Source organism: Emys orbicularis, chromosome 7 (genome assembly GCF_028017835.1).
Source record: "Emys orbicularis isolate rEmyOrb1 chromosome 7, rEmyOrb1.hap1, whole genome shotgun sequence".
Classification (NCBI taxonomy): Eukaryota; Metazoa; Chordata; order Testudines; family Emydidae; genus Emys; species Emys orbicularis.
This window is the reverse complement of record NC_088689.1, coordinates 1,287,021-1,404,338: the sequence shown is the minus strand read 5'-3', so window position 1 is coordinate 1,404,338 and position 117,318 is coordinate 1,287,021. Positions and strand designations below refer to the sequence as shown.

The window sequence follows — 117,318 nt, the reverse complement described above, 5'->3', positions numbered from 1 at the left end:
TGATCCAACCTCATGCTTCAGGGTCTAAGCTGCCCTTGCCCCCCCTCAGGGTCAGGAAGGTGTCTGCCCTCTCCCCCACAAGCATCGTTCACATGCATTAGAAGTGGCTTCAGCTCCTTCGGAAGCATCCTACAGGCCACAGCAGGCGCGTGGAGATGAGACAATGGCTGCTGCAGCGCAGACAGGAGGGGCCAACAGACTGGAAGGCTCCCGTGTTCCCCCCGCCCTAGACGGATAGATGCTGCTGGTTCCCAGCTCGGCCCTGGAATCCTTCTCCCGGCCGGCCGGAGAGGGGCTGTAGCTGCAGGAGAAGCGAGCTCACCAGTGCGTGGAGTCCCTGCAGCACAGCGGGGATCACAAGGTGATGATCCTTCAGCCGGTTCTCATAGAACAGGACCAGGTGCGTCACTGCACGGAAACAAACGTCCGACATGTTAGACCTCCAGCTCTGTGGGCTGAGCCCACACCTCCCCGAGGGCCCTGGCACCTGGACAGGGCAGCAGAGCCAGCTGCCAGGCTTTCTGCCATTAGCAGCACCTCCCACTCCCCCTGGATGGGCCCCCCCACCTCTCTACCCCAAGAACAGTCCCTGATGCACCCCATATCTGAGCGCTAATGAGGTGGGGCCTGCCCCAGCAGCTCTGCCCACCTCTGGGCGGAACCAGATAAGGACCTGGGCGTAAGTGCGTGTGCAAACACCGGGCCAGGAGCTGACAAGTCTGACAAGCTGCAGCATGGGGCACAGGTCACTTGCTGGAGGATTCTCTGCAGCTTGTGGTCTTTAAACCACGATTTGAGGACTTCAATAACTCAGACATAGGTCAGGGGTTGGTTACAGGAGTGGGTGGGTGAGATTCTGTGGCCTGCGTTGTGCAGGAGGTCAGACTAGATGATCATAACGGTCCCTTCTGACCTTAAAGTCTATGAGCTCAGCCAAGCAGTGAGACACCACAGCAGCCTGGGATTCCCCCCCCCCGGTTCCAGAACACGTTCCTTTGCCCTGAATCACAGCCCAGATCACCCTGGGGCCGCTGCGGCAGGAAGCAGACCCCAGGGGCCAGCTCACAGCACCTGTGCCCTCTGCTGCTGCAGGGGAACACTCAGAGCCCTGGCATGAGAGCGCCTTGGAAACAGTGACCCCTTTCACACAGCAAGGCTCCGAGTGCGACCCCCCCTTATAAATTAAAAGCACATTATTTTATATTTAACGCTATTATAAATGCTGGAGACAAGCGGAGTTTGGGATGGAGGCTGACAGCTCACAACCCCCAGGAAATAACCTTGCGACCCCCCTGCGCTACGGCACATCAGGCACATGGTAAGTCAGCCAGCTACCAGAGCAATGCCCATGCTGAGCTGCACCCACTCCCATGTCCAGGGCTGAAGTCACACAGGGAGAAGGGGGCTGGCACGTCCCCTACCTTCTTCCTCTTGGAGCATGGAGTGACACTGGAGCAGGACCTGGGACAGCAGCTGGAGGCCTCGTCCACGCGTGCGAGGTTCTGTATGCTCAAGGCAGGGCCTAAAGGTGGGATGGAGAAAGACGACAGGGCTGCGGTGAGCAGAGCCCCCATTCAGTGTGTACAAGTGAGGGGGAGAGTAGTGGTCAGAGCAGGGGCCGGCAGCAAGGACTGCTCTGCTCTGTGCCCAGTTCTGACACTGGCTGCATGGCCTTGGCAAAGTCACTTCCCCTCTTGGTAACACAGCCCCCACCTGCCCTCGGGGGAGGAGGACTGGGGGACCTCGCTCACTCATCTGTCCGGGGCTATGGAGTTGACATCAGAGGCTCCCCCCCCCAATACATCCACAACAGAGAAACCCCAATCCTCCGTTAGCAGGAGCCAGGCAAAGAAATGGCTCTTGGTTCCGACTGGCCACAGGGACTGAGGGGAAGGAGCAGCACCAAGACAAGGACCCTTTCTTGAGTACACCCACACCAGCAGGGAACTCCCGTGGGAGATGGGGGGGTGGGGCAGTTACTCTGGATCCTGGCACGCAAAGACTTGGTGACGACTCCTGCTCGGTTTGGGTCCCAGAATTCATTCTCCTGAAGCAATACAGTATGCACGGGCTGGGCAAGGGAGGCGGCACTCAGCTCATCCCCAGAAGGGGCGCTGCACGGCACCGATACAGCCAGAGTGCACAGGGGGTCTCGGCTCCAGGCCAGGGGAGCGACACAAAGCCCCCTCTGCCTCTAACACCCCTGCCCCTGACTTTCCTGAGCCGGAGAAGGTGTATGAGGTTCCTCTCACCCCAGGGCTTCCACGATCTCCAAGATGGTCCAGCTTCCCGCTTTCACCCCTAGGAAACGAGACAAAGGATGAGCCAGGGAGAGCCCAACGCGTCCCTCAGACAGACAGGGCCCCAGAGAGCGGGGCAGGAGAGGCAGGCCTAGCTGATGACACAGGTGCCGTGTGTTTCCCTGGCACCCCATGAAGTACTGGGGGAATGACGGCGCTTGGCAGGGGCTGGTGTACACGCGCCAACTCCCGAGGAGACAATAGGCTGGGCCGGGTTTTACAAAGTCTCTGCATTGCCTGCTGCAGCATAACTCGGTGCCACACGAGCGTCTGAGTTCCAGTCCCACGCGGGGAGCCCCTCCTCTGGCTCCCTCTGCAGCCTCACTGGGCAAGGGGGGTGGAATACCATTCAGTCCCTGCCCACAGCCATGGGAGCTGGGACTGGCTGCCAACAGCAGAAAAGTCCAGCCCTGGGATCCAGAGTGTTTTGGTGCCATCTTTGCTTAGCGGGCGGCCCGAGTGAGACAGCATCAGGATTCCCAGGTTCTATTCCTAGCTGTGGCTCGGATCCCTCAGGAAGGTCACGTCACCTATCTGTGCCTCAGTTTCCCTACCAGTAAAGCAGGTGTAACAGTCACCAGCAGGGGACTCCTGGGGCCTCTTTAAATGTCTGTAACACACTCTGAGAACTTTGGAGGGACAGCACCAGAGAAGAGCTAATATTGCACTACTGATGTCATCCACTGATGTGATTTGCTGTCCTGGACAGTGTTCGGCATGTGCTGTCAATTACTGGCGCACGAGGGGGTTACCTGACACACACTCATCTGGTGTTCCTAGCTGGCCACAGCCCTCCCCCCACCAACTCCAGGGCCACATCCTCGCCACAAAGCAGGGCAGGGGCATTACCGTCAACACTGTCCCCACACGATTGGCAGGGCAGCCACCCACTGAGCATGCTCTGGGTCAAATTCTGCCCCGCTCCCAGGCTATCAGTCCTCAGCTTGTGTCTCCCACCCTGCTGCAAATACTCCTTAGGCTCCTGCCAGCCCAGTTAATGTCCCTGTTAAATAGTTCAGTCGAGGAGAGCTCTGTGGGGCCCATGAAGGAGGAAGGAATCTGTAAGGTTAGCACACCCGGCAGCTTGCTAACACGGAGACATGGCTTCAAATGCTGGTCAGCACACCACCAGTGAAAGGGAGAGGCTGGAATGGACGCCAGAATCCCCTTGGCGCAATGCCCTGGGGGGGTGGGGGGATACACACACCACCTGTGCCTGCACAGAGGGCACCTGGGCCCAAGAGAGGAGCCTGCCTGCGTCAGGAGGGGCGGGTGAGAGCTGCCCCAGGAAAAGTGCTGAAGGAGACCGACTACCCGGGGGCTGTCGGCGAGGAGCTTGGAGGAAAGCTGTTGTTGAGAACTGACCAAAGCTGGGGACCTCTGACAGTGGGAGGCTGGGGCATTGGCCCCCAGGAAAAGGGGAAGAACCAGCTTGGTCAGGAGAAGCCAAGCCCAGAAGCAAGAGGGTCAAGAGGTTTGTGGTGGGCAGGTGGAGCTACCTGAGCAGGCGTAGGGGGGGGGGGGGGGGGGACACACTACAGGACGAGGGGCCTTCAGCACGAAGAGCAAGGAAGGGCTGCAGGAAGACTGGTTACTCTCAGGCAGGGAGACCTGGAGAGTGGGGCCTGGATCAGCAGCACAAGGGCCTGGAACAAAATGCTGCTACTGACTGTCGGGTGATGTGCCTGAAGAGGGGAATGGAAAAACTGCTGTTTATTGTGGGAATCAGAGATTGGTTTTTACTACCAGGCTTCTGGGAATTACTACACTGATGTACATGAACAAATGATGCCCAGAAGCAGGCTTTGTATCAGACAGTGCGAAACTATGTCCCCTTCCTGGGTGGAAGAAAGGGGAAACTGAGGTAGGCACCCCCGTCATGCTGCAGCCTGCTGCTGGAGAGCACCCACCCCTTGACCTGCACAAGACAGTCTGTAAGTGACGAGCCTCAGCAGAGCTATGGGGGGAGGGCTGGACTAGTAGGGGCGTGCAGGCCAGAACTGACTGGCACTGGGAGAGCTAGGAAGAGCCCAGAACTAGAATCGTAGGGGTGCCACGGGTCATCAATCATTGAAGGGCACTGCCAGAACTGCGTGTGGGAAAGCGGAAATGGAATCGCACAGGGGTGGGTTAGGACGCAATGAAGTTGCATCGGAAACTCCAAGAAGGAAACATTTAATGTGCAAATTTGAAAGAAGCTCAACTGTCAAGTCTCCTTCCTTAAACGGTCTCCTAAGAGGCCAGGCCCACCCCACCTCCAAGGACTCTCACCCTGAGCAATGAACTTCTGCACTTGCAAAGGCCAGATGTAAAATAATACCTACAGAGAGGAGTGTTTCCTCATCAACAGGAAAAGGCGGAAGTATAGTGACTTAACCATGACAAGTTACGAACGCTTCTTGAGGTTAAGCTACCTGCTCATTCGGCTATGTTCTGAGGCTAGAGCATTTGCTCAATTCTCGGGTGACCGGAGGATTGAGTATTTCACCGCATAACCGCATTAGCCTATGAAAGACACCTTTTGTTGACTGTGCCGGCAGTGGATACCGCTCTAGGGTTGAACATGGTATAGCCGTAAGCACAGGCAAGATCCGATTGTGCTCAGTGCAGTTTCAGAAACGATGGTAAACCTGTGAAACCTTCAGCATCATCCATATATGGGGGTATGGCAGAGTGCCAAAGGTTAATTATCCATTGTGTAAAACAGTGTTTCCATTATCACTTTGGGCTGTCTTTCCATGTTGTTCTCGTGAGGTCGGGGGTGAACAGAAGTGCATGATTTACCTTCTCTGTACCATTCATTAGTTTGTGCACATCATGTTCCACTGATTTGGCTCCACTCTAAACTAAACAGTCCCAGCTTTTTAGTCTCTCTTTCCAGACCTCTAATCATAGCTGCATCCTTTCATTTCTTCTATAGCCTTTCAAATGTGGTGGCCAGGAACGAGCACGTACTCAAGGTGAGCGTGTGATGGATTTCATAGCGTGGGGGTAGTTCACATTGTTCCACTTGCCATCATGTTAGCTAATGACATTCTGCATTATCTGCTAGCTTTGCCAGCTCACCCCTTTCCCCAACTCACTGGTAAACATGTTACAAACCAACAGTCCCTGGACAGCCCCCCACCCAGTTTCCACGAGATCAAACAGACCACGTACACCTACTGCCCTCTTAGCTCCTTTCCAAACCAATGCCAAGTTAGTCCCTCGACACACCCATACACCCTTGTATCCTTAAAAGCCAAATTCCAGATGCGGCAGAATCCCTTAATGTAACAGTCACCGAATTACTCGTACAAACAGAATGGCAAGCTCTCTGGGGAACCAAACAGCCCAAACCTTGTCAAGAGAAGCTTAGAAATGTGGGGCTGGAAGAGATCTCGAGAAGTCCTTTAGTCCAGCCCCCTGCGCTGAGGCAGAACTGAGTAAACCTGGACCATCCCTGACAGGTGTCTGTCCAACCTGTTCTTAGACACCTCCCGTGATGGGGATTCCACAGCCTGCCTTGGAAGCCTGTTCCAGAGCGTAACTATCCTTATAGATTAAGCCCAGTACTTCTTGTCCTTTCCTTGATGCACATGGAGAACAACTGATCACCATCCTCTCTAACAGCCCTTAACACATGTGCAGACTATTATCAGCTTTTCCCCTCAGTCTTTTCTCAAGCAAACATGTCTTTTATTAACCATCCTTCACATGCCAGGTTTTCTAAACCCTTTATCATTTTTGCTGTTGTCCTCTGGACTCTCTCTCCCTCATCCCCATCCTTCCCGAAGCGCGGGGCGCCCACACTTGGACACAGCAGTGCAGCTGAGGCTTCGCCAGCGCCCAGTACAGTGGGGACCGCCCACACCTCACATACCACAGGAGAGACCTACCCCACCACGAGAAGTGCCAGGGAACCTACACACAGGAGAGGCAGCCAGTGACTGGGCCACATCAACCCCAGAAGGTGCAAAGGTCACCCAAGTCACCTGTTTTCCTGTATCCAGTCTTGACCACCCTCCCCCAGGCAAGTGGCCGTGACCATCCTAACCCCGATTCCCAGCATCCCCACTATCCCATTGGCCCCCAGTGCCCTGCCTCCCAGCACACTGCCCCGCAACCCCGCCCCATGTCCCACACCCACCCTGCAACCAGCCCCTCATCCCCACAGCCCCCAATCCACCCAGCCCAGATCCACCCCACACCCCACCCAGCGTCTCCACACCCACCCTGCCCCCCAGCTATCCCATCGGCCCCAGTGCCCTGCCTCCCAGCACACTGCCCCCGCATCCCCCCAGCCCCGCCCCCACGTCCCACACCCACCCCGCCCCCAGCTATCCCATCGGCCCCAGTGCCCTGCCTCCCAGCACACTGCCCCACATCCCCCCAGCCCCGCCCCACGTCCACCCCCACCCCGCCCCCCAGCTATCCCATCGGCCCCAGTGCCCCCGCCTCCCAGCACACTGCCCCGCAAACCCCACCCCCCCATGTCCCACACCCCACCCTGCAACCAGCCCCCATCCATCCCCACAGCCCCCAATCCACCCAGCCCAGATCCACCCCACACCCCACCCAGCGTCCCACACCCCACCCCGCCCCCAGCTATCCCATCGGCCCCAGTGCCCTGCCTCCCAGCACACTGCCCCGCATCCCCCCAGCCCCGCCCCACGTCCCACCCCCCACCCCGCCCCCAGCTATCCCATCGGCCCCAGTGCCCCGCCTCCCAGCACACTGCCCCCCGCATCCCCCAGCCCCGCCCCACGTCCCACACCCACCCCGCCCCCAGCTATCCCATCGGCCCCAGTGCCCTGCCTCCCAGCACACTGCCCCACATCCCCCCAGCCCCGCCCCACATCCCACACCCACCCCGCCCCCAGCTATCCCATCGGCCCCAGTGCCCTGCCTCCCAGCACACTGCCCCACATCCCCCCAGCCCCGCCCCACATCCCACCCCCACCCCGCCCCCAGCTATCCCATCGGCCCCAGTGCCCTGCCTCCCAGCACACTGCCCCACATCCCCCCAGCCCCGCCCCACATCCCACACCCACCCCGCCCCCCAGCTATCCCATCGGCCCCCAGTGCCCTGCCTCCCAGCACACTGCCCCACATCCCCCCAGCCCCGCCCCACATCCCACCCCCACCCCGCCCCCCAGCTATCCCATCGGCCCCAGTGCCCTGCCTCCCAGCACACTGCCCCACATCCCCCCAGCCCCGCCCCACATCCCACACCCACCCCGCCCCCAGCTATCCCATCGGCCCCAGTGCCCTGCCTCCCAGCACACTGCCCCACATCCCCCCAGCCCCGCCCCACATCCCACACCCACCCCGCCCCCAGCTATCCCATCGGCCCCAGTGCCCTGCCTCCCAGCACACTGCCCCGCATCCCCCCAGCCCCGCCCCACATCCCACACCCACCCCGCCCCCAGCTATCCCATCGGCCCCAGTGCCCTGCCTCCCAGCACACTGCCCCGCATCCCCCCAGCCCCGCCCCACGTCCCACCCCCACCCCGCCCCCAGCTATCCCATCGGCCCCAGTGCCCTGCCTCCCAGCACACTGCCCCGCATCCCCCCAGCCCCGCCCCACGTCCCACCCCCACCCCGCCCCCAGCTATCCCATCGGCCCCAGTGCCCTGCCTCCCAGCACACTGCCCCGCATCCCCCCAGCCCCGCCCCACGTCCCACCCCCACCCCGCCCCCAGCGCCCTGCCTCCCAGCACACTGCCCCGCATCCCCCCAGCCCCGCCCCACGTCCCACCCCCACCCCGCCCCCAGCTATCCCATCGGCCCCAGTGCCCTGCCTCCCAGCACAGTGCCCCGCATCCCCCCAGCCCCGCCCCACGTCCCACCCCCACCCCGCCCCCCAGCTATCCCATCGGCCCCAGTGCCCTGCCTCCCAGCACACTGCCCCGCATCCCCCCAGCCCCGCCCCACGTCCCACCCCCACCCCGCCCCCAGCTATCCCATCGGCCCCAGTGCCCTGCCTCCCAGCACACTGCCCCGCATCCCCCCAGCCCCGCCCCACGTCCCACCCCCACCCCGCCCCCAGCTATCCCATCGGCCCCAGTGCCCCGCCTCCCAGCACACTGCCCCGCAACCCCGCCCCATGTCCCACACCCACCCTGCAACCAGCCCCTCATCCCCACAGCCCCCAATCCACCCAGCCCAGATCCACCCCACACCCCACCCAGCGTCCCACACCCACCCCGCCCCCAGCTATCCCATCGGCCCCAGTGCCCTGCCTCCCAGCACACTGCCCCGCATCCCCCCAGCCCCGCCCCACGTCCCACCCCCACCCCGCCCCCAGCTATCCCATCGGCCCCAGTGCCCTGCCTCCCAGCACACTGCCCCGCATCCCCCCAGCCCCGCCCCACGTCCCACCCCCACCCCGCCCCCAGCGCCCTGCCTCCCAGCACACTGCCCCGCATCCCCCCAGCCCCGCCCCACGTCCCACCCCCACCCCGCCCCCAGCTATCCCATCGGCCCCAGTGCCCTGCCTCCCAGCACACTGCCCCGCATCCCCCCAGCCCCGCCCCACATCCCACACCCACCCCGCCCCCAGCTATCCCATCGGCCCCAGTGCCCTGCCTCCCAGCACACTGCCCCGCATCCCCCCAGCCCCGCCCCACGTCCCACCCCCACCCCGCCCCCAGCTATCCCATCGGCCCCAGTGCCCTGCCTCCCAGCACACTGCCCCGCATCCCCCCAGCCCCGCCCCACGTCCCACCCCCACCCCGCCCCCAGCTATCCCATCGGCCCCAGTGCCCTGCCTCCCAGCACACTGCCCCGCATCCCCCCAGCCCCGCCCCACATCCCACCCCCACCCCGCCCCCAGCTATCCCATCGGCCCCAGTGCCCTGCCTCCCAGCACACTGCCCCGCATCCCCCCAGCCCCGCCCCACGTCCCACCCCCACCCCGCCCCCAGCTATCCCATCGGCCCCAGTGCCCTGCCTCCCAGCACACTGCCCCGCATCCCCCCAGCCCCGCCCCACGTCCCACACCCACCCCGCCCCCAGCTATCCCATCGGCCCCAGTGCCCTGCCTCCCAGCACACTGCCCCACATCCCCCCAGCCCCGCCCCACGTCCCACCCCCACCCCGCCCCCAGCTATCCCATCGGCCCCAGTGCCCCGCCTCCCAGCACACTGCCCCGCAACCCCGCCCCATGTCCCACACCCACCCTGCAACCAGCCCCTCATCCCCACAGCCCCCAATCCACCCAGCCCAGATCCACCCCACACCCCACCCAGCGTCCCACACCCACCCCGCCCCCAGCTATCCCATCGGCCCCAGTGCCCCACCTCCCAGCACACTGCCCCACATCCCCCCAGCCCCGCCCCACATCCCACACCCACCCCGCCCCCAGCTATCCCATCGGCCCCAGTGCCCCGCCTCCCAGCACACTGCCCCACATCCCCCCAGCCCCGCCCCACGTCCCACACCCACCCCGCCCCCAGCTATCCCATCGGCCCCAGTGCCCTGCCTCCCAGCACACTGCCCCACATCCCCCCAGCCCCGCCCCACATCCCACCCCCACCCCGCCCCCAGCTATCCCATCGGCCCCAGTGCCCTGCCTCCCAGCACACTGCCCCGCATCCCCCCAGCCCCGCCCCACGTCCCACACCCACCCCGCCCCCAGCTATCCCATCGGCCCCAGTGCCCTGCCTCCCAGCACACTGCCCCGCATCCCCCCAGCCCCGCCCCACGTCCCACCCCCACCCCGCCCCCAGCTATCCCATCGGCCCCAGTGCCCCGCCTCCCAGCACACTGCCCCGCATCCCCCCAGCCCCGCCCCACGTCCCACCCCCACCCCGCCCCCAGCTATCCCATCGGCCCCAGTGCCCTGCCTCCCAGCACACTGCCCCGCATCCCCCCAGCCCCGCCCCACGTCCCACCCCCACCCCGCCCCCAGCTATCCCATCGGCCCCAGTGCCCTGCCTCCCAGCACACTGCCCCGCATCCCCCCAGCCCCGCCCCACGTCCCACCCCGCCCCCAGCTATCCCATCGGCCCCAGTGCCCTGCCTCCCAGCACACTGCCCCACATCCCCCCAGCCCCGCCCCACATCCCACACCCACCCCGCCCCCAGCTATCCCATCGGCCCCAGTGCCCCGCCTCCCAGCACACTGCCCCACATCCCCCCAGCCCCGCCCCACGTCCCACCCCCACCCCGCCCCCAGCTATCCCATCGGCCCCAGTGCCCTGCCTCCCAGCACACTGCCCCACATCCCCCCAGCCCCGCCCCACATCCCACACCCACCCCGCCCCCAGCTATCCCATCGGCCCCAGTGCCCTGCCTCCCAGCACACTGCCCCGCATCCCCCCAGCCCCGCCCCGGCCGGTACCTGCCGCCACCTCGGCCGCCCGCCCGTCCTGCAGCCCGGACACGAAGTCCCGCACCCAGCCCCGCAGGGCCCCGCCCGGCCCCTCAGCACCGGCCCCCGCCGCCGCCATGATGCGCTGTGGAGGGGGGAGCGCCAAGCACCGGCGCATGCGCGCCAGAGAGCGACCCCCCGTCCCGTCACGTTGGATAGGCGGGACAAAGTCTGTCACGTGACAAACGGGGGAGGACGGGCCCAGGGAAATGCCAGGGCGCGTGCGCGGAGGGGCAGACTTAGTACCGGGGGGAGGAGCTTGGGTGAAGGGCGGGGCCTGTGACTCCCAGAGGGAGGGGCGTACGGCGCGCGAGGGGCCGAGGGTAAAGGGTGTCAGGACCCCCCCGCGGCTGTGCCAGTGTCCGTGCCGAGCCCGGAGGAGGCCTTGGGGGGGCGGGGTCACACTCCGACCCCCCACCCCTTCCTCCCATTGGTCCGGCTCGCGGGCGGGGTCACTCTGCCCCCCCCATACACACAGTCCCATTGGTCCGACCCCGCCCGGGGGCGGGGTCACACGCTCCCCCCCCCCCCCCACGCACACTCTCTCCTATTGGTCCGACCCGGCCCGGGGGCGGGGCTGCGGCCCGCTGTCACGTGCTCCGGGGGCGGGGCTCTCCGGGCAGAGCCGGTCCGGGTCCGGTCCGGTGGGCAGCGGCTGCAGGGCCGGCCCGGGCACCCGCCCCCCGGCAGGAGCCTGCGTCATGGGCAGCTGCGTGGGGCGGCCGCGCGGGGAGCGCCCGCCGGCCCCGGGCCACCCCCGCAAGCGAGCAGGTGAGCGGGGACCTGCAGCCTCGGTCCATGCTGGGGGGCCGCGGAGTAACTCCCGTGACACAGCCGGGGCCGCCCCCGGGCACCTGTCCCTGGGGTGGGGTCTCCCCGCCGGCCCGGCTTCCAGCCCCCGGCACCCGTCCCTGAGGGGGGGGTCTCCCCGCCGGCCCGCCCGGCTTCCAGCCCCTGCTCTCTGGGCTCCCACTTCAGGCGTGCGACTCCCCACGCCCGTTGGGCACGGACCCAGGCTGGGACAGCACCCTGCTCCGCCCGGGTCACCGGGGTCACCGTAGCGTGGCTGTCCGGCCAACGGGGACCTAAAGTACTTCCAGCCCTGCCGGAGAAACCCGGCAGCCCCCGGGGCTTATAGCTGGGTGTAAGGCAGCTCCCAAGTGTGGCTGGTGCTCAGGGTATCTGGCCGGCCCCAGGAGTCTGCCCTGTGTAATGGGGCAGTGTACGATCCGTGTACACACACACATCAAACAGGCGTGTGCAGCCTGTATGGACCAGCACTGGGGGAGTGACAGCACCTAGCACCTGTGCCGGCCAAGCCATGCCCAGAAACTGCATTCACTGCCCCAGCCATGGACAAGTCAGGTGTGACGCTACCTGTCACTTCACTGCTGCGGGACTGCTGGGTGGCGCGAGGTGGCTCTCCGAAAGAGCTGCTAGTGGTACGGCCTATCCCCATGTCCGGGAGCTGTGTTGGCAGAGGGTAGATGTTCTGCATTGAGTATTGCACTTTAGCGAGAGGCCGGCCTTAAAGAGCTGGCTAAGTCTGAGACAGCCAGAGCTTTGCCTAGCTGCCCAGTGCGTTGGGGCCAGCCTGTATGCTGCCCTGCCCTGGGGCTGGCCACATACGCCACAGCAGACTGGGTGTGCTTTGCACCCTGTTTGATTCAAGAGCCTCTGATATCCTCTTTGCACCTGGAGCAGAATCCAGCCCAGGTGTGTCATGTTACCTGGTGTCTGGAGTGTCTTTCCTGTGTGGAGCAGGGTTAGCTGGGACTGGCTGGCTTTCATCAGGCCTAGAATGTTGTGTGAATAGCTTTTCCGGGGGGCTTAGGGAAAAAGGGAAGAAAGCATGAAACCCAAGTGCTCTTCCCCCTGCTGCTTCAGGACACAGGCTGAGGATGAGCAGGGGACAGGGAGAAATACCCCCCTGGGGGGTGGGCTTGCACAGCTGGGAGCATCGTGCCATACTTCATGTGAAGTCTCACACTTTGGCTACTACTGGAGACCAAGCAGGGACTTGGGTGGGCCAAAGTTCTGCTGGCAGGATCCTCCCGATCTGTTCTGCTTTGGCATTTCCTGAAAACAGCGCAGCAGATTCTGTCCCGGCTCTTTATCCACCTACGGAAAAAGGGGCCCCTTCTGCCAGTGCTTCAGGTGCCTTAAAACTTTGTTTGGGGGCTATTCCAAGCCACCTTCTCCGGGAGCCGCCGGAGAGCGAGCAGCTGGAGTTGTGTTTTGGGAGCGTTCTCAGAGGAGTTCCTGTTGACATGTTGTCGGGATTGTGCAAGTGCAAACCTTGTGGACTAGACTGAGTCACCTAGCAACAAACCCAAATACCCACCCGAGTCTGATTATTTACCGCCCTTCCCCAGGAAACAGCCGCCCAGAGCACAGACCTGCAGACGGGCTGTCCCCTGCTGGGACCCTGTCAGGTCTTGGGCTAAGCAGGGGTGGTCTTGGTCAGCATTTGGCGGGGAGAATTGCAGGGAAACCAAGTGTCGGGAGAAGGGGTGTTGTGCTAGTGATTCAGTGGAAGAGACTGGCTGCTCACGAGCCTTAAAGATCCCCTGGGATTCTTCTGGGAAGTGTTGTTTCGTGAACCTCAGTGGGCTGGCTGAATTCTAACCGAACGGCATTGTGTCTACAATCTCCTGCAGTTTCAGCTGGCTGTGGTGTGCGTTGCTCTGTGTCCTAAGCTCTTGGACCGTTGCTGTTACACAGCTGCCATGCTGCACCTCAGAGGTGGATGCATAGCAGTGGTGGGTGAAGCGATCCTTGCCTGTCCCTCCCTCCTTCGCAGAGGTGTTGTGATGTTGTTTAATTAGTGGTGTACCTGGGGACTGTGGGAGGGCCGTGTTGATTGCATGGTGTGACTGCAGATTACGCCCGTGATAAGCAGCTCCAAGCATTCCAGGCACCAGCCACACCAGGACTGGGGGCAGGGTGGCTGTGGGGCTGACTCACGCTCCCTTCCTGTCAGGCACTGGCGAGAACTACTCGTTTGTGGGAAGCAGGAGAGGAGAACAGGCAGCGGGGGTCACGGGGTGGGGAGCAGGGGCTGTGAGCCGCACCTTCCCAGGGAGGGGAATCCCAGCATGGCTCCCGGACCTGAGCACAGACAGGCTTGGCGCCAGAGGGGTTTTTCTGTAGAATGCCAGCAGCCGGGGCCCCAGACCCGACCAGCTTATCCTTGTGACCCCGGTACGGCCGAGGTGGGCAGTGGGGGGGAAACACACTGCCAGAGTTGGCTGTTGGACACCAGGCAGCCCAGCTGGTTCCGGGTGCCCAGGCACCGGGCAGCCCTGCTCCAGCATTGGCAAAACTAAGTGCGCTGCTGGGCGCTCCCCGGGACATCAGGCTGCAGCGTATGGTGCGCGCTCTGCGGCCTGCCTGAGCCGGCGCTGGGCGTGCCAGCGTCCAGGCTCCTGTGGGGAAGAGGCCTCATGGGGGGCGGGGGGACGTGCTGTTGCTCACAGCTGGCAGCGTCGCTTACCCGGGGCCTGCTTCTCCCCAGCCTCTGAGCCGTGCCCAGTGGGGCTGTACCAAGGTGGCTGCAGGACTCTGAGGGCGATTGGTGCCTGGGCTCTCCCAGCTTGGGTCTGTCCTCGCTGCCTTTCCCCCAGCTAGTGTCAGGTGTGAGCGGATTCACTCGTGCTGGCCCTGCTCTGCCAGCCTGCGAGCTCGTTGCCTGGTGCCAGCGGTACAGCCAGATTGGGCATGGGCCTCTCTGTGGCGCTCAGGCGTACGGCGCGGAGCCGCCACTCTACTAACGCAGCGTCTGGCTCCGCTGCAGGGACAGCGCCCCATGCACAGCTCCTTCCCCCTGCTGTGTTCCTGCCTCTTTTCCCGGGGTCGCGACCCCCCTACCCTACTGATCCCCTCTGCAGCGCCTGGCGGGGGCGACGCCTCACAGACATGCAGGCACCAATTGGCCGGGGGTCCCAGCTGCGTGGCCATGCGAGGTGCTTCACAAACAGCTCCTTGCTGACCAAGGCTGGGTGCCCCCTGATCGCCTCGTGGCTTTGGTCCCCCAGTCTGAGAGTCTAGCCCTTGTCCCAGGTGTAGCTATACTGCTGCACTGCCCTCTTGCTCTCCTCCCCCCCTCCCCCCCGGCTGGGCTGGGAGGCCCAAGTCGATTTTCAAACTCCTGCACTTAGCCATGGGCTGGGGCGTCGGAGCTGAGAGCTGGGCTCCTGCCTGGCCCCACGGGAGCTCGCCCGCCCTCACCAATGTGCATGCTCCCCCCAAGGGCAGTGCTGCGGGAGCGGAGCCCGGAGGAGGCCTTCGCTCCTGTGGCCGTCTGACACCTCGCCCCCTCCTGCCGTTCGGGGCGTTGGCAGCGACTGGCCTGGGGTCTGAGTCGGGGGTGCTGGGGATCTGAGTGTGGCGAGGGTGGAGCAGCAGCTCCTCCCGGAGAAGCCAGGTCTGCGTTCCTGCGGGCCCCAGCTGTGAGCGCCAGCTGGCCTCGGCCGGGTCACCTGCTTTCCCCAGCCCGTCAGCTCCCCACCAGACATGCTGACTGCTTAGGTTTTCTTGCAGAACGTCTGCCCCGCAGCACTCCTCGTGCTGGCCCACCCACGGGCTCCTACAGGGCAGCAGGAGAAGTCTCCCCAGGGTGCTGTGAAGCTGGGAGCACCGAGCTCCTGGGGGAAGTCACTCGCTGTGTGTGGGGTGCAGGTCGGTCCCGTAGCTGGGACAGCACCTGGCTGCGTGCATGGGAGCCAGGGCTGGTGCTCTCGCTGCGTGGCAGGAGCCCCAGGACTGCAGCTAACTGGTGTGAGATGGAGCAGGTTTGAGGGGGGTGCAGCCCACTGAGACGCGTGAGCCAGGCTGGCAGTTGGGGTGGAGCATTGCATGCTGGGATCTGCTCATCGTGGGTCACACTGTAGGGTTCATGGGGCTCGTCCCCAGGCTGTTGCGCTGAGGTCAGAGCGTGCCACTCCCAGCCCAGAGGAGGGGGACGGGCAGCGAAACCTGCTCCCCCTGGAGCAGCCGCCCCCCAGCTCTCCAACACACGCCTGGTGACCTGGCTGGGCCCATCTCAGGCTGGGTCCTTTCTTCCCTCTGGGCTTCCCCTGCGTTGGCAGGAGGATCCGGAGTTCCTCCCGTAGCACGAGCTGCTCCCTTCGCCCCAGAGGTGGTGGCTGGGGGCCTGTCCCAGCTCGGGTGTGCAGCGCTATGGACTCCTCCGGGGAAAGGGGTGAGCTGGGGCCCAGGCTAGTGAGCACTTTCTGGAGGTGAAGGCGGGTGGGTCGCTGGTGCTGCCTGGATGGGCCCAGGGACTCTGCCGGTTCCCTGGGGGGCGGCTGCCCCAAGCATTGCGTGGACTCCCAAGACGTCTCCCTCCGGGTTTGGGGTGCGCAGCCCTGGGGTGGCACCTGCCCCACTCCCCCCGGCTTGGACAACGCTTCTCCCGGGGCAGTTTGCCGGCTGCGGAGCCGCAGATCGTGTGTCTGCGCAGTGAAGGGGCTGGTCTCTGGACAGCGGGGAGCCGGCCGGGCCTGGCAAGGTTCACAGGGAGCCGACAGCTGGCTTGCGAGCTCCCCTCTGCCAGGCTGGAGCATTGCGAGGCTGGTCGCCTGGAGCAGCACGGGGCTCATCAGGGGAGAGCGCAAGGCCGCCGGGGCACCCTCTGGCAGTGCTGGGGAAAGATGGACCCACTTGCTGCAGCTACGCTGGGGTCAGGATCTGCAGTGTCCTGGCTGGGTTAGACCCAGGCCCGGGGGCAGCTTCTGGCAACAGCTGTTGTAGTGGGGATTCGTCAGGGGTGGCGGGGGGCCCCCTCTCGGGAGCTAGGCTGAACGCCGTGTATCTGCTGCTGCTTCCTTACCGCATCGGGTTCAAGTGTCTCTGGAGTCCCCGGGGCTCCCCACAGGCTCAGACCCAGGCGTCCTGGGAGGAGACTACAGGGAGCCGGGAGTGTGCCGGGGATGGATCCATCCAGGGGCCACCCCAGGGGGACGGAGTGGGAGCCCCAGCGCTTGTCTACGCCGTAGCTACGTTGCTTGGAGTGTGAGCGATTCCCCCCCGAGCGCCGTGGCTACGCCGACCCAGCCCCGTGTAGACGTGGCTCAGCCAATGGAGCGATGCCTCTGTTGCCCTAGCTACCGCTGCTCGGAGATGGGGAGTTCCCACGGCGATGGGAAGAGCAGCCACAGCCCCGTCGCTGTGCCGCTCCGGTGCCCACTGCATGGAGGAGCCCCTGGAGCGAGGGCAGCTGTAGGGAAGGCCCCTTGGTGGGTGAGGGGGGATCTGGGCACCGGAGCATTGGCTGGACTGGCCGGGTGCGGTAAAGGCCTGTGCCCTGTCCAGGCTAGGTCCGTGCTGTGTGGGCAAGGCCTGCTGGCGCTGCAGCTTGAGCCTTGAGCAGGGCCGCTCCCAGGCTGCATATGCTGCCCCCCCAGCACCCCTGGGTGCTGAGGAAGCCCCGGCCACATCTGCCCCAGGTGCGCACAGCTCTGGGACCCTGCTCCAGAAGCAGCAGCCTGGGATGTGCCCTTGCAGTGGCTCACCCGTCGCCCGGTGGGCTACCCCATGTGGCTCTCGGCCTGGCACCCTCAGTTACAAAACTCCCAGCGCCAGTCCCTGCCCCTCCTGCTCACATCTCGCAGGGTTTGCCCCAGAGCCCTGCAGACAGATACCCAGTTCTAGCCCTGCAACGACTATCCCAGCTGCCGGCCTTAGCCAGGTACCTGCTGTACCACTTTGGGGCTTCCTGCCTGAGTAGCCTCCTGTGTCGGTGAGTTCCACAGGTGGCTGAGCTCACATGCTCTAGCACCGTCCGCTCTGTTGGCAGGGCTGTGCAGCGGCTTTCAGGCAAGTGTCTCCCATGAAGCTGCCAGGGCGGCGGGAGCCAGCGCGCCATTTCCCCGGGTCTTGCGAGAATTGCTAGGGGCTCTTCAACAATGGCTCATGCTCCCAGTGGCCACACCATGTCGCTGTGCCCTGACTCCGAGGAGAGAGCGCCGGGGCTGGAGCACTGGGGTCCATGCTGACCCAGAGGGGCCATGCCCAGCGCTGCCCTGTGCAAAGCCATAGACACCACTGCTGCATGGGCCAGGGGAACCAGCAGGGGGCAGCGCGCCTGCAGCCCCTCCCCGCAGAGCTGGTGTGCGCCAGGGGGCGAGTGTGGAGGGCTCCCAGCATCGCTTCCTGCTGGGGGGCCTCTCCCCGTGCCAGGGTACCAGCCCGGGCTCGCTGCCCGCTGGTACCTGTGCACGCTGCCGAAGGGTTGAATCTTCATCTCCTCCCCGCGTGCTGGGGAAAGTGGCATGTTGGCCCTGACCCACAGCCTCTGCCCCCCACGTGCCCTGCAGCAGCCCAGCCCCCAGCCTGCCCTTGCTGTCTCTGCCGGGCTAGCTGGGGGACGCTGGGATGTGGCAGCTACACACTGACCGCAGCCCCCTGGAGTCGCCTTTACAGCTGGTGCATGGGGCCAGCCTGGGGCTGAGTGCCCGCCCTACAACGCCCCATGCACTGCCCTAGCTGGTGAGGTGCCAGGCCAGGGGGCATGTGCGGGCGCTGGGTCTCTGCAGAGCCGCTCTCGTTCCACGGGGGCCAGGGATTGGCTGCGCTTCGGCCGTCCCCGGCGCTGTGGGGAGCGACGTCGCTGGTTGGGGATCCGGACCGGCTAGGAGGGGTGGGGAGCAGGGCGGCCCTGGGTGACGGGGGCGGAGGGCGAGCCGCCAGCACCCTAGATCCTGTTGGCCTGGCCCCAAGCACAAGAAGTGGCCCAACCTGTCTTGGTTTTCCTGCGGGAGGCCCTGGGAGCTGCCGCGGGGGCGGGGGCTGCCCAGGCCAGGAATAGAGCGGCACAAGGCGATTAGAGACAGCGATAAATAGAACAGGCTTAACTCCTGCGTCCCTGCCTGCCGCAGCCTAGCTCCCTGCGGGGCCTGCCTGCACGGGGCACCATGCGCTGTTACCACGTCTCTAACCGAGCTCCCGCGCTGGCCTGGCCCGGCTGCCTGGTGTCAGCTTCTGGCCGTCCCCCTGTGATGGGAGCAGAGAGGGAGTGGTGGCCGGCTGGGCCCATAGGGCTCCACACAAAACCAGCACTGAGTGGTGCGGGGAGCCATCCTGGCCAGCCTTGGGGGTGGCAGCGCCCGGGACTTCACTGTCGCTCTGCCCTGCAGGAGTCCAGCGCACGGCAGAAATGCACCTGCTTCTGGGGCGTGAGGGAGCTGCGAGCGGCACGAACCCTGGCTCTAATGCCCAGGCCGGGCAGGCAAGACCTTGGCCTTTGAAGGCCTTCGCTGACAGTCCCTGGCCCCACCACCCCAATCCGTGGGGCAGCTGCTGGGCCTGGGAAGGAGGAGCTGGGTTGGCCCTGCCATTGGCCCCGTGGGCACCGCCCCACACCGGAGGGAGCTGTGGTGTCTGCGAGCGCTCCCCTGGGTGCTGAGCGGCTCGGGGGTGCAGAGAGATGTGGGTGCCGTTGGCCCCATGCACGGTGCTGGCGGTCGCTATGCTGGGCCTTGAGACTGAATTGGATCTGAGCTCTGCCCTCACTGCAGCCAGATCTTACAGCCTGGGGCGTCTGGAGCCGGCGAGGCTGCGCCCAGAGGGGTGAGGGCAGCCCAGGCTGTGACGGCCAGGGGCCCTGGCACCCCGCACTCAAGGGACGGATCCTGGGGCCCTTTCTCTGCAGCGGAGCAGAGCCCTGCGGCGAGGGGGCACCGACCGTGGCAGGCGGGCGAGGGGCTGTGTCCTCGCAGTGTCTCTAGTGTGTCTGTGGTGCTCGGGTCCTGTCTCCCTAGCCCCGCCTGGAGGGTCCCGGAGCCGCCTGGGCTGCGCTCTTGGCCTGACACTGGGCTTGTGGCTCCGCTCCCTTTGGGGGTGGGGTGTCCTGTGCCCCTGGGCTGTGCTGGCGCATGGCAGCGCTGCAGCGAGCGGGGCTCAGAACCGGTCTGGTCTCAGGGCAGCACTTGAATTCAGGCTGGAGTGGTGGGGGCCGGGCCCCCCCAGCAGCTTCCCAGGGCCCTTCTCTGTGCGAGCTGGAGCCGACTGCCGGTGCGTGGGGCTGGGGACAGGCTCAGTTGCCCTCTTCAGGATTGTGTGCACCCTGGCGCCCTCGGGGAGGGGTGGGGGCTGTGCTGGAGCCAGGCCTCCCTGTGGTCCAGGGGGTGAGGGGGCCATTGGCACAAGCATCGGGGCTGGGCCCAGGTCTCTTTTCACTGCCCACACAGGCTGCTCTGAGGGCATCGTGCCAGTGTTCCCTGGCTGAGCAGGGCCTGGCGTGCTCCTAGCTGCCCTCGGTGCCGGTGTCTGGAGGGCAGGGGGCTGGTACAGGCTGGGCCTGCCTGCGGGCCTGTGGGCGGGCTGGGTTTGTGCACCGGAGCACAGGGGAGTGGATGAGTCCCGGCTGCAGCTGCTCTCCCAGCCTTCGCCCTTCAGAGCCCCCCGCAGCCCTGACGCAGCCGTGATCTCTGCCCTTGTCCTGTGCCATGCGGCGCTGCTTCGCTCCGTCTCAGGGGTGCCTGGCCTCTGACACGGGCTGCAGAGCATGGGGGGCTGGGACTCCTGCCCTCAGCACCCCACTCCCTGGGCCACAGCCCCCCGACAGGTGCCCCCTGCACTCCCTGCCCTGGCGCTATCCCCATTCTTGCAGGGTGGGTTTGAACATCCAGCACGCAGAGCAGCATGTCCAGGGCACTGCTCTGCTGGGCACAGGTCACTGCCACGCACTGGCTTACCCAGCCGTGCCCATGGTCCCTGGGGGAACCCAGCTGTCTAGCGTGCCCTGTCCAGACACCCAGGAGCAGCCTTTCCCCACGTGCCCTGCGGCCCCCGAACGCAGAGCGAGAGGAACCCCGTGGGGCAGTGCCCGCCTCCTTAGCCAGGAAAGCTCGGGGTGGGTTCCGCTGGGGGAGACAGTGCTGGCACCGGTGGCATGGGGCTGCCTCCGGGCACTCTCTGCAGGGCTCCCAGCAGGTCCGGCTGGCCAGGCAGCAGGGAGAGTGCTGTGTGCGCCCTGGTCCCCGCGCCCGGGGCTCAAAGTCACAAGACCAACCGACCAGCTGGCTGCCGGCGTACAGGCCGCACCTGCACGGCTTGTTCCCTGGCTTTCGGGCCCCCGCTGTACACATGGTTCCAGGGCCCCGCTGGTCTCTGTGCGTCTCTGTTGTGCTGGCCTGGCATCAGTCCTCTGGTGACGGTGCCCTGGCCAGCAGCAGGTCCCTCTCTGAACCCGTGGGTGAGTTACGCCTCCCACCTTGTACCAGGGGGGCACCATGCCTGTTCTACAGATGGGGAAACTGAGGCATGGGCAGCGACTTGCCCAAGGTCACCCATGGCAGGCAGGAAGAGAACCCAGGAGTCCTGGCAGCCCTGTACATTAGTGCCAGTGCATCCTTTCTTGTCTGCTCCTCCCTGGCCCCCAGGAGTGGCTCAGCCCTGTAATTCCCACGCTCTGACTCCGGCTAATTCCCTGGCTAATTCCCTGAGCTATAAATACTGCCCTTGCCAAGGGGCCTCTACGTCTCTGCAGCTGCCTGGCAAGGGTGGGATTAGAGCAGCCGACTGGCAGGGGCGTGGGGCGCCTGCCTCCGGCCGGGGCTCCCAGCCAGGCCTCTCCGGAGGGTGGGAGCTGCACCCGTTCCTGATAGCAGGGGAGCCAGAGACCTGCAGGCCCCCTCTGAGGGCGAGGGAGAGCCAGAGAGGGGGCTGGTTTGTGGATCGTGGCTGTGCCCTGCAAGGGGGCTGGGCAGGGTCCCTGGGACCTGAGAAATGCTGGCCCTCACTCCTGACCCATAGCCCCCTGCTAGCCCAGCTCTGGGTCCCCCGCCCCCAGCTCTGCCAGTGCCCCACACCCAGCCCTGGGCTCCCCCCCAGCTCTGCTGGTGCCCTCACTCCTGACCCTCTGCCCCCGATAGCCCAGCCCAGAACACTCAATATCTAACCCCGAAGCTCCTCCCCCCCTTTCCCTGCCGCAGCATGCCCCATGCCTCCTGCCTCAATGTCCCCCCATTCCTGCTTGTGGGACAGGGCGCCCAGGGACCCCCCAGCTAGTACAGGTGGCCTCAGCCCAGACGACTGACCCTCCCTAGGCCTCGCCTGCAGTGCCTGGCCCAGTCCTTCCTCTCAGCCGGGGCGGAGCGAGGCTGCGGCTCCGGGGACAGGGCTGCCTGCTCCTTCCTGCTGCTCTCGCCACTCTGCCCCCGGGTATTTATGATCCATGTTCCCCTGGGCCCAGGCCCTGCCCCACGGAGCTCCCTAGCTAAGGCAGGGGGCAGCAGGTGCAGGCAGATGGGTGGGGCGCACAGGGGGCTTGGTCTCAGCACACAGGCCCGAACGCTGCGCTGGGAGAAAGGGGTCCCTGGGCTGTGCCCAGCTCTGTTCCCCTTCAGGAGGGGCTGGTGCGCCACAGCTCTGTGGGCACTGCCTGGCGCCTGTGGGGTGTCAGTCCTGCGTGGGGCAGGGGAGCGAGCGTGGACTCGGACTGTGCTGGGGGCAGGGGTCTGCAGGCGGGTGCTGGCCCAGATGTGATGGGAGCAGGGGCACCGGGGGGGGAAGGGTCTCGAGGCGGGTGCTGGCCCAGATGTGATGGGAGCAGGGGCACCGGGGGGGCAGGGTCTCGAGGCGAGTGCTGGCCCAGATGTGATGGGAGCAGGGGCACCGGGGGGGGCAGGGTCTCGAGGCGGGTGCTGTCCCAGATGTGATGGGAGCAGGGGCACCGGGGGGGGGGGGAAGGGTCTCGAGGTGGGTGCTGGCCTAGATGTGCCAGGAACACGGGTCTCGAGGCGGGTGCTGGCCCAGATGTGATGGGAGCAGGGGCACCGGGGGGCAGGGTCTTGAGGCGGTGCTGACCCAGATGTGATGGGAGCAGGGGCACCGGGGGGGCAGGGTCTCGAGGCGGGTGCTGGCCCAGATGTGATGGGAGCAGGGGCACCGGGGGGAAGGGTCTAGAGGCGGGTGCTGGCCCAGATGTGATGGGAGCAGGGGCACCGGGGGGCAGGGTCTCGAGGCGGGTGCTGGCCCAGATGTGATGGGAGCAGGGGCACCGGGGGGGGAAGGGTCTCGAGGCGGGTGCTGGCCCAGATGTGATGGGAGCAGGGGCACCGGGGGGGCAGGGTCTCGAGGCGAGTGCTGGCCCAGATGTGATGGGAGCAGGGGCACCGGGGGGGGGCAGGGTCTCGAGGCGGGTGCTGTCCCAGATGTGATGGGAGCAGGGGCACCGGGGGGGGGGGGGGGAAGGGTCTCGAGGTGGGTGCTGGCCTAGATGTGCCAGGAACACGGGTCTCGAGGCGGGTGCTGGCCCAGATGTGATGGGAGCAGGGGCACCGGGGGGCAGGGTCTTGAGGCGGTGCTGACCCAGATGTGATGGGAGCAGGGGCACCGGGGGGCAGGGTCTCGAGGCGGGTGCTGGCCCAGATGTGATGGGAGCAGGGGCACCGGGGGGCAGGGTCTCGAGGCGGGTGCTGGCCCAGATGTGATGGGAGCAGGGGCACCGGGGGGCAGGGTCTCGAGGCGGGTGCTGGCCCAGATGTGATGGGAGCAGGGGCACCGGGGGGCAGGGTCTCGAGGCGGGTGCTGGCCCAGATGTGATGGGAGCAGGGACACCGGGGGGCAGGGTCTCCAGGCGGGTGCTGGCCCAGATGTGATGGGAGCAGGGGCACTGGGGAGGGCAGGGTCTCGAGGCGGGTGCTGGCCCAGATGTGATGGGAGCAGGGACACCGGGGGGCAGGGTCTCGAGGCGGGTGCTGGCCCAGATGTGATGGGAGCAGGGGCACTGGGGGGCAGGGTCTCGAGGCGGGTGCTGGCCCAGATGTGATGGGAGCAGGGGCACCGGGGGGAAGGGTCTCGAGGCGGGTGCTGGCCCAGATGTGATGGGAGCAGGGGCACCGGGGGGCAGGGTCTCCAGGCGGGTGCTGGCCCAGATGTGATGGGAGCAGGGGCACCGGGGGGCAGGGTCTCGAGGCGGGTGCTGGCCCAGATGTGATGGGAGCAGGGGCACCGGGGGGCAGGGTCTCCAGGCGGGTGCTGGCCCAGATGTGATGGGAGCAGGGACACCGGGGGGCAGGGTCTCCAGGCGGGTGCTGGCTCAGATGTGATGGGAGCAGGGGCACTGGGGAGGGCAGGGTCTCCAGGCGGGTGCTGGCCCAGATGTGATGGGAGCAGGGACACCGGGGGGCAGGGTCTCCAGGCGGGTGCTGGCCCAGATGTGATGGGAGCAGGGGCACCGGGGGGCAGGGTCTCGAGGCGGGTGCTGGCCCAGATGTGATGGGAGCAGGGGCACCGGGGGGGCAGGGTCTCCAGGCGGGTGCTGGCCCAGATGTGATGGGAGCAGGGGCACCGGGGGGCAGGGTCTCCAGGCGGGTGCTGGCCCAGATGTGATGGGAGCAGGGGCACCGGGGGGCAGGGTCTCCAGGCGGGTGCTGGCCCAGATGTGATGGGAGCAGGGACACCGGGGGGCAGGGTCTCCAGGCGGGTGCTGGCTCAGATGTGATGGGAGCAGGGGCACTGGGGAGGGCAGGGTCTCCAGGCGGGTGCTGGCCCAGATGTGATGGGAGCAGGGACACCGGGGGGCAGGGTCTCGAGGCGGGTGCTGGCCCAGATGTGATGGGAGCAGGGGCACCGGGGGGCAGGGTCTCGAGGCGGGTGCTGGCCCAGATGTGATGGGAGCAGGGGCACTGGGGAGGGCAGGGTCTCCAGGCGGGTGCTGGCCCAGATGTGATGGGAGCAGGGGCACCGGGGGGCAGGGTCTCCAGGCGGGTGCTGGCTTGGGGTCCCTGCTGAGCTCTCCCCCTGCCCCCGCAGGCCGCAGTGAGCCCCTGCGGAAGGAGCGGCCCAAGTGGAAGAGCGACTACCCCATGACGGACGGGCAGCTGCGCAGCAAGCGGGACGAGTTCTGGGACACGGCACCCGCCTTCGAGGGCCGCAAGGAGATCTGGGACGCCCTGAAGGCGGCTGCCTACGCCGTGGAGGCCAACGACCATGGGCTGGCCCAGGCCATCCTGGATGGCGCCAGTATCACCCTGCCCCACGGTAGGCAGGATGGGGATGTGGGGCAGGGACCTGGGGTTGACGGGTGGGAGGGGGGCGTGGGGTGGACACATCAGGCAGGATGGGGACCTGGGGCGGGATGGGGGAGGAGGACAGGGACTTTGGGCCAGCAGGGTAGGAGGGGGACATGGGGCAGGAGGGGGACATGGGGCAGGGATTTGGGGACATACGGTGGGCTGGGGCCGATGGGGTGGGATCAGCGCGGGGGACAGGGTGGGGACCCACGGGCAGGGAGGGGGATGCGGTGCTGCAGGAGAACTGCTGGGGGTGGACAGATTCCTCTCCCTGTGCAGGGGGAAATACCAGTGGGGCCAGTAAGAATCCAAAGCAGGGTGGGAGGGTTCGGGGGGCAGCTCATCGCAGGGATCTGGGGCCCCACAACACTAACTGCCCTGCCCCTCGTCAGCAGAGAGGCCAGGGCTGACTGTGGCCATTCCCCTCTGCACTGGGCCCCCCAAGGCAGGGCATGCTGGCCGGGGGGGGGGGTGACCCAGGAGTGGGCCTTGCACTGGGGGAGCCCCTGGAGCCTGCTGGCAGGGGTGGCTGAGATGGGCTGTACCCCCAGGGTGAAGCCTGGAAGCTGTTGGAACCGCTCTGCCCCCAAACCATTCAGCTGGGTTGGCCTCTCAAACTGCTCTGCTGATGACACACAGCCAGCCCCTCTGGGCCCTGTTATAAAAAAATATATGGAGATATATATATACCTATCTCATAGAGCTGGAAGGGACCCTGAAAGGTCATAGAGTCCAGCCCCCTGCCTTCACTAGCAGGACCGAGTACTGATTTTTGCCCCAGATCCCTAAGTGGCCCCCTCAAGGATTGAACTCACAACCCTGGGTTTAGCAGGCCAATGCTCAAACCACTGAGCTATCCCTCCCTCCCGCTATCACCTAACGCTATAGTAGGTGGCACCACACACCCAACTGAGTCACCTGAGTGCTTTACCTGAGCCACTCATTGACCAACAATGGAGGCACCAGCCAATGTCCCAGCTCCCGAGCCTTGCACCTCTACTGGAGCATAACCCAGAATGATACCGTCCTGCACAGGGGTCTATATGGTGCAAGCTCGTTAATTAGCCTGCTTCCCCCTCGCTGTGGGGAAGATACGCACCAGCCTTTGTTACAGAGCCGAGATTCCCTAACACTTCGCTCAAAGACACACGGGTTAAGATAAAACAGGTTTATTAACTACCAAAAGATAGATTGTAAGTGATTATAAGTGATAGCAAACAGATCAAAGTAGATTACCCAGCAAATAAACAAAACCGCAATCTAAGCCTAAGATACTAGATAGGCTTTGAATCAAACAGTGTCTCACTGTTAGCTAGTACGAGCAGTTTGTAGACGTTCTACACACGGGCAGGAATCCTCTCTTCCAGCCTGGGACCAGTCTTTGTTCCTCAGGTGTTGAGTTGTAGAGGGAGTGAGGCCCCTTGGTGATGTCACTTCCCCCTTTTAGTTTTTCCATACGGCGGGAACCCCTTTGTTCCAAGCCAAGTGCCCAGCTCAGTTTGTGGAAAAATACAGGTACCAAAATGGAGTTCAGAATCCTGTGGTCTGGTCACATGCCCTTGCATGCCTCCCCGAGTCATAGCAGCCATTATCCACAGGCTGTCTGAAGGGTCCCCAGGTGAGGACAAGCTTTTGCCATGGCCCATTGTTTCTGCTGATGGGCCATTAGCATCATCTGGCTTCTTCCCTGTTGTGCCTGAAAGGCTAGCTGTGGGTGTTACCCAGAGCAAGCACATTTGAAATACAGTTACATGGTCAATAGTCATAACTCCAGAGACACAAATGATCCCTGCCTACAAATAGGATAATCATATTCAGCAAATCATAACTTTTCCATGGACACCTCACATGACACATTTTGTACAAGGTGCATCATAATTATGTCACAATCATTCCATTAGGATGAATATGGGGCAGCGTCACACTGGTCATCACTGGACCCACACCATCCACCCGCAGGGGCTCCCTGTGCCCCAGCCCTGCTCTGGGGGTGCTGGGGGCAGAGGCTCCCAGACCCCACTCACCCCAGCCAGGATCGGGGGCTCCCTCAGCTCAGCTCCAGGCACGTGGGCAGCTCACGTGGCTCGGGTTGGTGGCTTCTCCCAGACTCAAATGAAGAGCGTCTGAGCTGTGCGGCTCGGGAGGTCTTGGCTGTGTCTAGTCCCGGAGCCCCAGCTCCCCCAGCCAGCTCTCAGATCCCAGAAGGAGAATCCGTCTGACCCCTGGCACCCAGGCACTGAGCCATGGTGGCTGAGAGGCCACACTCCCCCTGGGGCACAGGGGATGGGGGGTCTGCAGGGGCAGGGAAATGGGGGTAAAGAGCTTCGGGAGGTGGATTTTGGGTGTTCTGGGCTGGAATACCATCGGGCTGCAGATTGGGATTGAGGGGCACCATCAGCTATTTTGGGGGCAGGGGGACCCCAGGGCTGGGCTAGCAGGGGCCTGTGGGTCAGGATTGAGGGGCACTGGTAGGGCAGAGCTGGGGGGACCCCAGGGCTGGGCTAGTGGGGGCTGCGGGTCGGGATTGAGGGGCACTGGTAGGGCAGAGCTGGGGGGACCCCAGGGCTGGGCTAGTGGGGGCAGCGGGGTCGGGATTGAGGGGCACTGGTAGGGCAGAGCTGGGGGGCCCCCAGGGCTGGGCTAGTGGGGGCCGCGGGTCGGGATTGAGGGGCACTGGTAGGGCAGAGCTGGGGGGACCCCAGGGCTGGGCTAGTGGGGGCTGCGGGTCGGGATTGAGGGGCACTGGTAGGGCAGAGCTGGGGGGACCCCAGGGCTGGGCTAGTGGGGGCAGCGGGTCGGGATTGAGGGGCACTGGTAGGGCAGAGCTGGGGGGCCCCCAGGGCTGGGCTAGTGGGGGCCGCGGGTCGGGATTGAGGGGCACCAGCAGAGGGGTCTGTGCTGTTGGTGGCTCCTGCCCGTGCTGTACCTGTCTCCAGCTCCTTCCCCTCACCCCTTTGCTGGCATCTCCGGCTCCCCTGCAGGGTCCCTGACCGAGTGCTACGACGAACTGGGGAACCGCTACCAGCTGCCCGTGTACTGCCTGGCGCCACCTGCCAACCTCATCCTGGAGCGGGGCGGCGACGAGAGCACGGAGCCCCTGGAGCCGGTGCCCAGCGCACGGCGTGAGTTCCCGCTCAAGGTGCGGCTCTCCACCGGCAAGGACCTGCGGCTGAGTGCCAGCATGGCCGACACCGTGGGGCAGCTGAAGAAGCAGCTGCAGGCGCAGGAGGGCATCGAGCCGGGCTGGCAGCGCTGGTTCTTCTCCGGCAAGCTGCTGACGGACCGCACGCGGCTGCACGAAGCCAAGATCCAGAAGGACTTTGTCATCCAGGTGATCGTGAACCAGCCGCTGGTGCCCAGGAACTGAGCCGGGCCGGCTGACGGGCGCAGGGGCTGCTGGGCCCCAGGGAAAGCCAGCAGGGCCCTCGGAGCTGGCGAACTGAGTCTCCACCCCAGAGGCAACAGCCCGCACTTGCCCGCTGGGCACGGCTGGGCACACAGCCCCGGGCAGAGCCGCACCTGTGGGGCTTGCGCTCGCCTCTGCGCTGCGTCGATCCTCCCCGCCCCTTCGTGCCTGCTGCTGCCCCTGCTGCAGCCGCGGGGCGGGGGCTCCCTGCCATCAGAACACGGCGGCCCCCTCAAAGCCCTGACCCTGGAGGCGGTCTGGACCTGGCAGTCTCGGGAAGGGCTGCCGGGGTGGGCGGGGCCGCGGGATGGGCGGGGCCTGTCTCACCCCATTGGCACTTGGACGCTCTCATAAAATGGTTTCGAGATTTGAGACCAAACCTCTTCCTGCGGGAGCCGCATTCTCAGGATGCCGGGAACCTGCGGTGCCCAGGGCACCTGGCACCTCGGGCTGCCCTCCTGAGCCCAGCTCCTGGGGCGAGCCAGCCTGGGCACTCCGCCCTGCCACATGTCGCCTGGCACCTCCCAGGCAGGCCGGGCGCGGGGCGGGGCGGGGCCGGGTAGGGGGCAGCTCTCCCGGTGTCTATGGGTCTGCGTATTTATCAATAAAGCCTTTTTAGCTTCTCCCGGCCCCGCTGCCTCCAGCGCCTGCTTTCACGTCGGCCAGGCACGGGTACGGGCTGGCCAGGCTGCATGGCACACCTGGGACTGCTCCATACAGCTGCCCCGTCCCAGCCCAGCCCTTGGCCCCTGCTGGCCGGGGTATCGGCCTCACCCCTGCCCCCCCGCCCCTCAAAGCTCAGAGCCACCCACCCCACTGCTTCTCCCATGTCATCAAAGGGGGAAACTGAGGCACAGAGAGCCAGCGACTCCCCGGTCACTAGAGCAGAGCTGGGACTTGAACCCAGGCGTCCTGGTGCCCAACCGCTGCTGTAGCCCCTAGGTTATGCTGCCTTCTCTGGTCACTGCCTAACTGCTGTAGCCACTGAAGGGTCCGTCCCCAGCATATGGAGCCGGAAGCAGCCTCCGCCCACCCCCTGGGCTCCTGGCCCCCTTAGCCTGGCCAGCACCGGCCCCGGCTCCTGTCTGAGCTCAGCCACCCGCTGGGGCTGGCTGCTCCCTGAACACGGCCCCTTCCCCAGGCCCTCTGGACTCCTGTGGAACATCAGAAGCTGGGCCACTGGCCCCACCTGCACGTGGATACGCCGGCCTATGCCTGGGGCCTGGACCCAGGGGCTGACAAGGGAGCTTCTAATTCCAGGGCCCGGTGCCCAGGGGCCTGGCTGACACCACTGGGGTCCGGGCGCCTCTTCCCATCTTGGCCCATGTCCCTGTGGGCGCGGCAGGAAGACCTGGGTGCTTGCTGTGGGCACCGCCAGCCCCCCTCATCCCCAGGAAGGCCCTGCCGGGGCAGTGTGTGTCCCCTTCTCAAGCCCAACCCACCCAGCCCTGACCCCCAGCACAGCCCCCCACGAGTGGGGCATGCAATTGGGCTTGGCTCAGCTCTGCCCCCTGGCTGGGAGGGGCCCGTGCCGGCAGCACCCCCTTGTGGCAGCAGGTGGCTGCGCGCTTGGCTTGGCTGATGTCCACCTGCCGGCCGTGGGCTCCGGACGGTGCTGGGACCTGGCAGGCTGCTCCTCCCGGCGGGGCAGGCTTGGCCCGTTCGCTGCGGTGCCGGTGTCTGTGATGTGCCCGCCTTGGGGCGACTTCAGCCCCCCTGCGGGGACGCTGGTGGAAAGGTCAAAGGTCAGCACCGGGAGCATTCTCAGCTCGGGCTGTGGCCCCGTGGGGCAGGGGCAGCTGGTGTCCCCCACCCCTCAGGAGGCCACCCCCATGACGCAGCCCATGAAAAAGCTGGGCCAAAGCAGGGGGTGGAGAGCCCCCCATGTGTTTCACCAGCCCCCAGTGTGTGGGGGCTGAAACCTGTCGGCCCCCAGCGAATCGCACTGACCCCGGGCATTGCTTCCCCCAGCCCCTGCCCTGCCCCCCGGCTCCCCTGCCCTGCCCCTGGGCTCTCCCGCCCCCCAGCTCCCCTGCCCTGCTTCCAGGCTCTCCTGACCCCCAGCTCCCCGTCCTGCCCCTGGGCTCTCCTGTCCCCCAGCTCCCATGCCCTGCCTCCCGGCTCTCCCGACCCCCAGCTCCCCATCCTGCCCCTGGGCTCTCCTGTCCCCCAGCTCCCATGCCCTGCCCCTGGGCTCTCCCACCCCCCGGCTCCCCCGCCCTGCCGCCCTTTACCCCGGCAGCCGCTGGCTGACCCATGGGGGAAGTGCCGCAGCGAGGGCTGAGCGTGGTGCTCAGAGCCAGGAATAGTTCCCGTGCCCCCTGCGGCCTGGCTCAGCACAAACTATTCCCCCCATTCCTGGCTGGCTGGGGGTCACAGGCCGGGCAGCGCGTCCCGGGGCTGGGCTGTGAGCGGTGCCGAGCCAGCAGCTCCTGAGGTCATCCCTCAAAGCAGCCAAAAGCATCACCTGCCACCCAGCCCGGCCCAGGGGATCAGAGACGCGGCCCCGTTCTCACGTGGGGCCCCCAGGGCACCACGGAGCTGGCCCCCGTCACAGGGCTTGGGGGGCTCTGGCTGGGGGGGTGATGGGAGGTCGGGTGTGGGAACGGAACAAAGTGCCCCCCTGCCCAGACTGCTGGGGGCTCCCGGCTGGGTTACGGGGCTGCCTGGCCAGCGAGGGCTGCGCTCTTCCCAGATGGGGGAGGCGCCAAGGCCCCCACCCCACAGAGCCCCCAGTGCGACCCAGCCTGCCCAGGAGCAGAGCAGCCCCCAGCCCCCTCTGCGGGCCCGAGCGCCTGGGCGCACGCCCCGGGGCCAGGCCCCAGGCTTGTTAAGCCATGCCAGGCGCTGGGTGAAGGTGACCCCATGCCAGCGGGACTGAGAATGCAGCCGGGTGAGCTCATGACAAAGGCTCCCGGGTCACATGCACTGGGCACATGTCGGTTCCCTTGGGCCCTGGGGCGGAGGAGCAGCGCAGCATAAAGCACCGGAGCCGGCGGAGCCCCCCGCAGCAGCGTGAGCTCGGACGGGCCCAGGCAACTCCGTGGCACAGCCAGCAGCCCTGCCCGGGAGAGGAGCCGCTGGGAGCACACCCAGGGCGTGGGGGGGGCATGGAGGAGGCACCCATGGAGCAGGGCGTGAAGTGGGCGACGGAGCTGATTGACCAGAAGCTGGAGGAGCAGGAGGTGAGACCCTGGGTGAGCGAACTGGAGGGCAAAGGGGGCCAGGAGCTCCTGGATCGAGGCTGAGCTGGGGGTGACGGGGGGCTCCTGGGGCGGGGCTGGGCTGGGGCTGATGGGGGGCTCCTGGGGCGGGGCTGGGGGTGACGGGGGGCTGCCTGGAGTGGGGCTGGGCTCCAGGGGCCAGGCCTGGGAGCTGTCTGCAGGGCTGCATTACTATTGATCGCCTACACCTGAACCTGTGCCCATCACCATGGGCTCAGGGCGCCTCGGTTCGGTAACCGCCCAGATTCAGCGACCTGGGGAAACACACGCCTCAGTCTGTGCTGGCCCCATGCCTGGGCCACTGCTCGGCGGGCAGCCAGGGGCCAGGCACCCCGTGGCAGGCTGGTGCCGAGCAGTGGGCAGGGAGGCCGTGCCCTGCCCCAGGTAGGGCGTTCGGACGCTCTTGAAATGGGCGGGTGTGGGGCACAGGGCAGCAGCATGGGGTGTGGGCTGCAGCGCGTGAGGAGTCAGTCCCATGGCAAGTGCAGGCATGGGGGCGCCCCTGCTCGGGGTGGGCCCCAGGCCTGGGGGATCCCAGGAGGGGCCCTCGGGGAGACGAGCCTTTCGGGCTGGCCACAGGGAGTGAGCAGCCCCAGATCAATGGGGTGTGTCCGTCAGGGCCCATGGGGACACCAGCACCACCTCCTGGTCTGTTATGGGGGCCAGAGCTGGGGGGCCCTGAGGGGCCAGGGCTGGAAGCGCCCAGAGATTAAGCTGTTGACCTTGGCAGCTCGGGCTAAACCCCTTGCATCGGCCGGGCCCCGTGTGGGTACTGGGGCTGTGGCGGGAGGGGGCCTGGGCCGATGCCAAGGGAGGCAGGGGACGGACTCCTGAGGGGGGCAGGGGATGTGGGGCAGGCCGGGGCCTGGCCCTCACCCTGCCGGCTTCCCTACTTGGCTTCACAGCGGCTCAAGAGCCAGGCCCCCGAGATGCCGCCAGCAGTGGCGAGAATGGACACGCCGGAGCTGGAGGACGAGAAGCGCCGCGGCCCCATTCACTGGGGCATCGAGGGGCTCAAGGTACGCGGGCCTGGCCTGCCCTGCTGGGGGCATCACAGCCAGACCCCCGCAGCAAGCCCTGCAGCCCCCCCCACTGGCACAGTGAGCCCGGCAGTCCCCCACGCCCTGTCTTGCTTGCACTGTTAACCCTTCCTTGGCCCAGCCCTGCCCATCAGACTGTGCCAGGAACATGCAGGGCTGGGCACTGAGGGGTTACACAGGCTGTGGCCCCCACCACACTGTGACGATGCTGCCCGTGGGAGCCAGCTCTGGTCACTCAGGGTGAACTGCAAACAGAACGGGGCAGACAAACCCCAAACGCTGGTGGATCTTCCAGTACTTAGATTTACCAACCAGCCCAAAACAGCTCCTGTAGGACCTCACTGGTTACTCAGAAGTCCAAACAATGCAGTGCCCTTAAAGTGCCCAGCCTCAGGCCTCCGTCCAGACACACACGTCAGATATGATGATGATTACTGAAAATCTTATCTCATCATATAAACGAAAGGTTCTTCCAATCCCAAAGGATCAGCCCCACACCCAGGTCCAATTATAACTTAGATCTTACCCAAAATACACGCTATAGTCAATTCTTGTTAACTAAACTAAAATTTCTTTAAAAAGAAAAAAGAGAGAGTGTTGGTTCAAAGATCAATATACAGACAGACTTGAATTCCATTCTTGAGGTTCAGATACATAGCAGAGGTGAGCTTGTCGTTGCCAAAAGTCCTTTTAGAAATAGTCCAGAGGTTATAGTCCAATGTCCATATTCAGGGTGGCTCCAGTCAGTGACTGGGGATCTCAATCCTTGTGGCTTAAGGTTTCCCCCTCTTGAAACCCAAAGCAGATCTGAGATGAAGCAGGGTCGTGTCCCAAGGTTCTTATACATTTCCAGCAGCCTCTCGGCCTGAGAAAACAATAGCTTAACTCTCCTTCTCCCAAACATCCTGGCAATTAGCACAGGGTAATTTATCCATTACACAGTTCAGATACAGGTTACCACAACCTTCAAAGAGACATAGAGACAATAATACTATTTCCCTCAAGTGTCTTCCTAAATGTTAATATCCCTTTTTTTGATCTTTGAATCAAAGCTATAGCAATAGACAACACTTGTTTGCTGACATCACAAGACCTGAGCACACAGCTCCCCTTCTACCTCTAACAATGCCGGCTGCCCTGCAGCTCTATTCATTTACAGATCCTCCTAACCAGTCTCTAAAGTTCAGCCCTGGGTCAGGTCAGTCTGGGAGGTAATTAACTCTTTCTGGCCCTGTCACCTTCCAATGAGATATTATGTTACACTCATAACGTCACACACACACACTGTGCTGCGCTGGCACTGGGGGTCAGCAGGGAATTGGCCCCACGTCTGGGCTCGTCACCTCCCCCTGGGCATCCGTGTCCGGAGCTGCAGGCTGGGTCCAGGCCAGATGGCGCGGGGCCGATGTGGTGCCGAGGAGGAACCTGAGGCAGTACCAGACAGAGGGCCCAGCCAGCAGCATGTTGGTCTGACAGAGGAGCAGGGGCCGGCCGGACCTGGGGGCAGGGGCCGGCCGGACCTGGGGGCAGGGGCCGGCCGGACCTGGGGGCAGGGGCCGGTTAGAAGGACCCGGGGGCGGGGGCCGGCCAGACCCAGGGGCAGGGGCTGGTTAGAAGGGCCCGGGGGCGGGGGCTGGTTAGAAGGACCCGGGGGCAGGGGCTGGTTAGAAGGGCCCGGGGGCGGGGGCCGGTTAGAAGGGCCCGGGGGCGGGGGCCGGTTAGAAGGGCCCGGGGGCGGGGGCCGGTTAGAAGGGCCCGGGGGCGGGGGCTGGTTAGAAGGGCCTGGGGGCGGGGGCTGGTTAGAAGGGCCTGGGGGCAGGGGCCGGCCAGACCCAGGGGCAGGGGCTGGTTAGAAGGGCCTGGGGGCGGGGGCTGGTTAGAAGGGCCCGGGGGCGGGGGCCGGTTAGAAGGGCCCGGGGGCGGGGGCCGGTTAGAAGGGCCCGGGGGCGGGGGCCGGTTAGAAGGGCCCGGGGGCGGGGGCTGGTTAGAAGGGCCTGGGGGCAGGGGCCGGCCAGACCCAGGGGCAGGGGCTGGTTAGAAGGGCCCGGGGGCGGGGGCTGGTTAGAAGGGCCCGGGGGCGGGGGCCGGTTAGAAGGGCCCGGGGGCGGGGGCTGGTTAGAAGGGCCCGGGGGCGGGGGCCGGTTAGAAGGGCCTGGGGGCAGGGGCCGGCCAGACCCAGGGGCAGGGGCTGGTTAGAAGGGCCCGGGGGCGGGGGCTGGTTAGAAGGGCCCGGGGGCGGGGGCCGGTTAGAAGGGCCCGGGGGCGGGGGCTGGTTAGAAGGGCCCGGGGGCGGGGGCCGGTTAGAAGGGCCTGGGGGCAGGGGCCGGCCAGACCCAGGGGCAGGGGCTGGTTAGAAGGGCCCGGGGGCGGGGGCTGGTTAGAAGGGCCCGGGGGCGGGGGCCGGTTAGAAGGGCCCGGGAGCGGGGGCTGGTTAGAAGGGCCTGGGGGCAGGGGCCGGCCAGACCCAGGGGCAGGGGCTGGTTAGAAGGGCCCGGGGGCGGGGGCTGGTTAGAAGGGCCCGGGGGCGGGGGCCGGTTAGAAGGGCCCGGGGGCGGGGGCTGGTTAGAAGGGCCTGGGGGCGGGGGCTGGTTAGAAGGAGCCGGGGGCGGGGGCCGGTTAGAAGGGCCCGGGGGCGGGGGCTGGTTAGAAGGGCCTGGGGGCGGGGGCTGGTTAGAAGGAGCCGGGGGCGGGGGCCGGCCAGACCCAGGGGCAGGGGCTGGTTAGAAGGGCCCGGGGGCGGGGGCTGGTTAGAAGGGCCCGGGGGCGGGGGCCGGTTAGAAGGACCCGGGGGCAGGGGCTGGTTAGAAGGGCCCGGGGGCGGGGGCTGGTTAGAAGGGCCCGGGGGCGGGGGCTGGTTAGAAGGAGCCGGGGGTGGGGGCCGGTTAGAAGGACCCGGGGGGATGCTGGCAGCTGCTGCTTCGGAGGCCCTGCCCCTGCACTGGGGCCATGAGGGCAGCCCCTGTGCGTGGAGAGCCCCACCGGGACCCCAGCAGAGGAGCGGGGCTGGGCTGGGCCGTTCTATGCTGATGCCCCCCAGGCCTGCCTGGCTGGGGCTGGTCTCTGCACCCCGAATCCATTCCCCCCCCCCATGATGTGTGAAGTGCAGGGCCAGGACCAAGCCCCGGCTCACTGCCCCTAGGGTGCTGGGCAGGGACCCCCTCCCCAGCCTGCCAGACACCTGGCCCAGGCCAGCTGTTAAACACAGATGGCAGTGCTGCCCCACGCGGCTTCCCTCTGCTGGGGCTGGGGTTGGGCAGTCTGTGATGGGGGGGGGTCGCCTGGTTGGGGGCTGGAGCAGGCATTCTGGGAGGGGTCAGGGCTGAGGGGCCAGGGGTTGGGTGATTAGTAAGAGGCCAGGGAAGGGCCAGGCAGTTGGGAGCCAGGGGTGTGTGGGGGGTGGGCTGGGGGTCAGGACCAGGGGCCAGGCAGTTGGGGGTCAGGACCAGGGGCCAGGCAGTTGGAGATCAGGACCAGGGGGTCTGTGGGAAGGGTTGGGGGTCAGGACCAGGGGCCAGGCAGTTGGGGGTCAGGACCAGGGGGTCTATAGGGAGGGTTGGGGGTCAGGACCAGGGGCCAGGCAGTTGGGGGTCAGGACCAGGGGGTCTGTGGGGAGGGTTGGGGGTCAGGACTGGGGCCAGGCAGATGGGGACTAGGGAGTCGGGGGGGACAGGTTGGGGGTACCTCACATCCTGCTTGTTTAAAGCCAGGGAGTGGGCGCTGCCGGGGAGGGACCCAGGAGTCCGGTGCCCTGGCAGGGCTCTCCCCAGAGGCTGCAGCGCAGCTGTGCCCGTCTCCGCAGGGCCAGGGGCGGGAGCGGAAGAGCTCACTGGACCTGCGCCGGGAGATCCTCCACGTGGGCGGCATCCAGTACCTCTTCGAGCTGTGCAAGACGCGCCGGAAGCGCAGGGAGGAGAAGGCGGTGCCGGAGCCGGAGCCGGAGGAGATCGTAAGGGGGGACCCGGGAGGATGTGGGTCTGTGCCAGCCTGGCTGGGAGGCCAGCAGATCCCTGTTGTTGACCAAGATGTTGGCCACCCCAGAGAGCAGCTCCCTCCCGGTCAGAGCACCTCTGGGGCGAGGGCCTGGCGTCCTTCCCTGTGGGGGGGGCTCTGGGGCCAGGTTCGTGGCGCTCCCCACATGGGACACACAGGCCCCTTGAGCTGCTGTCTCATCCACCTGCAGGTGGGCCCCGTGGAGGAGGAGGCGTTCCTGAGGGCAGCTGTGCAGGGCAAGATCCGGGTCATTGAGAAGTTCCTGGGGGACGGGGGCTCCCCTGACACCTGTGACGAGGTAACGGCCCCCATCCCTCGCCCCCCCGGCGAACCTGCGCAGCCAGGCTCCAGCGAGTGGGCAGCATCCAGCCCAGGCCCCCCCACCCCACAGCCAGCCCTGCCCCCGGCAGCTCTTGGCCCGGGCTCTGGCGTGCCCAGCCCCCAATAGCACCCAGGGCTGGAGTCAAGAACGATGGGGCCCTGAGGACCATGGAAACTGGGGGCCCCCCAGTCTGGCCCCGTCCCCCCTTGACGAAGGGCTGTCGAGTCCAAACCTGAGTGGTGCTGTGACCCAGTGTGCCAGGTCGCAATGCCACTTGCCCAAATCCGGTGGTCGGGGGGGGGGGGGGGCCCTGTGCCGGTGCATGGGTTAATCTGGGTCTGTTGGCACCTAGATACCAGGGGCTCGAGCCTTCCCCAGATGGACATTGGATGGCTGGGCTGGGGCACCCCCTCTTCCCAGGAGAGAGCCATCCTCCCCGGAGACGGTGCCAGGCCCGGCTGAGCCTGGACACGCCCAGGAACAGGGCTTTCGGAGCCCTGCTGGCCCGTCCCAAACACCAAGATGGCCGGGTCCCTGGGCGAGACCCGTGAGTCGCCCTTGGGAGGGCTGGTGGCCGTGGCTGCCCGGGGCGGTGCAGCAGTGCTGGCTGGGCGTCCTTTTGACGCCTGCGTCTTTGCCGCCTCCTGCCCCAGTTCCACCGGACGGCCCTGCACCGCGCCTCGCTGGAAGGGCACCTGGAGATCCTGGAGAGGTTGCTGGACCATGGCGCAACCGTGGATTTCCGAGACCGGGTGAGACACCGGGACTGGCACTGGGTCAGCACTCCTTCGGCCAATCCATCCAGGGAGGAGCCGCAGTGGGGTGGAGGATGTGGGGCGGCCGGACAGGCCCAGCGACTGCAGCCCAGGGGAGCCCTTCCTGGGGGCAGGCTGCGCCACACTGCTACTGCACGGCTCACCCCCCTTCCTCTGCCATGCAGGGCACCATGGGAGACGTGGTGACGCCAACCTGGCTGTTCACCCCTCGACTCAGACCCCAAACCAGCGTGCGAGGCCGACCCCGGGCTGCTGCCGCTGCCCATGCACTCCTGCCCCACTGCAGGGCCTCCCCCAGCCGCTGGAGGGGGCGGAGCATCCAGCCTCCCCCAGCCCCACATCCTCATCAGTTAGAGGGACTGGAGGGTGGGCAGTGAGGGGTGCAGGGTGGGGAGCCGGGGGTGCGGGTGTTGTTGCTGCCGTTCTGACCGGGGTCTCTTGCTGGTGCAGCTGGACTGCACGGCCATGCACTGGGCCTGCCGGGGGGGGCACCTGGACGCCGTGAAGCTGCTGCAAGACCGAGGCGCTGACCTCAACCTGAAAGATAAGGTGGGGGCTGCGGGGCCATGGCAGCGCTGGCAGTGGGGGGCAGGGGAGAGCTATGGCTGGCATAGAGCAGTGGCAGCAGAGGCTGGAGGGTAGTGGTGGATGGGGACGTATGGGGAGCAGGGCTGAGGTGGGGAAGTAGTGGGGCAGGGCTGTGGGGGGCAGTGGGTGTGGGGTGGGGGCAGGGCTGTGGCAGCTGGGTAGCGATGGAGGCAGTAGGGGGCAGGGCTGTGGCAGTGGTGGGTGGGTAGAGGTGAGGGAGAAGTAAGGGGGCAGGGCTGAGGTGGGTGGATGTGGGGTGGGGGCAGGGTTGTGGCAGGTGGGGGCGGGGCTGTGGGGGTGGGGGATAGGGCGGAGATGGGGGTAGCAATGAGGCTACAGCATTTGGCTGTCTGGATTAATTATTTTAAACCAATGGGGAGCTAATGGCAGGTGCCCCCCCTTGCCATACTCAGCTCATGAGCACCCCCCTGCATGTGGCGACCCGAACTGGGCAGACGGAGATCGTGGAGCATCTGATCAACACAGGGGTGGATGTCAACTCCCGGGACAGGGTAAGAGCCCCCAGCAGCAGCGCTTGTACCCACGGGTGTCTGGCACCCCCAGCACCTCCCTGTGGTGTGCATCCCCCCACCCCCCTGTGACCCGGAGTGTCCAGAGTATGCCTAGGTCAGGGCAGGCTGCAAAAGGGAGAGCAGATTCCCCCAAAACTGGTGGTTAACACTGAAGTTAGATTCACCAACCAGTCCCAAACTGTGCTCCGGATCCCCCCACTGGTTATCTGAAGCTGAAAAAGGAAATCACCCAGGGCCCTGTATTGCATTCCAGTTCTCTGGCTCCCAAGCAGCAAACCGGTTCAGTAATGTGAGAAATTACGTAGAAACGCCTCGTTCTTTTTGCTGATCCAGACGAACACGGCTACCGCTCTGAAACTAGAAACGCTGCTCACTTATACAAATGTCCTTCTGAACCCAGAAGGGCCAGCCACATTCCTAGAGGGGTCACCGTGTTAGTCTGTATCCGCAAAAACAACGAGGAGTCCTTGTGGCACCTTAGAGACCCAGCCACTCCCAGTCTGTATTCAGGCCTAATTTGATGGTGTCCAGTTTGCAAATTAATTCCAGTTCTGTAGTTTCTTGTTGGAGTCTGTTTTTGAAGGGTTTTTTTGTTGAAGAATGGCCACTTTTAAGTCTGTTATTGAGTGTCCAGGGAGATTGAAGTGTTCTCCGATTGGTTTTTGAATGTTATAATTCCTGATGTCAGATTTGTGTCCATTTATTCTTTTGCGTAAAGACTGTCCGGTTTGGCCAATGTACATGGCAGAGGGGCATCGCTGGCACATGATGGCATATATCACATTGGTAGATCTGCAGGTGAATGAGCCCCTGATGGTGTGGCTGATGTGGTCAGGTCCTATGATGGTGTCCCTTGAATAGATATGCGGACAGAGTTGGCAACGGGGTTTGTTGCAGGGTTTGGTTCCTGGGTTAGTGTTTTTGTTGTGTGCTGTGTAGTACCCTGCAACAAACTGTTCTCATGTCCCCTCTCAGTCTTCTCTTCTCCAGACTAAACAAACCCAATTTTGTCAATCTTCCCTCATAGCTCATGTTTTCTAGACCTTTCATCATTTTTGTTGCTCTTCTCTGGACTTTCTCCAATTTCTCCACATCCTTCCTGAAATGTGGCACCCAGAACTGGACACAATACTTCAGTTAAGGCCTAATCAGCACCACGTGTAGAGCAGAAGAATTACTTCTCGTGTCTTGCTTACAATACTCCTGCTAATACAGCCCAGAATGATGTTCGCTTTTTTTGCAACAGCGTTACTCTGTTGACTCATATTTAGCTTGTGATCCACTGTGACCCCCATATCTTTCCACAGTACTCCTTCCTAAGCAGTCATTTCCCATTTTGTATGTGTGCAACTGATTGTTCCTTCCTAAACGGAGTACTTTGCATTTGTCCTTATTGAATTTCATCCTATTTACTTGAGACCATTTCTCCAGTTTGTCCAGATCATTTTGAATTTTGATCTTATCCTACAAAGCACTTGCAACCCCTCCCAGCTTAGTAATGTCCGCAAATGTTATAAGTGTACTCTCCATGCCATTCTCTAAATCATTGATGAAGATATTGAACAGAACCGGACCCAGAACTGATCCCTGTGGGACCCCACTCGTTATGCCCTTTTCCAGTGTGACTGTGAACCACTGATAACTACTCTCTGGAATGATTTTCCAACCAGTTTTGCACCTACCTTATAGTAGCTCCATCTAGGTTGCATTTTCCTAGTTTGTTTATGAGAAGGTCATGCTAGACAGTATCAAAAGCTTTACTAAAGTCAAGATATACCACGTTTACTGCTTCTCCCCATCCACAAGGCTTGTTACCCTGTCAAGGAAAGCTATCAGGCTGGTTTGACACGATTTGTTCTTCACAAATCCATGCTGACTGTTACTTATCACCTTGTTATCTTCTAGGTGTTTCCAAATTGATTGCTTAATCCTTTGCTCCATTATCTTTCCGGGTACAAAAGTTAAGCTGACTGGTCTGTAATCCCCCGGGTTGTCCTTATTTCCCTTTTTGTAGATGGGCACTATATTTGCCCCTTTCCAGTCTTCTGGAATCTCTCCCGTCTTCCATGACTTTTCGAAGATAATTGCTAATGGCTCAGATATCTCCTCAGTCAGCTCCTTGAGTATTCTAGGATGCATTTCATCAGGCCCTGGTGATTTGAAGACATCTAACTTGTCTAAGGGTATGTCTACATCCAGCCGCTAGTTCGGCGGCTGGGAATCGAAGTTCCGGGTTCGATTTATCGCGTCTGGTCTGGACGCGATATATCGATCCCGGAAGCGCTCGCCGTCGACTGCGGTACTCCAGCTCGGCGAGAGGAGTACCGCGGAGTCGACGGGGAGCCTGCCTGCCGCGTGTGGACCGCGTCTGAACCGCGGTAAGTTCGAACTAAGGTATGTCGACTTCAGCTACGTTATTCACGTAGCTGAAGTTGCGTACCTTAGTTCGAATTTGGGGGTTAGTGTAGACCAGGCCTAAGTAATTTTTACTTGTTCTTTCCCTATTTTAGACTCTGATCCTAATATAGTGACTGCCTACCACTGGCAGTCACTATGTTAGACGTCCAATCGCCACCAACCTTCTTGGTGAAAACCGAAACAAAGAAGTCATTAAGCACCTCTGCCATTTCCACATTTTCTGTTATTGTTTTTTCCCCCTCGTTGAGTAATAGGCCTACCCTGTCCTTGGTCTTCCTCTTGCTTCTAATGTATTTGTAGAATGTTTTCTTGTTACCTTTTATGTCCCTAGCTAGTTTGGTCTTGTTTTGTGCCTTGGCCTTTCCAATTTTGTCCCTACATACTTGTGTTATTTGTTTATATTCATCCTTTGTAATTTGACCTGGTTTCCACTTTTTGTAGGACTCTTTTTTGAGTTTTAGATCATTGAAGATCTCCTGGTTAAGCCAGGGTGGTCTCTTGCCATACTTCCTCTCTTTCCTACGCAGTGGGATAGTTTGCTCTTGTGCCCTTAATAATGTCTCTTTGAAAAACTGCCAACTGTCTTCAATTGTTTTTTCCTTAGACTTGCTTCCCATGGGATCTGACCTACCAACTCCCTGAGTTTGCTAAACTCTGCCTTCTTGAAATCCATTGTCTTTATTTTGCTGTTCTCCCTCCTACCATTCCTTAGAATCATGAACTCTACCATTTCATGATCACTTTCACCCCAGCTGCCTTCCACTTTCAAATTCTCAACCAGTTCCTCCCTTGTCAAAATCAGATCTAGAACAGCCTCCCCCCAGTAGCTTTCTCCACCTTCTAAAATAAAAAGTTGTCTCCAATACATCCCAAGAACTTGTTGGAGAATCTGTGCCCTGCTGTGTTATTTTCCCAACAGATGTCTGGGGAGTTGACAAAAAGCCTCATCCACCACTTCTTCCTGGTTAGGTGGTCTGTAGTAGACCCCTACCAGGACATCTCCCTTGTTTTTATCCCTTTTATCCTTAGCCAGAGAGTTTCAACAAATCTGACAGAGCCATATCCTCCTCCCTCGGTGGTGTGACAGCAGTCCTCTGTAGCTGGGTAGCATCCTCAGCCTTGGATGTCTCCTTGTGAATACTCTCGAGGAATTCCTCATGGGCACGGATGCTCCTCAGCCCAGTCACCTCCTCCTGCAGCTCTGCCACTTGCTTCCTGAGCGATTCCACTAGCAGGCACCTCTCACACTGGATGGTCCCCCCAGCCTGGCTTTCTGAGAGTGGGAAATGCAGCCACAGTCTCTGCAAAGCCACACCGGGATCTGGGTAGAGGCATCCATGGTCGAGCTCTCTGTCTGGATACCGGCGCAGGTGGAGGAGACAGGAGCAGCGTTGGCACTGGCGATGTGGCCCTTCCTAACCATAGCGACTATATTACGTCTCCCTCCCACAAACTCCCGTTTGAGGTCCATACCTTACCCACTGACTCCTTACGTGGCAGATGTGTATAGGATTCATTGCTGCGTTGTAATATTGGTATGGATACTGTTATAAACGGTCACCCCTGTTCCATCCAGCGTCACATCCCCCCACGCACCCCCCACCCCCCCCAGCCATGCAGGCCCCGTGCGGACTGGGTGCTGCTGCCCTTGGGGGGGCCCAGCCCCGCCATTCTCTCCCTTGCCGTCCCATGGCGCCGGGTATGGGGGGGAGGCGTGTGCTCAGGGCAGGCTGGGCTCCTTTTGGGGGAGGGGAGCTGCAGGATGGGTTCCCTGTGACGCCCGCGCACTCCGTCCCTTGCAGGAGGGGGACAGCGCGCTGCATGACGCCGTGCGGCTCAACCGCTACAAGATCATTAAGATGCTGATCCTGTACGGGGCGGACATGATGGCTCAGAACCTGGTGAGTGGCTCCCGCTGCTGCTGCCTGGACTGGAGGGGGCGGGCAGGGGGCAGCCCCCAGTGGTGGGATCACACCACGCAGATAAGAGCCTTGCTTCTGTCGCCAGCGGGGGATTCGCCTTCTTTGGGGGGGCAGAGCCTCCATCCCCAGAGCCTGCAGTACATGGAGGGGTGGCAGGTCACGGCACGTCCCAGCCCCAGCTGGGTGCTCCTTGCTGCTCCCCTCACGTGGGGCAGGAGGTCTGGCTCGTCTCACCCTCTGCCCCCTCCCTCCCCCCACAGGCAGGAAAGACCCCCACGGATCTGGTGCAGCTCTGGCAGGCAGACACCCGGCAGGCGCTGGAGACGCAGGAGCCTGGCGAGACGGAGGCCCTGGCGTGAGGGGTGGGCGGACGGGCTGGGCTGGGGAATGGGACCCAGCGGTGGGAATCTTGGAATAAAACCCAGTGAACAAGAGTCCAGCATCTGGCGCCAGCAGAAGCCACGTGGGCTGCAGGGGCAGGTGTTACCGGGCCGGGCCCGGGTCGTCCCTCGGGGGTGGGGGCGGGCAGTGCCCGGCCGGGTCCGGGTCGTCTCTCGGGGGTGGGGGCGGGCGGTGCCCGGCCGGGTCGGAGTCGTCCCTCGGGGGTGGGGGCGGGCGGTGCCCGGCCGGGTCGGAGTCGTCCCTCGGGGGTGGGGGCGGGCGGTGCCCGGCCGGGTCGGAGTCGTCCCTCGGGGGTGGGGGCGGGCGGTGCCCGGCCGGGTCCGGGTCGTCCCTCGGGGGTGGGGGCGGGCGGTGCCCGGCTGGGTTGGAGTCGTCCCTCGGAGGTGGGGGCGGGCGGTGCCCGGCCGGGTCTGGGTCGTCCCTCGGGGGGCGGGATGCTGGGCAGGGCTGCACCATTTTCTATCTGGATTCTTTTTCCTTGCGTTAATCCCATCCGAGGGGGTCGGCTGTACACACCCTGCCCCCCACAGTGCTCTGTTCAGTGCCAGACCCTCCGTCGCTGTGACATGCCAGGCACAATCCAGCTGGGTCACGCCTGCCCTCTAACCTGGGGGGCCCTTTGCACTGCTTTGCTGCTGGATCCCCACAAACAGCCCCACCCTGCAAGTCACTCCCAGGCTCCTGGTGCCTCAATTCACTAACTCTGTCAGGTTGAAGCGACGTGTCTCACCACATGCTCTCCCCGGTCTCACGGACCAACCCCTCTAGGTCAGGACCCTCCTCCCAGAATCCGATGAATCCTCTGTTGCTTTAGGTGCAGAGAATCGCTGGCAGGGAGCCAGAAGGGTGCCTTGGGGTGTCTGCCCCTCCTTTGTATAGCTTGTCCCCCTTTCGAAAAACATTTCCAGCTGGGCACTGGGAGACAAAACGTCTGTGGGGAAGGATGTTCCCTGCTGCGTTTTTCTCACCTGTTGGAGTGTCCTTTGTTTCCCTTCCTGTTTGCTTAAATGCAAATGAAGCAGCGGCCACATTCCTTCGTTGGAGCCAGACCTGCTCAGTTTGGAACGTGTGTTAACACTCTACAGTGGAATCTTAGAATGTCACAGACAATGTTGCCACACATATTTCATCAGGACAAAAATGACCAGCAAGTTATGAGTTTTCAAACGACACTGCACAAGGCATACCTGTACAAAGATCACTACAATAGTGTCTGGGGGGGGGGGGGGGCATGGGGGACGTTCTGTCACAATCACCCCACATGCTAACTTGTCTTCCTTTAGGCCATCCCACTGCTCCATCATGGGTCTCCCTGTCTTTTGCCTTCTGATGGACTCTCTTACCCAGCTGGCTGTCAGCACTGTGCTGTATGTGCCCAGACGTCTCAGCCTGCGCTTCCCTGTTTCTGCGTGTTACACTGAGCGTGTCTGTAACACACACGTTCCTCAGGCAGGTTCTCTTGCCTACCCCCCTCGTCCATCCCAACTGCCGCATTTCCCTGGAACGGAACATTTGCTCATGCCGCTTCTTGGTTGCCCGACCCTCAGCACCATACATTGCAAGTGGGCAGAGCCCCACGCTACAGCCCTTCCTTCCAGTCTTACTGGGATCGTCCCTGTTTGCAGGGCTGGGTAGCTGTATTGGTCCAAGGATATTAGAGAGACAAGCGGGGAGGGACTTTTATTGGAGCAACTTCTGGTGGTGAGAGAGACAAGCTTTGGAGCCATACAGAGCTCCCACTCAGAGCTGGAGCATCACAGCTATATACAAGGGGAACACGTTGTTTAGCATAAGCAGTTAATCCATATTGTGAGAGACCATTCGGGGTGAAGTGGCCTGTTAACACATCTGCAATTCTAGGACAAAAAGAGGAGGTGGGTTTATAGGTAATAAGCCATAAATCTAGTGTCTCTATTCAGTCCATGATTTTCAGTGCAAAAAAACCCCACCATCGCTCTGGGCTGTATTAACAGGAGTGTTGTACGCAAGACACGAGAAGTAATTCTTCCGCTCTACCCCGCGCTGATAGAGCTCACCTGGAGTATTGTGTCCCATTCTGGGTCCTGGGGCCGCGCTTTGGGAAAGATGTGGACAAATTGGAGAGAGTCCAGAGGCAAGCAACACAAACGATGACCTACCAGGAGAGATTGACAAAACTGGGTTTGTTTAGCCTGGAGAAGCAAAGACTGAGGGGGGGCCTGGTCAAAGTTTTCAAGTGCATAAAAGATTGTTATAAAGAGGAGGGTGCTAAATTGTTCTCCTTAGCCACTGAGGACGGGACAAGAAGCAACGGGCTTAAATTGCAGCAAGGGAGATGTAGGCCATGTCTACACTGCCACTTATGTTGGCAAAACCTATGTCGCTCGGGGGTGTGAAAAAACAGCCCCCCGAGCGCCGTATGTTACGCTGACCTAAGCGGCATCGGTACGGCTGTGCCACTGTGAGCTCTCTAGTGTAGACATGGCCTTTGGTTGGCCTCGGAAAAACTTCCTACCTCTCAGGCTGGTTAAGCACTGGGATAAATTGCCCAGGGAGGTGGTGGAATCTCCGTCACTGGAGGTGTTTAAGAGCAGGTTGGATGCACACCTGCCAGCAGGGCTGGCCCTAGACCAAATGGTGCCCCCCCCCCCCGTCCAGCGGTTAAACTTTTCAATACCTTATTTCTTTATTGCATTTGTTGCCCATTACACGACTTTGATGCATGATTTACATTCATGATTGATCCCTGTCACAGAAGATGATAAATTTGCACGCTAGGCTCTGTAAATCTGTATTTATTCATGCCATATATAAGCAAATAAAAAAAATTCTTTTCCTCCAAGCTTATAGAAATGTTTAAATGTTAAGAATAACTTGAAATGTGCTAACATCAATACCTGAAACAGTTCACTTCAAACATTCCGTTTCCCCTTTTGTCGCTAACAACAAAAACAGCCCCCCCCGAGCCCAACACCCCCCGAGCCCAGCGCCCCCCCAAGCCCGGCACCCCAGGCTTTCGTCTGGGTCGGCTGCCCCTAAAGCCAGCCCTGGTCTAGATAATACTGAGTCCTGCCTCGGTGCAGGGGCTGGACTAGCCGACCTAGCGAGGTCCCTGCCAGCCCGACATGTCTGTGATTCTCTGATTTATGACTTATTCCAACAATCTGAAGCTCCTTTTCTGTCTATGACTGCAGAGGTGTTAACAGGCCACTTGACCTTGCAGAGTCTTTTACAATATGTGTTAAGTGCGTATGCGAAACAATCTGTTCCCGCTTGTATTTAGCTGTGACACTCCCCGACTGATCCCCGGCTCCTTCTCTGCGGTACCCCCTCCTCCGCAGTCATTGCCCGGCGTGTGTGTGCGCGACTGATCCCTCCTTCCTAACTGCAGCACTTTGCATTTGTCTTTATGGAGTTCCCTCCAGAGGCTTTAGTAGGACCATGATTTTAGTGGCTAATAATGTGAGGGGCTGAGGGGCCAGGCTCGGCGTTTGAAGGGTTGTGCTGGTTTCCCTGGAGGAAAAGGACAGCGCTCGGGTATGGAGAGCTCAGCTAGGAAGAGCTCTGTGTAGCTGAAAGCTCGTCTCTCACCAACAGAAGTTGGTCCAATAAAAGATCTGATCTCACCCCGCGTGCAGCCTTTCTGGTATCTTCCAGCCACTTCTCTGTCCCCATGTGCGGCAGGCAGTGAGCGGGTCGCAGGGTTGAAATGACACCCTGCTCTGTGATCGCTGTGCGTACGCTGACCCCGACTCTCCAGCACGGCTTTTCTGGACGATCTTTCTCCTCGCTGTGTCGAGTAAGAGCATCCTCAGCCAGCGGGCACCAGCGGGCCTTCTCCGGGCTGCTGGCCGATCTCGTCACGGAGTCCCCGGCTGGGTGCGCGGGCACCGCCCCGAATGAAGTCAGGCAGGGCTCTGGTGCAGGGCGGCTCCCCTCAGGGCACACGCTCCCCAGGGCAAGACGCTTCCTGGGTGTCACTGCTCCCTGGGTCTGACCTCGGAGCGTTCAGCCCCCTGTTCACCCCACCCCGGGAGCTCCCTGCAGCGAGTGTCCCTGGATCGGACACCCGGGGAAGCCTCACGGGCCCCCCACGGGCCCTGCCCCCCACTCCGCAGCCAGCAGTGACTCTCGGCCAGCGTGGGACACAGACGGGTTATTAGTCGTCGCTCGGGAGCACAGCGTAGAACAGAGCACAGAAATCGGGACATTCACAAAAGTCCATCTCGGGGGATCCCCCCGGAGTCCCAAACCAGGAGCCTGACTCGCTCCCAGCAGCCCAGCCTCAGACGCTCCTGTTGCCCCTCCTCCGTCCTTTGTCTCTTTCCCAGGCAAAAGGGCCACCTGGTCTCCACCCTTCTCCTTGCTCCAACTTGTGGCAGCCCCGACCATCCGTTGCCGGGTTACAGAGTACTTCGGCCATTATCTATGTCAGGCAGCGAGGGGTAGCCACACCTGCCCCCTGGGGGCTCAGGAAAAATCACAGCCCCTTGTCCCACCCCCTAGGTATTTGTGTAACACACAGGGGAAACTGAGGCGCACACCCAGTATTCAGAGAAAACATTAAGTAATAAACCCTCCTACTTTGCCACACTGGTTATTCCAAAATGCCACAGAAATGATCCTGTATGCCCAGCATTTCCAGGAGACCCTGTAACAACACGCCAGCCCCAGGAGTCAGGAGCAAACCAGTAGCCCTGCTACTCCCCTGGGACATGTCCAACATGATCACCAGCTAGCCCCCTAGCATAACACTGCAGTCCCCTGGCCTCGGCACTCCTGCATCCAGAACGTCCGTCGTTAAGGGAGGTTTTGGTGCTCACACGCCCCTCTTGAAATACAAACCCACCTGGTGTTTACAAGTGACCCTACAGTAACAAACTCCTGCATGCTGCCGCGGATCCCGTGGGACCCCAGGAGCGTGTGGGGTCCAGCCTAGCTGCCCCAGGGCAAAAGACACTCCCGCCTGGTGAGAATGACTGCAGTGATGGGGAGTGGGAGCTGCAGCTGGCTCTGGGGAGTGGCAGCGGAGGGTGTGCCCCCAGGACAGCTGAATACCAGCCATGCCCTGCAGCCACAGGGTCTCCCTTCCCCTCCAGGTGCAGCAGGGGCTGACTTCTGCTCATGCTGGGGCCCCTTTAAGGGAGCCAGAGGGGCTGTCTGGACAGCATTTGGCGACAGGCTGTGGGGGGAGCCCCAGGGGCCGGCTAGAGTCACCTGGGGGCCTGACCCTGAGGGGCCGAGCGGCTCCCCCCCGTCGCAGACCCATGGCCAGCTAGGCCCTCGTGGCTGGGGGTGTGGGTCCCTGGGCCCGGGCCAGGCACTGTTCAATGCCCCCAGTGCCCCCGGCAGGGCCCCAGTGCGAGGCCTCGCCCCGGGAGCAGCAAATCCCCAGCCAGCCCCATCAATTATTAACAGTCCCGGGGCTGGAGGCGGCTGTGGGGCAGCAGCTCAGAGCGCCCCAGGCCCGCGATGGCACAGCCCCCCAGGCTCCTCGCCCCTCTCCGGCTGGGGCTGGCAGCATGTCGCTGGCTCCGCACCCCCGCCACGCCGGGGACCCGGCTCGACCTGCGGGGCATCTTCCCCCCGCTCACCACCCCCTTCACAGCCCAGGCAGAGGTGGATTACAGCCGGCTGGAGGAGAACCTGCACCGCTATGCCACGGCCCCCTTCCGAGGTGAGGCTGGCCGGGCGGGGCCCAGCACCCCCCAACTCTGCCCAGCGGGGCCTGGTTATCCCTGGGCATGGCCAGCCCGGCTGGCACAGGGTCTGCCCCTGCCCTGCCCCACAGAACCCTGCCCCACCCCGCATGCCCCCACCCTGCCCAATTCCACATGCCCTCCACCCTCGCCCTGCCCCCTCGCCCTGTCCCCACACTCCCACCCTGCCCAATCCCACACATCCCGCCCTTCCACCCAATGCCCCCACCCTGCCCCAGACACCCTCGCCCTGTCCTGCCCCACATCTCCCAGCCCTATCCATGTTCCCCCCACACCCTGCCTGTGTGCCCGCACCCTGCCCAATTCCACACACACACACACACACACCCCAGCCTGTGCCCTTGTGCCCCTGTGTATCCCCGCCCTGCTAACCTGCCCCCCCACTCCAGTCCCACCCTCTAGGCTGTGGGGGCTTCTGGCTCCGTGTCCCGTAAAGCTTCTGTGGGGGCTGGTTAGCCCGGACTGTGGGGCAGGCACCTGGCCACCGGGAGCAGGCCAGAGGCCCCCAGCCCCTGTGGCATGGGGCCCCCTGAGGCGCCCGGGAGAAGCTCCATGGGGGCAGGAACCCCCAGCCGTTGCGGACGGGCGTGTTCCCGCCTCACCCCGGCTTGTTATCTTGGGGCGACCACAGACCTGGGCCTGGAGGGGGCCAGGCCCCTTGGCACAAGGGTGGGCTGAGCCGTGGGGGTGGGCGCGGTGCCCCAGCCCAGGGAGCATGAGGGCAAGGAAGGCGCAGGAGGGATGGGCTTGGCTGGAACTCGCTGCAGGCTCCTGGCCAGGGATCGTGGCCCCACTCACAGGGTCTGTGCAGCTGGGCTGGGTGGACGCTGCCTGGCCGCGTGGCAGGGGACGGAGCCGGTCGTGGGGAGACTTGGCATCTGCTCAACGGGCCTCTCAGCCCCCCAAATGCCCCCACCCACCAACACCCCCAGCCCCCTCCATACCAACCTCCCAAAACAGCCCCCACCCTGCAAAAATGGGCCCAACCCCCACCAGCCGCTCCCCACCCATCCCCCCACCAGCTCCCACCCTGCCTAGCCCCCAAAACAGCTCCCGCTCCATCTCCCCCCCCAGCCCCTGCCGCAGAGTTAACTAGCAAGAGCCTGTGTGCCAGAGCCCTCGGGCCCAGAACAAGCAGGCAGACTTGCACCCCATTCCGGGGTTTGGGGTGTAATTTTTCTCGCCCCAAGGCTTTGTGCCCTGGGTGGCTGCCCCGCTCGCCCAGCCCTGGGCTCCGCCCCGACGCGCTCACGCAGACTCTGCGCCCACCCCGCAGGGGTGGCTCCCCAGGCACCCTCGACCCCACTGCCCCTGGGTCACGCTCCCCCAGCGAGCCCCTGCGTGCCCCCTGCTCAGGGCTCCAGCCCCACCGCGTAGCTGGTGTTCACATGCTGGGCATGGGGCAGGCAGGGCACTCCGGCCACGGTGGCTAGAACTGGCCGAGAGCACTAGGGAGCGGAGGGTTTTCCTTTGGACTTGGCCCCCACTCCGTGCCCAGTCAGACCGACGTGGGGGGCCAGGTTCTAGGCCAAGCCCGGAGCCTGGGCGGCAGCGTCCCAGGACAAGGGGCATGTTGCGTGGCTGGGGCTCCTGGCACACCCCTGCTGCCGCTGGGTCAGGGCCAGGTCTGTCACCGCTCGTCTGGGGGCCGAAGGGCCGGCTCCATGCCCTGCTGCCTCTGTGCTGGCCCCACACTCAGCTGCTTCCACTGTCGGGACCCTGCTCGGAGACTCCCAAGTGCAGAGCTCTGCTCCCGTGGCCCCGGGCTCTCCCTGGCCTTGAGACCAGCAGGCACGGCAGGGCCAGGTGCTTCCCTCACAATGCCCCCCTCACTGGTGACCCGGGTGGTGCCCAGGGGGAGCAGGAAGGCTGAGCAGCTGGGACCCACGCCTGCTCCCTGGGTGTCGTTCTGCCCAGCATGGCCCTGTTGGCCCATGAGCCCCGGCCCCCTGCTCTTGCCTTGCCCTGACCGCAGGCCTATGGGATCAGCCAAGGCCTCACGCAGCTGGAAAGTGGCGCTGGCACTGGGGGCTGCCCTGCTGCTGGGGGCCGGCGCCCTGTTCCTGTGGCGGGGGAGGAGGGGCCGTGGGGGGGGCCGCCCGGCGCCGGAGCAGGCTCCACACTGGATCAGGTCGTACTACAGCTGCTTCCCCGAGGAGAGCGAGGCAGCAGGGGCAGAGGAGAGGCCCACCGGGCGCTGGAGGGCCTGGCAGCACGTGGAGGAGGAGAACCAGGGCACCGAGCGTAGCAGGGAGAGCGATGCCCCGAGGCGGCGCCTGGCCGAGGCCCTGCTGCTGCGAGCCACCTCCTGCCAGATCAGCCACCAGGCCGAGGCGGCCAGGCCCAACCCGGACATGCTCGTCGGCGCGGAGGGAGTGAGCGCCAGGCTGCGGGCCCACGCCCTCATCCAGCGAGGCAGTGCCATGCCAGCTACCGCCCACACGGTCCACTCCAGGCTGGCCCACCGCTGCAGGGACTGACCCCAGGGGCTCATGGCAGCACCCGCTGGTCCCCAGGCTTTGTGCTTCCTGCGCCCACACACCGACAGCAGGGGCAGCTCGCCAGGACCCTGCCCCCTGCCCCTCGGACCCGCTGCTGGCATCACCGCAGGGCAAGGAGCAAGTGAGGGGACACAGCCAGGGGCAGAACAGCGGGTGTGATGAGCGCCCCCTGCCCAGCACCCAGCCTCTCGCCCCCGGCACGCCCACAACCTCACGGCTCATGTGTCTGCCTCAGGGTGCCAGGAACATGGGTGCCCCTTCCCGGGCAGCTGCAGCGCTGGCTGGGGAGAACGCAGCACGCCCCTGCCAGCGGGCAATAAACTCTTTGCTAGCGTCCCTGTGTGGGGTGATTTGTGAGGGGTGCGTAGGGGGGTGAGCACGTGATGGGAGTTTGCGCCCTTGGGGCCGGAGGAAGCTCTGGCACCGTGTGTGTGTGTGTGTGTGCGTGCACGCGCGCCCCTTGCTAGGCCCCCCGCTTGGCTTCCTTGCCTTGGTGGGCTCCAGGGCAAGGCCTGGCTCTCACTGGCACAGCAGGACCTGGTTCGGTTGCCCCATGTGGTGCCCCAAAGCGAAGGGGCTCTGTCGAGTGCCCCCCGGGAGGATCCGGCCCCGTGGCCTGGAGCCGGCGCTGTCTGGGTTCTAGGCAGTCAGGCCTGGTGGTTGGAGCGGCAGGCGAAGCTGGACGTACGGTCTGGACCAGGCCGAGGGCAGGGCTGAAACGTGGCTCTGGGGATAAAGCGTGGGTCAGTCTGTCAGGGTCGTAGGCAGAGTCCGGCTGCAGGTGGTGGGGTCAGGATGCAGGGGCAGGGCTGGAGCCGGGCAGAGCAGGGGCAGGGTTGCAGGCGGGCTGGCAGCTGAGGGGGTCTGAGGCCGCGAGGCAGCAAGGGGGCTCCTGGCCGGGTGGGGCTGTCACCAGACTGGCCTGCGGCTCTGGGGGCTGTGGAAGCTGGTGCCCGGGGTCACTTGCCCCGCCCAGGGCTGTCACACGCTCTGCCCGAGGGGTGTCATGGCAGCTGCGTGGGCAGCCCTGGGCCGGCTGCGGGTTTCACTATAGAAACCCCCGCTGGGTCTGCCCAGGAGGGGTCCCCGCGTGTCCCTGGGGAGGGCCTGGGCGGGACCCAGCCGGCTCTTGCCCCTGCACAGGATAGATCCAGGGAGAAGGGTGGAAGGGCTGGGCTGGGCTGCCAGGGTGGGTGCCCCTGGGGCTGGGCACCAACCCCATGTGCCCCCCATCCCAGGGCTGGGCACCACCACCCAATGCCCCTGCCACCCTGGAGCTGGGCACTATCCCTCACGCAGCCCCCTAATGGGATCTCATAGAAGATCAGGGTTGGAAGGGACCTCAGGAGGTCATCTAGTCCAACCCCCTGCTCAAAGCAGGACCAACACCAACTAAATCATCCCAGCCAGGGCTTTGTCAAGCCGGGCCTTAAAAACCTCCAAGGAAGGAGATTCCACCACCTCCCTAGGTAACCCATTCCAGTGCTACACCACCCTCCTAGTGAAATAGTGTTTCCTAATATCCAACCTAGACCTCCCCCACTGCAACTTGAGACCATTGCTTCTTGTTCTGGCACTTCACCCCCACCCAGCCCCTGCTGGCCCAGCACTGCTGCCCTTGGGCCTGGGTCCCACCTGCCCCTCTGTGCGGGGGGCCGGCCAAGGCCCACCCCTGGTACCGGGGGCACTGGGGCAGCCTAACGGCCTTGTGCTCTGTCTTGCAGGCTTCGTGGTGCAGGGCTCCAGCGGCGAGTACCCCTACCTGACGCCCCAGGAGCGGCTGGCCGTGGTGAGCCGCGTGCGCCAGGCCGTGCCCAGGGACAAGCTGCTGCTGGCCGGGTCGGGCTGCGAATGTGAGAGCAGGGGATAGGGAGGGGTCACCGTGGATGTGCCTGGGCGGGTGCCATGGCCATAGGGCTCCTAACCTCCCTCCCACCCCTGGGCCACAGTCCCTTAGTGCTGCAACACCGGCCTCTGCTCCCCATTTCCCCCCCAGGCCCGGGTTCTGTCCCCTCCATCCCCCGCCCCCCAGTGCCTGGGCCCGGACCCCTCCATCCCCCCACCCGCCAGTGCCTGGGCCCAGACCCCACCATCACCCCACTGGGCACCACACCCATATGACCCCAAGCCCAAGGCTGGCCACCATCCCCAGTGTGCCCCCACTCCCACCCCAGGGCACCACCCCCAATGTGCCTGGGCCTGGACCCCTCCATCTCCCTCCTCGTGCCAGGGCCCTGACCCACCATCCTCCTCCCCCCGCCCCCCGGTGCATGGGCTCAGACCTCGCCATCCCCCCCATTGCCTGGGCCCTGCCCTGTCCCTGGCTGGGTCCCTGTCCCAGGCCATGTGGCCCCACGCGATGCTCTTGCAAGGGCCATGACATGACCTCCCGCTCACACTCCTCCCCCAGCCACGCAGGGCACCATTGCGATGACCGTGGGCATGGCCGAGGCGGGCGCTGACGCCGCCCTGGTGGTCACACCCTGCTACTACCGGGGCGCAATGACCAGCGCGGCCCTGATCCACCACTACAGCCAGGTACGGGGCGGAGCGCAGCCGGGGGGGCTGGAAACCAGTCTGGCTCTGTCTCAGTGACAGCTGGACTGGGGGAGGGGGGCCCTGCAGCGGGAGGGGCCTGTGGGAGGGAGGGGCCTGCAGGAAGGGGGTCTCTGGGAGGAGTCCTGGGGGAAGAAGGGGAGGGGCACTACAGGGGGAGGGGCTCTGGGGGGAGGGCCCTGGGGGAAGCGGGGGGGCCTCTGCAGGGAGAGGGGCCTATGAGGGGATGGGGCTAGGGTCAAAAAGGGGGACCCTGGCAGCTCCGGTCAGCAGTGCTGACCGGGCTGTTAACAGTCAGTCGGCAGCACGGTGGAGCTAAGGCAGGCTCCCTGCCTGCCCTGGCTCTGTGTGGCTCCCGGAAGGGGCCAGCACGTCCCTGCGGCCCCCACTCTGAGTGCCGGCTCCGCAGCTCCCATTGGCCAGCTGCTTCCGGGAGCCACCTCACGTAAGCGCTGCCCGGCCGGAGCCGGCAGCCCGAACCCCCTCCCACACCCCAACCCCCTGCCTCAGGCCTGAGCCCCCTTCTGCACCCAAACTCTAGGGTTGCTAACTTTCTACTTGCACAAAAGCGAACACCCTTGCGCCGCGCCTGCCCAACCCCTCCTCTGAGGCCCCGCCCCCACTCACTCCATCTCCCCTCCCTCTGTCGCTCGCTCTCCCCACCCTCACTTACTTGCTCATTTTCACAGGGCTGGCTCAGGGGGTTGGGATGCAGGAGGGGGTGAGGGCTCCGGCTGGGGGTGCGGGCTCTGGGCTGGGGCCGGGGATGAGGGGCTTGGGGTGCAGGAGGGGGATCCAGGCTGGGGGTGGAGCCGAGGGGTTCAGAGCATGGGAGGGGGCTCAGGGCTGAGGCAGGTGGTTGAGGTGTGGTAGGGGGTACGGGCTCTGGGCTGAGGGTGCGGGTTCCACAGTGGGGCCAGAAATGAGGGGTTCAGGAGGGGGCTCTAGGAGGGGGCTCTAGGAGGGGGCTCTGGGCTGGGGCAGGAGGTTGGGGTGCAGGGAGTGTGAGGGCTCTGGCTGGGAATGAGAGGTTTGGGGTGCAGGAGGGGGCTCCGGGCTGGGACCGAGGGGTTTGGCAGGCAGGAGGGGGATCAGGGCTGGGGCAGGGGATTGGGGTGAAGGGGAAGGCTCAGGGGTGCAGGCTCCGGGCGGCGCTTACCTCAAAGCAGCTCCCAGAAGTAGCGGCATGTCCCCGCTCTGGCTCCTATGCGGAGGCATGGCCAGGTGGCTCTGCGCGCTGCCCCGTCCGCAGGCGCCGCCCCCGCAGCTCCCATTGGCTGTGGTTCCTGGAGTCAGCGCTTGGGGCGGGGGTAGTGTGCGGAGCCCCTTGGCTGCCCCTACGCGTAGGAGCCGGAGGGGGGACGTGCCGCTGCTTCCAGGAGCTGCGTGGAGCCAGGGCAGGCAGGGAGCCTGGCTTAGCCCCACTGCGCCACCGACAGGCCTTTTAACAGCCCGGTCAGTGGTGCTGACCGGAGCTGCCAGGGTCGAAAACCAGACGCCTGGCAACCCTGCCCCGCAGTGACCGCATGCCTCTTCCCGGGGGAGAGGGGAGCAAAGAGCCCAGTGGCTCTGGGGTGGGGGGTGAGGAACCTTGGGGGCGGGGCCGTGATCGGGGGAGCTGAGGGAGCATGACGTGACACGCTACACACAACACCATCAGATCTGTCAAACCCCCTGGGTTTGGCGACAGGGGCTGAGATTGGGGGAGGGGACGGGGCACGGGAGAGTGAAATTCAACCCCATTGCTTATGTAGGCCCCACACAAACCCAAATGGTGGTTGTTTATGTAGGCCCTACACAGACACTGATGCAGGGAGAGTGCCTTGCCTAGCAGGGGGTCTCGGTTGGCCGCAGGCTGTGTTCCCGTCCTACGGGCCCATGCCCAGCGCCCCTTTCTGTGTCCGCAGGTGGCAGATGCGTCACCGATCCCTGTGGTGCTGTACAGCGTCCCAGCCAACACCGGCCTGGAGCTGCCCCTGGAGGCCACGCTCACCCTGTCGCAGCACCCCAACATCGTGGGCCTCAAGGACAGCGGGGGGGATGTGAGTGGGGGAGCAGGGGCCATGTCTGAGCCTAGCCACCCTGGGGAGCCCTCAACCCCCCCGTGCTCCTGCCCGGCTCAGCCCTGCGGGCTCCAGGCCTCCCGCCCAGGGAGAGGGTGAACCCAGGGGCCCTTCACCCCGGCGCTGGGCCAGGGGCTCGCCTGGCTGACCCGATTCTGGGAGACTGGGGAGGGGGCTCCCTGCACTCGGGTAGGGGGTGAGTCGGGGCGGCTGTGCTGGGGGCAGCTCGGAGCACCCTGTGGTTCTGGGGCCAGGGCAGTGGCTCTGCCAGCCGGGCACCAGCACAGCCCGCGTGGCTGTTGGGTGAGACCTTCGGACCCGGCTGAGGTCCCCTCAGGCTGGGGCCTTCGCACTGGCAGGGCCCAGCCCCCATCACCCTTCCCCACCCACATTCCTCCCCCTGCAGTGCCATCACCCCTCCCTGCAGCCAAAGTGCATTACAGACACACACACCCCCAAGCAGGTATCAGGGCCAGCTCCCCCAGCAGACAGGTGGGGAAACTGAGGCATGACACAGTGTGGGGAAGGAACTCCCCCCACGGCCAAGAACCCAGGAGTCCTGACACACACACACACACACTCTCTCTCTGCCCCCCCACCCCCAATCCCTGTAGAATCTCCCAGGAGCCGTCTGGGCCCCAGCCCCAGTGCTGCTCTGGGGTGGAGCCTGTTACTCGGTGCGGGGGGGGGGGGTGTGTTTGTGTAGGGCCTACCCAATGAGTGTAGCGGACCTAGGCTGGTTTGCTTGGTGCCCCAGCTGGCCTTCTGGAGCCTGCCCAGCTCACGGTGCCCACAGCTCCACCATGGTGCTTGGGGCCCGTGGCACCCAGGGTGTTCCTGGCTCCCGGCAGGACGCGCTGTGTCTCCCCAGATTACCCGGCTGGGGCTGATTGTCCACAAGACCCGGACGGAGGAGTTCCAGGTGCTGGTGGGGTCGGCTGGATTCCTGCTGGCTGGCTACGCCATAGGTAGGGGCAGCTCTCCTCTGCGGAGCTTCACCCCCCGCCGCAGGGGGATGGTATTGGGGCTTCGGGGGCGTGGGAGGTATTGGCTACAGCAAGCTGTGGGGGGAAGAGGAGCCGGGGAGGTGGGTTTGAGGGGGCAGGTTGGGGTGCCATGGAAGGGGTTGGGGTGCTGGGGGGGAATGATGGGGTGCAGGTTGTGGGGGCAGATGGGTGTTGGGGTGCTTGGGGTGATGGGGAGCAGGGTGCAGGATGTGGGGGTACAGGGGGTGCCAAGGGAGGCTAAGGTGCAGGGTACAAGATGTGGGGGTACAGAGGGGGATGGGGTGCTGGTGGGAGGATGGGGTGCAGGATGTGGGGATACAGAGGGGTGTTGGAGTGCTGGGGGGGAGGATGGGGTATAGGATGTGGGGGTACTGGAGGAGGGGGCAGGGTACAGGATGTGGGGGTGTAGAGGGGGTGGGGTGCTGGAGGATGACAAGGGGCAGGGTGCAGGATGTGGGGATACAGAGGGGTGTTGGAGTGCTGGGAGCATGGGGGCAGTGTGTAGGGGGCAGCATATGGGGTTCCAGGGGGGTGCTGGGGGAGGATGGAGTGCAGGATGTGCGGGTGCAGGGGAGGATAGGGTATGGGGTCCCGTAGTTGGGACCCTCCTTCCAGATGGTTCTGGGGTTGCCTCTCGCACTGAGGTTGCCTCTCTGGGGGAGGGAACTCCAGTTTCTAGGAAAAGGCAGGTGTTAGTAATGGGAGAGTCGATTATTAGAAATGTAGATAGCTGGGTCTGTGATGACGGGGAGAACCGTATGGTGACTTGCCTGCCTGGTGCGAAGGTTGCGGATCTCTCGAGGCATCTAGACAGACTTATGTGTAGTGCTGGGGAGGAGCCGGTGGTCGTGGTACATGTAGGTACCAATGACATAGGGAAGGGTAGGAGAGACGTCCTGGAAGCCAAATTTAGGCTGCTAGGGAAGAGACTGAAATCCAGGACCTCTATGGTGGCATTTTCAGAAATGCTCCCAGTTCCACGCGCAGGGCCAGGTAGGCAGGCAGAGCTTCAGAGTCTCAATGCGTGGATGAGACGATGGTGTAGAGAGGAGGGGTTCACGTTCATTAGGAACTGGGGAAACTTCTGGGATGGGAGGAGCCTATACAGGAGAGATGGGCTCCACCTAAACCAAAGTGGAACCAGATTGCTGGCACTAAACATTAAAAAGGTTGTAGAGCAGTTTTTAAACTAGGAGATGGGGGAAAGCCGACTGCTGCAGAGGAGCGTGTGGATCGGACACAGACTTCCCTTAGGGGAGAGTCTGATGATAGAGAATCTCCAGGTTATAGTCAGGAGCAGAGGACTGAAAAGTATAATGTAAGGGCCGGATCAGATGATAAACAGTCACATAAAAAAGAATCTGGCACATCAGAAAAAGGCAGGCTAATAAACAGGGACAAGTTTTTAAAGTGCTTGTACACAAATGCCAGAAGTCTAAATAATAAGATGGGTGAACTAGAGTGCCTTGTGATAAAGGAGGATATAGATATAATAGGCATCACAGAAACCTGGTGGACTGAGAGCAATCAATGGGACACAATCATTCCGGGGTACAAAATATATCGGAAGGACAGAACAGGCCGTGCAGGGGGAGGAGTGGCACTATATGTTAAAGAAAGTGTAGATTCAAATGAAGTAAAAATCTTAAGCGAATCCACAGGTTCCATAGAGTCTCTATGGATAGAAATTTCATGCTCTAGTAAAAATATAACATTAGGGATCTATTATCGACCACCTGACCAGGACAGTAATAGTGATGATGAAATGCTAAGGGAAATTAGAGAGGCTATCAAAATTAAGAACCCAATAATAGTGGGGGATTTCAATTATCCCCATATTGACTGGGAACATTTCACTTCAGGACGAAATGCAGAGATAAAATTTCTCGATACTTTAAATGACTGCTTCATGGAGCAGCTGGTACGGGAACCCACAAGGGGAGAGGCGACTCTAGATTTAATCCTGAGTGGAGCGCAGGAGCTGGTCCAAGAGGTAACTATAGCGGGACCGCTTGGAAATAGTGACCATAATACAATAGCATTCAACATCCCTGTGGTGGGAAGAACACCTCAACTGCCCAACACTGTGGCCTTTAATTTCAAAAGGGGGAACTATACAAAAATGAGGGGGTTAGTTAGACAAAAGTTAAAAGGTACAGTGACTAAAGTGAAATCCCTGCAAGTTGCGTGGGCCCTTTTTAAAGACACCATAATAGAGGCTCAACTTCAATGTATACCCCAAATTAAGAAAAACAGTAAAAGAACTAAAAAAGAGCCACCGTGGCTTAACAACCATGTAAAAGAAGCAGTGAGAGATAAAAAGACTTCCTTTAAAAAGTGGAAGTCAAATCCTAGTGAGGCAAATAGAAAGGAGCACAAACACTGCCAACTTAAGTGCAAGAGTGTAATAAGAAAAGCCAAAGAGGAGTTTGAAGAACGGCTAGCCAAAAACTCCAAAGGTAATAACAAAATGTTTTTTAAGTACATCAGAAGCAGGAAGCCTGCTAAACAACCAGTGGGGCCCCTTGACGATGAAAATACAAAAGGAGCGCTTAAAGATGATAAAGTCATTGCGGAGAAACTAAATGGATTCTTTGCTTCAGTCTTCACGGCTGAGGATGTTAGGGAGATTCCCAAACCTGAGCTGGCTTTTGTAGGTGACAAATCTGAGGAACTGTCACAGATTGAAGTATCACTAGAGGAGGTTTTGGAATTAATTGATAAACTCAACATTAACAAGTCACCGGGACCAGATGGCATTCACCCAAGAGTTCTGAAAGAACTCAAATGTGAAGTTGCGGAACTATTAACTAAGGTTTGTAACCTGTCCTTTAAATCGGCTTCGGTACCCAATGACTGGAAGTTAGCTAATGTAACGCCAATATTTAAAAAGGGCTCTAGGGGTGATCCCGGCAATTACAGACCGGTAAGTCTAACGTCGGTACCGGGCAAATTAGTTGAAACAATAGTAAAGAACAAAATTGTCAGACACATAGAAAAACATAAACTCTTGAGCAATAGTCAACATGGTTTCTGTAAAGGGAAATCGTGTCTTACTAATCTATTAGAGTTCTTTGAAGGGGTCAACAAACATGTGGACAAGGGGGATCCGGTGGACATAGTGTACTTAGATTTCCAGAAAGCCTTTGACAAGGTCCCTCACCAAAGGCTCTTACGTAAATTAAGCTGTCATGGGATAAAAGGGAAGGTCCTTTCATGGATTGAGAACTGGTTAAAGGACAGGGAACAAAGGGTAGGAATTAATGGTAAATTCTCAGAATGGAGAGGGGTAACTAGTGGTGTTCCCCAAGGGTCAGTCCTAGGACCAATCCTATTCAATTTATTCATAAATGATCTGGAGAAAGGGGTAAACAGTGAGGTGGCAAAGTTTGCAGATGATACTAAACTACTCAAGATAGTTAAGACCAAAGCAGATTGTGAAGAACTTCAAAAAGATCTCACAAAACTAAGTGATTGGGCAGCAAAATGGCAAATGAAATTTAATGTGGATAAATGTAAAGTAATGCACATTGGAAAAAATAACCCCAACTATACATACAACATGATGGGGGGTAATTTAGCTACAACGAGTCAGGAAAAAGATCTTGGCGTCATCGTGGATAGTTCTCTAAAGATGTCCACGCAGTGTGCAGAGGCGGTCAAAAAAGCAAACAGGATGTTAGGAATCATTAAAAAGGGGATAGAGAATAAGACTGAGAATATATTATTGCCCTTATATAAATCCATGGTACGCCCACATCTCGAATACTGTGTACAGATGTGGTCTCCTCACCTCAAAAAAGATATTCTAGCACTAGAAAAGGTTCAGAAAAGAGCAACTAAAATGATTAAGGGTTTAGAGAGGGTCCCATATGAGGAAAGATTAAAGAGGCTAGGACTCTTCAGTTTGGAAAAGAGAAGACTAAGGGGAGACATGATAGAGGTATATAAAATCATGAGTGATGTTGAGAAAGTGGATAAGGAAAAGTTATTTACTTATTCCCATAATACAAGAACTAGGGGTCACCAAATGAAATTAATAGGCAGCAGGTTTAAAACAAATAAAAGGAAGTTCTTCTTCACGCAGCGCACAGTCAACATGTGGAACTCCTTACCTGAGGAGGTTGTGAAGGCTAGGACTATAACAATGTTTAAAAGGGGACTGGATAAATTCATGGTGGCTAAGTCCATAAATGGCTATTAGCCAGGATGGGTAAGAATGGTGTCCCTAGCCTCTGTTCGTCAGAGGATGGAGATGGATGGCAGGAGAGAGATCACTTGATCATTGCCTGTTAGGTTCACTCCCTCTGGGGCACCTGGCATTGGCCACTGTCGGTAGACAGATACTGGGCTAGATGGACCTTTGGTCTGACCCAGTACGGCCTTTCTTATGTTCTTATGTTATGTTCTTATGGGGTTTGGGTGCGGAGGGGCTGGGGTGCTGGGCAGAGGTTGGGGTCCAGGATGGTGGCCAGGCCCTGGGTACTCTGCTCCCTGCCCTCCAGGTGCCTGCGGGGGGGTCTGTGCTCTTGCCAACGTGCTGGGAGCCCCGCTCTGCCAGCTGGAGCGTCTGTGCCAGGAGGGACGCTGGCAGGAGGCCCAGGCCTTGCAGCTCCGGCTCATTGAGCCCAACGCAGCGGTAAGAGACGTTCCCAGGCTGGGGGATACAGGCGCTTCGGCACAGTCCAGCGCAGGGCAGAGCCCCTGGGCTCCAGGGCCTCCGAGCAGAGCAGCTCCCAGGGGCAGAAGACAGCAGTTTTCCTTGGTCTGGTGTGTAGGCAGCAGGTCGGGACTGAGGGGCACCAGCAGAGCTGGGGGGGGATCCCAGAGCCGGGCTAGCAGGGGGCTGTGGGTCGGGGTGCAGGGGATGGGCAGAGCTGGGGGAGCCCTGGCTGAGCTAGCAGGGGGCTGTGGGTTGGGATTGAGATGGGGGGATCCCAGGGCCGGGCTAGCAGGGAGCTGTGAGTCGGGGTGCAGGGCACATTCATGAGCCCTCTGCTCCCCATTTCCAGCAATCCCAATGCGTGGCAGGGTCTGGGCACCCGGGAGTGGCAGGGAAGGTGGGGAGATGCTCCCAGCCCCAAGGCAGAGGGCAGCCTGCCAGGCTGGGCTGGAGGCCGAGCGCGGGCAGGATGCCCAGTGTCGCCCCTTCCCCGGTGGGAAGTGCCCGGAACAGCGTGTGCTCTGGCACCAGCACAGCCCCCCAGGCTCCTGAATTCCCCTTTGTCCAGACAGGACAGGGTATGGAGGGGGACAGCTGATGGGGAAGAGAAGACTGAGAGGGGACATGATAGCAGTTTTCAGGTATTTAAAAGGGTGTCATAAGGAGGAGGGAGAAAACTTGTTCACCTTAGCCTCTAAGGATAGAACAAGAAGCAATGGGTTTAAACTGCAGCAAGGGAGGTCTAGGTTGGACATTAGGAAAAAGTTCCTAACTGTCAGGGTGGTTAAACACTGGAATAAATTGCCTAGGGAGGTTGTGGAATCTCCATCTTTGGAGATATTTAAGAGTAGGTTAGATAAATCTCTATCAGGGATGGTCTAGACAGTATTGGGTCCTGCCATGCGGGCAGGGGACTGGACTCGATGACCTCTCGAGGTCCCTTCCAGTCCTAGAATCTATTAATCTATGGGTCATAGATTCATAGATTCTAGGACTGGAAGGGGATCGCGCACAGAGGCTGGAGGGGTGCGAGGGGGGGGCAGGCCAGCCTCTCAGCACGTCTCTGGCACCCGCAGGTCACCCGCAAGTTTGGGATCCCGGCACTGAAGCAGGCCATGGAGTGGTTCGGGTACCACGGCGGGCCCTGCCGCGCCCCCCTGCGCCCTCTGAGCAAGGCCCAGCTGGAGGAGCTGCGCAGGGACTTCAGCATCAATGGCTGGCTGTGACGGGGGAGGGGTCCTCACTCCTCCCCCCTCTGCTCACCTTCCCCTCACTGGCGCCCTCCCTCTCTCTGCTTCCCAGGAGCACCCAAGCCCCCAGGGCGCCCAGCCCCCTCCCTAGGGCAGGGGTGCAGCCCCCCCTAGAGCTGGCCAAGGGGGCGCAGCCCCTCCCCCCACAAGCCCCCTGTGGCAGGGCAGAGCCGACCCACAGGCCTCAGCAATATGGTGGATTCCCAGGTCCCTCCAGCCCCTGGGCCGGCCCAGAGCCACTCCCCCCCCCCCCCCTTCTCACTTCCCTGGAGAGGCCTGGCAGTCTGGGGAGGGGCAGGGTCCCTGGTGCACCGTGAGCGGTCAATAAACCCCTGGCATCTGCACTGCGCCCGCCTCCGCCCTCCTCACTCATGGAAAGTGGAACCGCCCCGCGGCCTGGAGGGGGCACGCTGCTCCCTGGAGACACCTCGTGGCCGGCGGAGGCAGTAGGGCATTATCCTCTCCCAGCAGGAACATGGGGGCTTGGGCAGGCCCACACCGGTTCCCAGGAGGCGCAGGGCTAGCCAGCGTGGGCACACAGAGCATAGAGCGACAGAGGGCTATGCCAGCGTATCAGTGCCCTGCCCCTAGCACCTGGCATGCTGCCCTTTCCCCACTGGAGCTGGGCTTTAGCACCACCCCGGGAAAGCCAAGGCCCTGCCCCGCTGCCCAGTGCCCCCCCACCCCCCCCACCCGGAGCCAGCCAGCGTGGGGCACCCGGAGCCCAGCGCCAGCAGGCAGAGCTGGGCCAGGACACGAGAACCTGGTGAACGGGGCTCCAGGGCACAGGACCCCGCCCCAGGCCGGACCGTCACTGCTCCTGGGCCCCTTTGTTCCAGGACTCTGGGCCTGTCCTGGGCCCCTCCCCTGCTCAAACCTGGGAAGGGCTGGGGGGTATAAACCCCTGGGGGTCGCCCTCCCTGAGCTGGGGGATGACGGGAGGGATGGGCAGGCCTGGCCCCAGCTCACCTCACAGAGCCACACACAGCAGGGCAGGTTTGGCAACGCGGTTTATTTGCCGAGGCCCCGCGGGGGCGCCGCAGGGGAGGACACAGCAAGGCACAAGGGCAGCAGCAACGCGGCCAGGGCTGTTCACACACCCCCCAGCCGGGCCAGGCCCCGGGCTCCCTGCACCGGCATCAGGAGTGACGGCTACTGCTCCCAGCAGAGAACCGACACCAGAGACAAGCAGTAGTGGGGAAGGGGGGAGTCCCGTGTGCAGCTCCGCTGGTGCCCCCCATCCTGCCCGCTGCCCCATGAGCCCAGCCCTGGCTCCCCCCACCTCACACTGCTGATGTCCCTCAGCCCCTGCTCTTCTAGCCCTCCAGAGCTGCAGCCCAGCCCTGCCCCTGCCCTGCAGCCCCCCAGACACCGGCACTCGCCAGGCTGCAGCAGGGCCCAGTGCTCACTAGGGCTGAAGGGAGACTCTTGAAGGGACAGCGTGAGCTCGGACAGCACAGCCCAGGCGGTGCAGACTCACAGCGCCCCCTGGAGCCCTTCAGCGCTCACAGCCCTGGCCCGACCCTGTGCCAAGGCACTGACAGGCAATAGTGACCGGACAGCCCCCCCAAGTCTCGCTGCCCAGGGCACGGCTGAGAGGAGCCGTGGGCCTGCTCAGGCCAGATGCCCCTGGGAGAGTGAGGGGGAGGCACGGGCCATGGGGCCAGGACACCCAGAGCAAGGGAAGGGGGGGCCTTGCCCTGCCCCCAGCATCAGAACAAGGGGCAGGGAGATACCAGCTCCCTGCCACGGCCACATCCCACTAGCGAAGTCAGGCCTGTGTCAGCACCCTGCTGGGGAGGGGCACTATTCCCGCTGAGCTTGGGGGGCACCGACTGGGCACTAACCCCCGCCCGTCATGCCTGGCTTTGGGAAAGCAGGTGCAGCAGCTCCCAGCTGCATCCCCTGCTAACCATGGGCCCCAAGGCCCTGGCAGATTGCCCCCTCCACTGCCCCACACAGCCCAGCAGCAGGGGCTGGGCCCAGGTGTCTGTATGGAGGGCCCCAAGGCAGTGAGCAGAGCCCCAGGGAAAGGGGGTCTCCTGTCTCCCCCTGGGGGGGAGGCAGCACTCAGAGCCCCCAGGACCCGGGCACTCGGAGGAAGTGCTGTAGCCAGCAGGAGGGACGCAGCCAGCCATGGCTCTGCCAACACCCCTACCCAGCCTGGCTGGGCACCGCAGCTCCTGCCCCGCAGGCTCTTGGAGGCCAGGCCGGCCAGCGGCAGTGGAGTCCCGTGGCGGCATGGTCACGCTGGGAGGTTGTGTGCGGACTTGGAGGCACTTTGAGCTCTCTGGATCACGGCCGGGCACTTCTCCCGCCGCAGCAGCTTGTTGTTCTCAAAGAAGCCTTCGCTGCGGGGCACCCCATGGGAGCCGTCGGGGAAGGTCAGGAGCCCTGGGGGAGGGAAGAGCAGGGAGTCACGGGGAAGGGAGCTGCACACACCAGGGAGGAGCAGGGTGGTGGGAGAGCGGGGCAGCAGGGACCAAGGGGGGGAACAGGGGTTGTGCTGGAGAGCAGGGCTGCCTGCCCGGCTCTGCCCAGGCTGTTCGTCCCGCTGCTCTTGCTGGGAGGGGCTGCGGCTGCTCGCCGGGGCTGCCTGGGACTCACCGAAGCCGTCCACACGCCCGCTCTTGAACTCGCCCTCGAAGGTCATCGAGTCGTAGCGCGTGAAAACTCCGACGCCATTGAACTTCCCCTGCACAAACTCCCCCTCGTACCTGCGCAGACAGACAGCCCCGCAGCGTCAGGCTCCCCGCCCACCCGCCCGCACCCCGCAGCGTCAGGCTCCCTGCCCTCCCCACAGCATCAGGCACCGCACCCGCCCGCCCGCGCCCTGCAGCGTCAAGCTCCCCGCCTGCGCCCTCCCGCACCCCGCAGCGTCAGGCTCCCTGCCCACCCGCCCGCGCCCCGCAGCGTCAGGCTCCCTGCCCTCCCCACACCATCAGGCACCGCACCCGCCCGCCCGCGCCCCGCAGTGTCAGGCTCCCCGCCTGCGCCCTCCCGCACCCCGCAGCGTCAGGCTCCCTGCCCACCCGCCCGCGCCCCGCAGCGTCAGGCTCCCTGCCCTCCCCACAGCATCAGGCACCCCACCCGCCCGCCCGCGCCCTGCAGCGTCAAGCTCCCCTCCCACACCCCACAGCGTCAGGCTCCCTGCCCTTCCCACAGCGTCAGGCTCCCCACAGGCGCCCCGCCACGTGAGGCTCCCCGCCCACACCCCACAGCGCCAGGCGTGGGGTAAGCAAGAGCAGAGAGGAGAGGGTCTCCGTGGGGTGGGAGGGCACAGACACACGACTCAGCACCAGCACCCCTCAGCCATCCCCAGTCCCCACGGACGAGAAAGGCCAGTTGCCCCAGCTCCCCAGGGTAGCCCCAGCAAGGCGCCGAACCCACCTGGAGCCATCGGAGAAGGTGAGCACTCCGCAGCCATGGAACAGCCCGTTCTCAAAGTGACCCAGGTAGGTGCTGCCATCCGCAAACGTTAGCTGTCCAACGCCGTGCCTGCGGCCTAGGCAACAAGAGCGGGCAGCGTCACCAGCGCCCGCAGCCAGGGGAAGGGGCCCCAGTGCCCATCAGAGGGACAGGTGCAGGGTTGGGCAGGGCACTGCTGGGGGTCGCAGGAGCCTCACTTGGGCTCCACGGGACCAGATGGGAAAACCCAGAGCTAAGCTGGCTCCCAGAGCTGGCCCAGCTGGGGAGCTCAGGTTGCTGGGACTCAGTGGGACCCATCTCTTCCTGGGGCCTGTGCCCCACACCGAGCCAGGAACCCCAGCACTCACAGCTGCTCTGCTGGTGCCCAGGGAAAGGCAGGAGAGAGCCCGAGAGATTCAGGGGATGGCAGCTTGTCTTCACAGCTGGGCTCTGCGCCGTCAGCTCCCCAGGCCAGTGGGGCAGGAGGGTTTGGACTTTGTAACAGCAGCCTCTCCCGCCCCCCACCCCCGGGGCCAATCCACGCGTGGGGAAGGCATCTGCCACCCACCCGGACACAGGAGGGTCAAGGGAGAGGAGGAGGGGAGCACGGGGGAGTCCCGACAGGGCACATTCATGGTCCACGCTGGCAGGAAGCTGCCGGGGCAGACGTCCCCGTTGCTCCAGGGCTGCTGCCAGCTTTCCCTGTGCCAGGGCAGGGCTGCCTGGGCTGGCACGTGCAGCTCAGGAATCCCCAGGCTCGAGGCGGTGGGGGGAGAGGTCACGGCCTGCTCTCATCCAGAGGGGCTGGAACCCCGGGGGCAGTGTGTGGCAGTGCTGTCTAGACAGACCCGGCTCCCCAGAGAGGGCAGGGACAGGGCTCCCTGGCAGCCAGTGGTCCTCTTCCCCAGTGTAATGGGCTGAGGCCAAGGGGGAAGGTGGGAGATCAGGCTGCCCTGTCCCAGGAGTTGGGGAGTGGGGGAAGGCCCGTGGAGGGCAGGGGCAGATGCTGTCTGGGGAGAACCTGGGTTCCTGATTCTTTAAGGGCCTGGCACCAGGAGCCTTGTCACGTAGGGAGGGGCAGGCTCCCCTCTCCCAGCCAGCCGGGCCCAGCCCTGGGAAGGAGGGCACCATACAACCTGTGGGACGGATTGGAGCAGGTGCTTCTCCCCGCCCTGCCCGCAGAGGAGGCTAGCAGGCGGTGCCCAGCACAGATGCCAGGGGCTGTTTGCAGCCCGTCTGGGTGGAGCCAGGGGAGGGTAATGGAATGGGCCAGCTGGGAGGCACAGCCGGTCCATGGCGCTGCACCCTGCTCACCTTCCTTCCACTCCCCGCAGTACTCCTCCCCGCTGGAGTAGGTGAAGGAGCCCTTGGTCAAGGTCATGGTGCCAGCTCCGGGGCGGGCGAGACGAAACCTGCAAGGAAGGGGCAGGTGAGAACACCCAGCAGGCACTGGGGGTAAGACACACAGGGCAGGGAGCCTGCTGGATGTGCAGGGCCCACACCATGTGCTTTGCCATTGTTCTGAGGCCTCCCCCTCCCCCAGTGCCCTGCTGCAGGCCAGGCAGCATGCTGCGGGAAGCTCTCCCTCTGCCCAAAGCACGCCCCGCGTTCCACACCCTTGGCCTCTCCCTCAAGGCTCTGCCTAGCACCGGCCAGCACTTCCCCATTCCCTTTGGATCGCCTCCCACCCCCAGTGCCTCTCTGAGGCCTGTCTAGGCCTGACCTGCCAGGGGATGCCCTCTATGCACACTGCTAGTCAGGAGCTGGCTGGGGGCTGAGCCCTCTTGGGCCAGCAGCCCCTCCAGCTGACCTGACATTGAATCCTCCAGCCCCACGCTGCAGCCCCACAGACGGACTGACAGCTGCCTAGACGGGGGAGGAACGAGCCCTGGAACCGTACCGACCTCCATGCCCTGAGCAGACAAGGCGCCTGCGCAGGCAGGCAGGCTAAGGAGCTCCCTGCAGGTAAAGATGGCACCTCCGGACTGGGAGCTGAGGAGGACAGGACTTCCTGCTCCGAGTGAGAGACTAACCTGTCGCTGGATTCCGCGGAGCAAACAACTCTGCTCAAAGCTGAGCTGCTGAGTACTAAGGGATGGGGGAAGGTGTACGCCACGTCGCTCTCTGTGCATGGCTGAGCGAGCGTGGGAGCCGGGACTGCCCAGCATTTCAGGGTCAGCTCTCTGCTAGCTTTACAGTTTAAATGACTCAGGAGTTGACTGTCGTAGGCCGGTCGCCTGATCCATGTCTCCAGAACCTCAAAATACCTGGGGACCTGCTGACTGCCTGGACAGACTCTTGGATTTGGGGCCTGCAATGTCTGCAGTGGGTAGGCTCTCATTTGCATAAGGGGGACCTAATCAAGCCCTTTGGGTGATCCTGTGATCTCAGGTGAGGATTTACTGAGGGGCTTCCAAAGGGGAGAAGGCAGCCAGGCCACCCTTTGCTTGCCTGGCCTGGCTGCTCCTGTCCAGCAGTCTCTGGCCACCTGATGCCATCATGCCTGGAGAGAGGATTGTGCTTCCCCCACCCTCCCAGCTGGCCAGGGAAGGGTAGGAGTCTAGCCACAGACAGCCGCTAAGCTTTGACACCTGCCAGCAAGTAACCTCTAGGAGCCAGCAAGACCTTCCGAGTCAGTGATAAAAGCACTGGGTATTACCCCAGCCCAGCTTCCGGCGGCTGAACCAACCGAGAGTCACAACCACCATCCTGCACAAGTATCAACCTTCGGGGTTTGCTCTTCTCTTCCAACTTACCGGCAGAGGGCTGCTGCTACCCCCCCTTCGTGCACGTAGGGTTTAAGCTCCAGCACATGGCTGGTAGCGAGCACACCAGCGTGCAGTGGGGCCGGGCCCCAGAGAAGTTAGGTGAGAGTGGCACCTGTACAGCAGCTCTCAAACTCCTGACTGCCCTAGGGGAAACAACCTCCTTGCCTAGGAGATCGTACGCATATCTCCTGCGGTAGGAGCTGTATGTTTCATCCTGAGAAATCACGTGGTTTTCACCTACATTTGTCACTTGAATTGTAAATGAAACGTCCCAATAGAACTCCAACCAACACGGCTTGTTACACGGAACCGTGTGCGGATTTGGCTGGGGGGTGATTTTGGCCCTCCCTGAATCACTATTCAACAGGAATAAAGCTATCGACTGGCACCGAGATTCATAATGCTGCTCCCTTGGGACTGACGGCTATGCAGGACGGCTGCCTTCCCACAGTATCACACCGAGCTTAGAGGGAATTGTTGGATTAAATAACCCGGATCGTCGCTTGCTATTAACCCACTTTCTCAATGTGACTTGTCCATGCTTTTTGCTGAATTTAGTAAATAAAATACATGAACTGGAGACCTGCCTGGTTTGCTTCTTTCTTCCCCAGATGTCAGGTTCCGGACCTGCAAAGTCCCAAGGTAAATAAGAGGAAACTGTGCCCCACCTAGTGGTGGTCCATAGAACTGCCCCATAACCCTCCCCTAAATGGCACGTGCACAGGGACACAGCTGGGTTTTGAGGGAAAAACTGACTTCTGTATTAACAGATCCTGTCAGTAGCAATGTAGAACCAACCATTGGGGCCCAGCCAGCCAAGCTACCAGCTGACCAGTTCTAGACTCCTCACGCCCCAGTGGAGAGTCACATCGAGCACGGAGAGGCAGGATGTTTGCACACCGCCAGTGTATAACAAAGGCCAGGTGGATCAGGTGCTGAATACAGGCCTGGGGAGAGCCGGGCAAACACCTTCTGTGAAAGGCTGGATTTGACTAGGAACTTCATGGCCACTGGGATATCAGCCAGCTCCTCAAGGCCCGGGATCATGCACTGGGAGAGGAAGGCTGGAAGGCCCTGTCAGTCCTTGCATTAGAGATTGCGTTCACCAGTTCAACTCTGCGCTTCACGTGGTCACAGGGCTAACCTTGGCCAGATGGCCTGACATGTCCACACCAGGGGCTGTCACATCAGTTAACCCTTTGTGGTTCCCCAGTGTAGAGATGGGTTGTGGGAGGCTGAGGGATTTGCTAGCTCGCCAGATGGCTCAGGGAGCAGGGCCCAGCCACCTCCTGGGTGTTCCTGATCCTCTCTCAATAAGGCTGAGGCTGTGTCCTAGATTGCTGCTTGGAGAATCTTGCAGAGACTGCCCTGGAGGAGGAGTCCAACTCAGGCCTTGGTCAGACTATGGCTCCTGTCCCTGGAGGTGCCCTGAGCCGGGATCAGAGCGGACTCCAGGAAATGCCTAAGGCCCACAGGGGAGACGGGAGTTTGAGAGCTGGGGACCGGTGACCACCCCAGGACAGAAGATCCCTGCTCCTCAGCTAGCAGTGACCAGTCTGTGTGCTCAGTTCAGGTTGCTGTTGCCTGTGGCTTTTGTTTCATCAGCCCAGAGTCAAAGCCCGACAGGGCTGCACCTCCATGAAATAGTGGAGAGGCGTCTCATTCGAAGGGCGAGGATCCCTGCTCTGTCCTCGCGGACGGTGGAGCTCTGGGTTCGGCTTGCTGCTCCCTCAAGGCACAGGGCTACTGCTGAGTATCAAAGGCCACCTCCCATCCCTATCTAATTAAGTGCTCTGATGGGGGGGAAGGGCAGGCAGAGGACACTCTCTGGCCGGACAATGAAATCACAGCTGCTGAGGTAGGCTGTCCCACTGACTCCCCAGCACTGACACCTGTGTGGCTCTGTACCAGTAACTATCAAATCCCCCTGCCAGGGCTGTGCCGGCAGCACTCTCGCTTCCCAGCAGAGGGAGGGAGAAATCTTGCTGCCATGGAGCTCAGGCTGCCAAGGTGGGGAGGGGGCATGAGGTGCCAGGATAGTTCTGGAGGGTGCCGCATGAGCAGCAGTGGTGCCCCCTGCCTTCCCAGTGCGCCTCTGCTCTGCCCAACAGGGCCCCAGGAGGGGTGAGAGGACAAGGGGGCTAATCAGTGACCATTGTGGTGGTGGGTCTCCAATAACCCAACAATTCATTTCTCACAAGGGCCATTGGACTGAGAGCTCGGCGTGCCAAGCTCTGGATCCCATTGCCAATGCAATCCCAGTGCCCCTCTACTCAGACTTCAACCAGCCAGGGAGACTGAGGACCTGGCCTCCCAGGCCGGGGGGGAGCTTCCAGCACCAGAGTCCCCTCTTCCTACCCCAGCTCCTCCCAGCAGCGCAATTAGAAATGCAGATTCAAAAGGAGCCACGTGGGAGAACCAGGTCCTCCTGGGGATTCTTTGGGTCAGGTCCTTGGACATAACCATGCCCACATGGAGATCACTGAGAGAGGAGCAGAGATTTGCTGGGGTCACGCTGGCCTCCAGCGAATGGAGAGAGGGTCGAACACAGTTTTCCAGCTCAGAGGTCAGTGAGTCCCAGCTGCACTTTACCCTGGACTTCACTCTGCTCATTTCCGGGGGGGGGGGGGAGGGGGGAGGGAGGGAAAGAGGACACTGCCAGGTTGCCAGGAGAGGTGTCACAAATCCCAAGGAGCACGCTGGTAATGTGAGAACCACTTGGATGGCTTTAGTCCTCTCCCCGGTTTCTCAGTTCCCCAGACGTTGTTCTAGTGCCCAAAGCCTAGGAAGGGAAACTGCCGGCTCTATTCAGAGGGCAGCAGCAGTGGTGAAAAATCAGAACCCGTTTCCCTGGTCCCCCAGCTTGGGCAGGCGCCGCAGTTTGACTCACAGGCACGTTGGGATTTTAATGTCTTGCCTCCACAGCCTCCACTCCGTCTCATTTTCCCCTTTAGTTACTCACCAACTCACAATTCCAATCACCAGGATACAATAAGTGCCACTAGCCTTCCAGTTCAATTTGCAAAACCAAGAGCCAACACCCAAAGAGGCTGTGAGTTTAATCAGCATTTCCATTCAAATCGAGGCTCAGCCGCTCATTTGGAAAAAGCTGTTCCTGGGAGAACCATGATGAGCTTGTAATGGCCAAGAGAAGCCAGAGATGCACCCGCAGCACAGCACTAGCCTGGTGTGCAGCTCCCACGAGCCATGCTTCCCCGCACACACGCTGCCCCTCTTACGGACTAGCTCGACAGTTCAAGCTGCAGGCCTTACACTGCAAGCTAAGAGAAAGGGCTACCGATTTTTTTAAAGAGGGAACGTACCAGCATCACGCTCTGGGACGGGGATGGGCTGCTCCCTCTGACAGAGAGGATGCTCGCTTGCTTACCTCCATGGAAGCTGAGAGCCAGAGAGCTCCTCAGCCAGCAGGATGTATTGTTGGGAAGGACCAAAGCTAGACTGCAGGGGCTTCTTGTCTAGAAGATAGATGGCCCTTAGTCAGTGCCAAGCTGGTAATTGAACTGAGTGCTCTCTGCTGAGGTCATTAACAGCCAGTGCTCGGGCTCACAGACCCCACATCAGCCTGGAGGAGAGGCCTGGGAGGGGTGGGGATGGGACACAGAGAAGCACTGGTTTGGATGGCTTCATAGGGAGATGCACAGAATCCAGGCACCAGAAATCACACTGGAATTCAGGATCCAAAGCTGGGAGAGAGGAAGTAATGGAGGACAGAGAAATGGAGCTGCCTGGGGACCATGGATTGTCCTGCCTCCCACAGAAAGGGGCGTGCACCTCTAGTAACAATTCCACCAAGTTTCAGAGTAGCAGCCGTGTTAGTCTGTATCCGCAAAAAGAACAGGAGTACTTGTGGCACCTTAGAGACTAACACATTTATTTCAGCATAAGCTTTCGTGGGCTACAGCCCACTTCTTCAGATGTGAATTCCACCAAGATGTGAATGCAGGTCAAAAAACCTGCCACGTGGCACGTAATCTACACTGTGTGTGCATGCCAGTCCTTGTCTAATGCAATGGTTCTCAACCAGGAGCGCAGGGCCCACTGGGGGACCGCGAGCAGGTTTCAGGGGGTCTGCCAAGCAGGGCCAGCATTAGACTTGCTGGGACTCAGGGCAGAAAGCCGAAGCCCCACCGCCTGGGGCTGAAGCCAAAGCCTTAGCTTCACAGGTGTGGGGTGGACGGGCCATGGAATTTGCAGAGCATGCTGGGGAGGCCTCAGAGAGAAAAAGGTTGAGAACCCCTGGCGTAATGGATGCAACAGTCCTTCCAGCAGCAATCTGCCCCCACTACAACAGGCCTCAGAGATACCCCAAGCTGTCCTATGCAAGAGGCGAAAGCGCCACTAGAACTCAGCCAGCAACTCAGAGCAAGCCACCCCCCTTGAATCGGCACCCGACCCTCACCCCAGCCAATGAGCCGAGCCAGGCCGCAGGAGATATCCATGTGAACTGACCTGAGGTGCCCCTTGCTAGGAATGACCTCATCTGCCATCCATGGAGGCTGAATGTATGCACCCCCCATGAGCTTCCAGAAAAGTGTCCCTCAGGTGACCCCACACAAATCACCCCCTGCAGCCCCCACTCCCGAACCCCACCCCTCCACCACCTGCACCCCAACCCCACACTCCTGTACCCTACTCCCCCACCTGCACCCCAACCCCACTCCTGTACCCTACTACCCCACCCCACCCCTCCCCCACCTGCACCCCAACCCCACTCCTCTACCCTACTCCCCCACCCCACTCCTCCACCACCTGCACCCCAACCCCACACTCCTGTACCCTATGCCCCCACCCCTCCACCACCTGCACCCCAACTCCACACTCCTGTACCCTACTTCCCCACCCCACCCCCACCTGCACCCCAACCCCACACTCCTGTACCCTATTCCCCCACCCCCACCTGCACCCTAACCCCACTCCTGTACCCTACTCCCCCACCCCCACCTGCACCCTAACCCCACTCCTGTACCCTACTTCCCCACCCCAACCCACACTCCTGTACCCTACTCCCCCACCCCACCACCACCTGCACCCCAACCCCACACTCCTGTACCCCACTCCCCCACCCCTCCACCACCTGCACCCCAACCCCACACTCCTGTACCCTACTCCCCACCCCTCCCCCACCTGCACCCCAACCCCACTCCTGTACCCTACTCCCCCTCCCCCACCCCACACTCCTGTACCCTACGCTCCCACCCCTCCACCACCTGCACCCCAACCCCACACTCCTGTACCCTACTCCCCCACCCCACCCCTCCACCACCTGCACCCCAACCCCACACTCCTGTACCCCACTCCCCCACCCCTCCCCCACCTGCACCCCAACCCCACACTCCTGTACCCTACTCCCCCACCCCTCCCCCACCTGCACCTCAACCCCACTCCTGTACCCTACTCCCCCACCCCACCCCCACACTCCTGTACCCTACTCCCCCACCCCACTCCTCCACCACCTGCACCCCAACCCCACACTCCTGTACCCTATGCCCCCACCCCACTCCTCCACCACCTGCACCCCAACCCCACACTCCTGTACCCTACTTCCCCACCCCACCCGCACCCCAACCCCACACTCCTGTACCCTATTCCCCCACCCCCACCTGCACCCTAACCCCACTCCTGTACCCTACTCCCCCACCCCCACCCCACACTCCTGTACCCTACGCCCCCACCCCTCCACCACCTGCACCCCAACCCCACACTCCTGTACCCTACTCCCCCACCCCACCCCTCCACCACCTGCACCCTAACCCCACTCCTGTACCCTACTTCCCCACCCCACACTCCTGTACCCTACTCCCCCACCCCACCCCTCCACCACCTGCACCCCAACCCCACACTCCTGTACCCTACTCGCCCACCCCACCCCTCCCCCACCTGCACCCCAACCCCACTCCTGTACCCTACTCCCCCACCCCACACTCCTGTACCCTACGCCCCCACCCCTCCACCACCTGCACCCCAACCCCACACTCCTGTACCCCACTCTCCCACCCCTCCACCACCTGCACCCCAACCCCACACTCCTGTACCCTACTCCCCCACCCTAACCCCACACTCCTGTACCCCACTCCCCCACCCCTCCACCACCTGCACCCCAACCCCACTCCTGTACCCTACGCTCCCACCCCTCCATCACCTGCACCCCACCCCCACACTCCTGTACCCTCTTCCCCCAGACACCCCGGGCCGGCGATACCGGGGGGGCCTTCACCTGGACTCCGCGTTTCACCACCGGCGCCGTTTCCCACTGGGGGTCCTGGTCCCCATCGACGGCCGCCAGCGCCGCGGACCGCCCGGCTTCCCCCACACCCGGCCCCCCAGCCCCACCCCTGCAACTTGGGCAGCGACACTAGACCCCATCTCCACGTGTCATTGGCTGTTACCATGACAACCCGTAGCAACACGGCTTCCCATTGGCCAGATTCGCAGGGTCTGTCACCAGTCGCCATCTTTATGAGGGGCAAAGATTCTACCCAAGAGTCGTCATTGCTGTGAGCGGCTAGAGACTCCCCCACCCTGATCTCGCCATGTTTGTGCGGGGCCCGCCGCAGAACTCCTAGGGCGGCCATGTTTGTGCGGGGCGAGGGACTCCCTGACTTGGCCAACTGCCTTCCCCCCGCCCTTTCAAGGGGCTGCGGCAGGGGGTTGGGGTGGGTTCTGGCTGGGGGGGTGGGCTCTGGGGTGGGGTCGAGGATGAGGGGTTTGGGGTGTGGGAGGGGCTCAGGGCTGGGGGTTGGGGTAGAAGGCGCAGGCTCTGGGTGGGAGTTTGGGTGTGGGAGGGGCTCAGGGCTGGAGCAGGAGATTGGGGTGCAGGGTCCCAGTGGCGCTTACTGCGGCTCCTAGAAAGCAGCCGCCAGGTCCCTGCGGCCCCTAGGCACATGAGCGGCCAGGGAGGCTCCACATGCTGCCCTTGTGCCCACAGGTGCAGCCCCCGCAGCTCCCACTGGTCGCAGTTCCCGGCCAATGGGAGCTGCAGAGCCAGCACTTGGGCGGGGGCAGTGCGCGGAGCTTCCCTGGCTGCCTATGCGCCTAGGGGCTTCAGGGACCTGCCGGTCACTTCCGGGATCCGTGCGGAGCCAGGGCAAGCAGGGAGCCTGCTTTAGCCCCGGGCCCCTGCTACACCCCTGACCGGACTTTTAATGGTCCAGTCAGCAGGGCTGACTGGAGCCGCCAGGATCCCTTTTCGACCGGGTATTCCAGTGGAAAACTGGATGCCTGGCAACCCTAGCCCCGATCCCCCGGCCCAGCCTTCTGCCCGGTCCCCAGCCACAGCCCTGTCCCCTCTGAACCTGGTCCCCAGCCACGGCCCTGGCCCCCCACCCAGCCTCCTGTCTGGTCCCCAGCCCTTTCCCCTCAAAGCCTGGTCCCCAGCCATGGCCCTGTCCTCCTGGTCCAGCTTCCTGCCCAGTCCCCAGCCACAGCCCCTGCACCCCAGAGTGCCAGGCCCCACATGCTTTTCAGACCAGATGCACAGGTTAGTGTCTTTGGAAGGGCTGCTGCCTATGAGCCCAGAGAGAGATGCTAGGGCATCGTGCGATTGGCCAGTGCGGTTCCCTCTGGGCAGCTGCCCATGTCCCTGATGTCCCTTTCCAAAATGCCTTCCTGCTTGTGTCTGGACGAGCAGTTGTGGCTAAGGCAGCAGTGGCATTGGGTACCCTCTGGGAACACTGGCAGAACTGGCACAGCTACACATACTGGCCAGCTGTTTATGTGCAGGCGCTGCTCCCTTTAGCCATGTCACCCGCTCCAAAACCATCAGTCAGACTTCCTGGGCTGAACATCCCATGGCATGCATGAGTGACTGCATGGTTTCCCTGTATGGGGGCGGAAGGGCGGGAAAGGCTAAGGCCTGCACTCGTGACCATGATAAAGAATCTCAGAGTCACTTTCTTCTAACACTGAACAAGGAACTTTATTAGAGTGAGGGAAACAATACTAGCCCTAAAGCCACTCTGTCTGTCCCAGAGAGCTCCTGTCCAGAACCTTCCCCAGCCTCCTCCCGGCCTGACTCCCTGCTACAAGTTAAAGAAACAGCATGCATAGCCTCACAGGACTGCACATTCTTTAGGCTGGTACCAGCCTTTCCCCCAGAGAGCTGGGGTCCAGGGGGTGGGGGGAATGGGATACAGTGTCCTTAGAGCCTGCGGTCTGTAGTGCAGAAGAGGTCACAAGTAGGGAGTGTCTGCATGAAGGAGGCCTGGTGCTTCCTGTTTGAAAACACGGGTACAGGTGCAGTAGGATAGAAGGAGAAGTCACAGGAGTGGAGTGGAGGCAGGCAGTGACGTTGACTCAGGGGAACTAGAGTCCCTGCCCATGGATGGATTGTCCTTACCTCTCTCCAGCTATTCAACCAACCCGCAGGATGCTTTAGCTTTAGCTGAGTCTCCTTGCATTAGGAGATCCACTTGACAGACAAAAACATAAATGATTTCAAATCAAATTTGGATGCAATGAGTAGGAGGAGCTTAGAGAAAGGGCGTGGCCAGTGCAGTAAGTGGGAGGAGTTTAAAGAAGAAACTGGTCAGTGCAGTGAAGGGGGGATTGGGGGAAGCACAGGTTTAGTCAGTGAGTGAGAGAGGTTTAGGGAGAGGGTGTTGGTGCCTGCTGGGAGGGGGCTAGAAAGGGGAGTAGTCATTGTAGTCAGTGGGAGGAGTTTAGTGAAGGGGCGTGGCCAGCGCACTGAAGAGGAGTAGGCGCGGTGAGCACCGTGACTGGTTCCGAGGGCGTGGCCAGAACAACCAGTGGGAGGGGTTTAGGGAAGGGGCGTGCCCAGCACTCCAAAGAGGAGGAGTAGGCGCGGAGAGCACCGTGACTGATTCCGGGGGCGTGGCCAGAGCAGCCAGTGGGAGGGTTTTAGGGAAGGGGCGTGCCCAGCACTCCAAAGAGGAGGAGTAGGCGCGGAGAGCACCGTGACTGATTCCGGGGGCGTGTCCAGAGCAGCCAGTGGGAGGGTTTTAGGGAAGGGGCGTGGCCAGCACTCCAAAGAGGAGGAGTAGGCGCGGAGCGCCCCGTGTCTGGTTCCGGGGGCGTGGCCAGGGCAGTAGGCGGGGCCCGGCTCGGGACTGGCCGGCGCTCGCTGGGGGCGTGGCCTGCGGGGGCGTGGCGGCGGCGGCGGCCCGCGGTTGGCTGCGGCGGCCGGGTCAGCTGACGCGCGGGCGCCCCGCCACAGCCGGCCGGCCATGGACGAGAGCAGCCCGCTGGTGTCCCCGCAGCGGGCCCAGGCCGCCGCCTACGGGCTGCCCGCGGGGCCGGGGGGCGCCGTGCGGGCTCTGCCCCCGCCCCCGCCGGCCCCCGCCGCGCCCGCGCCCTCCCCGCCCGGCTCCCCGCGCGCCCGCGACCGCGAGCGGCAGCCGCTGCTGGAGCGGGGCGCGGCGGGCGGCCGGGGCCCCGGGGCGGCGCAGGCAGCGGCGCAGGCGGCGGCGGCGCAGGCCCAGCGCGAGCGGAACGACTTCCCCGACGACCCCGAGTTCGCCGAGGTGGTGCGGCTGGCGGAGGCGGCCAGCGAGCGCGGGATCTTCCCGGAGCGCATCTCCCAGGGCTCCAGCGGCAGCTACTTCGTCAAGGACCCGCAGGGGGTGAGACCCCGCAGTCCCCAGCTCGGGGGCCCCCTCCCCCGGGCCCTCTGCTCCCCAGGGGCTGCGGCCTGCGCCCCCCCCCCCCGGCTCCTCCCCCGGCAGCGCCGCGGAGCTCGGGCCTCTTCCAGCTTCCTCATCCCCTGGCCTGGCCCGCCCCTCCCCTCGCTGCACCCGGGGGCCTGGGTGCTGCCCTGGGGGACTCGCCCTGTCCCGTCCCGGGGCGGGGGGCCCGGCTCCGTGTCTCTGGCCCAGGCGGCGGGGTTGGCAAGCCAAGTTACATGGGGGGGGCTGTGCCGTGACAGCGCCTCCCCAGGGACTGCCGCAGGATCTGGGTCAGGGCCCGGCCCGGCTGCTGGATTGTGTCCTCGCTCCCCCTGGAGGGAGAGGGGCGCTGGCTGCTGACCCACCCGCCCCGGTTCATGTCCCGCGCTAACTCCGGTGGTTGTGGCCAGGGGCATCCTGGGTTGTTGCCTGCAGAGTGAAGCCTGGGCTGGGCAGCAGGTGCTGTAGGTATTGGTGGATCCCGTCCTTGTCTGTGTCAAACCTCCCCTCCCACACTTGCTGGGAACGCGGTGACTGCCGGAGATGGGCCTGCTTGTGTGCCTCTGAGCGAACCGGGGCAGTGCCTGGCCTGCTCTGGTTAGACACACAGGCCAAGACCCGGTTTGTGTGTGTGTGACTGTGTAGGAAGCGGTCTCCCTGCTGCAGGGTTTGGCTGCCCTCAGTGCTCAGCCTCGTCCCATCTCACAGCATTCGGTGACTGTAGCGTCGGCTTAGGATGGGGCTCTCCGGGCTGGAGGGGTGGCCAGGACCTAAAGTCTGTGTCACCCTGGGCACCTGCGCCAGTTGAACCGAAGTGTGGATTTAAATGGACTGACGGTGGTGCCAGCTCCGGGCGACGCTGGTTTGTCTGGCTCTCTTTGGGTTTTGACAGGGGAGCAGGTTTCAGCTAAACCCAAGTGTTCCCACAGGTTTGCTCTGGTTCAGTAAGGGAGATGGATGCTCTCAGCCCAGCTCTGCCTGGCTCCCAAGCTCTGTCTGTGCTCCTGTCTCATTGCCTGGTTCCCTCTCACCCCTGTAGGCCTGGGGCTGCGTCCTGACTAACGCCCCCCCTCACTGAACCCTTCCTGAGCCCATGGGTCTCTCAGAGCCCCTCTGTCTGTGACCCGGCCCCGTGGGGTCGCTGCTCCGACTCCATGGTACGGTGCTGTGGGAGCAGAGCAAGACGTGTTCCCTGCAGGAGGGGGACGGACCAAGTCAGCATGAAGTCCTCCCCATATCTCCTCTCCCCGTGGGTCCGGTCAGCTGCGCTGCAGCATTCTTCAGGGCATTGATCGGGGCTGGGTGCAGGGCCGTGTGGCTGCCTTGTGACTCTCGCTGCTAACCGGATTAGTCTTGCTGCTGCTTCCTGGGGCTCCCTTGTCAATTGCTGCCCCTGGAAGCCAGGCTTGGCTTGGCTGGGTTTTTCCCTGCCCCTGTCGTGGGCCAGCTGGGATTCTGGCTACCGGGTCTTCCACCGGCTGGGTCCTGGTGCGAAGGCGGATCTGCCCCAGCCAGAGGTGAGGCAATAGAGCCAGTAGGCGACTTGCTTTCCTCCTGGCTGTATGCCATCCCCAGCAATAAAGAGAGAGCGTGTGGGCTGGAAGCGTTGTCTGGGGGTCAGGAGATGGGGGTTATTCCTGGCACTCCTTGCGGGGAGCTGCCCATAACCATGTGTGTCTGGGGGGCTTTCAGATGGGACGCAGTGCTGAAGGGCAGGGAAGGTTCTCCAGCCAGGAGATGGCAGAGGCCCAGTGCCCCGAGCACCTATCGCCGCTGGGCAGCAAGGAGCACTTGTCAAGCACCATAAGAAATGTGTGCAGCTGAGGGCCTGGTGCTGTGGGGCTTGGTGTGTGTGTGGGGTCTTGCTTTTCTAGCCCCCCTTGGCCCAATGCACTCTCCCAGCCCTGTCGTCCTCTCTGCTTTTCCTGGGATCCCGAAGCACTCCGCAAACGAGGAATGAAGCAGGTAGATCAGTGTTATGCCGTTCTGCAGGCGTAGAAGGAAAGGGACTCGTGCAGGGTCACCCAGTGAATCAGTGGCAGAGCCAGGAGCAAAACTGGCCAGAGTAGCACTGAAATGCAGCCACCTCTGGGGTGGAGGGCCACAACGCACCGTCCTGTGTGATGGATGAGTGGAGGGGAGTTTGAGGATACCAGGGAAAACCTTACTACAGAGGGAAAGTGCCCCCCTGGGTGTCCTCTGGCACTTCAGCGCACAAAGGGCTGAGCTGGACCTGGTGGGATTCGACCCTGTGGTGCCAGGGAGTCCGACTTTTACACCTGACGCTCAGGCTGCCTGGCCATCCCCTCCCAGTGATGGGGCTGCCTGGGAACTTGCGCCTGGGCAGAACCTGGGCAGGGGACACAGCGCTCCAGGGTCCTGGGCCCCCAGCCTGTGCTGCCGCCGGTCCCAAATGGCTCCGTTCGCGGGGCTTGCGGTGGCATGGGGCCGTGGACAGTGGGGCGAGTGGCTGGCCCCTGGGTGCGGGGTCTGAAGTGCCACTGCTAAGGGAATGGAGCTGCTCTGTCCTGTGGGGGGCGCTCTGTCTCGTGCTGCGTTGCTGCCCTTCCTTTCCCGCCCGCGTCTCCTCCCGGGACCCTCGTTCGGGCCCCTGGGCCTGTCTGTGAGCCCCTGCTGCTGGCGCCGGCTGCTGGGGGTGCAGCATTGAGCACATGTGTGCTGCTGACAGACCCCGTGGTGCCCACTCATCTCTTCCCCTCCCTCCCTCCCGCAGCTCAGGGCAGAGCAGGGCTCTTCCCTCCGGCACGCTACGCTGCCTAGGACTTTGCCCAGCCTGAGCCCCGTCCCTGCCACGGAGCCTCTCCTCCCCTCTCTGCCGTGTCCCAGCTGGCACGGCAGCAGGGAGGCTGTGGGGCGAAGGGCAGGGGCCCCGTGCTGCCTGGGGGCCATCGTGGCCGTGCACCACTTCCTGCTTGTGGTCCCACCCCGGGAAGTGCCACCCACTGAAAGGGGGCCCGTGACTGAGCTGCTGACACTGCTTGGCTCTGGCCTGGTCCCGAGGAGGGCGGGGTGCTCGTGTGCCCTGCTGAATAACCTGCTGCCGGAACCGTGGGAGGCTGCAGCTGGCTGCTCCCAGCTGGCTGTCCCTCCGCCCCCTGCCTGGCTGCTTGAACCCCTCCCCAACCAGCGGAGAGCAGGGTGCTGGTACTGTGTGCACAGCTGTGGGACCTGGGGAGAGCCCCTTGGGCTGGGGGGGTGCTGACCGTGCAGCTCATGGGTGCCTGGCTCGGGGGCTCAGCCCCTTACTTGGTGCACTGGGGCAGGAGTCACTGGCTGGCATGGTATGGGAGCCCCCTCTCTCCCCTGCCGGAGCTGCCTGGAACTGAGGGCCCTTGAATCTCGCCTGTGCACTAGAGCCAGGCCCTGGGGGTGCTGAGCCCTGGTCCCTGAGCTCCCTCTGTCACTGCCAGTGCCCCCGCCACGTACTCCTGGGATCCCGACGGCTGCTGCCCTCGATAACCAGCCCTGGCTCCTCGCCCCAGGCTCCACGGCTCAGACCTGGCAGACGTCCCTTCCCGTGGGGACCCAGACACTGCCCCTGAGGCTCCCTCCCTTTCCCGATGCTCTGACCCCGTCCCCCTTCTGTCTGCTGTAGTGCTCTGGGCCCTCCTCTGCCCCGGCGTGTGCCTGGCGCTGTGTGTGGGAGGTGCTGGGGGCTCGGCTCTGCCCTGCGCTGGACTCCAGGGGCTGCTGGGATGGGGCCCAGGGTTTACACCTGCCATGGCCGAACTGGTCAGTGGGTGGTAGGCAGGAGCCAAGCCGGTCTCCTCATGGCAGCTGCACGCAGCAGGCCCGTGCCAGGGAAGGGTGCGCCAGGCTTTGGCAGGTTGGAGCAGGTCCCAGCCTGGGGACGAGGATCCTGTGCCCGTGCGAGTTGGTATGGGCTGGGGCGCGTTCACATCACCCCAGCCTGGGCAGCACTGGCCATGCCATGAACCCACTGGGGCTGGGCCGGCTCTCTGCAGGTCTGGCTGTGCCCTGGCCAGGGGTCTCGGTGCCCTGGACTAGAGGGGTCTTTGCAGATGGCTCCAGCTCTGGGCTCTGCTGCAGAGACTGTTCCACCTGGTTCCTGCCTTGCCCTGCCCCTTGGCAGGTGCCCAGGGGCCAGCCCAGCATGTCACTTGCCTGCACCTGGGGGTGGTGTGGGCAGCTGTGGGGCGGGGACTCGCCAGTCAGCCAGTCCCCTCGGACGTGGACCCATGTGGCTTCACTCACCAGGGGTTCAGTGACTCATGGGCCAGTGTCCCTGAAGTCAGGAGGCAGCTGCCTCTTCCCGGGGTCCCCTGCCAGAGGGGCGGGGGGCAGCGACTGGGGCAGAGCAGGCCGTGCCTCTAGCACTGCTCCCAGGCTCTGGCTGGAGAACGGGGCTGCCCCTGACCAGGGCCAGCTGAGTCCTGATGCCCATCTCCCAGCCCTTCAGGTCCTGTGGCTGGACCCCAGTGGCGCACGTGTGGGGTGTGATCTTCGTACATACCCTCCATGGGGACGGCAGTGAAGAACGGGGGTTTGTCATGGGGATGTCCAATGGACTGACCAAGGCAGAACCCCCATCCCCGCAGCAGGCTTGCGATGCCCATGTGCCAGGGGGGTTTGGAGCCTGGGACGCTGTAGCAGGCCTGGAGCAGTTTGGTTGCAATAGGTCAAGGTGGAGATGGGTCCCCCAGCCCATGAGCGTGTGTCCTGTCTGCTCCCCCCAGAGCCCTGGCATCTCCGTGGTGGTGGGGCCTGGGCAGGGCTCCTGCTGTGGTGCCTTCTCCCTGGGCATGGGTCCAGCCCCTGCTGCCTGGAGCCTGCCTTGGGGTGTGTGAGCAGAGCTTTGTGGCAGGTCCAGCCCCTCCGCTCGCAGGGGGGTCTCCAGGGTGGACTCCAGCGCCAGGCCTACAGCCGATGTCACTGGCAGAGCAGCACCAAGGCCTCTGGGTGGTGAGCGAGTCCCGGGTGGAGCCGTGTCCTCTCCTGGTCCCACGGCTATGGGGACAGGGTGACCCTCCCTGTGCTTCTGGGGCCCGGGGTGACAGGAGTGGCCTGGGGCAGGGGGTGAGGGTGCCTGGGTGGTGCTGCTGTTGCTCTGTGCAGAGAATGAAGCGGCTCCCAGGGCTGCCCAGCCCGTTGGGCTGCAGGAACGGGCGGGGGGGAAGTGGACCAGTCGACTCGCGGCACTTTGGAAGTTCCCCTTGGAGTGGGGATTCCTGGAGCTACAGGGCCCCTCCCTGGGGGTTTCCAGCCACGCCCCAAACTTTCCAGCTCCTTTACCGAGCAGCAGGGTGCCGGCGGGTTCAGGCACGCCCTGCCGCTGGTCCTGGTGGGTGGGGCTGGGCAGCCCTCACCTCCCTGAGCCTGGCCAACCAACACCTGGCCGAGGTGTGGGTCAGCTGGGAAGAGCCTCAAACTCCCTGGTGGCCAAGCCCCGCCCAAGCCAGAGTTCCCGGGGTGGGGTGGGGGGTGTGTGCGTGTGGGGACGAGCCTGGGGGGGGCGTGGGGTCGAGCCAGGGGCATGCGGGGACATGCAGGGCTGGGCCTCCCGTGCTGGGAGATGGCTGGGGGCGGCCAGGTCGGGGATCCCTCCTGAGAGCCATGCAGTCTGTTCCCTGCTGCTGCGAGTTCCCCCTTCTCACCCTGGTGGAGTTTGTCAGGAGCCTGTGGGGGCTCAGAGGTCTGGCTGGGGGGTTTCGGCCCTTCTGTCCCACGTCCCTCCCCGCAGAGACCCAGCTGCTCCCCTCTGTCCCCAGAAAATCATCGGCGTCTTCAAGCCCAAGAACGAGGAGCCCTACGGGCAGCTGAACCCCAAGTGGACCAAGTGGCTGCAGAAGCTGTGCTGCCCGTGCTGCTTCGGGAGAGACTGCCTGGTGCTCAACCAGGGCTACCTGTCCGAGGCCGGCGCCAGCCTGGTGGACCAGAAACTGGAGCTCAACATTGTTCCCCGCACCAAGGTGAATGGGGGGGCAAGGCAGTCCTTGTGTGGGCTGCTTTTCCACGCCCTGCGGTTCCTGCCTTGGCTCTAGGGGGTCCCACACTGGGAGAACGGGAACAGGCCAAACCCCAGCCCGCGCTGTGGGAAGGCCAGGTCCCACCCAGGCTCCAGCGGCTCTGCCAGTGCTCCCCGCTGACCGCTGTCCCCTCCCCAGGTGGTGTATCTGGCCAGCGAGACTTTCAACTACAGTGCCATTGACCGAGTGAAGTCCAGAGGGAAAAAGCTGGCCCTGGAGAAGGTGCCGAAAGTGGGGCAACGGTTCAACCGCATCGGCCTGCCGCCAAAGGTAGGGGCTGTCGGACCCCCTCTGGGGCTGCCCTGTGTCCCCAGCCCCCTCACCTGGCCTCTCTCTGCTGCAGGTGGGCTCCTTCCAGCTCTTTGTGGAAGGCTACAAGGATGCGGATTACTGGCTGCGCCGCTTTGAGGCCGAGCCGCTCCCCGAGAACACCACCCGGCAGCTGCTGCTGCAGTTCGAGAGGCTGGTGGTGCTGGACTACATCATCAGGAACACAGGTGGGGCTGGCGCCGCGCCCGCTCCCAGGAGGGCAATGGGGGGGGGCTCAGCGTATTGCTGCCCCAGGACGGGGGGAGGGTGCGGGGGACTGGCTGGGAGGTCCCAGCACATGGGGTGGGAAGATTCCTGTCGCCATCTTCCCTGCTGCTTACGATACTGCACCAACCACGTGGACACGAGTGGCTGCCCCCCCTGCCACAGGGCAGCCGTGGCTGGGGTGGGGGACAGCAGCTAGCAGCACCATGTACGTCCCTGATGTGAACGGTGTAGCCAGGGGAGGCAGAAGGTCACAGCTCAGGCTAGCCTGGCCAGGGCCTTGGGGTTAAAACCTCGTCTGCGGCCGGAATGCCAAGGAGCTGGAGCTACTGTTCTAGCCCCGCTTGGCACCGGCCTGGGCAGGGGGGGTTCATGACTGGCTCGGGGGGGCGCTCTCTGCTGAGCAGGGCCACTCCTCAGCACCGTGCCTGGCCGAGTCTGGCCTGCTCGGTCTGGGGGTTGGGTGGGTCTCCTGAGCTTGGTCCAGCTGCCCTGGCAGGGCTGGAGGAGAAGATGCCGCTCCTGGGCTGTGCCTGTGAATGCTCCCAAGCCGTTCAGTCTCTAGGGGTGGTGTTTGAGGCAGCCCTAACCGGCTTCGGCCCTGGAGCCGCTTCCCAGGGTAGAGTTCCCTTTGCCAGCCACTGAGCTCCCCCAGGGGCCCTCATGTGCATGGTTCCACCCGCCCCACCTCCAATTCCTGTTGGAGTCCACGTCCCCTCCCATGTGCCGCACGCACCCAGAGGGACATGTGGCTCGGGGCCCAGGGTTGCCCTGGTGCTGTTGGAGACCGTGATCCCCGCGCCCGAGCAGGGAGCTTTGCTGCTACTCCTCCCCAGGCAGATCAGGCTCCTATAGTGACGTGGCTGGTTCTGCTCCCTGCAGATCGAGGCAACGATAACTGGCTGATCAAGTACGACTACCCCCTGGACAGCACGAGTGTGCGGGTGAGTGTGGGGAGGGGGCTGGGCAGGGGGCGCGTAAGTCACTTGACTATTGGGAAGCAGAGGCGAGTTCTGAATGCGCTGAGGTTCTGGGTAGTCTCTCCAGTGGTGGGGAGTTCCCCAGCCCAGTCCCGTGGCTGGTTCTCGCAAGCCTCCCCTTGTGGCTGATGGCAGTGTGAGTTGCATGCACCGAGGCTCTTGTGGAGGGAGGAGCCAGGGCCCGTTCCGTGGGGGTGTTGGCATAGGGACGCAGACAGTGAGCCGGGCTCAGCCATGCGAGGCCCCAAAGGCTGTGTGGTCCCAGCCCCAGCTGCAGGTGGTATTGGCCAATTCTTGGCACTCTCTAAGCAGGAGGGGCGCTGGGAGCCAGAAGGGACCATTGTGAGCATCTACATCTGACCTCCTGTGTAACACAGGGCAGAGACCTGCCCCGCAATAATTCCTAGAACGGAACTTCAAAAAACATGCCGTCTGGATTTAACAATGGCCGGTGATGGAGAATCCACCCCGAGCCTGGGAAGTCGTTCCAGTGGTTAATGAACCCCTCCTTTCCAGCCTCTGTCTGTGTAGCTTCAACATCCAGCCACTGGGTTGAGTGAGACCTTCTGCTAGACTGCAGAGCCCAGGGTTAAATACCTGTTCCCCAGGCAGGTGCTGGCAGACTGGGATCGAGCCATCCCTTAGCCATCTCCTTGGTTAAGCTAAATAGATCGAGCTCCTTGAGTCTGTCACTATCAGGCAGGTTTTCTAATCCTTTAATCATTCCTGTGGCTCTTCTCTGACCCCTCCAATCTACCCACATCCTTCCTGGCTTTGTGGGCACCAGAACTGGACACGGGATCCCAGCAGCTGGTCGCACCAGTGCCACATACAGAGGTAAAATAACCTCTCTGCTCCTTCTCGAGTCCCCTGTTTATGCAGCCCAGGATCGCATTCGCTCTTTTGGCCGCAGCGTCACACTGGTATCATGTTAAAAAATTAAAAATAGAACGAATGGAAGAAAGGGGAAGTTTGGTAGAAATAAATATTCATCAGAAGTTGGGAAATTGTAGAAAATTTGATAAGGGAAGTCCAGAGACACATGGAGAAATCCATGGCCAGCGGAGTGAAGGACCATGAGGAGGAGCCTGACAATGGTATTGATCCATTGACAGATGGAAATGGTGGTAGAATGATCAATGATAATGCAGAAAAGGCAGAAATGTTCAATAAATATTAATGTTCTCTTTTGGGGACAAAAACCAAATGTCCTCTCATCGTATGGAGAGAATGCTATTTCAATTCCCCTCGTATCGCCGGAGGGTGTTAAACAGACGCTAGTAAAGTTGGATATTTTTAAATCAGCAAGTCCGGGTAACTCGCATCCAAGAGTTTAAAAGAGCTGCCTGAGGAACTCGCTGGACCATTAATGTTGATTTTCAATATGTTATGGAGCACTGGGGAAGTTCAGACGACTAGAAGAAAGCGAACGTTGTGCCAATTTTTAGAAAGGGTAACCAGGATGACCTGGGTAATTATAGGCCTGACAGCGATCCTGGACAAGATAATGGAGTGGCTAATGCAGGACTCGGTTACTAAAGGAGGGTAATGTAATTAAAGTAGATGAGCACAGATTTATGGGAAATAGATCCAAGGATGTCTTAGAGCTGTCAGCAGGAGACCTCCAGCGCACGTCACTCAAATCACAGTCCCCTCAATTAGGTAGCTTTTTCCTACATGTTATAGACAGGTGTGTAAGGAGCTGGTCCTCCTGTTCCCTTGTGTGATTTGAGGGTCTGTAGTAGCCATCAGCTAATACCCCATCTTGTGCCTTATCTGCTGGGACATCGATACGTAAACATTCAGGATCGGTGACTCTGAAACGGGTAATGCTGTTTTTGACATAGTGCCCCTCCCCCTCCGCCCACTCGATCCTTCCTAAATAGGTTATAACCATTGATTGATTTCAATGTCCCAGTCATGCAGGAGGTTTCAGTTAATACTGACTGTATTGACTGTATTATAATAAACGAGTGATTCCAATCCCCGTTTGTTCCCAGGCTCCTAACATTCATGTAAAGGCAATTCAAGGATTTCTTCTCCATGTCCTTTGGCTCTTTAATTCTCTTCTCAACTTCTCCATTTTGTGCTGAGTGCTCAGGTCTGCCCTCTTTTTACCCAGCCCTTTGGCTATTTAACCCCCTCCTGACTAGACTGTCCCCAAGGAGACTGGTCCCCTTCTGCTGAGGTGGAGCCATCTAAAATACATAGCCCCTTCTCCCTTCAGAAGGTGGGCCAGTGTCCCACAATACCAAACCCCTCCACCACTTACCTAGCCAGAAGCTTCTGCCTTCCTTCGCTTGTGGGACAAGAAGGATCCCAGAGAAGATCTCTCGGAAGCATGCTGAAGAATGTCCAAGTCCCCTGAAGTCCTACGCTCTGAGATCCTGCAACGCGGAGTCAAGTGCCAGCATGAGTGATCACCACTGGATCCTGGCCCAGCAGCTTCCGACGGCTGTCCGATCTCAGGGACATCTCCTGCCTTGGTTCTGGGAAGGCAACGCGTCATTCCGTTGTTTGCCTGTCCTTTGCAGAATGTTCTTTAGATTCTTCAGGGGACTGACTTCCCCACAAGGATCGTCCACCTTCCTTGGACGGTTGGAGAACTCTTTGCAGGCGAGCTTGATTTTCGTACAGATTGGGCTGAGCTGCCATCTACGTGTCCCTTCGTTCCCCTGGACCTTGAGAGGTATCGTTCAGTTTCCATGTGGAGGACCTGGTATCGATTCAGAATTTCCAGCTGTTCGGCATTCCTCGTGGCCCTCTTCTGTGGTGGCTGCAGTCTGACCTCCTCCTCTATCTCCAGCCCTGCAGCATGCTCCCATGACCTGGTGGTGTCAGGCCTCCTCTCTGATTCCTTAGTGGCCAGCTCCATTCGTCCTTGAACCTGTGGGACTGGGATTTTCTGAATCTGGCTGGCTAGGAACTGCTCAGCCTCTCCGATTCTCCGGAGCGTCTCAACTTGCCCCTCCAATCCACGTAACTTCTCTTCCAGCTCAGCCACCACCTGGCCCTTCCTGCCCAGACCCTCCCTTCTGGCTCCAGACACGGAAGAGAACAGGGCACGGCCATTGCAGTTCAACACCACTCTTCATCGCTGGTCATGCTGACACACACCTAGTGCTGCACCTGGACGGTTCTTCCCCTCCCCAACTCCCCTGTTCGCTGCCGCTGTCCGGGGCTCTCAGCTCAGCTGCACCCCTGACTGCAAGGCAGCGACTAACCCCTTAGACTGCCGCCAGCAGGGCTGCTCTCATCATGCTGTGAAGCTGTCGGGTCTCTGCCAGGAGCGGGTGGGCGAGGTTCTGTGGCCTGCGATGTGCAGCGGGTCAGACCAGATCACAATGGTCCCTTCTGGCCTTGACCTCTCTGATCAAAGCGCCAAGGGCCAGAGCCTCAGGGCCTGCAGCAAGGCCCTCTGCTTCCTGCGGGGACACGGCCCCCCTGCACAGAGAACACTCAACCAAACAACCCCAGGCAGACCAGATGCACCACGGCCTGGCACTTCCAAGCACAGTTGGCCGCTCCGCCCTCCGAAAGCCCCCTGTTCGCCGCAGGGCAGTGGGGTCCTGTCCGTGCCTGGTTTCCTGTCATGCAGACCTTTCAGGGAGGGGGGAGTGCCTCTCAGCCAGTCCCCTGAGGCGACGGCCCCCCAGCCTGGGTCCTCATCCCAGAAGAAAGGCTCAGCTCCTCCAAGAAATGTACACACCTAAACTGGAGTGAGACCATCTACCTTGGCATGTCGCTGGGCCTAATGCCAGCCCTGAGCCCTTGTGCAGTGCACTGGCTCCTGCGCGTCCGTCTCCCTGTGCAGTGCGCTGGCTCCTGTGTGCCCGTGCCCAGGGCAGTGCCAGGCCTGAGCCTTCTGTGCACCGGCTCCCGTGTGCCCATCCCCCTGTGCCCAGGGCAGTGCCAGCCCTGAGCCCTCTGTGCAGTGCACTGGCTCCCGTGTGCCCGTCCCCCTGTGCCCAGGGCAGTGCCAGCCCTGAACTCCCTGTGCAGTGCACTGGCTCCCGTGTGCCCGTGCCCAGGGCAGTGCCAGCCCTGAGCCCTCTATGCAGTGCACTGGCTCCCGTGTGCCCGTCCCCCTGTGCCCAGGGCAGTGCCAGCCCTGAGCCCTCTATGCAGTGCACTGGCTCCCGTGTGCCCGTCCCCCTGTGCCCAGGGCAGTGCCAGCCCTGAGCCCTCTATGCAGTGCACTGGCTCCTGTGCCCAGGGCAGATGTTGGCAGTGGGGGGCGTCCGGGATGAGAGCGGAGGAGCTAGGCGGCAGCTGCCTCAGAGCAGGGGAAGTGCTCGGGGCAGGGACCGGGCTGCATGGTGGTGCCAGGGGGAGTGCTGGGCTCTGGTTCCCCTGCCCCTGGTGACTCCTGGTCGATCTGTTTCCCCTCCAGGACTCCGAGTGGGTGGTGGTGAAGGAGCCCATCATCAAACTGGCTGCCATAGACAACGGCTTGGCCTTCCCCCTGAAGCACCCCGACTCGTGGAGAGCATGTAGGTCCCTCTGCCGCGCTCCTGCTCACAAGGCTGGGGGCAGCCTGGTGCTTTGACAACTTGCCCTATGCTGGCTAGGCCTGCAGCCCTGCCGGGTGCCATGTGGCCTGGGCTTACGCTGCACTTGCTTCTGGGAGCACGGCCCTGAGGCCAGCAGCTGGGGTGGCCCCCGTTCCCCCTGGGGGATGGTTCGGGGGACGAGAGGGCTCACGCTAGCACCAGGCTGTGACCCCAGTGCCCGCTGGGCCAGGGCTGTGCACATGGCTCTGACCTCAGCTCTGGCTCTTCCCCCCCAGACCCCTTCTACTGGGCATGGCTGCCCCAGGCCAAAGTCCCCTTCTCACAGGAGATCAAAGACCTGATCCTCCCAAAGGTTTCCGACCCCAACTTCGTCAAAGACCTGGAGGAGGATCTGTACGAACTCTTCAAGGTCAGGTGGGGGCTGGGGCTGGGGTGGGGGGTAGGTCTGTCACGTTGATGGGTGGGGCTGGCCTGGGTGGTGCAGTGAGACCCTTTCAGAGCCGGGGGTGGGGGGCTCAGCCTGCGTGGGGTGGGTTTTGCTGCATTGTGCTAGCACCTGCTTGGGGGTCGGGGAGGGGGGGGGGAGGCAGAAATCCCATGCAGCAGCTGCTGTCAGGGCAGGGGGTCTCACAGCAGGGGTCTGGGTCCAGGGTCCCACTGCCTTGGGGGGGGGTGTGTCTCACTGCCAGGGCCTGGGGTCCCACTGCCTGGGTGTGGGAGAGGGGTGTCTCTCTGCCTGTCCCTCACTGCCATTTCTCTTGCAGAAGGACCCTGGCTTCGACCGGGGGCAGTTCCACAAGCAGATCGCTGTCCTGAGGGGCCAGGTATGCTGGGAAGGGCCCCTCTTGGTGGGGCAGGGGCACTGGCTCCCTCTCGCCCTCTGGGCAGTGCAACGTGGGACACAGTGGCCTAGGCAGCTCCCTGGGGCGGGGGTCCTGGACTCACATCCCTTCTGCTCTGTTGCCTAGATCCTGAACCTGACGCAGGCCCTGAAGGACGGGAAGAGCCCCCTGCACCTGGTGCAGATGCCGCCGGTGATCGTGGAGACAGCGCGCTCCCACCAGCGCAGCGCCAGCGAGTCCTACACACAGAGCTTCCAGAGCCGCAAGCCCTTCTTCTCCTGGTGGTAGCTGGGCGCTGGGCCGCCTGGGGCTGGGCTGGCCTGCTGCTGCAGCCCCCGCGGCCAGGACTCTACTCTCCGGGAGAGGGCGGGTGCGTCTGGGGGAACCTCCAGCTGAACTCTGCCCGGGCAGAGCCGTGGATTCCCCTTGCTGTGGGGCTTGGACGCAGCCTGGCAGAACCAGCTCCAGCCGCAAACTGCCCCGCTCAATGCAGCCGCTGAGCGAGTGGAGCCGGGGCCTGCCTCCTGCGGGCGGTTCTGAGCCCGTTTGCTTCCTGCTGGGGCTGGGATCCGCCCGGCAGCCTCGCCTCGCCCACCCCTCAGGAACCCTGGCTGCTCGCTGGCTGCAGGGCCATAAAGGCAGTCAGTGTCAGCTCGACGTGGCCTTGCTGGGCTGCCCCCCCCCCCCCCCCCCCCGTGGCTATTTGGAGCTGGTGTCCCTGGAGAGGAGGCATGTGCATGAGTGAGGGGCTGGCACAGGAGCCCCAATGTATGCCCGGGCTGAGTTGGCAGAGGGCAGCAGGCCTGGGGTGCCCCAAATGGCTGCGCTATGGAGTGTTTGTAGCTGCCTTTCCTGCAGGGGGGAGAGCTGGGGAGGGAGCCTGTGGATGCCAGGGAGCTCTGCGCACCCTGGCACAGGAGTGATGCATGCTGGGACCTGGCCCCACTTCACAGGAAAGCTGAGGGCCCTGGTGTGGGAGCTGCTTGACCCCCTCCCTCACTGGGCACAGGGTGATCTGTCCTGGTTTAGCTGGCTTGTCATTGTTCCACCATCTCCCCTGTAGGAGGGGCCCATGTTCCCCTCTGCTCCTGCCCTCGCTGCTGGGCAGGCCCCCCTCCAGGGGCACTCACCCGCTCTGCTCCACAGGCCCTGGGTGCACGGGTGGGCAGCCTGGCTTCACTTCTCAAGGGAGCCCTTCCCTGCCAGGGGAGAGCCCAGCCTGTCAGGGGGCCTGGTGCCTGCTGGGTGGGCTATGGCTGATGGGAAGGGGTGCGGCTCCTGCGGCCGGGGCGGCTTGCCTCATGGTCACTGCCCGGGGCAGTTCTGGGCATCATACAGCTAGTCCCGGGCTGGGCCGAGCTCCTTAGAGGCTCCATGGGGCCTGCCCCAAGCCCCCTTGGCTGGCCTAGCACAGGGGCTTAGGCTGCGCTGTCCCCCTTGGGGCAGGGGGGTTGTGCATGTTCCCCTCCATGAACAGAAGTGGGCAGGGCTGGGCTAGAGGACTTGGGCCCGTGCCCTGGAGCTGGCCGGGGCTTCATGGGCTGTGGCTGCGCCTAGCACGCCGGAGGCCAGATTCCATCTTTCTGGCTGCTGCAACCTGACCCGAAATGTATCGTTCTCATGCACTGTAGAAATGTATGTAATGTATTTAAACCCATGCACTAGCTGAGTCAGACCTGCCATTCTGCGCGGGGCTCTGGGGAGGTGACACCTGCTGGGATGGGAGAGCCCCTCTGCCTGTGGGCACCACTTGCTCCTGTCTGCCCCCGGGGGCAGTGATGTAGCGCTTGTCAGGCAGGGCCTGTGGCCTAGCACTACCCTTTCACTGAGGGCCTGGACGGGGGGTGCTGTCCTTGCTCTAATGCCCCGTGGAGCTAGTCTCCTGGGCCCGAACCCAGCTGCAGGAGTGCGGGGGGGCAGCTGCGGCCGGGCTGGCGCCAGGGGCAGCGGCTGGGGGCTGTGCCCAGCAGTGCTCCGCGGCAGCACTGGCTGCGGTCAGTAAAACAGGCCTGTCTCACTGAGGCCCCAACGCTGCAGCACCTGCGCTGGTGTAGCTGAGCTGCTTGCATTGGGCAAAGCTGCCCCAGCTGGGAGGAATGCCCTGCAGAGATGGGCAGCCAGGGGTGCCCACTTGGGGCTGGCAGCTGTGGGCATGCTGCTTTCTGGCTGAGGCTAGAGCACCATCCGTCAGGGCCTGTGTCAAGTGACCCCCCCCCCCCCCCATTAGTGGGCTGGAGGGGGGTGGGATGGGCCAGAGCAGTGTCTTCTACTGCCCAGGCTCCCTCCTCACAAGGGGGGGGGGGCGTGAACTCCCAGGCGGGCTGAGCTCACAGAGGGAGAAAAGGACCCCCCCACACACACCCTGCTGTACTTCCAGTATCGCCCACCCCACTCCTGCCTCCAGCCGGGTGCGTCCTAACTGGGGCTTTCCCCAGCCCCCGTCCCGCAGGAGCACAGCCAGGCCCAGGGGCTTCACACAGTGCAAGGGGCTGCGTGGATACTGCTGCCCCCCTGCTGGGATGGTGCCCAGGGACCTGAACAGACAGAACAACACTCGCATGTCCACCCCCCTGCCCGGCTGAGCCCCGTGCTGGGCTGAAGGCCAGAGAGAGGCATATCCCCCCCCCAGCTCCGTGGGCCTCCCCGCTCAGACCGGGCCAGGCCTGCAGTAACTCCTGGCAACACAGCCAGGTCTCACAGACAGGTCTCACAGACAGGTCACTGCACAGGCTTTTATTACATGTTCTGTCCAGCTGTATGCAACAAGCCTCAAGGGTTTTCCTTGGGCTGAGGCGCGGGGCTGCCCCTAGTAGGATGGGGCTCACTCATGGGACTTGGACCCCAGGCTGATGGGCACCCTAGACAGCCAGCTCTGGTGCTGCGTGACTGCACTTGCCCCACACGTACTCCCAGTCAGGCCTGGGGGTGGAGGAAGGGCAGCCTGCTTGTGGGTCACTCCCCTCTCCATTTGGGCTCCAGTCCAGCTGCCAGCCAAGGCTCACCACCACTCAGGTCCCAGAGGCCCTGGCCCCTTAGCAAAGGGCTTTCAGGGCGGTTAGTGTTGGAGGGGGGGGTTTGCAAAGGCCCACTCGCAGCCCGGGCTACAGCTGTCCTCTGCTAGCTGGTCCCCACAGTGATGTGCGACCCACTCCCCCCCCCCGGACCCCTCACTCTGCTCCCCTCTCCCTCCATCTGGGGGAGGGGAATCTGCAGCTACTTGGCCCAGCTCTAGCCAGTGAGGACAGAATCTCCCCCCCCAGCATATCTGCCAGTTTGTGGGGCTGAGCCTGGCCAGGCAGCCGGGAGCTCCCCGCGCCAGCTGCCCCCCTCACTGCTGGAGCTGGTGCAGGTACCCTGTGGGTCCAGGCCCCCTCTTCCTCCGCCTGGTCCTTGGACCTTTCCTCCTGGGGCCAGGGCGCTGCCTGTCCCTGCTGGGCTCCTCCAGCCTCGTGCTGCTGCCAGGGTCTGCGCTGGGGGAGCTGCACTCCTCTAGCCTGTAGGGGAACAAACAAAGCCAGGGTGAGGGGCAGTGGATGCCTGGCTAGGAACATCCCTGCCCCAGGGGCTACGCAGCTGCTTTGGGCTCTGGGTGAGAGGCTGGAGCTGGAATTGCTGCAGAGGCAGCCAGCCCAGCCTGCCTGGGGGCAAAGGAGATCCCTAGCCTAGGCTGCCCCTCTCCACAGCCCCGCTGCGTGGGGGCTCCCCTCCTGGGCCAGGGCAGACGTGAGCCAGGGACGGGTTTCGAGTCTCTTACACGCCCACCCCCGGTGCTGTGGGGGGGGGGAGAGGCGGCAGGTCCAAGGAAAGGCCCTGCCACTGGGATGGTCTTTAGGGTCTGGGGGTAGCTCATTCAGTCTACCCTGTGCCAGCCCCTGACTATCACAGGCCAGGCACACCCCCACCAGGGCCTGTGGGGTGACCTCCCATTGCACCCCTTCTCCCTGGAGCCCCACCCCACAGTGCAGAGTCTCCCCCCAGGAGGCTGTGCTGGCTGCTCCCCATGCCCAGGGCCCTCAGCCCAGGTTCAGCTCCATGTGGGTGCTGCTCCCCATGTCTGGCCCAGTGCCCAGCCTGTACCTTGGGTCGCTGCTGTCCTGAGCTGCTGGGCTCAGCTGGGGTGGGTGCCACTGCCTCCTCTGCCCGCTCCTGAGCTGGCGCAGGGCTTGGGCTGTGCGCCGGTCGCCCGCGTACTCCCAGATGAGCTGGGCACGCTCCTCTGCCCGCTCATCCCCGCTGCTCCGGAACAGGCGCCGCAGCTGCAGCAGCCCCACATCCTGGAAGATGTTGGCAGAAGCTCTTTTCCGGGCACGGGCCTCAGGCCCCTGGCACTGCAGGGGGTCGCATGCCACAGAGGCTGGGGTGCCCATGGGTCTGCCCCTGTGGGGCCAGAGGAGAAGCTGTGGTAAGGAAGGGAAGAGGATGAGGCTGCAAGAAGGGATTGGGCTCCCCACCCCTCGGCTGACTCTGCCTACAAGGGACGGGAGGGGGCTGCAGCCGGTGGGATTCTGCAACCTGCACCTATGACATCTGCGCAGTGTCGCTGGCCAGGAGCCAAGGCCAGCTGGGAAGAGAAGCGCGAGATATTCCCCTGCCTGGCTGTGCTGCCTGTCCAGGGCCCAGGGGGGTCCCTGCTTATCTGCCCCATTTCCTGAGCTGGCTGGACCGGAGCCCCGGAGCCCTGCCAGCCCCGGGAAAGGGGCGGGGCCGCTGCGTTCCCGGGCCGCGAGCAGTGGGTGTCCGGTAGCCCTGGGCTCTCGGTGCGTCTACACGGCAGTGACGGGCCCGGGCTGTGGGACCCGGGGAGGATCCGAGCCCCGGCACAGGCAGCGGCGAGTTTCACCGGCTCGGGGGGAACCCGGCCCCGGAGCGCCCCGCCGGGCTGGACAGAACCGGCTGCCCCGGGCCCCGAGCGGCCCCGGCCCGGCCGAGCTGCCCCCGCCCCGAGCGGCCCCGGCCCGGCTACCTGCGCACGCGAGTCGCGCCGGCTCCGCGGCCGGGCCGGGGCTCTGCGGTCCGGCCCGACCCCGAGCAAGGACAGCAGCCCCGCCCCCAGCCCGCCAGCCAATCAGCGGCCGCTGCCATCTGCGTCCCGCCTGCCCGAGCCGAACGCGGAGACACCGGCTGCCCAATCAGGCCCCGCAGAGGGGGAAGGGGCGGGGCCTGGCGCTTCGGGGAAACACGTGGCACCCAATGACGTCAATGGGCAAGCGGTGACCAGCTGCTGGCGGGGGTCCAGCGCTCGGGGGGAAGGGGGGAAAGCGCCCCCTTCCCCCCCCCAAGGCCCGGGAGCTGCAGCCGCTCGGGGCCCTCCCCAGGATCCCACTCGCCCCCCCCCCCGAGCCCCGGGAGCTGCAGCCGCTCGCTCCCCACCCCCAGGATCCCACCCGTCCCCCCCCAGCCCCGGGAGCTGCAGCCGCTCGGGGCCCTCCCCAGGATCCCACTCGCCCCTCCCCCCCAGCCCCGGGAGCTGCAGCCGCTCGCTCCCCCAGCCCCGGGAGCTGCAGCCGCTCGCTCCCCACCCCCAGGATCCCACCCGTCCCCCGCCCCGGGAGCTGCAGCCGCTCGGGGCCCTCCCCAGGATCCCACTCGCCCCTCCCCCCCAGCCCTGGGAGCTGCAGCCGCTCGCTCCCCCAGCCCCGGGAGCTGCAGCCGCTCGCCCCCCCCCCCCAGGATCCCACTCGTTCCCCCTCCAGCCCCGGGACCTGCAGCCGCTCGCCCCCCCCCCCCGAGGATCCCACTCGCCCCCCCCAGCCCCGGGAGCTGCAGCCGCTCGGGGCCCTCCCCAGGATCCCACTCGCCCCCCCCCCAGCCCCGGGAGCTGCAGCCGCTCGCTCCCCCAGCCCCGGGAGCTGCAGCCGCTCGCCCCCCCCCCCCCAGGATCCCACTCGTTCCCCCTCCAGCCCCGGGACCTGCAGCCGCTCGCCCCCCCCCGAGGATCCCACTCGCCCCCCCCAGCCCCGGGAGCTGCAGCCGCTCGGGGCCCTCCCCAGGATCCCACTCGCCCCCCCCCCCCGAGCCCCGGGAGCTGCAGCCGCTCCCTCCCCACCCCCAGGATCCCAGTCGTCCCCCCCCAGCCCCGGGAGCTGCAGCCGCTCGCTCCCCACCCCCAGGATCCCACTCGTCCCCCGCCCCGGGAGCTGCAGCCGCTCGGGGCCCTCCCCAGGATCCCACTCGCCCCCCCCCCCCAGCCCCGGGAGCTGCAGCCGCTCGGGGCCCTCCCCAGGATCCCACTCGCCCCCCCCCAGCCCCGGGAGCTGCAGCCGCTCGCTCCCCACCCCCAGGATCCCACCCGTCCCCCGCCCCGGGAGCTGCAGCCGCTCGGGGCCCTCCCCAGGATCCCACTCGCCCCCCCCCAGCCCCGGGAGCTGCAGCCGCTCGCTCCCCCAGCCCCGGGAGCTGCAGCCGCTCGCCCCCCCACCCCCAGGATCCCACTCGTTCCCCCTCCAGCCCCGGGACCTGCAGCCGCTCGCCCCCCCGCCCGAGGATCCCACTCGCCCCCCCCAGCCCCGGGAGCTGCAGCCGCTCGCCCCCCCCCCCGGATCCCACTCGTCCCCCGTCCCCCCCAGCCCCGGGAGCTGCAGCCGCTCGTCCCCCCCCCAGCCCCGGGAGCTGCAGCCGCTCGTCCCCCCCCCAGCCCCGGGAGCTGCAGCCGGGTGCACAACCCAGGCTGTGAAATGCTTTGCAGGGGGAAGCTCTGTTACCTGCACACAGGGCACCCACCTTTCCCCAGTCTGTGGGGCTCCGGGTGTAACTAACCTGGTCAGTGTAAGTCCCCACACCCTTTCCCAGTACATACGGCTCCGGGTGGGTACGACTTCTGCAGCGGGGCAGGACCTTTTCCCAGGGAAAGAGCCTCACACAGTAATATCCTACATCGCCTCTCTTCATTAACAATCACCCAAACCAGACTGCACCGCTACACACACAATGCTCACCACTCCCAATACCGCAGATGAACTTTTCTTGCTGGCCAGTCAGGATCAGGTCGTCTGGGGAACTCCAGTTTCTGCCCAGTGTCACTGGCTGAGTGTTGAGGTCTGGCAGCTCTGATCTTGGGGCTGTGTCCTGGAGTTGGTTCCCAAAGATCTTCCTTTTGGACCCCAGTTTATATAGTGACATTTGAGTTCTTTTAGCTGTACCTTAACCAATCGTTATACTAAAATTTTACTAACTAATCCTAACATAGTGTAACAGAATTCTCCAACCAATCCTACCCCACCACCCTAATTTACACCTAGCAAAATTAATCAGAACAATCAGACAGAAACAATCAAAGAACCAGACAGAGACCTGACAGATAAACAATAGGGAAGTATCAGGGGGTAGCCGTGTTAGTCTGTATCTACAAAAACAACAAGGAGTCTGGTGGCACCTTAAAGACTAACAGATTTATTTGGGCATAAGCTTTCATGGGTAAAAACCTCACTTCTTCAGATGCAAGGAAGTAGGGACCATAATGACAAACCAATAAAGAAATGAGGGTTTCACAACCACAACTCTTGAGAAGTGATTTCTCACCAGATAGATGCTGTCAAGCTCAGTTTTCTTTAGACATCTCAAGCTCTGTTGCTGTCTCTGGTGATGGTGGGGCCATTCGGACGGGGTCTCTGGTGATGGTGGGGCCATTCGGACGGGGTCTCTGGTGATGGTGGGGCCATTCGGACGGGATCTCTGGTGATGGTGGGGCCATTCGGACGGGGTCTCTGGTGATGGTGGGGCCATTCGGACGGGATCTCTGGTGATGGTGGGGCCATTCGGACGGGGTCTCTGGTGATGGTGGGGCCATTCGGACGGGATCTCTGGTGATGGTGGGGCCATTCGGACGGGATCTCTGGTGATGGTGGGGCCATTCGGACGGGGTCTCTGGTGATGGTGGGGCCATTCGGACGGGGTCTCTGGTGATGGTGGGGCCATTCGGACGGGATCTCTGGTGATGGTGGGGCCATTCGGACGGGGTCTCTGGTGATGGTGGGGCCATTCGGACGGGATCTCTGGTGATGGTGGGGCCATTCGGACGGGGTCTCTGGTGATGGTGGGGCCATTCGGACGGGATCTCTGGTGATGGTGGGGCCATTCGGACGGGGTCTCTGGTCATGGTGGGGCCATTCGGACGGGGTCTCTGGTGATGGTGGGGCCATTCGGACGGGGTCTCTGGTGATGGTGGGGCCATTCGGACGGGATCTCTGGTGATGGTGGGGCCATTCGGACGGGATCTCTGGTGATGGTGGGGCCATTCGGACGGGGTCTCTGGTGATGGTGGGGCCATTCGGACGGGATCTCTGGTGATGGTGGGGCCATTCGGACGGGATCTCTGGTGATGGTGGGGCCATTCGGACGGGATCTCTGGTGATGGTGGGGCCATTCGGACGGGGTCTCTGGTCATGGTGGGGCCATTCGGACGGGGTCTCTGGTGATGGTGGGGCCATTCGGACGGGATCTCTGGTGATGGTGGGGCCATTCGGACGGGATCTCTGGTGATGGTGGGGCCATTCGGACGGGATCTCTGGTGATGGTGGGGCCATTCGGACGGGGTCTCTGGTGATGGTGGGGCCATTCGGACGGGATCTCTGGTGATGGTGGGGCCATTCGGACGGGGTCTCTGGTGATGGTGGGGCCATTCGGACGGGGTCTCTGGTGATGGTGGGGCCATTGGGACGGGGTCTCTGGTCATGGTGGGGCCATTCGGACGGGGTCTCTGGTCATGGTGGGGCCATTCGGACGGGGTCTCTGGTCATGGTGGGGCCATTTGGACGGGGTCTCTGGTCATGGTGGGGCCATTCGGACGGGATCTCTGGTGATGGTGGGGCCATTCGCACGGGATCTCTGGTGATGGTGGGGCCATTCGCACGGGATCTCTGGTGATGGTGGGGCCATTCGCACGGGATCTCTGGTGATGGTGGGGCCATTCGGACGGGGTCTCTGGTGATGGTGGGGCCATTCGGACGGGGTCTCTGGTGATGGTGGGGCCATTCGGACGGGGTCTCTGGTGATGGTGGGGCCATTCGGACGGGATCTCTGGTGATGGTGGGGCCATTCGGACGGGATCTCTGGTGATGGTGGGGCCATTCGGACGGGGTCTCTGGTGATGGTGGGGCCATTCGGACGGGGTCTCTGGTGATGGTGGGGCCATTCGGACGGGATCTCTGGTGATGGTGGGGCCATTCGGACGGGGTCTCTGGTGATGGTGGGGCCATTCGGACGGGATCTCTGGTGATGGTGGGGCCATTCGGACGGGATCTCTGGTGATGGTGGGGCCATTCGGACGGGATCTCTGGTGATGGTGGGGCCATTCGGACGGGATCTCTGGTGATGGTGGGGCCATTCGGACGGGGTCTCTGGTCATGGTGGGGCCATTCGGACGGGGTCTCTGGTGATGGTGGGGCCATTCGGACGGGATCTCTGGTGATGGTGGGGCCATTCGGACGGGATCTCTGGTGATGGTGGGGCCATTCGGACGGGATCTCTGGTGATGGTGGGGCCATTCGGACGGGGTCTCTGGTGATGGTGGGGCCATTCGGACGGGATCTCTGGTGATGGTGGGGCCATTCGGACGGGGTCTCTGGTGATGGTGGGGCCATTCGGACGGGGTCTCTGGTCATGGTGGGGCCATTGGGACGGGGTCTCTGGTCATGGTGGGGCCATTCGGACGGGGTCTCTGGTCATGGTGGGGCCATTCGGACGGGGTCTCTGGTCATGGTGGGGCCATTTGGACGGGGTCTCTGGTCATGGTGGGGCCATTCGGACGGGATCTCTGGTGATGGTGGGGCCATTCGCACGGGATCTCTGGTGATGGTGGGGCCATTCGCACGGGATCTCTGGTGATGGTGGGGCCATTCGCACGGGATCTCTGGTGATGGTGGGGCCATTCGGACGGGGTCTCTGGTGATGGTGGGGCCATTCGGACGGGGTCTCTGGTGATGGTGGGGCCATTCGGACGGGGTCTCTGGTGATGGTGGGGCCATTCGGACGGGATCTCTGGTGATGGTGGGGCCATTCGGACGGGATCTCTGGTGATGGTGGGGCCATTCGGACGGGGTCTCTGGTGATGGTGGGGCCATTCGGACGGGGTCTCTGGTGATGGTGGGGCCATTCGGACGGGATCTCTGGTGATGGTGGGGCCATTCGGACGGGGTCTCTGGTGATGGTGGGGCCATTCGGACGGGATCTCTGGTGATGGTGGGGCCATTCGGACGGGATCTCTGGTGATGGTGGGGCCATTCGGACGGGATCTCTGGTGATGGTGGGGCCATTCGGACGGGGTCTCTGGTGATGGTGGGGCCATTCGGACGGGATCTCTGGTGATGGTGGGGCCATTTGGACGGGGTCTCTGGTGATGGTGGGGCCATTCGGACGGGATCTCTGGTGATGGTGGGGCCATTCGGACGGGGTCTCTGGTGATGGTGGGGCCATTCGGACGGGGTCTCTGGTGATGGTGGGGCCATTCGGACGGGGTCTCTGGTGATGGTGGGGCCATTCGGACGGGATCTCTGGTGATGGTGGGGCCATTCGCACGGGATCTCTGGTGATGGTGGGGCCATTCGGACGGGGTCTCTGGTGATGGTGGGGCCATTCGGACGGGATCTCTGGTGATGGTGGGGCCATTCGGACGGGGTCTCTGGTGATGGTGGGGCCATTCGGACGGGATCTCTGGTGATGGTGGGGCCATTCGGACGGGATCTCTGGTGATGGTGGGGCCATTCGGACGGGGTCTCTGGTGATGGTGGGGCCATTCGGACGGGGTCTCTGGTGATGGTGGGGCCATTCGGACGGGATCTCTGGTGATGGTGGGGCCATTCGGACGGGATCTCTGGTGATGGTGGGGCCATTCGGACGGGGTCTCTGGTGATGGTGGGGCCATTCGGACGGGGTCTCTGGTGATGGTGGGGCCATTCGGACGGGATCTCTGGTGATGGTGGGGCCATTCGGACGGGGTCTCTGGTGATGGTGGGGCCATTCGGACGGGATCTCTGGTGATGGTGGGGCCATTCGGACGGGATCTCTGGTGATGGTGGGGCCATTCGGACGGGATCTCTGGTGATGGTGGGGCCATTCGGACGGGGTCTCTGGTGATGGTGGGGCCATTCGGACGGGATCTCTGGTGATGGTGGGGCCATTTGGACGGGGTCTCTGGTGATGGTGGGGCCATTCGGACGGGATCTCTGGTGATGGTGGGGCCATTCGGACGGGGTCTCTGGTGATGGTGGGGCCATTCGGACGGGGTCTCTGGTGATGGTGGGGCCATTCGGACGGGGTCTCTGGTGATGGTGGGGCCATTCGGACGGGGTCTCTGGTGATGGTGGGGCCATTCGGACGGGATCTCTGGTGATGGTGGGGCCATTCGCACGGGATCTCTGGTGATGGTGGGGCCATTCGGACGGGGTCTCTGGTGATGGTGGGGCCATTCGGACGGGATCTCTGGTGATGGTGGGGCCATTCGGACGGGGTCTCTGGTGATGGTGGGGCCATTCGGACGGGATCTCTGGTGATGGTGGGGCCATTCGGACGGGATCTCTGGTGATGGTGGGGCCATTCGGACGGGATCTCTGGTGATGGTGGGGCCATTCGGACGGGGTCTCTGGTGATGGTGGGGCCATTCGGACGGGGTCTCTGGTGATGGTGGGGCCATTCGGACGGGATCTCTGGTGATGGTGGGGCCATTCGGACGGGGTCTCTGGTGATGGTGGGGCCATTGGGACGGGGTCTCTGGTGATGGTGGGGCCATTCGGACGGGATCTCTGGTGATGGTGGGGCCATTCGGACGGGATCTCTGGTGATGGTGGGGCCATTCGGACGGGGTCTCTGGTGATGGTGGGGCCATTCGGACGGGGTCTCTGGTGATGGTGGGGCCATTCGGACGGGGTCTCTGGTGATGGTGGGGCCATTCGGACGGGATCTCTGGTGATGGTGGGGCCATTCGGACGGGGTCTCTGGTGATGGTGGGGCCATTCGGACGGGGTCTCTGGTGATGGTGGGGCCATTCGGACGGGATCTCTGGTGATGGTGGGGCCATTCGGACGGGATCTCTGGTGATGGTGGGGCCATTCGGACGGGATCTCTGGTGATGGTGGGGCCATTCGGACGGGGTCTCTGGTGATGGTGGGGCCATTCGGACGGGGTCTCTGGTGATGGTGGGGCCATTCGGACGGGATCTCTGGTGATGGTGGGGCCATTCGGACGGGATCTCTGGTGATGGTGGGGCCATTCGGACGGGATCTCTGGTGATGGTGGGGCCATTCGGACGGGGTCTCTGGTGATGGTGGGGCCATTCGGACGGGGTCTCTGGTGATGGTGGGGCCATTCGGACGGGGTCTCTGGTGATGGTGGGGCCATTCGGACGGGATCTCTGGTGATGGTGGGGCCATTCGGACGGGATCTCTGGTGATGGTGGGGCCATTCGGACGGGATCTCTGGTGATGGTGGGGCCATTCGGACGGGGTCTCTGGTGATGGTGGGGCCATTCGGACGGGATCTCTGGTGATGGTGGGGCCATTCGGACGGGGTCTCTGGTGATGGTGGGGCCATTCGGACGGGATCTCTGGTGATGGTGGGGCCATTCGGACGGGATCTCTGGTGATGGTGGGGCCATTCGGACGGGGTCTCTGGTGATGGTGGGGCCATTCGGACGGGGTCTCTGGTGATGGTGGGGCCATTCGGACGGGATCTCTGGTGATGGTGGGGCCATTCGGACGGGATCTCTGGTGATGGTGGGGCCATTCGGACGGGATCTCCTTAACAGCCTAGGACATTGTTTTAATGTCATGGAGGTGGAATATGGGGATGTAACTTCAGCTAATGGCTGCTGCTCGGGTGCTTTTTTAATCTGGCTGCAGACGAAGGCCTGATCCTTACAGCTCCCTCCCCGCCGAGGCTCAGCTGCTGCCCTCTGGGGGTCCATGTGCTCCTGGGGACTTTGAAGGCTTCCTGCATCTGCAGCTCAGGGTATCCCAGGTCCTTCACAGGGGTCACACTGCCCCTCACCTGGGCGACTGAGCCGCCACCGGTGCACTCCAGGCTGCACAGACAGAAAGGCCCCCACCCTGACGTGCCCCTGCCCCTGTGCAGACTAGTTCAGACACGCCTCACAGGTGACGGCATGCCCAGGAGCTGCTGGAGCCCTGCACTGGGAGAGCCTCCCTACAGACCTGGCAGAAGGATGAAGGTGATTCTAACAATAACCTGCAGCTTTTGAACCTGGGACCTTCAGATCTGTAGCACAACCCCTGCTATTTGAACTAAAGGAGTAACCTCATTTCCTGCCACCAGTAGTAGGCTGCTCTCCACCAGTGGCCCAGCCACTAGCGGGAAAGGTGACATTTTGGCAGCATCACCCGAGGCTGTCTGGAGCCTGGGGAGAGGTTCTGAGCCGGGGCAGGACACAGAGGGGCTGGCTCGTTTGCAATATGAAAACCAAGCAGTGTTGTTCAAGTGTCGCAGAGGAACGCAGCACAGGAGGAAATGGGTTTCTCGGCCTCCCGGAGTAACAGAAGAAATGCTTCGATGCTTCAGGCGGCGCAGTGTTTCTGTCACGAATGAGTGAGCCAGAAGAAAGCAGGGTGCACCCGCCGGGACACATGCTGGGAGGATGCTCAGGAAGGACAGGGATCCAACTAGCAGCAAGGATCCTGCAATGCAGGGGATTTCCTCAGCGCTGGCCAGTTGGGGTGGGTGGGGTGTAGATGGCTCATGTTCCACACAGATGTTGTGGGGCTGGGACAGGGGTGCTCACTGACCTGTCAATGACCCTATGCCTGGAGGATGGGGAAGGGCTGGCTCTGACATCCCATCCTCTCCAGCTCAGCACTGCCTGTCACAGACCAGACGAATCCTGTCAAGGCCTAGACCTCCCCTCAGGCTCTGTCTCCAGATGGAAGGAGCCTCCCAGCCCAGGAGCTAGCAGGGCTGGTGCAGGGAGTCTTGGAGGCCATGGACCTGCCCCTGTGGGCCTGTGTGAAGCCTTGGGGTTGGGGACTGGTTACAGGCTGGAGCATAGACCCGGCCCTGTGGATCCCTGGCAGTGCCCACCAGGCAGGGCCGGCTCCAGGGTTTTGGCTGCCCCAAGCAGCCAAAACAAACAAACAAAAAAGCCGTGATCGCGATCTGCGGCAGCAATTTGGCGGGAGGTCCTTTGCTCCGAGCCGGAGTGAGGGACCGTCCGCCGAATTGCCGCCGAATACCTGGACGTGCCGCCCCTCTCCGGAGCGGCCGCCCCAAGCACCTGCTTGACAAGCTGGTGCCTGGAGCCGGCCCTGCCACCAGGGGAAACTCTGCCACCGCTACCAGCTGCAGGCAACACCAGTGCTCCCCACCGGGCTCCTTCCCTCTGCAGGCCAGCAGTTCACACGCCCCATCTTGTTACACTGGAGCACCCATCCACTGGCTTCTCCTCAGTCCCACCCTCTCCGCAGCACACTCACGGGTCTATCGTAAAACCAAATGGGAGTTTATTTAGGAGAGCTCGAGTTAAGGATTCAGACAAAGGCCAGTCAAAGGATTTAGAGACAGCTTGCAGGTAAAAGACAAACATATCAGGCAGTCTAGTGCCTGCGCTCAGTAACAAGTCCTCTCAGGCAGTGGCAAGAAGCGCTAACCAGACTGTGGTGGGCTGGGTTTTACTTACCATCACCGTGAGGCTTGTGGCTGGGTGTAGGGCTGGACTTGCTGCAGCAGGCTGCAGTGAAGGGGTGAGATATTTTTGAGTACATGGGAGTGATGGGTGAGTTCAACATCCTCATGCTTCAGGGCAAAGGAAATCAGCAGCTGGGGTCAGGAAGGCCTGTCCTTGCCTCACACCTCTCCTGTGAGGTAGCTGGACAGTGAGGTACAGTAGAGAGACAAGGGGGAAGGGAATATCTTTTACTGGACCAACTTCTGCTGGGAGAGACACGCGCGCGCTTCCTGAGGAAGAGCCCTCTGTTGCTGGAAAGCCCGTCTCTCACCCACAGAAATTGGTGCAATAAAAGATATGATGTCACTGTGACGAAGTGGGACTGCTCTTAATGTTTCCTCTGAATACTGTGTGGGTGCCTCAGTTTCTGACGGACCCTCTGTCGCCTAGCAACTAATGGCCAGGCCCTTCCCCCCAGGCCCTTCCCCCCTGCAAGGGGATGCTAAAGGTGTGGGAGAACAAAGAGATCAGGTGACCTCCTGGCCCGGGGAAAGAGACAAAGCCCAGAGAAGGAGGGGCTGCAGGAGGTTTCAGTTTGGAGCTGGCTGGGGACGGGAAGTGAGGGCAGACGGGGGTGTCTGGCTCGCTGGGCCCCAGAATGGGCCCGGATGAGGGGTCCCGTTCTTTGTACCTACAAGCTCTGTTTTAGACCGTGTTCCTGTCATCTAATAAACCTCTGTTTTACTAGCTGGCTAAGAGTCACCTTTGACTGCGAAGTGGGGGTGCAGGACCCTCTGACTTCCCCAGGACCCTGCCTGGGCGGACTCGCTGTGGGAAGCGCAAGGAGGGGCATATGCTGAATGCTCCCAGGAGAGACCCAGGAGGTGAAACCGTGTGAGCTTCTTGCCCTGAAGACAGTCTGCTCCGAGGGAGAGGAGGCTCCCCAGAGTCCTGACTGGCTTTGTGGGGAGCAGTTCCAGAGCATCGCCTGGGGACTCCGTGACAGTCACCCACCCTGTCTCTCCTATGTCCCGAGACCCACGGGGCCACACCACCGCTGGACACAGGCGGGCACGGGTGGGGGTGGGGGGGGATTTATGCCTTTCTCTGAAGAATCCGGCTTTGGCCACTCAGACGCAGGGGTGGGGCGAGGGACACGAGGCGCAGGGGTGGGGCCGGGGCCGCCCAGTGAGTCTGGGGCCGCCCGGCGTGGTGGTGGGGCTGGAGATGCCCGGTGGGGCTGGGGACGACACGGAGATGCGCTCGGGGCTCTAACTGGAAGCGGCAGCACCCAGGGCTGTGTCCGCACCCAGCAGCAGGAGGGGGACGTGCGGGCCGGAACTCTCCCTGCGCCCCGGGCCCCCAGGCAGCGAGAGGCCAGGCCGGGGGACACGCTGTGCGGGGTGGGGGCCGGGCCTGCTCCGCGGCGGAGCCAGCCCCTTGCAGGGAGCGGGGCCGGGCCGAGGGCGGGGCCGGGCGGGCGGCCGGCGCAGGAAGGACCGTTAGGCGCCAGATGTTTGGCAGCCGAGCGCAGAGGAAGTGGCTGCCGGAGCGCAGGGACGGGGAGCGGCCCGAGGCCCCAGCGCTGCCGCCATGCCCCCGCCAGCGCCCCCCACCGCGCCGCCGCCCGGGCCGCCCGCCCGCGGGCCGCTGAGCCTGCACCGGCCCTTCCTGCGCAGCCCGCTGGCCCCGCTGCGCCTGGGGCAGCTGCTCCTGGGCGCCGCCTGCTGGGGGACGGTGGCGGCCCACAAGTACGAGGGGGCGGCGCACTTCGCGCTCTTCGCCGCCGTGCTGGCCTGGCTGCTGGCGCTGGCGCTCACCGGCCTCAGCCTGCTGGGGCGCTGGGCGCTGGTGCCGCTGCTGGGCGCCCGCTGGCTGCTCGCCAACGCGGCGCACGACCTGCTGCTGGGCGCCGGGCTCTACGCGGCGGCCGCGGGCGTCATGGGCCACAAGGCGGAGCGCAACAGCTACTGCAACCTGCGCGGCTACAGCCAACCCTGCCTCTACCGCGCCTACCTGGCCGCCGCCGTCTGCGCCGCCCTGGCCGCCGCCCTCCACCTGCTCTCGGGCCTCTACTGCCTGGCGCGCCGCTGCCGGGGCCACCGCGACATCGTCTGAGCGCCGGGCAGGGCCCCCGGCCGGCCGGCCGCAGCCCCCGGCGGACAGAGCCCCCCCCGCAGTCAGACCGACAGACAGAGCCCTCTGCCCCCGCCAGGGACTGAGCGCCCCCGGACAGACAGACAGACCTTCCCCCGCCTGACGGCTCCCCATAGCCAGTCAAGGACCCGCAGCCCCCAGACCCAGGGACACCCCCCCCCCTCGGAGGACGGACAGACACAGGCTAGCCTCAGCCAAAGAACCCCAGTCCCGATCGCCTGAAGGTGGGGGCTGCCGGCCCTCGGGCTCCCCCCTTCCGGCTCTCACAGGTGGGTGCTGGCGCTGGGTCTCCGCTCACTCGCTCCCCAGGCGCGGCTAGGGTGACCAGACAGCAAGTGTGAAAAATCGGGACAGGGGGTGGGGGGTAATAGGACCCTATATAAGAAAAAGACCCAAACATCGGGACTGTCCCTATAAAATCGGGACATCTGGTCACCCTAGGCGCGGCTGGGCTGTGGGGCTGGGACAGGAGGGAGCAGGCCCCCATGGCTGTCATGGGAGGGGATGGGAGAGTTCTGGGCCAGGGACCGCTCTGGCACCCCTCCTAGCACCCACTGCCCAGCCAGGATGAGCTTCCCAGCATCAGCCCCTTCCCAGGCCGGAAATGCCCAGGGAGAAGCCCTGATCTATGAGAACCGACTGCCCAGAGACCCCCCTTCTCTGGGGGGGCCCCTCTCAGGGGCTGAGCCCTCACTCTCCCCTGCCCCCACATGCAGTCCCTGCTCCTGCCCCATCCGCTCAGGGACAGAACTATGTCCCCAGCCCCAGATGGGGCCCCCACCTAGGCGGGGCGGATGGCATGTGGCGGGAAGGCGAATCCAGTGCCAGCCCAGAGCCACCACCCCTTCCCCGGCCATTCTCAGGGAATGGGGCCCCAGCAGGGCAAAGCCATTGCTCACTGCTGCTGCCCATTCCCAGCCCTGGCTCATGGATGCGGGGAGGAGGGAGCAGGGGCTGAGCCATGCAAGATGTTCCAAGCCTGGGTATGTCAGGGCAGCCTGGGAGCCCCCTTCAGCTCAGCCTCCTGCTCACGGGTGTGACTCTCCCTAGTGCCTTTTTCTTTGCAGGGGCCACGCAGCCCCTGACAAACTGTACACAGGGATCCCCACACCTGCCAGGGAAATGCAGCTACCTCTGGGGTGGCGCGCAGCTGTTGTTTAACCGCTGTGCAGCCGGTGAGGACGGGAAGTGAAAGACACTGTGCCCAGTTGAAGTTGCAGGGTGGGACGGATTTGAGGTTGGTGGAATTTAGCCCAATAAGGAAATTCAAGGGAAGGACAGGCAGGTTTCATAACCAAGCAGAGACCTCTCCGAGATGGCTCCACCTTCGGAAGATCCCCCGTGCAGGGCCCCGCCAGCAGGGCAAGCCTGGCCTGTGGTGACTCAGGGCCGTGCCCCCGGTCCCAGGGCAGCGGCTGTGTCAAGGCCGCTGGGCAGCGCAGAGGAGCCCCAGTGCAAAGGGGCAGCAAGTGCCTTAGATTTTTTACAGACTTCCACCGTGGTGCCATTGATCCCTGCGCTGTTCTCGCCCCCGGAGCTGGGCGGGCGTGACTTGCCCTGGGCGCTGGACTGGAGGCAGCCCAGCACTGCGAAGGAGGCCCAGAGCGACACTGCAGATGCAGCGGCTGGGCGCTGTGCCCTGTTCCAGGAACGCTGCCCCCTCCCCCCACGTTGGTACCCATCTCTCAGGCCCCTGGTTTTCCCAGGCCTGGAGACCTCGCTTGGCTGCAACCCGGGGAAGAGCCTTTCACCCCAGCGACCTCCAGAGCTCTGTGCGAAGGCAGAGGGAGCCAGAGGGTGGATCAGCCTGGCCCGTGGCCCCCCACCCGAAAGCCAACAGCTCGGGGAACTTGACCGTCTCCAGCACATCCTGGGAACCCCCATCTCTGGCTAATCTCCTGACCCCTCCTCCAGCCAGGAGGCCCTGGGGATGGACTGGCTGCGAGGGCTGGAACGGGGCTGGGAAATTCATCTTTGGAGATTGCTCTGAGCCCAGCTCCAGGCGCTCGGCCCCCTGGGAAAGGCCAGCGGCTGCAGACTCCCCCCGGCCCTGGACACCGGAGAAGCAGTGGCAGGACCCGAGGGCAGATGGCGTGGTGGAGCCGAGGGAGGGAGTCGAGCCCAGAGGTGAGAGCTCTGTAGCGCTGGGCCTGGCGGGGGACGTGGGCTCCCCTGGAATCACTCAGGGCTGGGCCCAGCACGCTATGGGAGCTGAGTGCCAGTCGTGCCACAGGCAGGATGTGGCCGTGTACTGGCACAGAGAGCCCGAGGGCTGGAGGCCTCCAGCGCCCCACATCAGGGGGAGCCCCCACCTGGGAACAGGGCTGTTCTGGGCCTGTCCTGTCTGGGGTCTGTGCAGCATCCAGGGCAGGGCCAACCGGGCCCGTGGGGCTCTGCTCCCCTGCAGCCTTTACCCAGGGCCTCAGCTCAAACTCTCCCTGTGTGCTCTGAGCTGCAGGGCACCGGCTCGGGTGACTGGGGGGTGGGAAGGGGCTGCCTGCCCTGGGCGCACGGCGTTAGTACACAGTCTGGTTGGCAGTGCCAGGTCCGAGGCTCTGCGTTGCCCAAGGGTGAGCTGCATGCGCTGAGACAGGGTCCTCGGGCCGCAGCGCCCTGGGTCTCCTCTCCGGGCGGTGCTCCAGAAAGTGCAGAGCCCAGGAGATAGCCCCCCGTGTGCGCAGCCTGACCCCTTCTCCTGTGAGCTGCATGTGTCCCTTCCGGCTGAGCTGGGGTAGGGCCCTGGGCCCTGCATGGGGGGGAGACAACAGAACAAAGGGCAAGGCTCAGGGGGCCCTTCTGACCCCTGGCTGCAGGGTTAACCCTTTGCTGCCTGTTTGGGTTTGAGGGCCATGACACCCACCCAGGGGAGAGGCCGCAGGCAGCACAAGGATTGCACGTGGCCTCTGGCTGTTGTTCTTGGGGTCCCCACACCCCATCGTTTGTGTCAATGGCAGGAGCCATGACCCATCCGTGCCCCGACACACAGGCAGTGGGGGCCGGGGGCCAGAGGTTGGGGTTTGGGACTGAGGCCGGGGCCTGGCTGCTCTGCTACTGACTTTGTTTCCCTTGCAGTTTGCTGAGGAGCCTGCTCCGTGGCTCTCGTGCACAGGGTCTGGTGCTGGGACCTCCGGAGGCTGCCCTGGGCTGGAGGGAGCAGGCGAGGAGCCCAGGAGGGACTGGAGAGCCGCAGCCTCTGCTCATGGAGACCCCAGCAGCCCCATGCTGCTCTGGGAGAGGACATGGACTGGGCAGATGGGTCCCTGCCCTGTACAGCCAGGCTGGCTCCCCGTGTGCAGCGGACGGGCCCAGGGCTGCCTGGTGCCCGCCTGCCTCGTGCTCAGGCTGTGCCATGTTGCTCGCGAATAGCCAAGCCCCAGCGCACCAGAGAGCTGCGTGCCTCCACCTACCACTGTCTCACTGCCCCGGCTTGTCCCGGGCACGCCCTGCACGCTGCCCTGTGCCCCCATCCCTGCCTTGGGGAGATCCCACCCGTCAGCACAGGACGTACCACAGGCATCAGCCTGGCACTGTCCTCCCCGGTACCTGCGGATCTTTCCCACCCTCCCTGCTGTCTGCAGCCAGACTGCTCTGCGCATGGCCCTGGGGCCTGCTCTGCACGGCTGGGGCGGGAGCTGGCCCTGCTGCGTGGCAGGGAGGGGCTCTGTCCCTGGCGGGTTTCCCAGGCCCCTGCCTGTCTGACTCGTGGGCCCAGCTGCACCCAGATCTCTGTTGTTTGCTGTGGATTCACCTTTCTAAATAAAGGGTTGCTGGTACGAGCTGGGGCTGTCTGTGTCGGGGCTTCGTGTCCGGGGCTAGCTGTGGGGTGAGGGGGAGGGGCTGGGACTGCTGCCCTGGATAGGGGAGAGTCACACGGGGGGTGGCTCCGGGCAGGGGTTTCCCAGGAGCCTCAGGTTCATCACATTCCAACCCCTCATCAGAGAGGTCTCAGACCTGCCCCCCCTCCAGCCCCACAGGGACCCCTGGCCCCTCAGCTCTGCCCTGGGGCTGAACATGCCCTGCCCTAGCAAGGGGGCCCTGCTGACCCTGACTGCCACCGCATGGCCTGGGACTGGGGGTCTGGTCGGGAGCTGGGCTCAGACCATTGCTGGGGATCTCCAGGACCCAGCACAGCTGCTGGAGTCTGATGGGTGGGGCTGGGCTAGCAAAGGGGCAGCCAGGCTTGGTGCAGCCCCCTGCACCCTGATCTCTGATTGCTCACAGCTGGGCCCAAGCTGGGCCGTGTGTCCCGGGGGGCTGACAGCCTCACCTCGGCTTCCCCAGCCAACCCCCGCCCTTGCAGCTGCCCCGTGTCAGTGCCGGCTGGGCTGGGTACCAGGGAGCCCTCAGGATGCTGCAGCCTGTGTTTGCTTCTTGGGGCCTCAGGCTGGGCTCCCCGAGAGCTGGCGCGACTTGCCGAGGGCTCGTGCAGGCCTGGCTTTATGCACCAGCCCATCCTCGCACTGGCCTCCTCGCCCCCGGCAGCTGAGCTCACAGGAGGCCTGGGCTCCCTGCCCCACCGGCAGGACCAGAGTGGGGGAGCAGCCTGACACACACACACCCACTCACCCCCCCCCCCCCGCACCCAGGCCCCACCACAGGGGCCTGCACCTGCTCCTGGGGAAGGCTGGCCCAGCGGGGAAGGCATAGGAAGCCCGCTGGACATCCCAGCAGAAGCACGGCGCACCGGCGGCGTTACCAAGCGCTCCCGGGCCGGCGGCATGGCCGCAGTGATGCCAAAGCAGGCCAAGCCCTGGCCAGGCCCCGTTCCCAGCCCCGCACGCCGGGACAGCCCCTCTCTCCCAGTCCCAAGGGCGCCCTGAGCATCTCCAGGACTTTCCCCACGGCCTGGCTCAGCCCAGCGGCCCCGCTGTCTGCGTGGGGCCCCAGCTGCGGGGGTGGCTCCCGCCTGGGGCTGGCCAGGCTGCTGGGGGGGGGTGTGAGCAGGGCCTGTGACGTTTGCTCTGCCAGGCAGCGAGAACAAGGCTGCAGTGAGGCAGCCGGGGCAGGACGGAGCCAAGTGGCTGCGTTCCACAGGCCCAGCACTTCCTGCCCTGGCGGCTGCTGAATGGGCTCCCTGTGTGCCGGGCTGGGGGGCAGGGGCAGGCCGCTGGGAACTTGGGCACACGCTTGTGCTCCAGGAGGGGCGGGCAGGGCTGGGGGAGGGGGGGCGCAAACCGGGTGCTGGGGGGGGGGGGGAAAGCTGGTTCTGTTCAGCTGGCCAAACTCACCTGCAGGAGTGCAAGGCCCCAGGGCCCACCATGTGCACGTGTGTGTGTGTTCACATGTGTGTGTTCACACGTGTGCGGGCGGTGATGCCTCCCAGGAGGTTGTTACAGGGACAGCAATTTGCCCAGCCCCCCTTCTGTTCTGGGGGTCAGGGTGACGGCAGTGCCAGAAGTGGGATATTGGCCCAATCTAGGGGGGAGGGGAGAAGCTCCAGCCCCTCTCCCTATGAGCAATGGGTCAGTCTGCCCGGCCTCTCCCCCTGTAATGCTGGACCCCATTGGAGCTCCCCAGGAATGGGGCGGGGATTCTGCTGCTGCCCCCTGCGCCTGGGCGGGTGAAGAGCCGTGGGCTGCTGCAGGGGTGGGCTGGGTAATGAATTGCTGGCCTGGGGGGACTCCACTTTAACCAGTGAGGATGCCGGGGCCGGGGCCGGGGCGGGGCGGGGGGGCGGGAGGGAGCTCTGCTCTTTGCGACAGCTGTGAGATCCCTGTAGGGGGCAGAGCCCCCCCGTCTGTGCATAGGGGGCGCTGGGACTGCCCCCCATACAGGGCGGGTGGTTCTCTGGGCAGGGGAAAGCAGCCTGGGGGTGACACTGGGGACCCCCCTGGCAGGAGACCTGGCTTGGAGCTGCAGGAGGGAAGTGGGTGCTGGTCCTCTCAAGCGGGCGTGGGGCTCTGGACCAGGGCAAAGCGCAGGGGGCGAGTGGTCAGTGACTCTCGGCTGGGTAACCGGGGAACGGGCCTGCAGAGCGGCTGCGTGTGCCTGGCTTTACCCCGGGGGGCTGGGGAGCACTTTAAACCAATAGTTTAAACCACTGGGAGAGACTGTGATGGGGAAGCTGAGGTGGGTTGGCCTGTGCTGCTAAAGGTGGTCACAGGAGGGTGCCCATGATGGGGGTTCTCTGTAACACCCCACCCTGGGAGGTGGCCACAGTCGCTGTCCTCCAGTCCAGGAGGTCACTGGAGGATAGAACCCAGGAGTCCTGGCTCCCAGCCCCCCTGCTCTAACCACTCGACCCCACTCCCCTCCCAGAGCCGGGGAGAGAACCCAGGAGTCCTGACTCCCCGTTCCCCTGCTCTAACCACCAGTCCTCACTGCCCACCTAGGGCTGGGATTGCAGAGAAGTCCAGCGTGGGGGGCGGGAGATGCAGACTGGGATGAAAGGGACCAGAGCAAAATACCAAGCGGGGAAAGGCAGGAATTGTTCAGGAGGGGCAGCGGGAAGGGCTGGGGGGGTGGGACAGGGACCTCTGTGGGTGCAGAGATGTGGGGGCGTCGTATCACCCTGTGACCCCCTGGTGCCCGTGGGGCCAGAATCCTGTTTCCAGCTGGTGGCCAGGCAAGAGGCCCCAGGGCAAGGAATGAGATGGGGCCTTCTGCGCGGGGCAGCTCTGCCTCACCTGGGGGTGCCAGGCCTGGGGCTGGACTCCCCTCGCAGGGGCCTGTATATCCACGTGCCACTGACACATCCCGGGCAGGGACTGACCCGGGTGGCCTGGACGGTCGCCTGCCCTCTCACTGCAGAACCAGCTGCCTGTCACTCAGATCTCTCTGTGCCCAGTGGCAGGAGGGTGCCCAGGTGCTGCCAGGCCTCCAGGCAGAGTGCCCCCCTCCCCCGCGGCCCACCATGTCCTGCGGGTGCCTCCAGGGCCCGTGGGTGACGATCCTGCACTAGCTGTCTGAATGCCCATGTGCACTGAGGGGGCTGGGTGCACGGTGGAGCATCCCCAGCCACTGGGCTTCCCCCTCCGCTTGGCACCTGCCTGCCCAGCACAGGGGCCTGCTTGAACGGCTTCCCTCCTGCAGTGGGGCTGAGGGGGGCCCAGCTCGGAGGCTTTCCTAGGATTCTGTACTCGCTGGGGCGTGGGGGGGGGATTAGAGCTATAGACACACAAAGCCTCCCTGGGAAGAGGACTGGCCATGTGTGGCACAGTGCTGCTCACCCAGGGGGGAGGGCAGCTGGGCCTGGACCCTGGCAGGGACACAGGACCTGGCTCTCCCCCAGCACCTCATGGAGCTGTTTCAGCTGTTCATGGTGGCTGCGAAATGTCCCCCCAGGTGCTTAAGAGCCTTTGGTGAGGGACCTTGTCAAAGGCTTTCTGAAAATCTAAGTACACTATATCCACTGGATCCCCCTTGGCCACATGCTTGTTGACCCCCTCAAAGAATTCTAGTAGATTGGTGAGACATGATTTCCCTTTACAAAAACCATGTTGACTCTAGGGCTGTCAATTAATCACAGTTAACTCACGCGATTAACTAAAACAAATTAACTGTGATTAAAAAAATTAGTCACGATTAATCGCACTGTTAAATAATAGAATACAAATTGAAATTTATTATATATTTTTGGATGTTTTTCTACATTTTCAAATATATTGATTTCTATTACAACACAGAATACAAACTGTACAGTGCACACTTTATATTATTTTTGATTACAAATATTTGCACGGTAAAAATGATAAAAGAAATAGTATTTTTCAATTCACCTCATACAAGTACTGTAGTGCAATCTCTTTATCGTGAAAGTGTAACTTACAAATGTAGATTTTTTTCTACATAACTGCTCTCAAAAACAAAACATTGTAAAACTTTAGAGCCTACAAGTCCACTCAGTCCTACTTCTTGTTCAGCCAATTGCTAAGATAACCAAGTTTGTTTACATTTACGGGAAATAATGCTGCCTGCTTCTTATTTACCATGTCACCTGAAAGTGAAAACAGGCGTTCGCATGGCACTTTTGTAGCCGGCGTTGCAAGGTATTTACGTGCCAGATATGCTAAACATTCGTATACCCCTTCATGCTTCGGCCTCCATTCCAGAGGACGTGCTTCCATGCTGATGGTGTTCATTAAAAAATAGTGTGTTAATTAAATTTGTGACTGAACTCCTTGGGGGAGAATTGTATGTCCCTTGCTCTGTTTTACCCGCATTCTGCCATATATTTCATGTTATAGCAGTCTTGGATGATGACCCAGCACATGTCTGATTTACGAACACTGTCACTGCAGATTTGACAAAACACAAAGAAGGTACCAATGTGAGATTTCTAAAAATAGCTACAGCACTTGACCCAAGGCTTAAGAATCTGAAGTGCCATCCAAAATCTGAGAGGGACGAGGTGTGGAGCTTTCAGAAGTCTTAAAAGAGCAACACTCCGATGCAGAAACTACAGAACCCGAACCACCAAAAAAAAAAAAATCAACTTTCTGCTGGTGGCATCTGACTCAGATGATGAAAACGAACATGCGTCAGTCCACTCTGCTTTGGATTGTTATTGAGCAGAACCCGTCATCAGCATGGACACATGTCCCCTGGAATGGTGGTTGAAGCACGAAGGGACATAAGAATCTTTAGCGCATCTGGTATGTAAATATCTTGCGACGCTGGTTACAACAGTGCCATGTGAATGCCTGTTCTCACTTTCAGGTGACATTGTAAACAAGACGTGGGCAGCATTATCTCCTGCAAATTGTAACCAAACTTGTTTGTCTGAGCGACTGGCTGAAGTAGGACTGAGTGGACTTGTTGGCTCTAAAGTTTTACATTGTTTTATTTTTGAATGCAGGTTTTTTTTGTACATAATTCTACATTT

The 117,318-nt window shown here is 63.0% G+C and overlaps 7 protein-coding genes and 1 long non-coding RNA gene across 8 annotated transcripts; 6 read left to right on the top strand and 2 right to left on the bottom strand.

Moving 5' to 3' along the window:
* Positions 1 to 11,357: 11,357 nt before the first annotated feature.
* On the top strand, positions 11,358 to 28,044 carry UBTD1 (ubiquitin domain containing 1). Its single transcript, XM_065407233.1, has 3 exons — positions 11,358 to 11,427; positions 24,418 to 24,645; positions 27,659 to 28,044. The coding sequence occupies exons 1-3, from the start codon at positions 11,358 to 11,360 to the stop codon at positions 28,042 to 28,044; spliced, it is 684 nt and encodes a 227-aa protein (XP_065263305.1).
* Positions 28,045 to 31,193: 3,149 nt separating this feature from the next.
* ANKRD2 (ankyrin repeat domain 2) lies at positions 31,194 to 43,255 on the top strand. Its single transcript, XM_065408092.1, has 9 exons — positions 31,194 to 31,268; positions 32,213 to 32,326; positions 36,147 to 36,293; positions 36,528 to 36,635; positions 37,313 to 37,411; positions 37,886 to 37,984; positions 38,437 to 38,535; positions 42,777 to 42,875; positions 43,157 to 43,255. The coding sequence occupies exons 1-9, from the start codon at positions 31,194 to 31,196 to the stop codon at positions 43,253 to 43,255; spliced, it is 939 nt and encodes a 312-aa protein (XP_065264164.1).
* Positions 43,256 to 48,749: 5,494 nt separating this feature from the next.
* Positions 48,750 to 63,013, top strand: HOGA1 (4-hydroxy-2-oxoglutarate aldolase 1). The gene is made up of 7 exons (XM_065408041.1): positions 48,750 to 48,954; positions 53,223 to 53,351; positions 53,909 to 54,036; positions 55,962 to 56,096; positions 56,989 to 57,085; positions 61,630 to 61,763; positions 62,864 to 63,013. Exons 1-7 carry the CDS (start codon positions 48,750 to 48,752, stop codon positions 63,011 to 63,013), a joined length of 978 nt encoding a protein of 325 aa, XP_065264113.1.
* Positions 63,014 to 65,282: 2,269 nt separating this feature from the next.
* Positions 65,283 to 67,826, bottom strand: MORN4 (MORN repeat containing 4). Its single transcript, XM_065408612.1, has 4 exons — positions 67,760 to 67,826; positions 66,428 to 66,542; positions 65,645 to 65,754; positions 65,283 to 65,431 (listed from the first exon to the last, which is right to left on the bottom strand). Exons 1-4 carry the CDS (start codon positions 67,824 to 67,826, stop codon positions 65,283 to 65,285), a joined length of 441 nt encoding a protein of 146 aa, XP_065264684.1.
* A 10,590-nt stretch (positions 67,827 to 78,416) lies between these two features.
* On the top strand, positions 78,417 to 92,020 carry PI4K2A (phosphatidylinositol 4-kinase type 2 alpha). Its single transcript, XM_065408040.1, has 9 exons — positions 78,417 to 78,812; positions 84,605 to 84,805; positions 85,001 to 85,132; positions 85,206 to 85,359; positions 86,279 to 86,340; positions 90,770 to 90,869; positions 91,166 to 91,299; positions 91,655 to 91,714; positions 91,859 to 92,020. The coding sequence occupies exons 1-9, from the start codon at positions 78,417 to 78,419 to the stop codon at positions 92,018 to 92,020; spliced, it is 1,401 nt and encodes a 466-aa protein (XP_065264112.1).
* A 3,040-nt stretch (positions 92,021 to 95,060) lies between these two features.
* Positions 95,061 to 98,851, bottom strand: AVPI1 (arginine vasopressin induced 1). Its single transcript, XM_065408579.1, has 4 exons — positions 98,668 to 98,851; positions 96,732 to 96,738; positions 95,810 to 96,109; positions 95,061 to 95,226 (listed from the first exon to the last, which is right to left on the bottom strand). Exons 1-4 carry the CDS (start codon positions 98,849 to 98,851, stop codon positions 95,061 to 95,063), a joined length of 657 nt encoding a protein of 218 aa, XP_065264651.1.
* A 9,079-nt stretch (positions 98,852 to 107,930) lies between these two features.
* Positions 107,931 to 108,455, top strand: MARVELD1 (MARVEL domain containing 1). The gene has a single exon (XM_065407136.1). It carries the CDS (start codon positions 107,931 to 107,933, stop codon positions 108,453 to 108,455), a length of 525 nt encoding a protein of 174 aa, XP_065263208.1.
* Positions 108,456 to 110,014: 1,559 nt separating this feature from the next.
* LOC135881634 (uncharacterized) lies at positions 110,015 to 112,265 on the top strand. The gene is made up of 2 exons (XR_010561546.1): positions 110,015 to 110,621; positions 111,567 to 112,265. It is a non-coding gene; the product is annotated as an uncharacterized LOC135881634 (long non-coding RNA).
* Positions 112,266 to 117,318: the final 5,053 nt, after the last annotated feature.

Bases quoted from the DNA above. Each gene is read 5' to 3' on its own strand.
- UBTD1 (XM_065407233.1), top strand. From the start codon at position 11,358: ATGGGCAGCTGCGTGGGGCGGCCGCGCGGGGAGCGCCCGCCGGCCCCG. The intron at 11,428-24,417 runs GTGAGCGGGGAC...CTGCCCCCGCAG, and splicing joins CCACCCCCGCAAGCGAGCAG to GCCGCAGTGAGCCCCTGCGG. The intron at 24,646-27,658 runs GTAGGCAGGATG...GCTCCCCTGCAG, and splicing joins CAGTATCACCCTGCCCCACG to GGTCCCTGACCGAGTGCTAC.
- ANKRD2 (XM_065408092.1), top strand. From the start codon at position 31,194: ATGGAGGAGGCACCCATGGAGCAGGGCGTGAAGTGGGCGACGGAGCTG. The intron at 32,327-36,146 runs GTACGCGGGCCT...CCGTCTCCGCAG, and splicing joins GGGGCATCGAGGGGCTCAAG to GGCCAGGGGCGGGAGCGGAA. The intron at 42,876-43,156 runs GTGAGTGGCTCC...CTCCCCCCACAG, and splicing joins ACATGATGGCTCAGAACCTG to GCAGGAAAGACCCCCACGGA.
- HOGA1 (XM_065408041.1), top strand. From the start codon at position 48,750: ATGGCACAGCCCCCCAGGCTCCTCGCCCCTCTCCGGCTGGGGCTGGCA. The intron at 56,097-56,988 runs GTGAGTGGGGGA...GTGTCTCCCCAG, and splicing joins TCAAGGACAGCGGGGGGGAT to ATTACCCGGCTGGGGCTGAT. The intron at 61,764-62,863 runs GTAAGAGACGTT...TGGCACCCGCAG, and splicing joins TCATTGAGCCCAACGCAGCG to GTCACCCGCAAGTTTGGGAT.
- MORN4 (XM_065408612.1), bottom strand. From the start codon at position 67,826: ATGACCTTGACCAAGGGCTCCTTCACCTACTCCAGCGGGGAGGAGTAC. The intron at 65,755-66,427 runs GTGGGTTCGGCG...CTGTCTGCGCAG, and splicing joins ACCTTCTCCGATGGCTCCAG to GTACGAGGGGGAGTTTGTGC. The intron at 65,432-65,644 runs GTGAGTCCCAGG...TCCCTCCCCCAG, and splicing joins CGGGCGTGTGGACGGCTTCG to GGCTCCTGACCTTCCCCGAC.
- PI4K2A (XM_065408040.1), top strand. From the start codon at position 78,417: ATGGACGAGAGCAGCCCGCTGGTGTCCCCGCAGCGGGCCCAGGCCGCC. The intron at 90,870-91,165 runs GTAGGTCCCTCT...CTTCCCCCCCAG, and splicing joins CCCCGACTCGTGGAGAGCAT to ACCCCTTCTACTGGGCATGG. The intron at 91,715-91,858 runs GTATGCTGGGAA...TCTGTTGCCTAG, and splicing joins TCGCTGTCCTGAGGGGCCAG to ATCCTGAACCTGACGCAGGC.
- AVPI1 (XM_065408579.1), bottom strand. From the start codon at position 98,851: ATGTCACTATATAAACTGGGGTCCAAAAGGAAGATCTTTGGGAACCAA. The intron at 95,227-95,809 runs GTACAGGCTGGG...GTTCCCCTACAG, and splicing joins CAGGACAGCAGCGACCCAAG to GCTAGAGGAGTGCAGCTCCC.
- MARVELD1 (XM_065407136.1), top strand. From the start codon at position 107,931: ATGCCCCCGCCAGCGCCCCCCACCGCGCCGCCGCCCGGGCCGCCCGCC.